General features: G+C 48.0%; 1 protein-coding gene across 2 annotated transcripts; it reads left to right on the top strand.

The window, feature by feature from the left end:
• The first annotated feature begins 39761 nt into the window (after positions 1-39761).
• On the top strand, positions 39762-141764 carry RAD21L1 (RAD21 cohesin complex component like 1). Of its 2 annotated transcripts, XM_075350514.1 has the most exons (14): positions 39762-39816; positions 61740-61917; positions 62846-62975; positions 63069-63168; positions 63634-63737; positions 63860-64027; positions 74998-75093; positions 86054-86167; positions 116617-116846; positions 129285-129384; positions 140348-140478; positions 140737-140793; positions 141073-141150; positions 141399-141764. In XM_075350514.1, the coding sequence occupies exons 2-14, from the start codon at positions 61774-61776 to the stop codon at positions 141585-141587; spliced, it is 1641 nt and encodes a 546-aa protein (XP_075206629.1). In that variant the 5' UTR covers positions 39762-39816; positions 61740-61773; the 3' UTR covers positions 141588-141764. The 2 variants fall into 2 exon arrangements, with proteins under 2 accessions (XP_075206629.1, XP_075206630.1); XM_075350515.1 differs by lacking the exon at positions 140737-140793.
• The last annotated feature ends 1880 nt before the right edge of the window (positions 141765-143644 follow it).

The raw sequence follows: 143644 nt of genomic DNA, 5'->3' as shown, positions 1-143644 counted from the left end.
TCCAGCATAAATATAGTGACAGGTTCCCTTTAAATGATGGCATATACAGTTGAAACCAGAAGTTTACATACACTATTTAAAAAGACACATCTGCATGTTTTTCTCACTATCTGACATGAAATTAGAATAAACCTTTCCTGTTATAGGTCAGTTAGGATCCAAAATTATTTATATTTGCTAAATGCCAAAATAATGAGAGAGAGAGATTGGTTAAAGGCCTTTTTATTACTTTCTGCAAAGTCAAAAGTTTACATACACTACTGTGCCTTTAAACAATATGGGACCGCCCATATGATGATGTCATGTCTTTGGAACCTTCTGATAGGTTTATTGGCAACATTTGAGTTAATTAGAGACACACCTGTAGATGTATTTTAATGCACACTTGAAACACACTGCTTCTTTGTGTAACGTCATGGGAAAGTCAAAAGAAATCAGCCAAGATTTCAGGAAGAGAATTGTGGACTTGCACAAGTCTGGTTCATCCTTGGGTGCAATTTCTAGATACCTAAAGGTAACTTGTTCATCTGTACAAACAATTATACACAAGTACAAACAAGATGGGAATGTCCAGCCATCATACCACTTAGGAAGGGGACGGGTTTTCTGAACCAGAGATGAACGTGCTTTGGTCTGACATGTGCATATCAACCCAATAATAAAAGGAAAAGACCTTGTGAAGGTGCTGGTGGAAGCTGGTAAGATTGTCATTATCCACAGTGAATCTAGTGCTGTATGAACATAGGCTGCAACGCCACTCTGCCAGGAAGAAGCCATTACTAAAAAAAAACATAAAAAGCCAGATTAATGTTTGCAGAAGCACACAAGAACAAATACCTTCATTTCTGGAGACATGTCCTGTGGTCTGATGAAACAAAAATTTAACTGTTTGGCCATAATGACCATCGTTACATTTTGAGGAAAAAGGCTTTGAAGCCTAAGAACACCATCCCAACTGTGAATCACGGGAGTTGTGGGGTTGTTTTGCTGCAGGAGGGACTGGTGCACTTCACAAAATAGATCGCATCATGGAGGAAAGAAAATTATGTGGCAATAATGAAGCAACATCTCAAGTCATTAGCCAGGAACTTAAAGCTTAGGCAGAAATGGGTCTTCCAAAGGGACAATAACCGAAGCATACTGCGAAACTGGTTATAAAGTAGCTTAAGGATAACAAAGTCAGTGTTTTGGAGTGGCCATCACAAAACCCTGATTTCAATACTATTGAAAATTTATGGACAAAGCTGAAAAGGCAGGTGCGAGCAAAGCGACCTACAAATATAGCCCAGTTACACCAATTCTGTCAGAAGGAATGGGCCCAAATTCCTACCAATTACTGTGAGACGTTTGTGGAAGGAGATCCAAAATGTTTGACCCAAGTCATACAGTTAAAGGTAAATGGTATCAAATACTAATGAAATTTATGTAAACTTTTGACTTTGCAGAAAGTAATAAAAATGACATAAACATTCTTTCTCTTATTATTCTGGCATTTGGCAAATAGAAATAGTTTTGGTAATACTAATTGACCGAAAACGGGAAAGGTTTATTCTGATATCATGTCAGATAGTGAGAAAAACATGCAGATGAGTCTTTATAGATAGTGTATGTAAATGTCTGGTTTCAACTGTATATACACACATGGTCAAAACTGTTGGTACCCCTCGTTTAATTAAAGAAAAACCCACAATGGTCACAGAAATAACTTAAATCTGACAAAAATAATACTAATAAAAAAATCTATGAAAATGAACAAATGAAAGTCAGACATTGCTTTTCAGCTTCCACAGAATTTTTGGAACAATAAAACTCATGAAATAGGCCTGGATAGAAATGATGGTCCCTTAACTTAATATTTTGTTGCACGACTTTTTGAGGTATTCACTGCAATCAAACGATTCCTGTATCTCAATGAGATTTCTGCACCCCTCAACAGGTATTTTGGCCATTCCTCAAGAGCAAATTGCCTCAGTTGTCTCGTGTTTGAAGGTTGCCTTTTTCAGTCGGCATGTGTCAGCTCTTTCCAAAGATGCTCAATAGGATTTAGGTCAGGGCTCATAGACAGACGGCCACTTCAGAATAGTCCAATGTATTCCTCTTAGCCATTCTTGGGTGTTTTTAGCTGTGTGTTTTGGGTCATTATCCTGTTGCAAGACCCATGACCTGCGACTGAGACCAAGCTTTCTGACACTGGGCAGCACATTTGTCTCTAGAATCCCTTAATAGTCTTGAGATTTCATTGTACCCTGCACAAATTCAAGATGCAGCAAAGCAGCCCCACAACATAACAGAGCCTCCTCCATGTTTCACAGTAGGGACAGTGTTTCTTGATATGCTTCATTTTTGCATCTGTGAACAAAGAGCTGATGTGCCTTGCCAAAAAGTTCAATTTTTGTCTCGTCTGTCCATAGGACAGTCTCCCAGAGGCTCTGTGGCTTATCAACATGTAGTTTGACAAATTCCAGTCTGGCTTTTTTATGATTTTTTTTTTCAACAATGGTGTCCTTCTTGGTCGTCTCCCACGTAGGACACTTTGGCTCAAACAACAACAGATGGTGCGATCTGACACTGATGTTCCTTGAGCTTCAAGTTCACCTTTAATCTCTTTAGAAGTTTTTCTGGGCTCTTTTGTTACCATTCGTATTAGCCGTCTCTTTGATTTGTCATCACTTTTCCTCCTGCGGCCACGTCCAAGGAGGTTGACTACAGTTCCATGGATCTTACATTTCTGAATAATATGTGCAACTGTAGTCACAGGAATATCAAGGTGCTTGGAGATTGTCTTATTGGTTTTATAACCTTTACCTTTAACAAGCTTGTCTATAATTTTTTTTCTAATATCTTGAGACAACTCTTTCCTTCGCTTCCTCTGGTTCATATTGAGTGTGGTACATACCATGTACCCAAACAGCACAGTGTGTATCTGTAGCCCTATATACAGGTACACTGACTGATTAGAAAACTGTAGTCACCTGTGATGCTAATTAGTGGACACACCTTGATTTAACATGTCCCTTTTGTCACATTATTTTCAGGGGTACCATCATTTCTGTCCAGGCCTGTTTAATGAGGGGTTTTCCTTTCGTCACGACAGCACCCACGAGAGAGGGATCCGCCCCCTTCAGGACAGGAAACCTACAGATAAAAAAGGGGCAGTCCCCCTCCCTCATCAGTTAGTTTCCTGTCCTGAATGGAGAGGAACCTACAGTACCTGGGTCCGGTTGAGTCCGTGCGGTCTCCGTGGGAACGGCGGAGCTCTAGGTCCAGAAGCACGGTCGGTGGAGCTCCCCTCGTGGACTCCGTCCTCCGGTGCGCCTCGTCCTCTTCCCCTTGGTTCGGCTTTGCCTCCGGGGTAATGACGCCGGCACCTGCGCGCGCCTGGCTCTGTGGACGGCAGGGGGGACCCTGCCGTGTCCGCGCGCTCTCTGCTGCCGTGACCCGGAAGTGCACTGGAGCGCTTCCGGGGGAGTGGACCGGGCAGGTTCCTTGGAAGGCCGTGGATCCCTCCTTCCTGTGCCGGACGCGGGGTAAGTTGCTGTCGGTGCTCGGCGGCCGGCGCCTCTCCCTGTGGAGCGGGCTGCGCCTCCGGTTGCACGGCGGGTGCGCTGTGTCCGGGGCTGCGTCCCCGCTCTGTCTCCTCGGCGGTGTCCCGGTAGTGCAAGGAGGATCGTCCCGGAGTCCCTGCCTGCGCTAGTCCGGGGTCCGTACGTGGCTTCGGGCCGGGCTGTGTGGCTTCCTGATCGAACTTTGGAGCTGGATTCTGCCGCATGGCCATGGGCCCCTGTAACCCCTGTGTTTGCCTGGCACCCTGTGCCTCCGTGGACTCATGGCCCCTGTGAGGCTTCTATAGACTCCGGGCCACTGTAGCCTCTGTGGACTCCTGGCCCTCGTGGCCTCTGTGGACTCCGGGCCCTCGTGGCCTCTGTGGCCTCCGGGCCCTCGTGGCCTCTGTGGACTCCTGGCCCTTGTGGCCTCTCTGAGACTCCTGGCCCTCGTGCCCTCTGTGGACTCATGGCCCCTGTAAGGTTTCTGTAGACTCCGGGCCGCTGTAACCTCTGTGGACTCCTGGCCCTCGTGGCCTCTGTGGACTCCGGGCCCTCGTGGCCTCTGTGGACTCCGGGCCCTCGTGGCCTCTCTGAGACTCCTGGCCCTCGTGCCCTCTGTGGACTCCTGGCCCTCGTGGCCTCTATGGACTCCTGGCCCTCGTGGCCTCTATGGACTCCTGGCCCTCGTGGCCTCTGTGGACTCCTGGCCCCTGTGACCCCTGTAGGCTCCTGGCTCCTGTGGGCTCTATGGACTCGTGATGGCCCCCTGTGGGTTCCTGGCCTCTGTAGGTTCTTGGCCCCTGGGGCCTCTGTGCCCTCCTGGTCCCTGTGGCCTCCGGGCTCCTGTGGCCTCTGTGTCCTCCGGGCCCCTGTGTGTTCTGTATGTCCTGGCCCATGTGGCCTGTGTGTTTTTTCTGGCCTCTGGGTCTCCTGACCTCTGTGGCTCCTGAGCCTCCTGGTCTCTGTGGCCTCTATGTCCTCTGGACCTCCTGTCTTCTGGTCTCGGGTCCTCCGGGCCTCGGGCCCTCCCAGCCTCTGAGCCTCCTGGCCTTTGCGCCTTCGGTCGTAGTGGCCGGGGCCTCCTGGCCTCGGGACTCTGTATCTCTCGGCCTCATGTTTCCGGGCCGCGTGCTTCCTGGTTTGTGCCTCTGTTCCTCTATGCTGCCTGCCCTTGGTCCCTTGTACCTCATGGCCTTGGCCCTCTGTGTTGCCTGCCCTTGGTGCCTCCTGGCCTGGGGCCGCTGTTCATCCTTGCCTTTGCCCGCTGTGCTTCCTGGCCTTGGGGGCGCTATACATTCTGACCTCGGGCCTCTGTGCCTTCTGGCCTCGGGCCTCTGTGCCTTCTGGCCTCGGGCCTCTGTGCCTTCTGGCCTCGGGCCTCTGTGCCTTCGGGCCTCGGGCCTCTGTGCCTTCTGGCCTCGGGCCTCTGTGCCTTCTTAGCCTCGGGTCTGTGTACCTCCTGGCCTCGGTGCCTCCTGCCTTCGGGCCTCTGTGTGCCCTGTCGCTGCGCCTTGGGCTCCTGGCCACGCGCCTCGGTTGCCTCCTGGCCTCATGCCTCCTGCCTCGGTGCCTCTGGCCTCTCGGGTTCCTGGTCTCTGTGGCTGCCTGGCCTCTGTGTGGCTCCCTGGCCTCTGTGTGGCTCCCTGGCCTCTGTGTGGCTCCCTGGCCTCTGTGTGGCTTCCGGGCCTCTGTGTGGCTTCCGGGCCTCTGTGTGGCTTCCGGGCCTCTGTGTGGCTTCCGGGCCTCTGTGTGGCTTCCTGGCCTCTGTGTGGCTTCTGGGCCTCTGTGTGGCTTCTGGGCCTCTGTGTGGCTTCCGGGCCTCTGTGTGGCTTCCTGGCCTCTGTGTGGCTTCCTGGCCTCTGTGTGGCTTCCTGGCCTCTGTGGGAGGACTTCCTGGCCTCTGTGGGAGGACTTCCTGGCCTCTGTGGGACTTCCTGGCCTCTGTGGGACTTCCTGGCCTCTGTGTAGCTTCCTGGCCTCTGTGTGGCTTCCTGGCCTCTGTGTGGCTTCCTGGCCTCTGTGTGGCTTCCTGGCCTCTGTGTGCCTTCCGGGCCTCTGTGTGCCGTCCGGGCCTCTGTGTGCCTTCCGGGCCTCTGTGTGCCTTCCGGGCCTCTGTGTGCCTTCCGGGCCTCTGTGTGGCTTCCGGGCCTCTGTGTGCCTTCCGGGCCTCTGTGTGCCTTCCGGGCCTCTGTGTGCCTTCCGGGCCTCTGTGTGGGGTCCGGGCCTCTGTGTGGTTCCGGACCTCTGGGCCTCCTGGCCCCGTGCCTCTGTGCCTTCTGGCTCGGGCCTCTGTGCCGTCTTGGCCTCTGTGCCTTCTTGGCTTCTGGGCCTCCCGGCCCCGTGCCTCTGTGCCTGCTGTGTCCGGCCTCTGTGCCTCTTGGTCTCTTGGCCTATGTGCCTCTAGGCTCCGGCCTTGTGCCTCTGTGCCTCTTGGCCTCTGTGCCTCTGGGCCTCTGTGCCTCTTGGCCTTTGTGCCTCTTGGCCTTTGTGCCTCTTGGCCTCTGTGCCTTCTTGGCCTCTGTGCTTTCTGGGCATCTGTACCTTCTTGGCCTCTGTGCCTTCTTGGCCTCTGTGCCTTCTTGGCCTCTGGGCTTTCCTGGTCTCTGTACCTGCTGGCTTGGGCCTCCTGACCCTGTGCCTCCTGGCTCCGGCCTCTATGCCTCTGTGCCTCTTGGCCTCTGTGCCTCTTGGCCTTTGTCGTTTTGGCCCTTGTGCCTCTGTGCCTCTGTGCCTCTGTGCCTCTTGGCCGCTGTGCCTCTTGGCCTCTGTGCCGTTGGCCTCTGTGCCGTTTGGCCTCTGTTCCTCTTGGCCTCTGTGCCGTTTGGCCTCTGTGCCGTTTGGCCTCTGTGCCTCTTGGCCTCTGTGCCTCTTGGCCTCTGTGCCTTTTGGCCTCTGTTCCTCTTGGCCTCTGTGCCTCTTGGCCCTTGTGCCGCATTGCCTCTTGCCTCTTGGCCTCCGCTCCGTGCCTCTGTGCTTCTTGCCCTCTGTGCCTCTTCGCCTCTCTGCCTCTTGGTCTCGGGGCCTCTTGGCCTCTGGCCCTCTTGGACTCTGGGCCTCCGGGCCTTTGGGCCTCTTGTCCTCCGTGCCTCTATGCCTCTGTGCCTCGGGGCCTCTTGGCTTCGGGGCCTCTGTGCCGCTTGGCCTCTGTGCCGCTTGGTCTCTGTGCCGCTTGACCTCTGTGCCGCTTGGCCTCTGGGCCCTTGGTCTCTGTGCCTCTTGGTCTCTGTGCCTCTTGGTCTCTGTGCCTCTTGGGCTCTATGCCTCTTGGGCGCTGTGCCTCTTGGACGCTGTGCCTCTTGGTCTCTGTGCCTCTTGGCCTCTGTGCCTCTTGGTCTCTGGGCCTCTGTGCCTCTTGGGCTCGGGACCTATTGGGGTCTGGGCCTCTTGGGCTCTGGGCCTCTGGGCCTTGGGGCCTCTTGGCCTCTGTGCCTCTGTACCTCTATACCTCTTGGCCTCTGTGCCTTGGGGCCTCCTGGTCGTATGGGCTTGCTTCTTGCGGCGCTCCTGGTTGGTCCTTCCTGCCTTGGCCTTGCGCCACTGCCGCCTTGCGCCTCCCTGGCCTTCCGCCTGGCCTGGCGCCTGGGGCTTCCTGCTTCGACTCTGCGTCTCTTCTCCTCCTCGTCCGTTGCGGTGCTATCTCTTGGTCGCCCTTGCTTCTGCGGGGCGTGTTCGCACCTATCCGGCTCTGTCCGTTGGTCTTTCCTGCCTTGCGGTGTTCCGGTCCGATTGTTCTTCTGCCGAGCGGGTGTCTTCGGTGTTTTTCTTCCCGCGCAGGGTGTCTTCTCCGTTCTTCGTTTCGCTGCCTGTTCGTGGGGGGGGGCTCTGTCCTCGTCTGTGTCGCTAGGTCGGCCCCTTGGCGGAGGGGTTGGTCTTTGTTTTTTGTTCTTTGTCTTTCAGGATTCCGGCGGTGATCCTCGCGTGGCGTGCCATCCCTTGTCCCGATGGCTGTGGGATGCTGTTCCCCTCTCGTCTGTGGTGCTGCGGGTTCCCCTGGCCTCCTCGGTGTCGGATCCTTCTCCTGGGCGGTTGCCTCCTCCTTGGATAGATGTGGCCTGTGTCTCCTTCGGTGGTATTGTACGGCTGTATCCTGATCCTCGCCGTCCGCTTTTCCGGTCTTTGCCGGCTAGCCTTTGTTCTTCCGCTGTCTTCCGTTGGAGGCTTGGCCCTTCGCGTGGTTTTTCCCTCCCTCTGAGTGTAATCTCTCTAAGTCTCTCGTGGGTGCTGTCGTGACGAAAGGAAAAGAGTACATTACTTACCGGTAATGGGATTTTCCTGAGTCCACGACAGCACCCTTTACACCCCTACCCTTTCTTGTTTGTTTGTCACCATTTGGTGTCCTGGGGTCTGGTTTTTTTTTTGTGTATTCATTCATTGGCGGTTCCTCTCCCGGTTCTCTGCAACCAACTGATGAGGGAGGGGGACTGCCCCTTTTTTATCTGTAGGTTTCCTGTCCTGAAGGGGGCGGATCCCTCTCTTGTGGGTGCTGTCGTGGACTCAGGAAAATCCCATTACCGGTAAGTAATGTACTCTTTTTTTGTTTTGTTTTTTTTTTTTTTAAATTCTCTGGAAGCTGAAAAGCAATGTCTGACTTAATTTCATAGATTTTTTATTTACTATTACTTTTGTCAGATTCAAGTTATTTTGTGACCATTGTGGGTTTTCTTTGATTAAACAAGGGGTACCAACATTTTTGACCACGTGTGTATACTGTATACCGGTGTATCTCAATAAATTAGAGTATCATCAAAACTTTTATTTCAGTAATTCAATACAAAAAGGGAAACGTATATATTATATAGAGTCATTACAAACAGAGTGATCTATTTCAAGTGTCTATCTCTGTTAATGTTGATGATTATAGAGAACAATAGAGGAGAAGGGGTTTAGGCCGCGCTATTCATCAGGAAGGAGGACAGAGATGATCAATGTTCCTTTATTGTAGCTTGTGTCTACGCGTTTCAGGAGCTCTGCTCCCTTCATCAGGACATACAGCACAAAAACAACATATCTATATATAGATATTTTGTTTTTGTGCTGTATGTCCTGATGAAGGGAGCAGAGCTCTGGAAACGTGTAGACACAAGCTACAATAAAGGAACATTGATCATCTCTCTGTCCTCCTTCCTGATGAATAGTGCGGCCTAAACCCCTTCTCTATTGTTCTCTGTTATCAACCATGGGGGCTGCAGCAGATTTCATCCCAACAACATAAGCTTTCATAGAAGTTGTGATTGTCACAACTCCTTGAGGTGAGTGCATTTCCTTTTATTTTCCCCGGATATATACCGGGTAAGACCCTATTGCGCTTTTTCTCTCCACAGTTTTACCTCGTAATGTTGATGAATGTGGCTTACAACCAATGAAAACCCAAAAGTCATTATCTCAGAGAATTAGAATAACTACTAGAAAACATTTGCAAAGGCTTCCTAAGCGTTTAACATGGCCCCTAAAGGCTGCTTTACACACTGCGACATCGGTAACGATATATCATCGGGGTCACGTCGTTAGTGACGCACATCCGGCGCCGTTACCGACATCGCAGCGTGTGACACCAATGAGCGACGATCAACGATTGCAAAATCGTTCAAAAACGGTGATCGTTGACACGTCGTTCATTTCCTAATGTCGTTACTGCTGCCGGTACGATGTTGTTCATCGGTCCTGCGGCATCATACATCACTGTGTGTGACACCGCAGGAACGACAAACATCTCCTTACCTGCGTACACCGGCAATGAGGAAGGAAGGAGGTGGGAGGAATGATATGTCCTGCCCCTCCGCTACTATTGGCCAGCCGCTTAGTGACGCGACAGTGACGTCGCTATGACGCCGAACGCCCCTCCCCCTTGAAGGAGGGATTGTTCGGCGGTCATAGCGACGTCGCCGTCAAGGTATGTGTGTGTGACGCTGCCGTAGCGATAATGTTCGCTACGGCAGCAATCACACAATATCGCACGAGCGTCGGGGGCGGGTGCTATCGCACGCAACATCGCTAGCAATTGCTAGCGATGTCGCAGCGTGTAAAGCCCGCTTTAGTCTGGTTCAGTAGGCTATACAATCATGGGGAAGATTGCTGACTTGACAGATGTCCAGAAGGCAGTCATTGCCACACTCCACAAGGAGGGTAAGCCACAAAAGGTCATTGCTAAAGAAGCTGGCTGTTCACAGAATGCTGTATCTAAGCATATTAATAGAAAGTTGAGTGGAATGAAAAAGTGTGGTAGAAAAAGGTACACAAGCAACCGGGATACCAGTAGCCTTGAAGGGATTGTTAAGAAAAGGTCGTTCAAAACTTTGGAGGAGATTCACAAGGAGTGGACTGCTGCTGGAGTCAAGGCTTCAAGAGCCACCACACACAGATGTATCCAGGACATGGGCTACAACTGTCACATTCCTTGTGTAAAGCCACTCATGACCAATAGACAACGCCAGAAGCGTCTTACCTGGGCCAAGGAGAAAAGAACTGGACTGTTGCTCAATGGTCCAAGGTGTTGTTTTCAGATGAAAGTAAATTTTGCATTTCATTTGGAAATCAAGGTCCCAGAGTCTGGTGGAAGAGTGGAGAGGCCACAATCCAAGCTGCTTGAGGTCTAATGTGAAGTTTCCACAATCAGTGATGGTTTGGGGAGCCATGTCATCTGCTAGTGTAGGTCCACTGTGTTTTATCAAGACCAAAGTCAGCGGAGCTGTCTACCAGGACATTTTAGAGCACTTCATGCTTCTCTCTGCCGACAAGCTTTTTGGAGATAGAAATTTCATTTTCCAGCAGGACGTGGCACCTCTCCGCACTGCCAAAAGTACCAATACCTGGTTTAATAACCACAGTATCACTGTGCTTGATTGGCCAGCAAACTCGCCTGACCTTAACCCCATAGAGAATATATAGGGTATTGTCAAGAGGAAGATGAGAGACACCAGACCCAACAATGCAGACGAGATGAAGGTTGCAATCCAAGCAACGTGGGCTTCCATATCACCTCAGCAGTGCCACAGGCTGATCGCCTCCACGCCACGCTGCATTGATGCACTAATTCATGCAAATGGTGTCCTGACCAAGTACTGAGTGGATTTACTGTACATACTTTTCAGTAGACCAACATTTTTAATTTTAAACTCATTTTTTCAGTTGGTCTTATATAATATTCTAATTCTCTGAGATAGTCACTTTTGGGTTTTCATTGGCTGTAAGCCATAATCATCAAAGTTAACAGAAACAAACACTTGAAATAGATCACTCTGTGTGTAATGACTCTATATAATATATAGGAATAGATCCCACTGTGTGTAATGACTCTATATAATCTATATAGGAATAGATCATTTTGTGTGTAATGACTTTACAGTGCTGGCCAAAAGTATTGGCACCCCTGCAATTCTTTCAGATAATACTCAGTTTCTTCTTGAAAATGATTGCAATTACAAATTCTTTGGTATTATTATCTTCATTTATTTTGCTTGCAATGAAAAAACACAAAGAGAATGAAACAAAAATCAAATCATTGATCATTTCATACAAAACTCCAAAAATGGGCCAGACAAAAGTATTGGCACCCTTAGCCTAATACTTGGTTGTACAACCTTTAGCCAAAATAACTGCGAACAACCGCTTCCGGTAAACATCAATGAGTTTCTTACAATGCTCTGCTGGAATTTTAGACAATTCTTCTTTGGCAAACTGCTCCAGGTCCCTGAGATTTGAAGGGTGCCTTCTCCAAACTGCCATTTTGAGATCTCTCCACAGGTGTTCTATGGGATTCAGGTCTGGACTCATTGCTGGCCACTTTAATTGTCTCCAGTGCTTTCTATCAAACCATTTTATAGTGCTTTTTGAAGTGAGTTTTGGGTCATTGTCCTGCTGGAAGACCCATGACCTCTGAGGAAGACCCAGCTTTCTCACAATGGGCCCTACATTATGCTGCAAAATTTGTTGGTAGTCTTCAGACTTCATAATGCCATGCACACAGTCAAGCAGTCCAGTGCCAGAGGCAGAAAAGCAACCCCAAAACATCAGGGAACCTCCGCCATGTTTGACTGTAGGGACCGTGTTCTTTTCTTTGAATGCCTCTTTTTTTTCCTGTAAACTCTATGTTGATGCCTTTTTCCAAAAAGCTCTACTTTTGTCTCATCTGATCAGAGAACATTCTTCCAAAACGTTTTAGGCTTTCTAAGGTAAGTTTTGGCAAACTCCAGCCTGGCTTTTTTATGTCTCGGGGTAAGAAGTGGGGTCTTCCTGGGTATCCTACCATACAGTCCCTTTTCATTCAGACGCCGACGGATAGTACGGGTTGACACTGTTGTACCCTCGGACTGCAAGGCAGCTTGAACTTGTTTGGATGTTAGTCGAGGTTCTTTATCCACCATCCGCACAATCTTGAGTTGAAATCTCTCGTCAATTTTTCTTTTCCTTCCACATCTAGGGAGGTTAGCCACAGTGCCATGGGCTTTAAACTTCTTGATGACACTGCGCACCGTAGACACAGGAACTTTCAGGTCTTTGGAGATGGACTTGTAGCCTTGAGATTGCTCATGCTTTCTCACAATTTGGATTCTCAAGTCCTCAGACAGTTCTTTGGTCTTCTTTCTTTTCTCCATGCTCAATGTGGTACACACAAGAACACAGCACAGAGGTTGAGTCAACTTTAATCCATGTCAACTGGCTGCAAGTGTGACTTAGTTATTGCCAACACCTGTTAGGTGCCACAGGTAAGTTACAGGTGCTGTTAATTACACAAATTAGAGAAGCATCACATGATTTTTCAAACAGTGCCAATACTTTTGTCCACCCCCTTTTTTATGTTTGGTGTGGAATTATATCCAATTTGGCTTTATGACAATTTTTTTTTTTTTCATTGAAGACAAATTCAATGAAGATAATAATACCAAAGAATTTGTGATTGCAATCATTTTCAAGAAAAAACTGAGTATTATCTGACAGAATTGCAGGGGTGCCAATACTTTTGGCCAGCACTGAGGAGGGGAGCCAGCACTGCCTATGAATGGCATGCAACAATGAAAAAATAAAAAGTGCAATATTCACAAATTCATTCCTACTGTAACAATTCAATGAGTTTTTTTGCAAATGATTGATCAATGATTTGGGCCCCCCTGCCACGTCACGGCAAATCTCTATAGGGGGGTCCCTACACTATGTTAGAAATTATTATCGTACCATACGGTCTCATATAATGAGCAGGACCATATAAGAACACCACTTACCTGAGACATGTCTGAACCGCTCCTATGCTGCAAGGACTGACAACTGCGAATAAAGGCAGCCCAGGTGCCAGTGTGTGCGGCAGAACCACACACACCAGCACAATGTCAGAACTGGCCCTCACAGTGCCAGACCAGCAAACATGGATGAGGGCGGAACAGGCTCAGGCAGGTGGTGCTTAAATAATGATGCCTATGGACCAGGGGGCGGTGGCTGTGTGTGAACAGGCATCATTATTTAAGCACCACCTAACTAAGGCTGCTTTCACACATCCGGTTTTTCCTGTGCGGCACAATCCGGCACTTTGCAGGAAAACCGCAACCGGTTTTTTTTTGCTGCAGGTTGCGTTTTTTGCTGCATAGACTTTAATTGGTGCCGCATGGCCTTGCGTTCGGTCCAATTTTTGCCGCATGCGGCAGATTTAGCCGATGCGCTCGCCGGATGGAACGTTGCCTGGCACGTTTTTTTGTGCGGCAAAAAAACCCGCATCGCGCCTCATCCGGCCGATGCGGCGCTTTTCCCAATGCATCCCTATGGATGCCGGATGCGGCGAGATGCGGCAAACACTGCATCCGGCCGCCGCATGCGGTTTTTGCCACTGCGCATGCTCAGTAGCACGCCGCAAGCGGCAAAAACCGGTCGGGCCGCATGTAAAAAACGTATGCAAAGGATGCGGTGTTTTCACCGCATCCGTTGCATAGGTTTCACAGCCGGATTGAGCCGCACGGCTCAAACCGGATGTGTGAAAGCAGCCTAAGCCTGTTCCGCCCTCATCCATGTTTGCTGGTCTGGCACTGTGAGGGACAGTTCTGACATTGTGCTGGTGTGTGTGGTTCTGCCACACACACTGGCACCTGGGCTGCTTTTATTTGCAGTTGTCAGTCCTTGCAGCATGGGAACGGTTCAGACATGTCTCGGGTAAGTGGTGCTCTTATATGGTCCTTCTCATTATATGAGACCTTATGGTACGATAATAATTTATAACATAGTATATGGACCCCCCTATAGAGATGTGCCGTGACGTGGCAGGGGGGGCTCAAATCATTGATTAATCATTTGCAAAAAATCTCATTGAATTGTTACAGTAGGAATGAATTTGTGAATATTACACTTTATTTTTTTCATTGTTGCATGCCATTCATAAGCAGTGCTGGCTCCCCTCCTCTTTGCCTTTTGGCCAGCACTGTATATAATAAGGACATTTGTGTGTACTCACCATAAAATGTCTTTCTTGGAGCCTTTCATTTTCCATTTTTGTATTGAATTACTCAAGTAAATTAACTGCATTGCCCCCCGAAGAAGCAACGCAGGCGAAACGCGTTGGGGCTTCTCCCACTGACGTTTGGACCTCTGCCCTGGCACTGACCTAGCACTTTGCACTTTCTAATGGGTAAGCAGCTTTGCTCTATAGACACTTTATTGTATTTGTAGTGAGAGGAATTTCCTCTACTACATTTTCAGGGTGCTGCTTGCCCATTTTTTGTATAGACCATTACCATATAGGGCTGATGTCCTCCTGTTTTGGGAATGATTTTCTGGGACTGATCTCCTACCTACTATGTCTTTTTCTATCATTGTGATTTTACCATTGTCTGAATTTATACTGAATAAACTTATTTAGATTTTATATCACAAAGACAATGGTTTTGATGATTTTTTCTGATTATGTGGTTGGCCATTTAGTACTCCTTTTCTCTTTTCTATTGTTGCTATTGTGGAGTGGCCGTATTTCATTACTATTGTATACCCCATCTGTCACCTTGAAATTTTTGATTGTAAATTAACTTTTTGATGATATTCTAATTTATTGAGATATACCTATATACACACACCATGTTTCCCTGAAAATAAAACAGGGTCTTATATTAATTTTTAGTCCAAAAGATACTCTAGGGCTTATTTTCAGGGGATGTCTTATTTTTCCATGAATAAAAATCTACATTTATTCTTCAACAAGAAATCCACATTTATTCAGATAATAGTCATGACCAAAGCCTTTGCTGTCCTGTCAGCAACCCAGATCATGTCTTCCAGCTCAGCAAATAAGTGTTGCCAACCTGATCCACACTTGCGCTTCTTAGCTTTCCCCTTGTAACCTTTTGACTGCGGTTATCATACTCTGTTCGCCATTTTCAGACCATTCACATATCCAGCATGTTCTCTTTGCAGAAAGCACAAAGAGTTTTGCCTGAGAATCCTCCACAATTCCTTTCTTGTAACAATGGAATAGTTAATTCTTTTTACCCTCATGTTGTTTAGGGGTCAATATACGGTACTAGTATGGTATATTTCTTGCTCATCTCTTTACATATGGTAGTATACTTTAGTATATGGTTTACAGACCCTTCATAAATAAAAGCAGATACAGTGGTACCTTGCTTAACGAGAACAATCCGTTCTGGGACTGTGCTTGTTAAACAAGGTACTCGTTCAGCAAAGCAAAATTTCCCATAGGAAATTATTGCAGTGCTGACGATCCGTTCCACAACGGGTTAAATGTCCCATCCTGGTCCCCTATTCTGTCATTCCACACATGCACAAACACACACAAACATGTACAAACACACACAAACACACATGCACACGCACATATTACATGCTCACCTTACATTCCGCTCCATCGCCGGTCTCCTGGGAGTTGCTGTTCACCAGTACAGGGCCGGGCCATGTATCGCGTTTCCATAACGACGAGGCAGGAACTTCCCTGCTAGAGCGCTGACGTCAAGGCAGAGTTGCTTGCCTCTGATTGGCCAGCGCTCTGCCATTCAGCAGCGGTGACAGGAAGTTCCTCCCTCGTCGCTATGGAGGCAGAATCCCAGCGTGGAACGGAGTGGAGCGGCGCACTACAGCACCCAGGAGGCCGGCGATGAAACGTAAGGTACACTATGTTATATGCTCACCTTACCTTCCGTTCCACCGCCGGCCTCATGGGTCTTGTAGTTCTCCGCGAGGACGTCGCGATGTACCCGGGAACTACAAGATCCATAAGACCGGCGGTGGAACGGAAGGTAAGGTGAGCATAATACTGTATGTGCGTGCATGCATGTGTGTTTGTGCGTACATGTGTGTGCTTGTGTGGACTGCAAGTGCGGGTCAGAGTGTGGTGGATGGACGAAACCAGAAGTGTGTGAGGTGAGAATTTCGCTCGTACAGCAAAGCTTTCTCGTAAAGCGGGTTACAAATTTACAGAAAGCTTTGCTTGTATAGCGAAAATCTCGTTATGTGGGTTACTCGTTAAGCGAGGTACCACTGTACCTCCAAAAATCTGCCGAGATCGCACATGTGACCGGCGCTACAAGATCTCGACAAATCGCATCTGCGATCTGGCGTGTCACATTGCTAATTAGATCGCTAGCGATGTCGCAGCGTGTAAAGCACTCTTATGTATATGTAAGGTGACTGTCAGTTAATCCCTTTATATAAGAGGTAATGCCTGTATATGTGAGGGGATGCCTGTATATGTGAGGGGATTGTCAGTTAATCCCTGTATATATGAGGTGATGCCTGCGTCTGTGAGGTTATGTTTGTATATGTGAGGTAATGTCACTATATGTGAGGTAATGTCTATATATGTGAAATCATGCCTGTATATGTGAGGGAATACCTGTATATGAGGTAATGTCTGTATCTGTATGTGGCGCCCTGGACAAGCCAGGTCATCACAGGTACTGCAACAACACACCCCACACCCCGAGATAGGCACATCAGTCACACACAAATCCTTGTTGCCTCCCTCCAGGGGCTGATGTCCACACCAGGTGGGGTGGAGCCAGGCGGTTGGCCCCACCCCCCCGAAGAGTTTACAGTCCTGGAGGCGGGAAAGGAAGTCAGTGCAGTTAGGGAGAGTGAAGGAGTAGGAGTGAAGTGGAGTAGAGAAGCAATCTGACCGTGTCCGGGTACGTGGCCCGGGCACCGAGAGCAAGGTTGGCAGACGGTGGTGGCCGTCTGCAGGAGAGGCCGATCAACGCGGAACCGTAGGACCGGGGACGGGCGGTGGCCCGCCGGTACCGAACCGGGGAGCGAAGAGAAGCCAGCACAAACCGGCAGGGCCTAAGGACCCCGACCAGGCTTGGAGTCACCGTTAAACCGGTGAAATCCGTTAGCGACTGGAACCTCTGGGGTTTCCTAGCAGCAAAGACCCGATTGAAGGCAACCGTCCAAACAGAGAAAGGGAAATACAGCTACCGCCAAGGCTAGAATTCCCAGGGCCAGAGCCTGCGGGCAAAAGGGGCTCCTCCGGCACATATCTAAGCTGCGGAGCGGGTTACCGTTGGGAAGCCATTGGGACCAAAGATACACAACAGGTGCAGGGAAAGGCAGCCACCACCAACCGTCCGGGAGTAACCACAGCAGCCGGCTGCGGGACCCGTCCATCCAGCCGTTTGTTTTACCGGAGACTCTGTATCCATTCTTGGCTGAGTGAGTACCACCGTGCCATCTGGCACCGTTCTGCCCCCGCGACCCTGCACCTCACCGGCCCGGCCTCCCCCGTCACCTCACCGGGCCCCGGGACCACCAAATCCCCCTACCCACGGAGGGGAAAGAAACATCTCGGCTGCTCCCTGTCATCGCTCCCGGGATCCTCGTCCAGAGCAGCGGTGGTGCCCCAACCTCACCACACACCGTGGGTGGCGTCACGGACCAACTCCCCAAACCCCAAATCCACCCCTTTCACTCACGGGCGAGGAGCGCCGCTAGAGTCCCCGGATCCGGCCCACCGCTCGAGCAGCCAGCAGCAGCAGCGCCGGACCCGAGCGTGGTGAGCGTAGCGTCCCCCTCCCCGCCCGCGACATGTACATGTGAGGTAATGCCTGTATATGTGAGGTGACTGTCAGTTAATCCCTGTATATGTGAGTTAATGACTGTATGGCTGGAGTCACACTTGCGAATGACTCGGCGAGTCTCACATCGGCATCACCCGGCACGGCCACACGCTCTCTGGACAGGAGCGTTTCAGCTGCATAGAAATACATGCAGTTAACCCGCTCCTGTCAGGAGAGAAGCCAGCCGCATCGGGTGATGCGATCCGATAATCGTGCGAGTCATACGTTCGTGTGAGCGCACCCTGTATATGAGTTAATGCCTGTATATGGGAGGTAACGCCTGTATATGTGAGGTAATGCCTGTATGTGTGAGGTAATGCCTGTATATGTGAGGTAATGCCTGTATGTGTGAGGTAATGCCTGTATGTGTGAGGTAATGCCTGTATATGTAAGGTAATGCCTGTATATGTAAGGTAATGCCTGTATATGTGAGGTAATGCCTGTATATGTAAAATAATGCCTGTATATGTGAGGTGACTGTCAGTTAATCCCTGTATTTGTGATGTAATGTTTGTATATGTGAGGTAATACCTCTGTCTGTGAGGTAATGTCTGTATAATATATGAGGTAATACCTCAGATATATGAAGTAATGCCTGTATATGGGAGGTCAATATAAGAAAGAAAAGAATGCACAGCAAAGGTCCACCATATACAACCCCTGGCAAAAATTATGGACTCACCTGGCTTTGAGGATGTTCATTCAGTTGTTTAATTTTGTTTAAAAAAAAAAAACAGATGACAGACATGGCACCAAACTAAAGTCATTTTAAATGTCAACTTTCTGGCTTTAAGAAAGACGAAAAAATCATGAAAACATAATGTGCTAGCCAGTAACTGGTACTTTTCAAGACCAGATCAAAAAAAATTGGTCTGCACTCTGACCAGTGGGTGGTGGTGCAAGTGAAAAATGGGTCCAATCCAAGATAATAAATAAATTCACTGCACTCATAGATTGTGATGCAAAAAGTTTTCCAAATTTATTGAGGCGACTGTGAAGTCATTCCGACGTTTCAACCCTGCCTGGGTCTTAGTCAAGAGTCGCTTCAAGATGGGTGCCTGGGATATGGAAATTTGAGTGGGTTAATAGCATTTGGTAGAGAATACCTTGAGGATAAAGGTCCTGGGTTTAGCCAGCGCAGCAGCTCTGTGGCTGGTGATATGGTGTATCCTGTTTTCTTTTCAAGACCAAACAGGGGGAAAAATTATGGAATCACTCAATTCTGAGGAAAAAATTATGGAATCACCCTGTAAATTGTCATTCCCAAAACTAACACCTGCATCAAATAAGATCTGCTTGTTAGTCTGCATCTAAAAAGGAGTGATTACACCTTGGAGAGCTGTTGCACCAAGTGGACTGACATGAATCATGGCTCCAACACGAGAGATGTCAATTGAAATAAAGGAGAGGATTATCAAACTCTTAAAAGAGGGTAAATCATCACGCAATGTTGCAAAAGATGTTAGTTGTTCACAGTCAGCTGTGTCTAAAATCTGGACCAAATACAAACAACATGGGAAGGTTGTTAAAGGCAAACATACTGGTAGACCAAGGAAGACATCAAAGCATCAAGATAGGTAACTTACAGCAATATGTCTCCAAAACAGGAAATGCACAACAAAACAAATGAGGAAGAAATGGGAGGAAACTGAAGAGAACATGTAAATTTCCACAGTCATTGATGATATGGGGCTGCATGTCAGGTAAAGGCACTGGGAAGATATCTGTCATTACATCTTCAATAAATGCCCAAGTTTACATTGAAATTTTGGACACTTTTCTTATCCCATCAATTGAAAGGATGTTTGGGGATGATGAAATCATTTATCAAGATGATAATGCATACTGCCATAGAGCAAAAACTGTGAAAACATTCCTTGAAAGAAGACACATAAGGTCAATGTCATGGCCTTCAAAAAGTCCGGATCGCAATCCAATTGAAAATCTTTGATGGAAGTTGAAGAAAATGGTCCATGACAAGGCTCCAACCTGCAAAGCTGATCTGGCAACAGCAATCAGAGAAAGTTGGAGCCAGATTGTTGAAGAGTACGGTCTGTCACTCATTGAGTCCATGCCTCAGAGACTGCAAACTGTTATTGAAGCCAGAGGTGGTGCAACAAAATACTAGTGATGTATTGGAGTGTTCTTTTGTTTGTTTGTTTTTCACAATTCCATAATTTTTTTTCCCTCATAATTGAGTGATTCCATAATTTTTCCCCCTGTTTGGTCTTGAAAAGTAACCATTTAGCACATTATGTTTTCATGATTTTTGTTAGTGTTTCTTAAAGCCATAAAGTTGACATTTAAAATGACTTTAGTTTTGTGCCATGTCTGTGATCTGCTTTTTTTTTAAATAAAAGTAAACAACTAAATGAACATCCTCAGAGCCAGGTGAGTCCATAATTTTTACCAGTCGTAGACCAGCCAAATTGTTGTTTGGCTGGTCTACGACTTGGAATTCCGCCGGACATATCATACTTGGGATACCTGAAGAATCATCTTTCCATCCTCTTGTGGCGAAAATTTTACGATCTTCAAGCCCCGGTGGTCTTTTTCGCGTTCAAGATTCAGAAAAATCGAAGATTTATCTGCACGTCCTCATGTGGCTCTTTGAGTAATTTTAATTGTACCATTCTTCCATCTGTTCCCCATTTTTCATGTGGTATTATCTACCCGAGCTTTGGCACCTTTCAATTGTACAATAACAAGATTGTGATATGTATTGTGAACTACTTTAATTGCTCGGATTTATATTATTTCCCCAGGGCGTTCTTTGGCACCTGTCTGACACACATGCACACTCTGTCTCCGGGGATACGCGTCCCTCGGACCAGGTGGCTGGTGGGGACGGGGCTCAGGACGCAATGGGGGGGTTTTTTGGTCCCTCTTGGTTCTGTCGTCCTGATTGGGAATGGTGGGGCGTGGTTGTGGGGTTGACGCGTCCCCAGTAATCACGTGGGACCTTTCCATCAGGTATGGAGGCCAATGATGATATATATTTTTCCTTCTGGACCACCATTGATTGAATTGTGTAGCATTTAAGTCTCGGGAGATGTACGTTTTAGATCTCATGACTACTTCCGGTTCTATCTATAAATAGCGTCCTTAGTCACCATGTTAATTGGGTGGCATTTTCGTTAGCAGCACTGACCGTGTAGATTAGCTCTATATGGTATGATACATCATGAACATGTTTGTGGCTTTTGGTTATATTCCTATCGATCGGGACTGGTGAGGCGTGTCTGTGGGGCTGACGCGCCCACAGCGCTCATGTGGAATCTTCCCTCTGTATGGTAATCCGCACAAATCTTTAACTTGATTGCTATTGGCTAACCTGCACGTCACTCATCCGGCGCTGGTGAGAAGCCATTCCAGGGACTTATGACGACTTCCTGTTATCATCAGGAAGTGCGTCCGTAGTTACCATACAGACCGGGCTGGAGCTCTGATAGCGATACTGCTTATCTGGTTTATGGCTTCTGGGCTTAAATACCTAGCGGCTTAATAGAGATTAGCCTGGACGCACCATGGATGATCAGATTGAACAGGTTTTAACCATCTTGAGGCATGGTGTTAATCAAAGCTTGTTGTCAAGGTGTGATAGGTCACTTCCGGTTTCTACGTCACTCCCAGCCACCCAGCTGTTTGATTCCACATTAGGAGGGGGATATATAGGAGGCATGTAGGTCATGGGGTTATTACCTCGGTTTTCCACCTTGATAAAGCTATCCTCGCGAAACGCGCGTCGGATGGAAACCTTTGGCTTCTCTTAGGGATATTTTTCTATTCTCATTGGGACTGCTTTTTTATCGTGGCTGGCTGCCCTGTATTGGCTTGTATTGCACTTCAGCACTTTAGGTAAGAGAATTTCCTTATCCTGCACACTTGTGTTACATGGTTATTGTATGGTATCTCCTATTCTGCTGTGCACTGGTATTTAGCAGCAGCGTTGCCAGCAGGATCACCATGATTTCCTACCCACACCTGGTGGGAAACCATGGTTTTGATCTGACTATGCCTCATATCTTATAAAGCAGCCCCCCCATTTCCTGAATATTCATACCAACTACCTGGACCTTCCCAGGCCTATAGCCACCTTCTATATAGATATCTACTAGTTAATCTTTTGATCCACAGGATAGGCTATTGAAACTGGTTTAGTCCTAATTATTTATATCCCTAGGAGTTATTGGTAGTGTACCATTTTAATTACAATCTTTTTCTTGTTGTGTATTTAATAAAAATCATGTACTTTTTGCACTTTACTCTTGTTCTCCTGTTTATTAATCTCCTAATGAGTAGTGCTGGCATCCTCCCTGCTTAATTTGGCAGGCTTGGTGCCCATTAATTAATGGCTCTTTATGTGAGTTATGTTTTGTTAATATGTGTTCCTGTGCTTCTCACAGATTACTCGCATTCAAGCATGGATTTTCGCGCCCGTGATCGGGCCTGGTCAGTACATTTCGATAATGTTCTGAATGACCACAACAAGGATACCACTAATGATGTCAATTCGCCCAATTGTGATATTTTGATTTTTAAATATAAGGAATTACTGAAAAGGAGATTGAGAATTTGTTGGAACCGCGCATTGCTCTCTAAATACCTTGATAGAGACATGATCCCTCGGGGCCTGCGGGTTCAGATATTCCCATCCTTTCCGGTGGAAGATCCTTCCTTCCGTGAGAGGTGGGAGTGTCTGGCCCAAACATGCTCCTTGGGATTTTTGTCTCTGTTGAAGGAACATAATACAACAACTCTCTCCACTATGGAGGTTGAATTAGAGGAGCTTGAGAAAACCATCAAGAGTAAATGTACAGCTGATGCTGTCCTTGGGATGGAGGCCGAAATTGAAAAAGAGCTGTCCAAACTGGAGAAAGAGGTCTGTGGCCAAAAATTGAAAAAATTCAACAGAGATTTGGGTGATTATGCCAGTTCCACTGCATATAGATGGCAGACCAGATCCAGAACAGGCCCTCGAGGTAGAACCATCTCTCGCGGTCAGTCTGCTTCCCTGTCATCCCTCACTTCGCTTGGCGAGTCATCGGAGGCATCGGGCGGCGGTAGTGAGGCTGAATCAAGTGTTGGTGCCCGAGTAAAAACTACCCGCAACAAGCAACAGGCCACCAGACAGGGGGGAAGGAATAGACTCCAGGTGATTAACCTCTCTTCACATGTACTCTCCAATGATCAGTTGGAGGTATTATCAAGGGGTCTAACCTTTTCCCCTGTCAACAATTTTGATTTCTTTACAGCTTTAAAAGATACCCACCTTTTTGCACGCAAGCTGATACTTAAGAAATTTCACCACAGACGGGACAACACGGGCTTGGATAGTCCCGCGGAGAGGGAGGCTCTGCAGGTACTGGAGGACCTGCTTGAAGAACAGTCCAGTGCTACAGTAGGTGTGTTTCCCAGATCACTACTGCCCAGATCCACAAAATTTCCCCCCCTGTCTCTTTGTCCAGCTATTGAGATTTTCACCCGCCTAGTGTCTAGTGACCTTAAACAAATTCCATCGCGGAGACGGCATGATAATCTCACTTATAGACAGAGACTAGCGCTAGAGGAGCTAAACAATATATCGGATATAGTAATAAAACCAGCGGACAAGGGGGGCAACATTGTGATCTGGGCAGTAGAAAATTATGAGAAGGAGGCCTTGAGGCAGCTGCGCGACAGGAGCACTTATTCTAAGTTATCATATAATCCTGTGCAGTCCTTTTCTCTTGACCTTTCCAAGATCCTTGAGTCGGCATCTGAGGTCGGCCTAATTACTAACAAAATGGCGTGCGGGCTCTCCACCAAATATCCTAAGATACCCACTTTTTATTTGTTACCAAAAATCCATAAAGATGCCCTCTGCCCTCCGGGGCGCCCCATCGTGTCCGGCATAGGAGGCTTGTGTGACCCCATCTGTAAATTCATCGATTACCATCTGAAGCCCCTAGTAGAGACCTTGCCCTCCTATGTCCGTGACACGACTGACGTGCTCCGGCGGATCGACGGCATCTTTATGGATCATAACATGCTGATTGTTACGGCTGATGTGGAGAGCCTGTACACTTGCATTTCCCACCTTGATGGTTTGGAGGCCACCCGCCTCTTTCTGGAGATGGGCAGTCGGGATGGCGAACTCAATAAATTTATCCTTGAGCTGCTCCACTTTGTCCTTACACATAATTTCTTTATTTTTAAGGACCAATTTTATCTGCAGCAGCGCGGCACTGCCATGGGGGCGGCCTGTGCCCCCGCGTATGGCAACCTCTTCCTCGGCATGTGGGAGAGGTTGGTGTTCGGCGAGGGTGGCACCGGGCTTAGCTCCCATGTGCAGTGCTGGCTCAGATATATTGATGACGTTTTGTTTTTTTGGCAGGGCACAGTGGAGCAGCTCGACGAATTTATGGGGCATTTGAATAGTAATAAATTTAACATCAAATTAACATACAAGCATAGCAGCAGGTGCATTGACTTTTTGGATATTAACATCGAGGTGGACCCTATGTCGATGATTCAGACTAGTGTCCATCGCAAATCCACTTCAGTCAATGCCCTGCTGCATGCATCATCTGCCCATACATCTTCCACAATACGCGCCATCCCGACTGGCCAGTTCCTAAGAACGAGGCGGATTTGTTCCACTGATGAGACATTTGAGTCACAATCGGCCGACCTCAGAGGTCGATTCAGGGATCGAGGATACAGCAATCGCTGTGTCCGGAAGGGATATTTACGTGCTAAGCGGACCCCCCGTCAGCAGTTGCTTCAGTATACTCCTAAATCTCAAAAAACTGATCCCCCTATTCGTTTTATAGGCACTCATAACGACCACTGGCAGACCATGCGAGAAATTTTAAGCAAGCACTGGCCTGTTCTTCGATCGGATCCTGTCCTGGCTGATGTCCTCCCTCCTGGTCCTCTTATGACGGCTCGTCGTTCTAAAAACCTTCGAGATATTCTGGTAAGGAGCCATTACGTACCACCTATTCGTAACCCTTTCAGTACCCGTGGCCCCTTGGTTGGGTGTTTCCCATGTGGTCGGTGTTTGGCCTGCCAGAATATCATGCGCACTTCCACATTTATGTCATCCAATGGCAGTAGGACATTCGACATCAGGTGTTATATTACGTGTGCTACTACATATGTTATCTACTACGCCACGTGCCCGTGCTCCCTCGTGTATGTCGGTCTCACTTCACGTGAGTTAAGGGTACGCACGAGGGAGCATGTGCGGGACATTAGTGCTGCTAAAGATACCATTGATCCTACCACGCTGAAAACACTCCCTAGGCATTTTCATAAGTTCCATGGGAGTAACCCGTCTGGACTTAAGATACGGGGCATCGATCATGTTCGTGGTGGGTCTCGTGGCGGTGATTTGAAAAAACGATTAGCTCAGGTTGAGGCTCGATGGATCTCCACTTTGGACACCTTGGCCCCTAATGGACTCAATGAGAACATTAGCTTCGTGTCCTTCCTATAATTTGATGCCTTTTTAGCGTCATAATCTCCTCTCGTCTCCCTTTTCTGTAATTCCTGTTTTTAACTTTATCGTTTGTGTTTTTCATGAGTGTTGTTTTTAATTGTTTTGTCATCTATATTTTTATCCTTGCACTACTGTGAGCAATGCCTTGCTCACCCTTGTAGTGATCTCTGACCTGATATTAATTATTGATACATTACTTTTTAGACCTATCCCTCCTTTATGCTGTTTTGGTGATTAATTGTTGTTTGGCTGGTCTACGACTTGGAATTCCGCCGGACATATCATACTTGGGATACCTGAAGAATCATCTTTCCATCCTCTTGTGGCGAAAATTTTACGATCTTCAAGCCCCGGTGGTCTTTTTCGCGTTCAAGATTCAGAAAAATCGAAGATTTATCTGCACGTCCTCATGTGGCTCTTTGAGTAATTTTAATTGTACCATTCTTCCATCTGTTCCCCATTTTTCATGTGGTATTATCTACCCGAGCTTTGGCACCTTTCAATTGTACAATAACAAGATTGTGATATGTATTGTGAACTACTTTAATTGCTCGGATTTATATTATTTCCCCAGGGCGTTCTTTGGCACCTGTCTGACACACATGCACACTCTGTCTCCGGGGATACGCGTCCCTCGGACCAGGTGGCTGGTGGGGACGGGGCTCAGGACGCAATGGGGGGGTTTTTTGGTCCCTCTTGGTTCTGTCGTCCTGATTGGGAATGGTGGGGCGTGGTTGTGGGGTTGACGCGTCCCCAGTAATCACGTGGGACCTTTCCATCAGGTATGGAGGCCAATGATGATATATATTTTTCCTTCTGGACCACCATTGATTGAATTGTGTAGCATTTAAGTCTCGGGAGATGTACGTTTTAGATCTCATGACTACTTCCGGTTCTATCTATAAATAGCGTCCTTAGTCACCATGTTAATTGGGTGGCATTTTCGTTAGCAGCACTGACCGTGTAGATTAGCTCTATATGGTATGATACATCATGAACATGTTTGTGGCTTTTGGTTATATTCCTATCGATCGGGACTGGTGAGGCGTGTCTGTGGGGCTGACGCGCCCACAGCGCTCATGTGGAATCTTCCCTCTGTATGGTAATCCGCACAAATCTTTAACTTGATTGCTATTGGCTAACCTGCACGTCACTCATCCGGCGCTGGTGAGAAGCCATTCCAGGGACTTATGACGACTTCCTGTTATCATCAGGAAGTGCGTCCGTAGTTACCATACAGACCGGGCTGGAGCTCTGATAGCGATACTGCTTATCTGGTTTATGGCTTCTGGGCTTAAATACCTAGCGGCTTAATAGAGATTAGCCTGGACGCACCATGGATGATCAGATTGAACAGGTTTTAACCATCTTGAGGCATGGTGTTAATCAAAGCTTGTTGTCAAGGTGTGATAGGTCACTTCCGGTTTCTACGTCACTCCCAGCCACCCAGCTGTTTGATTCCAAATTAGGAGGGGGATATATAGGAGGCATGTAGGTCATGGGGTTATTACCTCGGTTTTCCACCTTGATAAAGCTATCCTCGCGAAACGCGCGTCGGATGGAGACCTTTGGCTTCTCTTAGGGATATTTTTCTATTCTCATTGGGACTGCTTTTTTATCGTGGCTGGCTGCCCTGTATTGGCTTGTATTGCACTTCAGCACTTTAGGTAAGAGAATTTCCTTATCCTGCACACTTGTGTTACATGGTTATTGTATGGTATCTCCTATTCTGCTGTGCACTGGTATTTAGCAGCAGCGTTGCCAGCAGGATCACCATGATTTCCTACCCACACCTGGTGGGAAACCATGGTTTTGATCTGACTATGCCTCATATCTTATAAAGCAGCCCCCCCCATTTCCTGAATATTCATACCAACTACCTGGACCTTCCCAGGCCTATAGCCACCTTCTATATAGATATCTACTAGTTAATCTTTTGATCCACAGGATAGGCTATTGAAACTGGTTTAGTCCTAATTATTTATATCCCTAGGAGTTATTGGTAGTGTACCATTTTAATTACAATCTTTTTCTTGTTGTGTATTTAATAAAAATCATGTACTTTTTGCACTTTACTCTTGTTCTCCTGTTTATTAATCTCCTAATGAGTAGTGCTGGCATCCTCCCTGCTTAATTTGGCAGGCTTGGTGCCCATTAATTAATGGCTCTTTATGTGAGTTATGTTTTGTTAATTTTTACCAGGGGTTGTATAATGGTGAGGGTGCAAGACCCATAAACCACCAAGATACAATTTAAAGAAAAGCATGGACCAAAAAGAGCACTCAACTCACAAGTATAAAACTATCAAATTTATTAGACATCTTTAAAACGCACATAAAAAAAAAAATGCCTACCCATCATGCAGTTGACACGCCAAAATTCTGTGAATGAGAGCGCTAGTGTAGTTGCGTAATTGGCACATACGCTGTGCGATCTATTCATTATTCATGAAATTTCACTTCCTGTTCATGTGCAATGCCGATTTCCGGACGCTGAGGAATCCATGTGTACTGCTGCACACCGGTATTTCATTTAGACATCATGTCTTGTGTAATATATATATATATATATATATGCCTTGCGAATGTATTTGGACCCCTTGAATTTTTCAACCTTTTCCCACATTACAGGCTTCAGACATAAAGGTAAAAAATGTAAATTTTATGGTGAAGAATCAACAACAAGTGGGACACAATTGTGAAGTGGAACGAAATTTATTGCTTATTTTAAACTTTTGTAAAAAATAAAAAACTGAAAATTGGGGCGTGCAATATTATTCGTCCCTTGACTTTCAGTTCAGCAAACTCACTCCAGAAGTTCATTGAGGATCTCTGAATGACCCAATGTTGTCCTAAATGACTGATGATGATAAATATAAGCCACCTGTGTGTAATGAAGTCTCCATATAAATGCACCTGCTCTGTGATAGTCTCAGTGTTCTGTTTAAAGAACAGAGAGCATCATGAACACAACAGGCAGGTCCGTGATACTGTTGTGGAGAAGTTTAAAGCCGGATTTGGTTGCAAGAAGATTTCCAAAACTTTAAACATCCCAAGAAGCACTGTGCAAGCAATCATATTGAAATGGAAGGAGTATCATACCACTGCAAATCTACCAAGACCTGGCCGTCCCTCAAAAATTTAACGACAAACAAGGAGAAGACTGATCAGAGATGCAGCCAGGAGGCCCATGATCACTCTGGATGAACTGCAGAGATCTACAGCTGAGGTGGGAGAGTCTGTCCATAGGATAACAATCAGTCGTACACTGCACAAATCTGGCCTTTATGGAAGAGTGGCAAGAAAAAAGCCATTTCTCAAAAATATCCATAAAAAGTGTTGTTTAAAGTTTGCCACAAGCCACCTGGGAGACACACCAAACATGTGGAAGAAGGTGCTCTGGTCAGATGAAACCAAAATCAAACTTTTTGGGCACAATGCCAAACAATATGTTTGGCGTAAAAGCAACACAGCTCATCACCCTGAACACACCATCCCCACTGTCAAACATGGTGGTGGCAGCATCATGGTTTGGGCCTGCTTTGCTTCAGCAGGGACAGAGAAGATGGTTAAAATTGATGGGAAGATGGATGTAGCCAAGTACAGGACCAGTCTTGAAGAAAATCTGTTGGAGTCTGCAAAAGACCTGAGACTGAGACAGAGATTTGTCTTTCAACAAGACAATGATCCCAAACATAAAGCAAAATCTACAATGGAATGGTTCACAAATAAACGTATCCAGGTGTTAGAATGGCCAAGTCAAAGTACAGACCTGAATCCAATCGAGAATCTGTGGAAAGAGCTGAAAACTGCTGTTCACAAACGCTCTCCATCCAACCTCACTCAGCTTGAGCTATTTGCAAAGGAAGAATGGGCAAGAATTTCAATCTCTCAATGTGCAAAACTGATAGAGACATACCCCAAGCGACTTGCAGCTGTGATCGCAGCAAAAGGTGGCGCTACAAAGTATTAAAGGGGCTGAATAATATTGCACGCGCCAATTTTCAGTTTTTTATTTTTTACAAAAATTTAAAATAAGCAATAAATATCGTTCACCTTCACAATTGTGTCCCACTTGTTGATTCTTCACCATAAAATTTTTATCTTTATGTTTGAAGCCTGAAATGTGGGAACAGGTTGAAAAATTCAAGGGGGCTGAATACTTTCGCAAGGCACTGTATATGTTTGTTTGTCCTATATGCTTTTATCCTTTTTCTTCCCCTGAGGAAGCATTTTTAAGCGACACGCGTTGGGCCAGGGTATAACTTCCCATCATGTCTATGCTGATATTATTTATCTAGGTTGCTTGGGCATACATTGCTATCCTTATTCTAATAATATTTTGTTATGCTTTTCTATCATGCACGCATTGATAGTATATGCTTTGGGTGCCTAGATATATGTTACAGTTAAAATATATCTTTGTACCGTGTTAGCCAGTAGAGATAAAAAATTGTTTAAAAGAACTGAAGTCCTCATTGGTTGATACCTTTTAATGGCTAAGGCTGCTTTCACACTACGTCTTTTTAACATGCGTCCTGAACGTTTTTTTAACGCAGAAACGGATCCAGTGCAAATGCGTTTTCATTTCAATGCATTTGCAATGGACTCGCGTTAACATGCGTTCACCTGCGTTTGCATGCGTTATAGTGAGGATCCAGCGACTTGCAGTTTTTTAACATCTTTCAAAAACGCTACTTGTAGCGTTTTTGAGCTGCGTCCAACTTCTGCAAATTGCTGGATCCTGACTAAACAGCACGCAAACGCATGTGAACGCTGGCGTGCTGATAGGCAGGATCCTGCTTGCTCTACTGAGCATGCCCAGAAGCCAGCCTCCGTGATCAGTCTATCTCTCTCCTCCCTCTCCCCCACCTGAGAGCTGCGGATACTCGTAACCAAAGTAAATATCGGGTAACCACTTCTCTTAGTTACCCGATGTTTACGTTGGTAACGTGTGCAGGGAGCCCGGCTCCTAGCAGCTGCAGACGCTTGTAACCAAAGTAAATATCGGGTATCCAAGCAAGTATACCCGATGTTTAGCTTGGTTACGAGCCTCGCAGCTGTCAGATGCCGGCTCCCAGTCTGGCACGTTTAGTTCCCCTCACTCCCGATCACATGACTCCAATGCCCGCCCCTAAACATCCAGTGACAGGATCCTGCAAAATAAGACATGCGTTTGCATGCTTTATTTGCTGTAAAAGCAGGATCCGCTTTTGCAGTAAAAAAAACGTTCAGGACGCATGTTAAAAAGACGTAGTGTGAAAGCAGCCTAACTGAAAAGATGGTAATAATAGCAAGCTTTCAAGACTACTCAGGTCTCTTCATCAGGCATGGTATAACACAAAATCTGAAGAGTCACATATTTATACACAACAGGACATAGAATAGTGCAAAAATTGTTTAAAAGAACTGAAGTCCTCAGTGGACTATTCTATGTCCTGTTGTGTTTAAATATGTGACTCTTCAGATTTCGTGTTATATTGAGCCTGATGAAGAGACCTGAGTAGTCTCAAAAGCTTGCTATTATTACCATCTTTTCAGTTAGCCATTAAAAGGTATCAACCACTGAGGACTTCAGTTCTTTTAACCTCATAACGACGGCCGTACGACTTAAAGCGGCGGCAAAACAGGGTACTTATTCTGTTCCGCCGCTTTAAAGCGGCGGCCCGAAAAAACCCTGTAGCGCCCCCCAGCGACCGAAAATCTCGGGGGTTTCAGCTACCGGGGGTAGCTGAGACCCCCCAGATTATGAATCGGGGTGTTTTTTTTGGACCCCGATCATGTGATCGGCGGTATACACCGTATACCGACGAACACATGAAAAAAAAAGAAATGGCCGGTAAAACTGATTTCTTTTTCATCTGACATGATCAAACATGTCAGATGAGAAAGAAATCTAACCCCCTAGTGCCCCCAAAGCCCCCGGTACCGGAGAGTCCCCCCACCCCCACCCCTACCCCCACCGGACATCCAAAATGGCGCCGAAGCGCACAGAAAACTGCCGCCGGCGCCGGCTCTGCAGTCATTTCCCTCCGATCTGAAATGATCAAACATTTCAGATCGGAGGGAAATGTCCTCCCCCTGACCCCTCCTCCGGTCCACCGGAGCCCTCTGGTCACCGGAGCCCCCTCCGGTTCTCCAGAGCCACCACCCCCCTCCCCCCTCCGGAGCGTGGAAGATGGCGGCGCACAGCGCGCGGCCGCCTTCATTCTGCTCTTTCTGCCGCATGTGACACATCACATGCGGCAGAAAGGTGTCCCCAGGTCCCACTAGGTCACCCCCCGTCACCCCCCCCCCAAGCCCCCGGTTATACGTTACCTGTCTGCCGCTCCTGGCCCGCGATCGCCGCCTCCTTCTTCAATGCTGGCGGCGCATGCGCAGACAGCGGCTGTCAGCTGGATCCCTGCAAGCAGGGATCCTGCTGACGTCGCTGATGCACAGGCTCCACTGTGGACCGGGGGAGGGTGAGTGCAGTGATCTGCAGCCACACTCCTCACATGGAGAGGCTGCTGTTCCAGAAAATGGGGGGTACGTTCTGTGAGCGTGCCCCTCATATTCTGGAATGAGGTTACTGCAGGTCACTCTGCCCTAGGTTGGACCGGGGCAGTGTGAGTGCAGTATTCTCAGATTACTGCACCCACACTGCTCATGGAGAGCTTGCTCTTCCAGAAAATGGGGGATACGTTCCCTGAACGTGCCCCCCATATTCTAGAAGATCCAGAGTCGCCGAGGGACCTCCAAAATGGATTACAGCGACCGGAATTTCTTTATTTTCAATAAATTGGTAAAAGAGGAATGTTTCGGGGAGTGTTTTTTCAAATAAATTTTTTTTTTGTCTTTTTTTTTTCTATTACTGACTGGGTTAGTGATGTCGGGTATCTGTTCAGATGCCGTGACATCACTAACCCCAGGGCTTGATGCCAAGTGACATTACAGCTGGTATCAACCCCATATATTACCCCGTCTGCCACCGCACCAGGGCGCGGGATGAGCTGGGGCGAAGCGCCAGGATTGGCGCATCTAATGGATGCGCCACTTCTGGGGCGGCTGCGGCCTGCTATTTTTAGGCTGGGAAGAGTCCAATAACCATGGCTCTTCCCACCCTGAGAATACCAGACCCCAGCTGTCCGCTTCACCTTGGCTGGTGATCTAATTTGGGGGGACCCCACGTTTTTTTTTTTTTTAAAAAACGCCTGGGGAGCCCTCCAAATTGATCACCAGCCAAGGTGAAGCTGTCAGCTGTGGTTTGCAGGCTACAGCTGTCTGCTTTACCCTAGCTGGCTATCAAAAATAGGGGGGACCCCACGTCGTTTATTTTAATTATTAATTTTTTGGGGGGCTAAATACAAGGCTAGGCACCCTTTAGTGCCACATGAAAGGCACTAAAGGGCGCCAGCTTAGAATATGCAGGGGAATGGGACGTTATATTTGTTTGACATCTATCCATTCATCCATTGTAGCATTTTACGCTGTGTGCCCACAATCAGGGTTTGCAGCGTTTTGGGCGCAGAGTGTTTTCCCTGCGTCCATAGCGCTGCGTTGTGCAGTAGAAGCACAGTGGAAGGATTTTTAGAAATCCCATGCACAATGTGCTTGCCCAATGTGCTTCTTTTCTCCGCAGCATAAACCGACCTGTGGCGCAGCTTCCCGAGCCTCAGCATGTCAATTTATGCTGCGGAGATGAGTGTTCTCTGCAGGTAGCATAGAGCTCCACAGCGGCCTGAACCCAAATCGTGGGCTTGGGCAGCTGCGTTCTCCCGTGGACAACACTCACATCTCTGCAGGAGGCTGACACTGTGTACTAGATGCCGTGTCGCTGGATCATGGCCACATAGCCTAACAGTGAGACATTTGTTGCTACAGCAACATTTTTGTGAAGTACCTGTGGATTCAAAATGCTTACTATACTCCTGAATAAAATCCAGTTTCCAAAATGGGGTCACTTGTGGGGGTTTTCTGATGTATAGGTACCCAAGGGGCCCTGCTAATGTGACATGGTGCGCGCAATTTATTTCAACTTTTCCAGAATTCAAATGGTGCTCCCTCCATTCCAAGCCCTCCCATTTATCCAAACAGAGGTTTTTGGCCACATGTGGGGTATCCCTGTGCTCATAAGACATTGGATAACAACCTGTGGGGTCCACGGTTTGTTGTTGTCTCTTGAAAAAGTGAGAAATTTGATGCTAAAGCAACAGTTTTGTGAAAAAAATGAAAATTTTCAATATGGCAACCTAAGCTTATCAAATTCTGTGAAGTACTCGTGGATTCAAACTGCTCACTATACACCTTGATAAAAGCCTTGAGGTGTCTTGTTTCCAGAATGGAGTCACTTTTGGGGGACCGCCACTGTTTAGGCACCTCAGGGGCTCTCCAAATGCAACCTGGCGTCCGCTATTGATTCCAGCCAATTTTGCAGTCAAATGGCACTCCTTCCCTTCCGAGCCCTGCCATGCGCCCAAACAGTTGATTTCCACCACATATAAGGTATCGCCAAACTCAGGAGAAATTGCACAATAAATGTTATGCTGAATTTTTTCCTTTTACTCTTGTAAAAAAAAAAAGCTACCTGGTTGAAATAACAATTTTGTGGTAAAATTTTATTTTTTTTTTTTCATGGCTCAACGTTATAAAATTCTGTGAAGCACCTGAGGGTTCAGGGTACTCACCAAACATCTAGATAAATTCCTTGAGGGGCCTAGTTTCCAAAATGGGGCCACTTGTGCGGGGTTTCTGCTGTTTAGGTACCTTAGAAGACCTCCAAATGCGACATGGTGCCCGCAATCTTTTTCAGCCAAATTTCCTTTCTAAAATTCAAATATTGCTCCTTTCGTTCCAAGCCCTCCCATTTGTCCAAACAAAGGTTTCAGACCACATGTGAGGTATCACCGCGCTCATAAAAAAGTGGTTAACAAACCTTGAGGTCAAATTTTTGGAATTACCTCTTGAAAAAGTGAGAAAATTGATGCTAAAGCAACATTTTTGAGAAAATTATTAAAATTTTCAATATGACAATGTAACGTTAACAAAATCTGTGAAGTACCTGTGGATCTAAAATGCTCACTATACCCCTAGATAGAAGCCTTGAGGGGTCTAGTTTCCAAAATGGTGTCACTTGTGAGGGATTTCTTCTGTTTAGGTATCTTAGCGGACCTGTAAATGCAACATGGTGCCCGCAATCTATTTCAGCCAAATTTGCTTTCCAAAATTCAAATATTGCTCCTTCTGTTCCGAGCCCTCCCATTTGTCCAAACAGAGGTTTCTGACCACATGTGGGGTATCGGCGCGCTCATAAGAAAGTGGGGAACAAGTTTTGAGGTCCATTTTGTTGTGTTATTTCTTCTAAAAGTGAATAAATTTGGGTTAGAGCAACATTTTTAGGTAAAATTTAATTTTTGCTTTTTTTCATTCCACATTGCTTTTGTTCATGTGAAGCACCTGAAGGGTTAATAAACTTCTTGAATGTGGTTTTGAGTACTTTGGGGGGTGCAGTTTTTAGAATGGTGTCACTTTTGGGTATTTTCTGTCATCTAGGCCTATTGAAGTCACTTCAAATGTGATGTGGTCCCTAAAAAAATGGTTTTGTAAATTTTGATGTAAAAATGAGAAATTGCTGATAAACTTTGAACCCCTCTAACTTCCTAACAAAAAAAAATTTTGTTTCCAAAATTGTGCTGATGTAAAGTAGACATGTGGGAAATGTTATTTATTAACTATTTTGTGTCACAGAAATCTCTGGTTTAACGGTATAAAAATTCAAAAGTTGAAAATTGCTAAATTTTCAAAATTTTTGCCAATATTCAATTTTTTTCATAAATAAACACAAAAAATATTGTCCTAAATTTGGTACTAACATGAAGTCCAATATGTGACGAAAAAACAATCTCAGAATCACCGGGATCCGTTGAAGCGTTCCAGAGTTATAACCTCATGAAGTGACACTGGTCAGAATTGCAAAATTTGGTCTGGTCATTAAGGTGAAAATTAGCTCCGTCACTAAAGGGTTAAACAATTTTTAGATATATGTTGTTATTCTTGGGACTTTCATTCATGTTGCAGGTATCTGGATTAACTATTTATTTTCTGTTTGACTCTTTTTCCATTCATATTTACCACTATACCTTTTGGTGACTATTGGTTATTGATTTACTGTGGAAAGGATTTGTTATACATATCGTCTTTTCAGACATATTCCCATGTGAAGTACATTATCGTTCCATTTGGTTACTCTCTCACCTTCTGGGAAAGTGGTTATTCTTATTTTTTAATATTGTGCATTATACAATACCTTGTGCACAAAAACTTTCTCCCAGATATATTTCCAAATGGATTATAGAGGGTTTATGATTTATATATGGTGTAATACACGTATTTATATACATTTTTACAGTATATTGATCTTCATATTTTGCTGTTATTTATACAAAGTGGTTATAGTGTTTGCCATCATTTTGGCCTGTCAACTGTATGATGTTTAGGCATTTTCTGTTTGTTTTGGGTATGTGCACACGTTGCTTTTTTTTCCGCGCGGAAAAAAACGCACCCTCTGGCAGAGGGGAGAATTGTAAACAATGCTTTTTGAGAAACAACGCATCGAAAACGCATGCGTTTTTCATGCGTTTTTCATGCGTTTTTCATGCGTTTTTCATGCGTTTTTTTAGGTGCGTTTTTTAAGACTTGTCAGTGATAATAAAGTTGGTTGAACACAGACCTTTGGAAAAAAAAACCTGTGATGTCATTTCCTTCTCCACATTCTGTTTGGATAAATGGGAGGGCTTGGAATGGAAGGAGCACCATTTGAATTTTGGAAAAGTTGAAATAAACTTCGCGCACCAAGCCCCTTAGGTACCTATACGTCAGAAAACCCCCACAAGTGACCCCATTTTGGAATCTGCACCCATCAAGGATTTTATTCAGGAGTATATTAAGCATTTTGAATCCACAGCTACTTCACCCAAAATGTTGCTGTAGCAACAATATTCTCACTTTTAGGCCCGCTTCACATGTCAGTGAAAAACACTGACGTTTTTCACTGGCGTGTAAAACACGCACATGTCCCTCCGTGTGCCGTGAATCACGGCACACGTGGGTTGTCTAAGTGCAATCCGGGCTCCGTTCTCCGTGGCCCGTGATTGCACTTAGAGATTAACTCACCTGCACCCGCTCCCGCTCTCCATGGTGCTGATTGCTCCCGCGGTGCAGCATCCGGCCGGCGCTGACCCCCGCAGCAGCTGCTTCCGGGTTGGCTGTGTCGTGCATCATGAATATGCGCGACAATAATGAGCCGGCACAGAAGGAACAGGGAGGACGGGCTGCAGAGGACATCGCTGGAGCCGGGTGAGTTAAAATGTTTTTTATTTTAAAAGCACGTTTTTTTCTGGCACGTGTTTCACGGATCACACCACTGCGTGGTCCGTGGGACATCAGTGATGCCAGAAAAAAATGGACATGTCTCCGTGCGGCAATCACGCACACGCGGGTACGCCGCATGGAGACACGTGCAGTGAAAAATCACTGACGTGTGAGCAGACCCATTCATTATAATGGGTCTGCGTATGTCAGTGATCCTGGTACGTTTAAAAAAAAGCACAAACGTCCCAGAATCACTGACGTGTGAAAGGGGCCTAAGGCTATGTGGCCATGATCCAGCGACACGGCGTCTAGTACACAGTGCCAGCCTTCCTGCAGCTGCCCATGCCCACGATTTGGGTTCAGGCTGCTGTGGAGCTCTATACTACCTGCAGAGAACACTCGTCTCCGCAGCATAAATTGACATGCTGAGGCTCGGGAAGCCACGCTACCGGTCAGTTTATGCTGCGGAGAAAAGAAGCACAGTGGGCACGGGATCTCCAAAAATCCTTCCACTGTGCTTCTACTGCACAACGCAGCGTTATGGACGCAGGGAAAACACTCAGCGCCCATAACGCTGCAAACCCTGATTGTGGACACACAGCCTAAAAAGCGTCAATGGATGAAGGGATGTCAAATATATAGAACGTCCTACCCCCGCCTGCATATTCTAAGCTGGCACCTTTAGTACCTTTCATGTGGCACTAAAGGGTGCCTAGCTTAGTATTTATCCAATAAAAAAAAAAAAAAATGAAAAAAATGGCGTGGGGTCCCCCCTATTTTTGATAGCCAGTCAGGGTAAAGCAGACAGCTGTAGCCTGCAAACCACAGCTGGCAGCTTCATCTTGGCTGGTGATCAATTTGGAGGGCTCCCCATGCTTTTTTTTTTATATATATAAATAAAGAATAAAAAAAAAAATAACGTGGGGTCCCCCCAAATTAGATCACCAGCCAAGGTGAAGCTGACAGCTGGGGTCTGGTATTCTCAGGGTGGGAAGAGCCATGGTTATTGGACTCTTCCCAGCCTAAAAATAGCAGGCCGCGGCCGCCCCAGAAGTGGCGCATCCATTAGATGCGCCAATCCTGGCGCTTCGCCCCAACTCATCCCGCGCCCTGGTGCGTTGGCTAACGGGGTAATAAATGGGGTTGATACCAGATGTGTAATGTCACCTGGCATCAAGCCCAGCAATTAGTCATGTCACGGCGTCTATCAGACACCCGACATAACTAATTGACAGTAAACAAAAGCAAAAAAAGACAACAAAAAATGTTTTATTAGAAAAAACACTCCCCAAATCATTCCCTTGTTCTCCAATTTAATAAAAAAAAATGGGTCCGCAGAAATCCATATGGATGTCCCACGTCGCCTCTGGACCTTCTAGAATATGGGGGCACGTTCAGGAAACGTATCCCCCATTTTCTAGGAGGGCAGACCCTCCATTTGAGGAGAGTGGGTGCAAAAATCTGCACCCACTCTCCCCGGGTCACAGCTGCAGACTGCGAGCAGCCAGCACAGCTCTCTGAACACTGTGCTGGCTGTCAGCTGCTCTGCTCATGTGACCGGCCGGCGTCTGCTGTGAAGGAGGAGGGGGCCGCGGGGGATCAGCGCTGCGACCGGACAGGTATGTATGACACCGGGGGGGGAATTGGGGTGAACGGGCAGGGCCTGGGGAACAGTTTTCTGTCGCATGTGTTATTGCACATGCGACAGAAATCATAGGAGCAGGGCGGCCGGTGCGCTACTGTGCGCGCGGCCATGTTGGATTTTCGGGAGGGGGGTCGGGGGTCGGGGCGGGCACTTTGGCGACACCGGGGGCTTTGCCAGGAAGTGAGGTCAACAGGAAACCTCTTGACCTCACTTCCAGGTAAATGCCTGCGTTCTGGCGTGCCGACAAAGGCCGCGGACCGCAACAAAAAAGCAGGTCCATGCGTTGTGGCTGCGTTCTGTCCCCACATCATTGATTTCAATGGGGGAGAGAACGCAGCCACACCGCACAAAAGAAGTGACATGCTGCTTTTCTTTCCGCACCGATTTTTGGCATCCAAAACGCTGCGGAAAGAAACGCAGCGTGTGCACTGATTTTTCAGCTTTCCCATACACTTTGCTGGGAAAGCTGAACGCATGCAATTTGCCACTGAAACGCTGCGGTTCAAAACGCAGCGTTTCCGCGGTAAAAAACGCATCGTGTGCAAGTGGTTTTAAAGATGTCTAATAAATTTGATAGTTTTATACTTGTGAGTTGAGTGCTCTTTTTGGTCCATGCTTTTCTTTAAATTGCATGTATATGGGAGGCGACGCCTGTATGTGTGAGGTAATGCCTGCCCCTGTGAGGAAATGCCTGTATATGGGATGTGACGCCTGTATATGTGAGGTAATGCCTGTATATGGGAAGTAATGGCTGTATATGTGAGTTGACTGTCAGTTAATCCCTTTATTTGTGATGTAATGTCTGTATATGTAAGGTAATGCTTGTATATGGGAGGTAACGCCTGTATGTGTGAGGTAATGCCTGCACCTGTGAGGTAATGCCTGCGCCTGTGAGGTAATGCCTGCACCTGTGAGGTATTGCCTGTGAGGTAATGCCTGCGCCTGTGAGGTAACGCCTGTATATGTGAGGTGACTGTCAGCTAATCCCTTTATTTGTGATGTAATGTCTGTATATGTGAGGTAATACCTCCGTCTGTGAGGTAATGTCTGTATAATATATGAGGTAATACCTCAGATATATGAGGTAATGTCTGGATATGTGAGGTAATGTCTGTATAATATATAAGTGAATACCTCAGATATATGAGGTAATGCCTGTAAATAGGAGTTGATGCCTGTATATGGAAGGTAATGCCTGTATATGTGAGGTAATGTCTGTGTAATATATGAGGTAATGCCTGTATATGGGAGGTGACACCTGTATGTGTGAGGTAATGCTTGTATATGTGTAATAATGTCTGTATATGTGTGGTAATGCCTGTATGTGTGAGGTAATGCCTGTATGTGTGAGGTAATGCCTGCATGTGTGAGGTAATGCCTGTATGTGTGAGGTAATGCCTGCATGTGTGAGGTAATGCCTGTATATGTGAGGTAATGTCTGCTCCTGTGACGTAATGCCTGTATATTGAGGTGATACCTGAGGTAATGCCTGTAAATGCGAGCTTCCCATATGGTAACAGCTGTAGGTCTTTAGGACCCGTGTCGTGTGCCTGAAGTGACTGCGAGGACGCTGTGTATCCTGTGTGAGTGAGGTTACATCCGTGTGTATAATGTGCGCATAACGAGCGTGTGACCCGCGCCTACCAGGTAACGCGCTGCAGGAAGTTAGGTAGATCACGTGACCACACGGTTTGAATCTCCTGCCTCGGCAGTCGGCAGCCATACGTGACCGGTTCTCCGCGGGTATTGGATCCGTGTACGTTAAGCTGCAATTAATCTCTGCTGCCAGACGGGGGCGGCCACGGTGGTCTAATGCCGGGTCTGTGCTCCTGTAATGCTCATAAAGTGACTGACGAGTACACTTTCTGCAGTCTGACTCCTATGTCGATCGTATTAAAACACCCAGGAGTAGTTTAGGTGCAGCGGAGCAAAGCATGCTGGGAGTTGTAGTCACACTGTAATCAAAGTTTAGAATAATATTACTTGTCATTGTAACTTTGGGGCCTTTATTGTGAGTGCAATGAGCTATCACAGGTTTTGTGAAGAAAAATAATCCTTTACCAAAAAGAAAACATCCATGACAGAAAATATAAATGAGACCGAGCATCTGTGAGTCCAGAGGTCTGCCCTCGCCTTGTTGTGGGGGCACATTTGGTGCAAGTGCCAGGAATGCATCCGGCTTTTCCGCCAACCTCACCCAGTGGAACAAACTTGGCATAACTTCCCACTATATGGGAGGGCTCAGCTGCAGTTACCTATACAGATGGGTACAGTAAATATTAGTGATGAGCGAGTACTAAAAAGCTCGGGTGCTCGAAGCTCGGGCCGAGCCTCCCAAGATACTCGTGTACTCGGCCCGAGCACCGAGCCCAATGTTATCCTATGGGAGACCCGAGTATTTTTGTGAAATGACCCCCCGGCAGCATGTAGAAACCCTAAAAATGTCACAAAAGTCTCAGAAGAGTGCTCAAATGACATGGCATCAGCATGGGGAAGACCCCTTGAAGCATTTAGCACTCAAGTCACAGCTGTGAACAATTTTGTCCAAGTTTTTACGGACTCACCAGAAAACCTTCCAAAATGACACCAAAATGAATTTTCATGGCGGAAATGTTAAGGGCACATACCCAATAGTGAGATAGAGCTGGTGTATGTTACTTTTTGAGATTATTACATGAAAGATTTTACGTGAAAACATTGTGTGGCACTCCGATGTCCAAAACGCACGTTTTGTGCTTTTTACTAGCGATGTCGGTCATTTTTTTTTTTATTCTATCTCCCTCAGTCCGTCGGTCTGTCTCTCTCTGTCTTGTCTGTCCCCCTCTCACAGTCTGTCGGTCAGTTCCCCCCCCTCTCTCTAAGGCTACTTTCACACTTGCGTTGAACGGTATCCGTTGCATTGCGTTGTGTAACGGATGCAACGGATGTGTTGCATATAGTGACACAACGGATGCTGCAAAACAACGCAATTCGTTTTGATTTTTTTTTTTTTTTTTTTCCCGGTTTTACCAGCGGCAGACTATAGTGAACGATCAGCTGATCGTTCCCTGCAGCCGGCCGCTGGGTGATCAGCTGATTGCTCCCAGTAGCCGGCCGCCGGGTGATCAGCTGATCGCTCCCGCCCGCCGGGTGATCAGCTGATCGCTCCCTGCAGCCGGCTGCCGGGTGATCAGCTGATCGCTCCCGGCCGCCGGGTGATCAGCTGATCGCTCCCTGCAGCCGGCCGCCGGGTGATCAGCTGATCGCTGTCACTTGCCGGCGCCCGGGCATGCCGGCGGGCGGGCGCTCAGCTGAGCGCTGTGACTTGCCGGCGGCCGGGCATGCTGGTGGCCGGTCATTCAGCTGAGCGCTGTCGCTTGCCGACGGCCGGGCGCTCAGCTGAACGTTCGGCCACCGCGAGCCAAAATAAAGTTTGATTTAAAAAAAAAAAAAAAAAAAAAGAGCATGCGCAGTGAAATCCAGAGGATTCCGCTGCTCAAAATAACGTTACATGCTGCGTTCCTCCCGCTGGGCGGAAGCAACGGAGCGTCGCCCAGCGGAAGCAACGCAGCTCCTTTTGGTACAATCCGTCAACCATACAAGTCTATGGGAAACAGCGGAATCCGTTAACGGATTCCGCTGTTTCCCAAAAGGGCGGATTGTAACGGAAGGAAAATAACGCAAGTGTGAAAGTACCCTTACTTACCGTTCCCCGATCACTGCCGCGGCGCTGCACAGCTGTTCAAACTCCGGTGGCTTTTCCTCTTTTGAAAAAGCCGGCCGCTCATTAATCAATCTCCTATTCCCTGCTGTCCTGCTTTTCGGCGCCTATGATTGGTTGCAGTGAGACACGCTCCCACACTGAGTGACAGCTGTCTCACTGCACCCAATCACAGCAGCCGGTGTGTGTATACTGTGCAGTGAAATAAATAATTAAATAATTAAAAAAAACGGCGTGCGGTCCCCCCAATTTTAATACCAGCCAGATAAAGCCATACGGCTGAAGGCTGGTATTCTCAGTATGGGGAGCTCCACGTTATGGGGAGCCCCCCACCCTAACAATATCAGTCAGCAGCCGCCCAGAATTGCCGCATACATTAGATGCGACAGTTCTGGGGCTGTACCCGGCTCTTCCCGATTTACCCTGGTGCTTTGGCAAATCGGGGTAATAAGGAGTTAATGGCAGCCCGTAGCTGCCACTAAATCCTAGATTAATCATGTCAGGCGTCTATGAGATTCCTTCCATGATTAATCTGTAAATTACAGTTAAAAAACACACACACCCGAAAAATCCTTTATTAGAAATAAAAAACACTAACAAAGTCCCTCATTACCAATTTATTAACCCCGACAAACCCTCCATGTCCGGCGTACTCCACAGTCCTCCAGCGTCGCGTCCAGCTCTGCTGCATGGAAGTGACAGGAGCTGCAGAATACACCGCCGCTCCGGTCACCTCCACGCAGCTAATGAGATGAGTATAGCGATCAGCTGAGCTGTCACTGAGGTTACCTGGATCCAGCGGTGGATGCAGCGGTGGCCGCGGGTAACCTCAGTGACAGCTCAGCTGATCGCGCTACTCACCGCCGCTCCAGTCAGCTCCATGCACCAACTGAGGTGAGTATAGCGATCAGCTGCTGTCACTGAGGTTAATCGCGGTGGCCGGGAGTTACCTGACTGACAGCAGCTGATCGCGCTATTCCCTTCATTAGCTGCGTGGAGGTGACCGGAGCGGCGGTGTCTTCTGCAGCTCCTGTCACTTCCATGCAGCAGAGCTGGACGCGACGCTGGAGTCCGTGGAGTACGCCGGACATGGAGGGTTTGTCGGGGTTAATAAATTGGTAATGAGGGACTTTGTTAGTGTTTTTTATTTCTAATAAAGGATTTTTCGGGTGTGTGTGTTTTTTAACTGTAATTTACAGATTAATCATGGAAGGAATCTCGGGGAGACGCCTGACATAATTAATCTAGGATTTAGTGGCAGCTATGGGCTGCCATTAACTCCTTATTACCCCGATTTGCCACCGCACTAGGGTAAATCGGGAAGAGCCGGGTACAGCCCCAGAACTGTCGCATATAATGTATGCGGCAATTCTGGGCAGCTGCTGACTGATATTGTTAGGGTGGGGGGCTCCCCATAACGTGGAGCTCCCCATCCTGAGAATACCAGCCTTCAGCTGTATGGCTTTATCTGGCTGGTATTAAAATTGGGGGGGACCGCACGCCGTTTTTTTAAATTATTTATTTATTTATTTTACTGCACAGTATAGACCCGCCCACCGGCTGCTGTGATTGGGTGCAGTGTGACACCTGTCACTCAGCGTGGGGGCGTGTCTCACTGCAACCAATCATAGGCGCCTGTGGGCGTGGAAAGCAGGGAATATGAGATGGCTGTGTACAGAGCACAGCGCGCCGGCCGGTATAAAGGCTCGGTCACGCTGTGCAGGCCGGCCAATCACTGCAATTCCACAACTAACAGGGCTGTGGCATTGCAGTGGTCTGCCAGCCAATCCCTGCATGAGGGCTGGCTCTCAAAAGAGCGCCAACATGCAGAAATGAAGACCACGAGTAAAGCACGAGTATTGCAAAATTACTCGGTACCCGCCGAGTAGCCCGAGTACAGTGATACTCGTGCGAGTACCGAGTAGTAACAAGCATACTCGCTCATCACTAGTAAATATCACTTCACACGTAATATGATGGACCCCATTAAAATTCAGGGGTGGTGGGAGATTGTGCTGGAGACGACGTTTTGCTAAGGCTGTATTCACACCAGCGTTCAGCAATCCGTTTTTCTTTTTCATTAGAAGGAAGGATCTGTCCTATGATCATCATATTTGGCGTCAGATGGACCGCAAACTAGTTGGCTTCTATTTAAGAAATCATCATTTTAATTTAGGGGGGAGGGTGATCGTATGCTGTCATTGGGGTGCTGTCACCGATGGGGTACTGTAATAAAGTATGGCAGCTGGTAAGGAGAGGACGCCTAAGGAGCGAGGAGTACTGTAAGAACCTATGCTGTGGGTAGGATGGAATGGCAGTCCATACTTTGCTTTGTTTCAATATTGTTTTTATTGAAATTGTCAAAATCGTTATGGCTCGGAGAAAAAATAAGTATACCAGAAATAATATAAAATGGTCTTTATGGTCTAAAACATACTCTCCAAGACTCCATACTTTGCTTTGGATCTCATAGGACTCGATATACAGTCATATGAAAAATTTTGGGCACCCCTATTAATGTTAACCTTTTTTCTTTATAACAAATTGGGTTTTTGCAACAGCTATTTGTTACGTCCGGGTGGTGGAAACACTGGACCGTATACCGGTTCCCTTGGTGAGGCAGCCAGGCCGGTTACCCCGCCAGAGGGCCTTGATGCACGGCAGCCGAAGCACTATTGGTAGCAAGACAGTCCGTAGGAGAGCTGGAAAGTAGATGTCGCTGAGAACACGGAGTTCTAGACGGTAGTCCGGGTGACGAGGCTCAGGGTCCGAGGCCGGGTTGTAGGGTCAGGCGGAATCCGGAACCTGCTGAGCGAGGGGACAGGTCACCAAACGGAGCCAGGGACTGGAGACTGGCGGAGCTGCAGAGGTGGTGGAACTTCCACCGGAGTCACCGTCAGTGGTACTGGAACGGACTTGGTCCGGACCGGCTGGCGTGGCAGGACAGGCTCTGCGAGACAGACAGGGGTTAATACTGGACACAGCAATACGGGGACCTGAACTCCTAGCTTACTAAACATGTAGAACAGGCCCCGCCCACCAGGAAAGAGAATCCTAATATACCCTGTACCTGTCTATGCAATTTCCTGTTTCTAGGTGCTGGCCCTTTAAGAGAGGGTCAATGACCGTGCGCGCCCTAATGCGCATGCGCGAGGCCCGTGTGCCAGAAGCCAGTCCAGGGAGCGGTGCAGAGGAAGCAGGAGTGCCAGGCTGAGTGTCCCACGTCGCAGAGGGGCGCCGGGAGCGGAGAGCAGGACACATGGAGGGCGCAGGCGAGGAAGAGGAGGCCGGGACCGGAGTGGTGAGCAGGGGACGCCGCCGGGAAGCGGGGAGCGGGCCACGGGGACCGGAGAGCGGGGCACGGGAACCGGGAAGCGTGACAGTACCCCCTCCCCCACGCCCCCCCTCCCCGCAACCGGGACAGGAAGGCACGAATCAGAGGAGTGCCAACATTCTCCCGGGGCTCCCAGGACCTATCCTCGGGACCATAACCCGCCCAGTCCACCAGGAAGTATTGCCGACCTCGCACGGTCTTCATGGCCACGACATCCCTTACCGCATAGATGTCATTGTCAGCGATGGGAGGAGGAGCAGTACCGGCACCAGCGGAGAAGGGACCAAGAACAACAGGCTTGAGCAAGGAGACATGGAAGGAGTTGGGTATCCGCATCGTGGCCGGGAGCTGCAGCTTGTAGGAGACTGCATTGATCTTGCTGATGACTTTAAACGGCCCGATGTAACGAGGACCCAACTTGTACGATGGTAACTTCAATCGGACATATCTGGATGCAAGCCAGACCAGATCACCTGGGGAGAAACACGGGGGATCCAGGCGCCTCTTGTCCGCATGTCTCTTCATCCGCAAAGAAGCACGCTCTAGGGAAGTCTTGACAGAGTTCCATATAGCTGAGAAGTCCCGGACCAGAGCATCTGCCGCGGGGACATTGGAGGCCGAGGATACTGGCAACGGGACAGAAGGCTGAAGTCCGTAAACGACCTGGAAGGGAGAGCTGGAGGTGGACTCACTGATGTTTTGGTTGTGGGAGAATTCAGCCCAAGGAAGGAGCGTGGACCAATCGTCGTGATGGATGTTGACGTAGTGGCGCAAGAAGGAGGTCAGGATATGATTGACCCGTTCCACTTGGCCATTCGACTGAGGGTGGTAGGCCGATGAAAAGTCCAAGGATACTCCCAGATGTGTGCAGAGAGCCCTCCAGAAGCGCGAGGTAAACTGAGTTCCTCTGTCGGACACAATGTGTGCAGGAAAGCCATGCAATCGGAATATGTGTTGTATGAAGGAGTCAGCTAGCTCCTGGGCAGAGGGCAGCCCGGCCATGGGAACGAAGTGAGCCATCTTTGAGAAACGGTCCACCACAACCCATATGACCGTGTGTCCGGAGGACAAGGGTAAGTCCGTAATGAAGTCCATTGCAATATGTTGCCACGGAACAGAAGGAATGGGCAGAGGCAGAAGACGTCCATATGGTAGGTGCTTGGGTGTCTTGTTCCGGGCACAGGATGGACAGGCTGAAAGGAAGGTTGCGACGTCTTTACGGAGGGATGGCCACCAATAGTGACGGACAATCATACTCCAAGTCTTCTTCTGACCAGCATGGCCGGCGGTCTTCGAGACATGACCCCAGTGCAGGACTCTGTCTGTCGGTATCTGAGACATAGGTTTTCCCTGGGGGTATCCGAGTCAGAGCGACAGGAGCCACCGGAATAACTTTACTGGGGCTGATGATGGGCTGGAACGTCTCCTCCTCCTGCTCCACGGGCACGAAGGACGTAGACAAGGCGTCTGCCCGCACGTTCTTATCTGCGGGCCGAAAATGGAGTTGGAAATCAAATCGAGCAAAAAACAAGGACCAGCGGGCTTGTCGCGGGTTCAGTCTTTGGGCTGACCGTAGGTACTCCAGATTCTTGTGGTCTGTGTAGATGATCACGGGGTATACTGCTCCCTCCAAGAGGTAGCGCCATTCCTCCAAGGCCAGCTTGATGGCCAGTAACTCCCGATCACCGATGGTGTAGTTGCGTTCGGGTGCCGAGAAGCTCTTGGAGAAGAATCCGCAAGTGACCATCTTCCCGGTGGAGGATTTCTGCATCAACACTGCCCCGGCCCCTGAGGAGGAGGCATCCACCTCCAAGGTGAACTGTCGGTTCAATTCAGGGCGATGGAGAACCGGGGAAGAAGCAAACGCTTGTTTCAAAGAGCAGAACGCGGCATCAGTCGCCGGTGGCCAGTCCTTAGGATTAGCTCCCTTCTTAGTCAAGGCAGAGAGAGGCGCAGTCAGGGCAGAGAAGTGTGGGATGAATTGACGATAATAGTTTGCAAAGCCGAGGAAGCATTGGATGGCCTTCAGTCCGGAAGGAGGAGGCCAGTTGAAGATGGAAGACACTTTCTCTGGGTCCATCTGCAGGCCAGTGTCCGAGATTACATAACCCAGGAAGGGAAGAGACGAATTTTCAAAGACGCACTTCTCGTACTTGGCGTACAGACGGTTCTCTCTAAGCCTTTGGAGTACTAGCTGCACGTTCTCTCTGTGGGTCTGTAGGTCCAGAGAGAAGACCAGGATGTCGTCCAGATACACCACGACACAGACATAGAGGAGGTCTCTGAACACGTCGTTCACCAGTTCTTGGAAGACTGCCAGAGCATTACACAGACCAAAGGGCATGACACAATACTCATAGTGCCCATCCCGAGTGTTGAATGCGGTCTTCCATTCGTCTCCAGAGCGAATGCGAACCAGGTTATAGGCCCCACGGAGGTCCAACTTGGTGAATACACGAGCTCCTCGGAGCCGATCGAATAGTTCGGGAATTAGTGGCAGAGGGTATTTGTTTTTTACGGTGATCTGGTTTAATCCCCGGTAGTCAATGCAAGGGCGCAGATCACCTTCCTTCTTCTTGACGAAGAAAAAACCTGCTCCGGCAGGGGACGAGGATCTCCGAATGAACCCCTTTGCCAGGCTCTCGGTGATATAGGCCGACATGGCCCGTGTTTCAGCAGGGGACAAGGGGTATATCCTTCCTCTAGGAGGCGTAGTTCCCGGCAGTAAGTCGATGGCACAGTCGTAGGGACGATGAGGCGGTAGTACCTCTGACTCCTTTTTATCAAACACGTCCGTGAAGGACCAGTAGGCAGAAGGCAGTCCTGGTAGAGACTCTGGAACCGGAGGTCGTCGGATGGGCTGTATGGATTTCAGGCATCTCTCGTGACACGAGGAGCCCCATCGGGTAATTTCACCTGTACTCCAGCTGACCGACGGTTCGTGTGCCCGTAACCATGGGAGTCCCAGCAGGATCTGATGAGACATGCGCGGGAGGACGTAGAAGGTGATCTTCTCGGTGTGCAGGGCACCGATCCGTAATTCCACAGGCTTGGTGATCAACGTGATGGTGTCAGAGAGGGGTCTCCCATCTACAGAGGCGATCACCAGCGGTTTTTCTAGTGGGAGAATAGGCACCTGGTACTTATCCACCGTGGCCTGCTGGATGAAGTTGCCTGCTGCTCCGGAATCGAGATATGCCTCTGCCGTGAACCGGGTCTCTTCTGTAGTCACTTGAACAGTCCATGTAACGGAGTCTGAGAGAGTCCCAGCACCTAGGGTGGCCTCTCCTACCAAGCCTAGGCTTTGGAGTTTTCCGGCTTCTCGGGACAGGAGCGTAGCAGGTGTGTGCCATCTCCGCAGTAGAAGCAGAGACCCTTTGCTAGTCGTTCTGCTCTGCGTTGCTCAGACTGCCTCAGGCGGTCAATCTGCATGGGCTCGTAGGTAGAAGCGCCAGGTGACGCCGACTGGGGAGCGATGGACTTCAGTGGTGGGGAGGAGTTCCGTATCGGACGCCTCTCGCGGGACACCTCTTTGGATCGTTCCTGAAAGCGAAGATCCACTCGGGTCGCTAGCGCGATCAGGGCATCCAGGGTAGAAGGCACGTCACAACCAGCCAGCTCATCCTTAATACGGCCCGAGAGTCCTTCCCAGAAGGCGGCGGTTAGGGCCTCATTGTTCCACCCTAATTCTGAGGCCAAGGTGCGGAAGCGGATAGCATATTGGCCCATCGTCGAAGTCCCCTGACGTAGCCTGAGGAGCGATGAGGCGGACGCGGAGGCGCGTCCGGGCTCGTCAAAGGTAAAACGAAAAGCCTGCAGGAATTCCTGGATGTTGGTGGTTACCGGATCCTCCTTCTCCCATAAAGGGTTCATCCAGGCCAGTGCTTCTCCCTCCAGATGGGACATCACAAACGCCACCTTGGCTTGGTCGGAGGCAAACAGGTGCGGAAGCAGCTTAAAGTGGAGGGAGCACTGATTCAAGAATCCTCTGCAGGTCTTAGGATCTCCGGCATATCGGGGTGGAGAGGCCAAGCGGAGTTTAGAAGCTTCCGAGGAAGCCGCCACGGGAACTGCGGCCGTGGACTGTGCTGTAGAAGCCTGAGATGCCAGGGACGTGGCAGTTGCTTGCAGCGTGTTCAGACGGGCATCCACCGAGGACATGAAGGCCAGCATGCGGGACTGGGTCTCGCGCTGTCGCCCGAGTTCCTGCTGCAAGTTGCCCAGCTGGGCCGCTAGTGCTTCGGCGGGATCCATGGCCTGTTCTAGCTGTTACGTCCGGGTGGTGGAAACACTGGACCGTACACCGGTTCCCTTGGTGAGGCAGCCAGGCCGGTCACCCCGCCAGAGGGCCTTGATGCACGGCAGCCGAAGCACTATTAGTAGCAAGACAGTCCGTAGGAGAGCTGGAAAGTAGATGTCGCTGAGAACACGGAGTTCTAGACGGTAGTCCGGGTGACGAGGCTCAGGGTCCGAGGCCGGGTTGTTGGGTCAGGCGGAATCCGGAACCTGCTGAGCGAGGGGACAGGTCACCAAACGGAGCCAGGGACTGGAGACTGGCGGAGCTGCAGAGGTGGTGGAACTTCCGCCGGAGTCACCGTCAGTGGTACTGGAACGGACTTGGTCCGGACCGGCTGGCGTGGCAGGACAGGCTCTGCGAGACAGACAGGGGTTAATACTGGACACAGCAATACGGGGACCTGAACTCCTAGCTTACTAAACACGTAGAACAGGCCCCGCCCACCAGGAAAGAGAATCCTAATATACCCTGTACCTGTCTATGCAATTTCCTGTTTCTAGGTGCTGGCCCTTTAAGAGAGGGTCAATGACCGCGCGCGCGCCCTAATGCGCATGCGCGAGGCCCATGTGCCAGAAGCCAGTCCAGGGAGCGGTGCAGAGGAAGCAGGAGTGCCCGGCTGAGTGTCCCACGTCGCAGAGGGGCTCCGGGAGCGGGGAGCAGGACACATGGAGGGCGCAGGCGAGGAAGAGGAGGCCGGGACCGGAGTGGTGAGCAGGGGACGCCGCCGGGAAGCGGGGAGCGGGCCACGGGGACCGGAGAGCGGGGCACGGGAACCGGGAAGCGTGACTCTATTTCTGTTTCATATATCTAATAACTGATGGACTGAGTAATATTTCTGGATTGAAATGAGGTTTATTGTACTAACAGAAAATGTGCAATCCACGTTAAACAAAATTTGACCTCTGCAAAAGTATGGGCACCTCAACATAAAAGTGACATTAATATTTTGTAGATCCTCCTTTTGCAAAAATAACAGCCTCTAGTCGCTTCCTGTAGCTTTTAATGAGTTCCTGGATCCTGGATGAAGGTATGTTTGACCATTCCTGTTTACAAAATAATTCCAGTTCAGTTAAGTGTAGTGATGAGCGAGTACTAAAAAGCTCGGGTGCTCGAAGCTCGGGCCGAGCCTCCCAAGATACTCGTGTACTCGGCCCGAGCACCGAGCCCAATGTTATCCTATGGGAGACCCGAGTATTTTTGTGAAATGACCCCCCGGCAACATGTAGAAACCCTAAAAATGTCACAAAAGTCTCAGAAGAGTGCTAAAATGACATGGCATCAGCATGGGGAAGACCCCTTGAAGCATTTATCACTCAAAAGTCACAGCTGTGAACAATTTTGTCCGAGTTTTACGCCATTTTTACGGACTCACCAGAAAACCTTCCAAAATGACACCAAAATGAATTTTCATGGCGGAAATGTTAAGGGCACATACCCAATAGTGAGATAGAGCTGGTGTATGTTACTTTTTGAGATTAATACATGAAAGATTTTACATGAAAACCTTGTGTGGCAGTCCGATGTCCAAAACGCACGTTTTGTGCTTTTTACTAACGATGTCGGTCATTTTTTTTTTTTATTCTATCTCCCTCAGTCCGTCGGTCTGTCTCTCTCTGTCTTGTCTGTCCCCCTCTCACAGTCTGTCGGTCAGTTCCCCCCCCTCTCTCTTACTTACCGTTCCCCGATCACTGCCGCGGCGCTGCACAGCTGTTCAAACTCCGGTGGCTTTTCCTCTTTTGAAAAAGCCGGCCGCTCATTAATCAATCTCGTATTCTCTGCTTTCCTGCTTTTCGGCGCCTATGATTGGTTGCAGTGAGACACGCTCCCACACTGAGTGACAGCTGTCTCACTGCAACCAATCACAGCAGCCGGTGTGTGTATACTGTGCAGTGAAATAAATAATTAAATAATTAAAAAAACCGGCGTGCGGTCCCCCCAATTTTAATACCAGCCAGATAAAGCCATACGGCTGAAGGCTGGTATTCTCAGGATGGGGAGCTCCACGTTATGGGGAGCCCCCCACCCTAACAATATCAGTCAGCAGCCGCCCAGAATTGCCGCATACATTAGATGCGACAGTTCTGGGGCTGTACCCGGCTCTTCCCGATTTACCCTGGTGCGTTGGCAAATCGGGGTAATAAGGAGTTAATGGCAGCCCATAGCTGCCACTAAATCCTAGATTAATCATGTCAGGCGTCTCCCCGAGATTCCTTCCATGATTAATCTGTAAATTACAGTTAAAAAACACACACACCCGAAAAATCCTTTATTAGAAATAAAAAACACTAACAAAGTCCCTCATTACCAATTTATTAACCCCGACAAACCCTCCATGTCCGGCGTAATCCACAGTCCTCCAGCGTCGCGTCCAGCTCTGCTGCATGGAAGTGACAGGAGCTGCAGAATACACCGCCGCTCCGGTCATCTCCACGCAGCTAATGAGATGAGTATAGCGATCAGCTGAGCTGTCACTGAGGTTACCTGGATCCAGCGGTGGATGCAGCGGTGGCCGCGGGTAACCTCAGTGACAGCTCAGCTGATCGCTATACTCACCGCCGCTCCAGTCAGCTCCATGCACCAACTGAGGTGAGTATAGCGATCAGCTGCTGTCACTGAGGTTAATCGCGGCCACCGCTGGATCCAGCGGTGGCCGGGAGTTACCTGACTGACAGCAGCTGATCGCGCTATTCCCTTCATTAGCTGCGTGGAGGTGACCGGCGGCTTTTACTATTTTGAAAAAGCCGGCCGCTCATTAAACAATCTCCTATTCCCTGCTTTCCCCGCCCACCGGTGCCTATGATTGGTTGCAGTGAGACACGCCCCCACGCTGAGTGACAGGTGTCACACTGCACCCAATCACAGCAGCCGGTGGGCGTGTCTATACTGTGCAGTAAAATAAATTAATAAATAATTAAAAAAAAACGGCGTGCGGTCCCCCCCCATTTTAATGCCAGCCAGATAAAGCCATACGGCTGAAGGCTGGTATTCTCAGGATGGGGAGCTCCACGTTATGGGGAGCCCCCCAGCCTAACAATATCAGTCAGCAGCCGCCCAGAATTGCCGCATACATTATATGCGACAGTTCTGGGGCTGTACCCGGCTCTTCCCGATTTGCCCTGGTGCTTTGGCAAATCGGGGTAATAAGGAGTTAATGGCAGCCCATAGCTGCCACTAAATCCTAGATTAATCATGTCAGGCGTCTATGAGACACCCTCCATGATTAATCTGTAAGTTACAGTAAATAAACACACACACCCGAAAAAATCCTTTATTAGAAATAAAAAACACACACATATACCCTGGTTCACCACTTTAATCAGCCCCAAAAAGCCCTCCATGTCCGCCGGAATCCAGGATGCTCCAGCGTCGCATCCTGCGCTGCTGCATAGAGGTGACCGGAGCTGCAGAAGACACAGCCGCTCCGGTCACTTCCACGCAGCAAATGAGGTGAGTAGCGCGATCAGCTGAGCTGTCACTGAGGTTACCCGCCGTCACTGGATCCAGTGACAGCGGGTAACCTCAGTGACAGCTCAGCTGATCGCACGGCTGTCTTCATTAGCTGCGTGGAGGTGACCGGAGCGGCTGTGTCTTCTGCAGCTCCTGTCACTTCCATGCAGCAGAGCTGGACGCGACGCTGGAGGTCCGTGGAGTACGCCGGACATGGAGGGTTTGTCGGGGTTAATAAATTGGTAATGAGGGAATGTGTTTGTGTTTTTTATTTCTAATAAAGGATTTTTCGGGTGTGTGTGTTTTTTAACTGTAATTTACAGATTAATCATGGAAGGAATCTCGGGGAGACGCCTGACATGATTAATCTAGGATTTAGTGGCAGCTATGGGCTGCCATTAACTCCTTATTACCCCGATTTGCCAACGCACTAGGGTAAATCGGGAAGAGCCGGGTACAGCCCCAGAACTGTCGCATATAATGTATGCGGCAATTCTGGGCAGCTGCTGACTGATATTGTTAGGGTGGGGGGCTCCCCATAACGTGGAGCTCCCCATCCTGAGAATACCAGCCTTCAGCTGTATGGCTTTATCTGGCTGGTATTAAAATTGGGGGAACCGCACGCCGTTTTTTTTAATTATTTATTTATTTATTTTACTGCACAGTATAGACCCGCCCACCGGCTGCTGTGATTGGGTGCAGTGTGACACCTGTCACTCAGCGTGGGGGCGTGTCTCACTGCAACCAATCATAGGCGCCTGTGGGCGTGGAAAGCAGGGAATATGAGATGGCTGTGTACAGAGCACAGCGCGCCGGCCGGTATAAAGGCTCGGTCACGCTGTGCAGGCCGGCCAATCACTGCAATTCCACAACTAACAGGGCTGTGGCATTGCAGTGGTCTGCCAGCCAATCCCTGCATGAGGGCTGGCTCTCAAAAGAGCGCCAACATGCAGGGATGAAGACCACGAGTAAAGCACGAGTATTGCAAAATTACTCGGTACCCGCCGAGTAGACCGAGTACAGTGATACTCGTGCGAGTACCGAGTAGTAACAAGCATACTCGCTCATCACTAGTTAAGTGTGATGGTCGCCGAGCATGGACAGCCGTTTCACATCATCCCACAGATTTCACTGTACCAGTGCGAAGATCACCGCCGATTGCTAAAATTAAAGAGCAGATAGTGAGCGCTATGCTTTTCCATTCTGATCTTTCCAGAAGACTGGAGTGGGTGCTGTACGGATTCATAAACTCTATCTAGTTTTCAACCAAAAGCAAAAAAAAAAAAAATACACTTAGGCTACAGGCTGCTCTGGAAAAAAATAAATAAATAGACACATTTAAATATTCTTCCTATTCACTTCTATTTGTTTTTAGAGCTTTTTTTCCCACCCGATTCAAGTTTTGAAAAACACCTGGTGGGAGAAAAGAAAGTGCAGGTCACTTCTCTAAAGTGTTTCCTGATGGAAAACTCTCCAAACTTGTTACTATCCAATCGAAAAGCTGCAAAAATGCTGTACCAAAAGAATTGGAGGGCTTCCATTAGAAAATTAATCGTTTTTGACTATATTCCAGTTGCTTGGCCAGTAGTCACGGTCTATGTGCGAACTGCATTGCTGAGACTGGCCACAGGTCTCCTGACATGAACTTTACTAAGCAGTCTCAGGCGTAAATGAAACTAGTCAGTTCGACGGCCAGGAGACCCACGACCATTCGGGACATGGACATGTGAAATATTGATTGCAGACATTAACCCTATCCATTCTTTCTGTGCTTCATTACATCCAGTGTGAGGTTGATGCTTCATCCTTTCAGAAATGTTGCGAACAGTGAATGAAATTAAACATCTATATGTTTTGATCGATTTCTGTCATTGTAGGGTTTATTTAAAGCACCACACCAGTGCTTGTTTTTGTTTTTTTCAGTACTGGAGTGACAGTTAAAATGTAAGCCCCCTGTCATACACTCACCCTTTGGCATTTACAACCTTTTCCGGCGTTGCTCTGGTCCTGCGGCGTCATCTTGTTTCCGATAACTTCTGCCTGGTCAGAACTTACGTCACAAGTAGTGTTGAGCGGACCCGGACTGTAAACGTCCGGATCCGCGCGGTTTCAGCGCTATCCCCGGGCCAGACCCGGGCGCGGGATTCCGGCTGCATGATCCGGAATTGGCAATTAATAAAAATGAAAAAAAACAATAAATAAATGAGCGTTTTATACTTACCGAGACTCTGTCATGGCGGCACACTTGCTTCCGGGTCGCACTTTCACTTCCTCTGCTGTGCACACAATCACACAGCTTTCCGTGTTTTCCCCGCCCACCGGCCGTCCTCTCAGCTGTGATTGGTTCCTGGCTGACGCGCCCCCAGCCTGTGACAGCTCTGCTGTGCAGTCATCGCTGATCGCGGTCAGTACTACGCTGCACTCAGAGCGGGCAGCCGTGTTATGTGGCTGCTCGCTCTGATATGTAGCAGAGCTGGATGTGTCTCCGCTGGATGTCGTGTGTATTACGCCGGAACTGCAGGGTGTTGGGATAATAAAGTGGTGAAGGAGGAGGCTGCGTGTGTAATTTATTCCAAATAAAGGATTTCGCTGTGTCTTGCTTATTTACTGTAGTTTACAGGTTTGCGATGCGGGTATCTCACAGACGCCCATGTGATCACAAACCTATTACCCCGACTGGCACCGCATCACACCGCCAGGAAGAGCCGGTAATGTACCGGTATAGCCGCATGTAATACATGCGGCTATACCGGGCGGCTGCGGGTTGAAATACCAGCCCCCGGCCGGCATTACCATGGCTGGGGATGAAAATTAGGGGGCACCGCAAGTCGGGTTTTTTAATTATTTAATTAATATTAAAAATAAAAAGCCGGAGTCACACTTGCGACGGACACACTGCTTTCCCCGCCCACCGGCCGTCCTGCCGCCTGTGATTGGTCGCAGTTAGCTGACACGCTGACACTCAGGATGGGGGCGTGTCTAGCTGCAACCAACACGCGCCGGTGGGCGGGGAAAACAATGAATATTGAATTGTCGGCTCCGGAAGGTAACAGCGTGACGCGGAAGGAGTGTGCAGCCATGACAGCGCCTCGGTGAGTATGCCGCGCTCGCTCCTAGCCCCTCCACAAACGTTTTTACCCTCCGGATTCCAGTCCCCATTGACTTATATGGGCACCGGATTGCAGAGCCGATCGGATTCTTTTTTAAATCTGTTAGTGATCCGCCGGTCCCGGATTATTGGCCGTTCGATCAGCTCTAGTCACAAGCTCACAATGCAAATCTATGAGAGCCAGAACGAGGGTTGAGTGGTGACGTCCGGCGTGCCCCATGAAACCCTGGAGCTGCCGGAAGGTCTCAATTGACTGGAGACCGATCGGAACACTGGAAAAAGATAAAGACAGAAGCAGGTGAGTATAAGTCAGGGGCCATTTAAGTATCATTCCAGAGGTGCAATAAAAAAATAACGCTGGAGTGGTGTTTAAAAGGTTTTTCAGCAATACTTCCAATATCATCTCATATTGGACAATTGTGCATGCTAAAGGGGGCTTTACACGCTACGATATTGCTAGCGAGTGTACCCGCCCCCGTTGTTTGTGCGTCACGGGCAAATCGCTGCCCGTGGCGCACAGTATCTCTAACACCCGTCACACATACAGTTAGGTCCAGAAATATTTGGACAGTGACACAAGTTTTGTTATTTTAGCTGTTTACAAAAACATGTTCAGAAATACAATTATATATATAATATGGGCTGAAAGTGCACACTCCCAGCTGCAATATGAGAGTTTTCACATCCAAATCGGAGAAAGGGTTTAGGAATCATAGCTCTGTAATGCATAGCCTCCTCTTTTTCAAGGGACCAAAAGTAATTGGACAAGGGACTCTAAGGGCTGCAATTAACTCTGAAGGCGTCTCCCTCGTTAACCTGTAATCAATGAAGTAGTTAAAAGGTCTGGGGTTGATTACAGGTGTGTGGTTTTGCATTTGGAAGCTGTTGCTGTGACTAGACAACATGCAGTCTAAGGAACTCTCAATTGAGGTGAAGCAGAACATCCTGAGGGTGAAAAAAAAGAAAAAATCCATCAGAGAGATAGCAGACATGCTTGGAGTAGCAAAATCAACAGTCGGGTACATTCTGAGAAAAAAGGAATTGACTGGTGAGCTTGGGAACTCAAAAAGGCCTGGGCGTCCACGGATGACAACAGTGGTGGATGATCGCCGCATACTTTCTTTGGTGAAGAAGAACCCGTTCACAACATCAACTGAAGTCCAGAACACTCTCAGTGAAGTAGGTGTATCTGTCTCTAAGTCAACAGTAAAGAGAAGACTCCATGAAAGTAAATACAAAGGGTTCACATCTAGATGCAAACCATTCATCAATTCCAAAAATAGACAGGCCAGAGTTAAATTTGCTGGAAAACACCTCATGAAGCCAGCTCAGTTCTGGAAAAGTATTCTATGGACAGATGAGACAAAGATCAACCTGTACCAGAATGATGGGAAGAAAAAAGTTTGGAGAAGAAAGGGAATGGCACATGATCCAAGGCACACCACATCCTCTGTCAAACATGGTGGAGGCAACGTGATGGCATGGGCATGCATGGCTTTCAATGGCACTGGGTCACTTGTGTTTATTGATGACATAACAGCAGACAAGAGTAGCCGGATGAATTCTGAAGTGTACCGGGATATACTTTCAGCCCAGATTCAGCCAAATGCCGCAAAGTTGATCGGACGGCGCTTCATAGTACAGATGGACAATGACCCCAAGCATACAGCCAAAGCTACCCAGGAGTTCATGAGTGCAAAAAAGTGGAACATTCTGCAATGGCCAAGTCAATCACCAGATCTTAACCCAATTGAGCATGCATTTCACTTGCTCAAATCCAGACTTAAGACGGAAAGACCCACAAACAAGCAAGACCTGAAGGCTGCGGCTGTAAAGGCCTGGCAAAGCATTAAGAAGGAGGAAACCCAGCGTTTGGTGATGTCCATGGGTTCCAGACTTAAGGCAGTGATTGCCTCCAAAGGATTCGCAACAAAATATTGAAAATAAAAATATTTTGTTTGGGTTTGGTTTATTTGTCCAATTACTTTTGATCTCCTAAAATGTGGAGTGTTTGTAAAGAAATGTGTACAATTCCTACAATTTCTATCAGATATTTGTGTTCAAACCTTCAAATTAAACGTTACAATCTGCACTTGAATTCTGTTGTAGAGGTTTCATTTCAAATCCAATGTGGTGGCATGGAGAGCCCAACTCGCGAAAATTGTGTCACTGTCCAAATATTTCTGGACCTAACTGTACTTACCTTCCTAGCGACGTCGCTGTGGGCGGCGAACAACCTCTTTGTTAAGGGGGAGGTTCGTGCGCTTTCAGAGCGACGTCACACAGTGGCTGACCTTGTTGCCGGAGGATGCAGGTATGGTGTTGTTCGTCATTCCCGGGGTGTCACACGTAGTGATGTGTGCTGCCTCAGGAACGACGAACAACCTACGTCCACAACGACCAACGAGGTTTTGAAAATGAACTATGTGTCAACGATCAACGATTAGGTGAGTATTTTTGATCGCTAACACTCGCTCCTAGCTGTTACATGCAACGACGTCGCTAACAACGCCGGACGTGCGTCACGAATTCCGTGACCCTGACAACATATTGTAACCGGGCCTTAAAGCCCGCTTTACACGGTACAATATATCTTACGATGTGTCTGCGGGGTCACGTCGTAAGTGACGCACATCCGGCATCGTAAGTTACATTGTACTGTGTGACAGGTATGTGCGATTGCGATTGAACGTTAAAACGTTCATCGCATGCACGTAGTTCATTTCTCTAGAATTGAACGTCAGATTGTTCATCGTACCCGGGGTAGCACACATCGCAGTGTGTGACACCCCGGGAACGATGAACAGATCGTACCTGCGTCCTGCGGCTCCCGGCCAGCAATGCCGAAGGAAGGAGGTGGGCGGGATGTTTACGTTTCGCTCATCTCCGCCCCTCCGCTTCTATTGGCCGGCTGCCGCGTGACGTCGATGTGATGCCGAACGTCCCTCCCACTCCAGGAAGTGGACGTTCGCCGCCCACATTGAGGTCTTATGGACGGGTAAGTACGTGTGACGGGGGTTAATCGTTTGTGCGGCACGTTCAACAAATTGAACGTGCCGCACATACGATGGGGGCGGTTACGATCGCATACGATAGTGTATGCTAGATCGTAACATGTAAAGCAGGCTTAAGGCTCAAAAACTACTATAATTAATCAAACCAATGAATGATACTCACTGTTGTAAAGTTTCCTCAGCAATTACCAGGGCAAGTGTACATTAGTATCGCTCCACACCTAATGTCCGATGAGGCGGGACAGTTTGCCTTAACAACCCCTTTTATAACAACAAAAGCACAAACGTGAAGCTTATATTCCACCCCAGTGGATTTTTTTTTTCTAACCTGAGTGATGTTTCCCAGAACAATAACGACTCTTTGTTCCAAGTTATGACACATTTTACTCTACAGCCCTGCATGGGATGCCTTGGCTCCATGTCACTTACATTACATTACAGGAGATGGACTGTAATATAGTCAATCAGGGCTCCCATGGCATTTCCTAACAATAAAAAGCATTGAACGGGATCCAGTTGTGCAGATCCGGTCCGTGGGGAGGAGTGGAAGATTTATTAGATAATGCCTTCAAAATACAGCTGAAAGCTCATCTCTTATTCCAAACTCACATGTAAGGCGTTTTACGAGATTCCTCAACTGACAAAATCAACGATCGTTCAGAGATGATGTGAGCTTATTCATATAAAGCTTTATGCATAGTACATAGCTGTACAGTACCTACAAGTAGTATTCAACCCCCTGCAGATTTAGCAGGTTTGATAAGATGCAAATAAGTTAGAGCCTGCAAACTTCAAACAAGAGCAGGATTTATTAACAGATGCATAAATCTTACAAACCAACAAGTTATGTTGCTCAGTTAAATTTTAATACATTTTGAACATAAAAGTGTGGGTCAATTATTATTCAACCCCTAGGTTTAATATTTTGTGGAATAACCCTTGTTTGCAATTACAGCTAATAATCGTCTTTTATAAGACCTGATCAGGCTGGCACAGGTCTCTGGAGTTATCTTGGCCCACTCCTCCATGCAGATCTTCTCCAAGTTGTTTAGGTTCTTTGGGTGTCTCATGTGGACTTTAATCTTGAGCTCCTTCCACAAGTTTTCAATTGGGTTAAGGTCAGGCGACTGACTAGGCCACTGCAACACCTTGATTTTTTTCTCTCTTGAACCAGGCCTTGGTTTTCTTGGCTGTGTGCTTTGGGTCGTTGTCTTGTTGGAAGATGAAATGTCGACCCATCTTAAGATCCTTGATGTAGGAGCGGAGGTTCTTGGCCAAAATCTCCAGGTAGGCCGTGCTATCCATCTTCCCATGGATGCGGACTAGATGGCCAGGCCCCTTGGCTGAGAAACAGCCCCACAGCATGATGCTGCCACCACCATGCTTGACTGTAGGGATGGTATTCTTGGGGTCGTATGCAGTGCCATCCAGTCTCCAAACGTCACGTGTGTGGTTGGCACCAAAAATCTCGATCTTGGTCTCATCAGACCAGAGAACCTTGAACCAGTCTGTCTCAGAGTCCTCCAAGTGATCATGAGCAAACTGTAGACGAGCCTTGACATGACGCTTTGAAAGTAAAGGTACCTTACGGGCTCGTCTGGAACGGAGACCATTGCGGTGGAGTACGTTACTTATGGTATAGACTGAAACCAATGTCCCCACTGCCATGAGATCTTCCCGGAGCTCCTTCCTTGTTGTTCTTGGGTTAGCCTTGACTCTTCGGACAAGCCTGGCCTCGGGACGGGTGGAAACTTTCAAAGGCTGTTAGGCTGTGGAAGGCTAACAGTAGTTCCATAAGCCTTCCACTTCCGAATGATGCTCCCAACAGTGGAGACAGGTAGGCCCAACTCCTTGGAAAGGGTTTTGTACCCCTTGCCAGCCTTGTGACCCTCCACGATCTTGTCTCTGATGGCCTTGGAATGCTCCTTTGTCTTTCCCATGTTGACCAAGTTTGAGTGCTGTTCACAAGTTTGGGGAGGGTCTTAATTAGTCAGAAAAGGCTGGAAAAATAGATAATTAATCCAAACATGTGAAGCTCATTGTTCTTTGTGCCTGAAATACTTCTTAATACTTTAGGGGAACCAAACAGAATTCTGGTGGATTGGGGGGTTGAATAATAAATGACCCTCTGAATAAACTTTTCACAATTTAAAAAAAAAAAAAGAAAAAAGAAATAACATTCTTTTTTGCTGCAGTGCATTTCCCACTTCCAGGCTGATCTACAGTCCAAATGTCACAATGCCAAGTTAATTCCGAATGTGTAAACCTGCTAAATCTGCAGGGGGTTGAATACTACTTGTAGGCACTGTACTTATAGTTGTGTGGTCTGACATCATGAAGTAATTACATCTTGCAAGGACGAGGTGTAAAAATGTTTCTCTTCTACATTTAGATTGTGCGCACATGGGAATGATACACTGAGGATTTTCCAACCAGATTTTTCCAGGCATAAAATCCACAGTGTATTAGAGAAGTGGCAATGTGTGGGTAGGATTTTATCAAATTACTAAGTCTGGTCTCAGGAAGACATATGGGAGTAAAACTGACTACACCCTGTATGGTTGATGGAGAGAGACATATGGTATAAAGCCCTCATAGTCATCATAGTCATATATACAGACTAGCCATGGAGTAATGACCAGATTGTAGTGCTATATTATAGGGTCTTTATTTATGGCAGTGTTGCTCCAGTTTACAAATTGATTATTTTATTGCTATGCTTGGCATTACTAATAAAAATTGTCCTAATTTTGTTTTCGTTTCTTTTTTTTTTTTCAGCTGTATTTGTCGGCACATTTCTTTCTGTGTTATAATGTTTTACACTTATCTGCTTCTGGGCAAACGCGGCATCCTTTCCAAGGTTTGGATTGCTGCACACTGGGAGAAGAAACTGACCAAGGCTCACATATTCGAGTGTAACCTCGAAACAGCCATTCAAAGCATCATGGCGCCAAAGGTATGTGCCATTTTTATAGTATTAATTGGCCATGACAGATTGGTAAAAAAGTTTGTAAAGTTGCCTGGCACTATGATAGAAGCCAAGAAAGGTCTTGTGTCGAAATGACACTAGGTGTCACTAGAAGCTACTAGAGACAGGGAAGTCAAACACGCCGGTGGTCAGAAGCCAGGAAGTCAGAAGGTACATAGGGAGCGGGCAGAGTCAGGGTCAGGGTACAAGCTAGAGGTTGGAAGCCAGGAAGTCAGATAAGGTACACAGGGAGCGAGCGGAGCCGAGGTCAGGGTACAAGCCGAAGGTCAGAAGCCAGGGGGATATCTTCAGAGTCTGGGGCACGAGCAGAGAAGGGTTACAAAGGTCCGGGGTAGGGAGGGATGATCAGAACAACAAAACTCATTGGAGCCAGAGAACTTACTGCAGAGCAGGAACTACCACTGGCAGCGTTTTGAGTGAAGTTGCTCTCTAATGAAGCCAAACACTCTCCCGGAACGAGGCGCCTGAGCACAGGCCCCTCCCTGCACCAGTGCAGGACCTGAAGGCTGAGAAGCAACCTGTGAGCTGGAGCATAATACAGAACATTGGCTCTACTGGAGAGCAGAGCACCACGGATCATGACAGAACTCTACTACTTCACAATAGCTTCTGCCAAGATCATAAATCTCTCTGCAGTTAGCTAATGGTGGTGGTAATGTTACAAGTCTAATCCAAGTCAACCCATTCCTGTCCCCCTGGACAGAATTAATATTTAATATGCAAGAGGAACAAACAATGAAAAAGAAGCAGTAAATTAATATTTACTTGTTTACTCATAGACACATTATAGTCATAGATGCAGGTAAGTATACCCAACATTCTGCGACCCCGATTGCCAAAGTTAGAAAAGTACTTTAACGGGAGTACTTTCATCCCATTTTATTTCATATAACAGGTCATCATCGCCCTCAGAACTTCCGGTCATTTACTCCTTGGAGTTGTCCGGATATACCACCGAAAAGCAAAATATCTTTTAGCCGACTGTAACGAAGCTTTACTCAATATGAAGCTTACATTTCGTCCAGGTGACTTGAACTCTTAGATTATAAAGAGTGAGAATTATTTTCCCACATTATGGTCAATAGCGTTAATTCTAAATGTTTTTGTCATTTTTACAGGAGCTCTGGATCTTACAGAAAATAACCAGGAAGCCAGTTACAATGCAATCACGCTCACTGAAGAGTTTCCAGACTTTGACATGCAGTTGCCTGATCTAAAGTATTGCATTTAATTTTTTAGTTAGTTTGTTTGTTTTTTCTCTCTCTGGGAAAATTGTAAATTTACAGGTAATATCAGCCAATTTCAGCTTGGCAACTTGCCCACTATAACTAACAGTAATTATAGCAAAATCTGTCCCCTTCATAGAGGTCAGCATCAAGTCCTGGGGCTGATGTGGACACAATATGAGTTTGATATTTTGCTACCTCTTTCTCTGGCAAGTGACGTTTAAAGGGCATCATAGGCTCTAAAGCAGCGTTCGCCAACCTGAAGCTCCTCAGTTCGTCTACAATTGCAACAATACCCAGCGTCCTAAAATATGTAGTTTCATTTCATCACAGCTAGAGAAATACAGATAGCACAACACTTACATTATCAGAACCAAATGTGTGTTTTACCTTTTTCTTTCTTTTTTTTTTTTGGGAGTCCTATTTACATATACGTGTTTCCAATATATTTTTACAGCTTAATCGATGTAGTTGATCATTTCACACTAAACCAAAGCCGAGTGGAGGACATCACAATTCCAGAGCATAGTGACGGAGCACTTACTCTTCATGGTGGCTTTGGTGAGCACATAGATTCGAGCGTAAATCAGACATGATTTATATATAGTGGGTCAATATTTATGACTTGTAGCAGCAACTGACGGTCTCACTTATATCTTGAATTTCATCATTGTTTCCGGCAGGAGATGGTCTAGACGTATTCAGACATGGCTCTTCAAGTGATCTGTCCTTTGAAGTTAGCACCCAAAGTGTTTTACCTGAACAGAGTTCTGCCTTCGTACCTGATGATACAAGAGATATTTTTGCCAATGACTTATTTGGAGATGAAGGAGCAACATCAGATTTTTTTGGTAAGAATATTTAGCTGGCCACACATAGGTTAGTTTGCCAATCTGCTCTGTGCTCCAAATATTTGCTATTATTTAGACACAGATTGTTCATTGTTTACATCAAATATAAAGTTATACTATTTTTTGTTTGTTTGTTTTTTTTTTTCCAAATGTTTTTATTAAATTTTTTCAATTTTTATAAACATAACAAAGACCTTCATGGTTACAAAAGAAGAACATTCCTCTGACAGAATAAAACATAATAGGGGATATTGCCCCAACTTAAAATTCCATACTGCTCTTTGGTAAGCGATCATACATGTTGAACCAAAACAAAGTTTCTCTATCGTTTCATTGGGGGACACAGGACCATGGGTTATGCTGCTGTCACTAGGAGGCTGACACTAAGTAAACAGAAAAAGTTAGCTCCTCCCCAGCAGTATAACCCCTGAGCCGGAGGCGGGCTCAATCAGTTTTTTTGCTTAGTGTCGTAGGAGGCTGATGTGGGCCGACTGGGCCCCCTTCAGCCACTTGTTTTTTTGCGTATATTTTTTCTTTTTTCTCTCGGCGACGCTCGTCGCTCTCATCTGTTGGATTTCTCTTTTTCTGCAGGTATCGTTTTCTCTACCTCAGCTCTCGCAGCCCGTGTGGGTACCACTCCCCTGGGTAGCAGAAGCTTGTTTCGTCGGGCCCTCTCCCCCGTCCAATTCCACGGTACCACTCCCGGGTTGGCACGCGGGGCTAATCCTTCCTGGGCACCCCCTATTCACCCTGCGGTATCACTCCAAAGGGTGCAAGGGGCATACAGCAGGGACTGGACCTCGCAGCGCGTTTGGATGATATCGGGCCCGCAGCGCTGCCTCACTACAGGGGGCTCCCTGCCCCCACCAGCGTCCATCTTCCTGCCTGTCTGCCTGCCTCATTCTCTTCTGCGGCCCGCAGCCAGCCCTCCGGTGTGCGGAGCGGACACAGGTGCAGAGCTCCACGCCTGCACACTGCCAGATGCGGCGCCGCCGACCAGGTAGGACACTCACCCTCCCTTCTCCCGGGCGGCTACAAGATATAGGCCCCGGTCTGGGCCTACTCACCGAGCACCCCGGCCTCGCCCCCACCCGGCGCTGGAGTCCACACAGGCAGGGCTCGGCCGGTGCCCGGACATCGCTGCCGCGCCGCCGCTCCCGCAGGTAGGACCCCCGGTCTCTACCTTCCCCTGCGCCGGCGGTTTCAAATTTAGGCCCCGGTCCGGGCCTACTCACCGGGCGCCCCGGCCGCGTCTCCATCCGGCGATGGAGTCCTTCTCCGCGCCTGCGGTGCTCGTCGCTGCCGTGCCGCCGCTCCTGCGGGTGGATCCGCCGGTCTCTGTTTTCCCCTGCGCCGGCTGCCTCAAAATTTAGGCCCCGGCTTCGGCCCTGTCTCCGGCGTCCCAGGCCCGCCCCCCGCCGCATCGCTATTGGCCGCCGGCCGCTCCGTCTCCGCCCTCCGCTCAGCCCCAGGCATCACAGTGGGGGCGGTGGTTGCGTTTTCCCGCTCTCCTGGGCCCACCTCCAGCCTCCTCAGCGTTCATTAAAAAAAAAAAAAAAAAAAAAAAAAAGTGATTATGGCAAACTCCTGGTATGCGGTTTACTGACGCTGCAGCAGCCCGTATATCAGGGGAAGATAAACCCTAGTTTCCATGATGATTAAATACAGTGGGGTTTTTTATCAGGGCTTGCGTTTTGTACATTATACATTAACCTCTTCTGGTACTTTTTTCGGGTTTTTTTGCATCAGGACACATCCCAATAGGGTTAGTCTAAGAGCTCTCAGAGCTGAGTTTTTTAATTATTTGGGACCGGTAGCTCAAGTTTGCGGTTCCCTTAATGGTAATTTCCCGCACATAATGGCAGATTAGTGTTGACAGCTACCGCAGCCCCTGGCACCGCACGCCCCTGTGTCTCGCCCCTGCCGGCTGGTTAACGCCCTGTCTCAGGCCATATATTCCCTCGCTGACGTCCCTCGGGTTCGTGCGCATGCGCTGCGTCCCCCGCCGACGCTTGGTCATACCATCCACAAGACGGCGCCATTCCCTCGGGGAGACAAGTCCCGTACCAGGGACCTTTTTCCTAGGCTGGAAGCGGACCTGCCAGGTCTCGTCTTTCGTGGCCCCCCAGTTTTCCACCTTATTCCCCAGGTCCAGACTGCCCTTCCTACGGTAGTCTTACGACCTCTCGGGTGTTGGCCCAGGCTTTCCATCTCCGCTGGACTCCGAGCAGGACCTAGATGTTTTGGCGCAGGACGCATTAGTATGCTAGAAACGGTGAGTCAAGCCGTAAGGCTACGGACAGCCCCTCTTCTCTCCGTGCACCCAGGTCTCCTTTAGGGCGTTGGGAGCAGACCCTTGATGTGCTCGGGGGACATCCAGAGTTCGCCGAGTTACCGCGTGTTCACGGACAACTACCAGACACGACGTTTGCCTGCGGTAAGCCATGTCATTGTTTTTTTTTCCCTTCTCCAAAGGGGTTTTCGGAAAGTATGGCCAGGCTACACTGGAGTCTTGGATTGATTACAGACATCTACCAGACACGCCGTTTACCACCGGTAAGTCGTGTGTTTTTGGCATTATCATTCCCCCGAAGGGCTCTGGAGAGAGGGGGCAGTCACCTTGCAGAGACGAAGACGGCAGGCCCCTTCGTTTTCAGTGGAATACAGTTCGCCGTGTGACTGTGTTAGCACGGATAATCCCAGGCCTCGATTTCTACCAATGGTAAGTCCTTTTATTGTCATTACCCCTTATAAAAAGGGGCTCCAAGAGGAAGGGGCACCCCACCCTGTGGTCGACCCGCCTGTGTTCCTCCGGGTTTCTCGTCCCGAACGTGGCGTCCCTCAGAGAATCAGCGGACTCCATACGCAGCGGACCAAGTTCCACCTATCCCGTCCCAGGACTGGTTATCATCTTCAGTGAGTACCCTCTACCATCAGTGTGTCCACCTGTCGAGACCTCTGACTCGGGATCAGGAACGCAGATTTGACATCTAGGAGGTCACTGACTTCCCTTCCGACTTTAGGGAACGCCACTCTGAAGATAGGCGACTCCAGTGGCCCCACTTGGCTACGTCAGAGTAGAGTACTTCTCTACCCTAGACTACGTAAGGGAAGGATTCATCCTTTTCCCTGCATCGACCCAGCTGCATCAGGATCGTCCCCTCACACTAGGTCCCAGCCCGTTCACGCCGCACCCGTCAGGAAGCCTCTATCCCTCCAACAGCCCCTCCACCTTGAGTGGCAGTGGACCGTTCCAGTTTTTTATCAGAGCGCTTGCAGGGATCACTGTCCCTGCGCACCCTACTCTACAGGGCTGCTAGGTTCTCTACGCCCAAGTACGGCCGGGAGGCCCAGAGTTCTCCCTTCAAGGATCCTTGCTTGGGGTTTAGACCGTCATATTCACTTTTCGCTACTAGCGCAGCTGAGATACCGGAAGGAGTCCTACCAGACCCCGGCTCGGTCCATCATCCCTTGGGCACGTTTTTTTCGAGCCCGTTCAGGGGTAGCTACTCCTCACGCAGGAATAGTTTTTTCCTTCCTGGCACAGAGTCCCGCGTACCCTTGCCACCCGCTCCCGTTTTGGCTATGCGAGCCCTCGGCAGTCTGTGGCGGTGATAGCGACGGTGCACGTACCAGATTCATCCCTTACTCTCCAGTGGACCACACTGAAGATCGGAGACAAAGAGGGTTCCGTCTTCGCGGGTGATCCGCCAATCTCCTCATAGCGGACCAGTCTTCGAAACCGTCCCTTGGGAAGCTTCCCTTCCCTCCTCTGGAGGATATTATCAACCGTCACCAGTCTCCCGTGCTAGGGTAGGCTGCCCCCACCATTCCTCGGCACGGTCCCGAGGGACAGCCCTAGAGCGTTGTCTCCCCTTCAATATTCCGGAAGCCAGAGCCATCCTGTTAGCACGGCTTCAATTTCTTCTCTGGGTCGGGGTTTGCCACAGCGGCGACGTGCATCATCCACCAGGTAGACGCAGAGAGTTCATGGCAAGGGAAGAGGCCAAGAAAATCTTGCCCGGGGACGGGTCCCTTAACTCGCTGACCTCGGCAGTACATCCCTAGCATGGACGTTTTAGACGGCCGATTTTTTTCGGTAGGAAAGACCTCCCTTAGGAAAAGGGCTCCTCAACAGGGGAGTCACCAGTCAGTTCCCGGGCGAGGGAAGACCTCCAGTCGTGGACCTATTGTTCTCCCGTTCCAGCTTCAAGTCAATGGTACGTCGAGTGTACCACCTGCTCTGGACTAGGTGACGACGCCCTCGACCGGTCGGGTAGCCTTTTCAGGTTCTCCTGCATCTTCCCGCAGTTTCCCATGGTCTCGAGGGTTCTCAGGATGGACCAAGGCAACGATGCCTCTGGAGTGTCCCAGGCGAGCATAGTTCGCATAGCCTACTCAACTCCTCACGGAGGCCCCGGGGCTCCTTCCCGACCGCCAAGTTCTCCGTGTCGGGGCCCCTCTCTTCTACCAGGACTCAAAGTCCCAAGTTCGACGGCCACGCCAGTGGATCCCGGGCTCTGCCTCGGTCAGGTCTGTTGACAAGAGGATTACAGACAACATTGAGGGCCGGGAATCCAGTTTCCTCCAGGATTTATTTCCACTAGGAAAGAGCTTCCCGGTGGGTGAGGACCACATCTTCCCTCCTTCTTGCTGGCATTCTTCCAGTCAGATCCGAATGCGGCCCTCTCGCGCGTCCGTGTTTCGGCCAGGTGTCGGCCCGTTTCGCTTCGGTGTGTTCAGAGTTTTTTTCACTTCCCGTCCTCCAATCAGGGCCTTCGCTCAGAGAAGCGTCCATCTGGCTCGGCTGTTTCATCGTTCGCTAAAAACGTGGGTCCTTATTCCAGTGAGGGGTTCGTTCAAGGTAACCCTTTTTGCCCGGCTCCACCTGTTTTTGTTAGGTGGGCTCCTCGTGGACATCTTGTTGTTACAGACAGCATCGGGGCGGACAGCCCTCTTGTCGCTCTTTCCCCCCTTTTTTGTTTTCCAGCTCCTCCAGCAGGACAAGGGGAGGCTCCGGCCAGAACTCTTCGTTCCTGTCCAGGGCAGCTCGCTGATTCCTTCCAGAAGATGTGTTTAGTTTTTGGTTTTCGGTTCTAGTCTCCTCTCTCAGCCGGAAAGGGGCCTAGTTCGTTCCAGAACTGGTACGAGCCCTCAGTCTTACATGTCTGCAGGACACCCCTTTCGGTTACACCGACACCCAGTCCACCACGCCACCCGTTCCCAAGGGGCGCATGCCGGCGCCAGAGGCCAGAATTGTCACATGGATCCATTCCTCCATAGGTGAAGACTTTCGCTTGAAGGGCGGACTTCCGCCACGGGCTACCGAGCAAGGGGTACCCTTTGGACGATTGGACTCCAGATGTCGACCGTCCAGGTTCCCTGGGCCGCCACCCGATCTAGTCGGCATACCTTTACTAGTTTTTACCAGGGTCACACCCAGGCTTCGACAGCGGCCAGTCTTGGAGTAAGGTCTGCGGGTGGCAGTGGCACACCTGTCACAACGTAGGTGCTTGTACGTCTGGCGCGAGCCCGACAGGGGGAAGCGGTTGCCTTCCTGTCTCCGGTGATGGTTTCTCTTCCCACCCAGGGACTGCTTTTGGACGTCCCATGGTCCTGTGTCCCCCAATGAAACGATAGAGAAAGAAGGATTTTTGTGTACTCACCGTAAAATCTCTTTCTCTGAGTCTTCATTGGGGGACACAGCACCCACCCTGCTTGTGTTATTGGTTATATATATTACCTGTCGGTTGCATCAGTGGCCATTTCCCCAGGCCACTAGTCACACGATTACTGGTCATAGTTTTTAACTTGTTTTATCCAGGATTGTTTGATTCTCCTCCTACTGCTTGTGCACTAAACTGATTGAGCCCGCCTCCGGCTCAGGGGTTATACTGCTGGGGAGGAGCTAACTTTTTCTGTTTACTTAGTGTCAGCCTCCTAGTGACAGCAGCATAACCCATGGTCCTGTGTCCCCCAATGAAGACTCAGAGAAAGAGATTTTACGGTGAGTACACAAAAATCCTTCTTTTTATGAAATAGCATAGACAATACAGGTCATTTAGGTCGTTAAAACCCGTGTCAACCCTAGGTATTTCTGAAGTTGCTGACGTGTCCCGATATACCCTTATCTGCTCATCTTCTCCGCTCTCCACAACCCACTACTGGATGATTCTTAATTTACCCAAGTTGTCTTGGATATCATTCAAGAGATACCACTCTGAGTGTGTAAAAGGTGTCATCACATTATTTATTTCTCCCGGGGTAAATTGGCGTTCAATAAAGTTTCTCTATCTCCCAAAAAACTTGCCTGTCAACCTGCCTTTGTCCCTTTCCGCTGCCATTTTTTCTAGTCTCAATAGGTTATGTAATTCGCCAATGACTTCCTTCATGGATGGGCTCTCTCTGTGTATCCAGTGTTTTAAAATACATCGTTTGGCTATCATGGCTATGTCATATAGTATTGCAAAATTTTTCTGTCCCTGCGTCTCCGAACCCCCTCTTACTCCTTTCTCAAAGGAGTGAAAAATCTACACCATTAACTCTAAATCACTAGAAATTCCCCATGTTGCTCTAACAAATGCCCTAACTTGATTCCAAAACCCCTGAATTTTCTTACATTCCCATAATCCATGTAACATATCTGTTTTCTCTTCTTGACACTTAGGACATCGCATATCTCTTCCTGGTATATTGAATCCCAAGATAGCCCTATGTAAGATTCTAAATTGAGTGTCCCTCCATCTCTCATTAGTGACATGTTTCCGCACTTGTACCCAACCCTTCAATATGGTGCCCACCACTTCTTGTCCTTTCAATTGTTTCCCCCAAGCTGTTAGGGTACGGCTATCTTCCCTAGATATAAGCACCCCCCGAAATATTCGGTAGATATGAGAGACATTGACACTTGCTACATCACCGTCCATAAGATATAACAGTTTCGCCATAATACTTATAACACCAAGGAGGCCACTGGTGGGGACCCTCTAGGGCAGGAGCCTACTCCAGGAAACATACATAATAGGAGGACAAAGGAGATCAGGCAACAATGTGCATGTAAAAAATTCAATTTTATTAGATAAAATCGCATAAAGTCAACTGGTACAAAAAACACATAATAAAGACAAGTCAAGCCTGAATGTGGGAATATAGAAAAAGTGGTAAGAAGTGTGGGCAAACCGATGCCGCACAACCTGCCCGTGTACAATACAGGGGTAAATGTGTATGGAGTACGGAGGGCGGCAGGGAACAGAAAGCCTGCTGTGTACGGCGCACGCGCGGGACCACAGGGCGCGTCACTATGGTACCCGGGCGTGCGCACCAGTCAGGCTCGCTCCCAGCAGCCGCCCGCAGTCAGCACGCCAAAGGACGCGCAACATCACAGTCCGGTGACCGTAAGAGACGTACGCTGGCGGTCATACAATATATAAATATTACAATAAGTAAGATGAGACAAGGATTTCAGTTGTAAGACCACCAATGACACAATGGGGCCAATGTATAGTAGAAGGGTATTCTTGTCCAAAAGAAGGAAAGATAAAAAGGGACCTAAAAGAGGCAAAAAATAAAATGGGAAAAGTAAATAACAGGTAAAAACAAACACAGTTAAAATAAGGAAGCCCACCTTAGACCAGTTATACAAACTATATATAACCTGTGTCACACACTACATGTGTGGCACAGGGGACCGAGGGAAAAAGTAATTTACTAAGGCAGTGGAATATAAAAACTCCACTCCACAGTCTATCCAATAAGACATGCATGGATGGATGTAAAGAAGAAGAAAAGCATCATAGAAATGGAGCATAACTGACCACTTCATTTAAACCAAAGGGCACGAGGGTGTTCAGGGAGACAATCCACCTCGACTCCCGCTGAGCGAGAATCTTGCGTAGATTGCCGCCCCGAACACCCCCGTGGATGACATCAATGCCCCTGATCTGTAAGGATTTGGGGCTACAGTTATGGACAGCTCTAAAGTGGCGGGGCAATGTTTTCAGCAAAGTGGTGTCCTCCACTGAGGCAGCCGCAAGAATGTCTCTCACGTGCTCCCTGACCCTAATGCGGAGCTCACGGGACGTGAGCCCAACATAGATCAGGGAGCACGAGCATGTGGCGTAGTAAACCACGTGTGTGGTACTGCATGTAATATAATCATTGATGGAGAACACCTTTTTACCATCCGAAGAGGCAAATGTAGGTGCCCTGATGATATTGCCACATGCGGCACAATGGCCGCATGGGAAGCAGCCCCAGAGGGGACCCCTAGACCCAAAATGATTTTGTCTAGGGGGAATGTAATGGCTCCTGACGAGAAGATCCCCCAGGTTCTTCGCCCGTCTAGCCGTCATGAGGGGTCTCCTAGGAAGCACTCCGGCCAAGGTAGACTCGGTAAACAATACCGGCCAGTGCCTCTCAAGGATTCCCCTCACCATGTCCCATTCATGATTAAATGTCCCAATAAACCGGATCTCACTGTCCATGGTTGGCCGACGTTGTTTGTATTGGAGAAGATGTTCTCTGGGGGTATTTTTTGCACACAAATAGCCTTTTTTGATACATCTATTGCTATACCCCCTCGCTCTAAACCTGCATCGGAGATCGGACGACTGGCTTTCAAAGGTGGAAGAAGTAGAGCAGATCCGCTTCATCCTCAAGAACTGTCAGGTCGGGATGGCGCGTATGGTTGACATGGTATGACCCGAGGATGCGTGTAGGAGGGCATTCACCGACGTGTCCTTGCGGAAGACGTCGGTTTGAATGCCCCCCAACACATCCACATAAATATTAATATCCAAAAAATCCAGCTGCGTTTTACTGGATCTGTATGTCAGTTTGATATTAAGAAAATTGGAATTAAGGTCATCCATGAACTGGTTGAGCTGCCCGACGGTGCCCTGCCGACGGTTTGTATAAGTGGTCTAAGGTGGGCTTCCTTATTTTAACTGTGTTTGTTTTTACCTGTTATTTACTTTTCCCATTTTATTTTTCCCTCTTTTAGGTCCCTTTTTTATCTTTCCTTCTTTTGGACAAGAATACCCTTCTACTATACATTGGCCCCATTGTGTCATTGGTGGTCTTACAACTGAAATCCTTGTCTCATCTTACTTATTGTAATATTTATATATTGTATGACCGCCAGCGAACGTCTCTTACGGTCACCGGACTGTGATGTTGCGCGTCCTTTGGCGTGCTGACTGCGGGCGGCTGCTGGGAGCGAGCCTGACTGGTGCGCGCGCCCGGGTACCATAGTGACGCGTCCTGTGGTCCCGCGCGTGCGCCGTACACATCAGGCTTTCTGTTCCCTGCCGCCCTCCGTACTCCGGCGCCGGCGCATGCGCAGTGTAAACATCGCAATCAGGCTGATTATATACACTTGCTGGCCCCTAAATAAAAATGGTGCATACACGTAGCATCAACACCTCCTTTCGATAAAGGCATAGGCGAAACAGCTGTCAAGGAGGCTCCCTGCCTCTACAACCTGCCCTGCCACACTACTCAGGTATTGTCTACTTGCCCTGCCTTCCTGCATGCTGGGCCACCCATGCTGGGATGAACCCACTGTGCATATTTATGCTGGGATACGTTTTTCTTTCTTTATCCTAGCCTGGGTGTCCCTGCGGCATAGTGCCATCACTGTTATGGTGTGCCTGTATGGAGAAAGTACATCCTGACATTTGTCTTTCAAACTTATGATACTGACATATAGCACGTTGCTGCATGTTTGTTTTTTCTCCATGGGGTTGTCACCTTGTCACTGAATCACCATGCTACATAACTTTGGAATGTGACGGCCTCATACACATTTACCCCTGTATTGTACAGGGGCAGGTTGTGCGGCATCGGTTTGCCCACACTTCTTACCACTTTTTCTATATTCCCACATTCAGGCTTGACTTGTCTTTATTATGTGTTTTTTGTACCAGTTGACTTTATGCGATTTTATCTAATAAAATTGAATTTTTTACATGCACATTGTTGCCTGATCTCCTTTGTCCTCCTATTATGTATCACCTTCCATAAGTTCATCAATCAAACTTCTGTTCAGTTCCCTTCCAAGCTCACTCAAATCTCCAAGCACCCCAAATTTTAATTGTTCATATTGGATAATATGCGAGCTATTGAGGTCATACTTATCTAGCACTTCTTTGCCTGTCATCCACCTTCTCTCCTCCACATTCATAACGTCTTTCACCCACCTAATGCCCTTCTCTTTCCATCTAATAAACAGCTTGTTTTCTCTTCCCAAGGGGAAGTTTGGAGATGCCCAAGGGTTCAAGTACTTAGACACTTTCCATGAAAGACTCAGTTTCTTTCTCACTGATTTCCAGGTTAACATAGTGTCTCGGAATATGGTTGAGCTCCTTATGTGCCTTTCCACCTTGGACAGTGGAGAGTGTAGAATGGACGTCAAATCCCATGGTGATGCATACTTAGCTTCCATACCGTAGTCTGAGTGCCTACTCATCCCTCTCATCCAATCCAACACATGCCTCATTATACACACCAGATTATATCCCCGAACATCTGGGAAGCTAAGTCCTCCCTCCTCCGCTGACTTCATCAGTGTACGCAATTTTATTCTGGGTTTCTTTCCCCTCCATACAAAATCCGCATACGCAGAGTTCAGTCTATTCACATCCTTTAGTTTTAGTAATAACGGGATTGTCTGGAATGGATATAGTAATCTAGGAAAGCTCATCATTTTTATCAGGTGACATCTTGCCAGAACTGGTAGAGGCAGACCCTTCCATCCCTTAATTTGTGTTATAATTTTCCTTATGAACGGTCCGTAATTTAGCTCGTAGATCGATTCCATCGTTCTCCCTATATGTATTCCCAGGTATTTAATTGAAGTCTGTGCTATATGGATGCCACAGAAACAACCCTCCCTTGCGTCTCCCCCTGTTGGTCCTTGAGGCCCCCTCAGAAACATGATCTCGCACTTTTTTTGTTTGTTTTTTATTTAGATAACAACCAGCTTTTTGATGAATCCTATGAACTAAGTGTAAACAAAGATATAGGCCAAGATGTAATGCTTCCTCCAGAAGATCAGCCACCAGAGGGTAAGCGCTCTGCTTAGAATTAGAAAATGGGAACACTTGATGAATCATTCTGGCTACCTTATTGGTATTCAGCATTTGCTTATTAGAATTAATAATTTAGTAGTTGTATAACAGCCAATGTATCATTGCTGAACTTTTGCTGTGCAAAGGGTGTCAACATTACTGTTAGAGGAACGTATTGAAAAAAATGCAAACAGAGGGCTTTCATGTGTATGTGCATATAACATTTTTTTCAAGCCAAAACCTACCAGAAAAAGTGATAATTAACATTAAAAAAATGAATTTCTTTGTCGCTCCATTGGGAGACCCAGACAATTGGGTGTATAGGCTATGCCTCCGGAGGCCGCACAAAGTATTACACTAAAAGTGTAAAGCCCCTCCCCTTCTGCCTATACACCCCCCGTGCTCCCACGGGCTCCTCAGTTTTTATGCTTTGTGCGAAGGAGGCAGACATGCACGCACAGCTCCATAGATTGGTCAGCAGCAGCTGCTGACTATGTCGGATGGAAGAAAAGTGGGCCCAGCTCCCTTCTCACCCCACTCTTGTCGGCGGTGTTGTTAAGGTTGAGGTATCCATTGCGGGTACGGAGGCTGGAGCCCACATGCTGTTTTCCTTCCCCATCCCCCTTAGGGCTCTGGGTGAAGTGGGATCCTATCGGTCTCCAGGCACTGAGACCGTGCTTCATCCACAACTCCTGGGAGCCTGCTGGATAGGAGCCGGGTATCGTTCAGGGACATGGCCCTGCTACTTGGAGGTACTCTGTGTCCCCGTGGGGACCGAGCACAGCAACACTCCAGCATTGCTGGGTGTGCTAGTGCACCGGGGACCGCGGCGCTGACCGGGTTAAATGTGCCATTACACACTCAGCGTCGCTGAGTGTGTTTATGTAGGGGGACTACCGCGCTGACCGCCGCCGCCATGTTTAACACTGAGGCGCGGCTGGGACTTGTAGTGCGCCGGGGACTTCCGCGCGGCCGCGCTTTTACGGCGGCCACGCTTATTACTCGAGTCCCCGGCTTTTGCGGCCTAGTCTTTCTTCCTCCCGCCCACAGCCCTGACAAGCAGGGGAAGGGCGGGACGCTGTACAGACGAGCAGCAATGAGGGCTGGAGAATGCTTTGCATACTCCACCCCCCTCACTGTGCACTGTGGGGCACCAGTTCCCGCACTTTCTGGGTCACGCCCACGGCTCCCTCCTCTCCTCAGGACGCCGGCAGCCATTCCTGTCAGCTCCTCGGACGCTGCAGAGGGGGACAAATTCTGGGAGACCCAGGCAGGGATTCTGGTGGCCTCACAACTGCTTTAAGCGGGTGGTAAGCAGCACCTGTGGTGCTAGCCCCATTGTGCAGAAGTGTAATTATATGTTTATGGTATATACTTTACACTGTATAGTGCACAGTTGTTTTCTGGCTATATACTCTATTGTGTTGCTCAGGGAAGACAATAGCATGGCGCCCACAAAAGGCAGGGGTGCCAAAACACAGGCTTACTATGCTGCCTGCGCCGCATGTACGACGCCGCTACCGGCAGGTTCCACTGACCCTCATTGTGTGCACTGCTCGGCCCCTACTGCACTTGCTCAGCCGGAGCCTCTGCTAAGAGGGGCCCAGGGGGAGCCACCTGCTGACACTCTCCAGGTGACAGGGACGGAGTTTGCAGTCTTTACAGATAAACTCTCTGAAACTATGGCTAAGATACTAGAAGCCTTGCAGTCCAGACCGGTATCTCAGCACAGGGACTCTGCTGAGTCATTGTTCCCTGGCCCCCCTCAGTTGGACCAACAATGTCCCCCCGGGGTATCTCATAGATCCCAGGCTGGGGGCTCTGACACGGACCCCAGCCCCAGACCGATTAAGCGAGCTCGCTTGGAAATTCCCTCGACATCATCATGTTGTTCAGGGTCTCAGCGAGGGGAATCTCTGGTTGATGACGCGGAGACAGCTGATCAGGATTCTGATCCTGAGGCCGCTCTCAATCTTGATACTCCGGACGGGGACGCCATAGTGAACGATCTTATTGCGTCCATCAATCGAATGTTGGATATTTCTCCCTCAGCTCCTCCGGTGGAGGAGTCAGCTTCTCAGCAGGAGAAATTCCGTTTCAGGTTTCCCAAGCGTACACCGAGTATGTTTCTGGACCACTCTGATTTCAGAGAGGCAGTCCAGAATCACCATGATTGTCCAGATAAGCGTTTTTCTAAGCGCCTTAAGGATACATGTTATCCCTTTCCCCCTGACGTGGTCAAAGGTTGGACTCAGTGTCCCAAGGTGGATCCTCCAATCTCCAGACTGGCGGCTAGATCCATACTTGCAGTTGAAGATGGGGCTTCACTCAAAGATGCCACTGACAGGCAGATGGAGCTCTGGTTGAAATCCATCTATGAAGCTATCGGCGCTTCTTTTGCCCCAGCATTCGCAGCCGTATGGGCGCTACAAGCTATATCAGCAGGTCAAGCGCAAATTGACGCAGCCACACGCACTTCCGCGCCGCAGGTGGCGTCCATAACCGCTCAGACGTCAGCAATGGCGTCTTACGCTATTAATGCTGTCCTGGACTCTGCGAGCCGTACGGCGGTTGCATCCGCCAATTCGGTGGTACTCCGCAGGGCCTTGTGGCTACGGGAATGGAAGGCAGATTCTGCTTCCAAAAAGCGCTTAACTAGTTTGCCAATTTCTGGCGACCGATTGTTTGGCGAGCGTTTGGATGAAATCATCAAACAATCCAAGGGAAAGGATACATCCTTACCCCAGCCCAAACCGAACATACCCCAACAGAGGAGGGGGCAGGCGAGGTTTCGGTCCTTTCGGGGCGCGGGCAGGTCCCAATTCCCCTCGTCCAAAAGGCCTCAGAAAGATCAAAGGAACTCTGATTCATGGCGGTCTAAGTCACGTCCTAAAAAGACCACAGGAGGTGCCGCTACCAAAGCGGCTTCCTCATGACTTTCGGCCTCCGCAATCTGCATCCTCGGTCGGTGGCAGGCTCTCCCGCTTTTGCGACACCTGGCTGCCACGGGTAAAAGACCGCTGGGTGAGAGACATTCTGTCTCACGGTTACAAGATAGAGTTCACCTCTCGTCCCCCGACTCGATTCTTCAGGTCATCCCCGCCTCCCGAGCGAGCCGAGGCTCTTCTGCAGGCGCTGGGCACTCTGAAGGCAGAAGGAGTGGTGGTCCCTGTTCCTCTTCAGCAACAGGGTCACGGTTTTTACTCCAACCTGTTTGTGGTCCCAAAGAAGGACGGGTCTTTCCGTCCTGTCCTGGACCTGAAACTGCTCAACAAACACGTAAAGACCAGGCGGTTCCGGATGGAATCCCTCCGCTCCGTCATCGCCTCAATGTCCCAGGGAGATTTCCTTGCATCGATCGATATCAAAGATGCTTATCTCCACGTACCGATTGCTCCAGAGCACCAGCGCTTCTTGCGCTTCGCCATAGGAGACGAACACCTGCAGTTCGTGGCACTGCCGTTCGGCCTGGCAACAGCCCCACGGGTTTTCACCAAGGTTATGGCTACTGTAGTAGCGGTCCTCCACTCTCAGGGTCATTCGGTGATCCCTTACTTGGATGATCTCCTGATCAAGGCACCCTCTCAAGAGGCATGCCAACACAGCCTCGACGCTACTCTGGAGACTCTCCAGAGTTTCGGGTGGATCATCAATTTTCCAAAGTCAAATCTGACACCGGCCCAATCGCTGACATATCTTGGCATGGAGTTTCATACCCTCTCAGCGATAGTGAAGCTTCCGCTGATCAAGCAGCGGTCGCTACAGAAGGGGGTACAATCTCTCCTTCAAGGTCAGGCACACCCCTTGAGGCGCCTCATGCACTTCCTGGGGAAGATGGTGGCAGCAATGGAGGCAGTCCCTTTCGTGCAGTTTCACCTGCGTCCTCTTCAATGGGACATCCTTCGCAAATGGGACAGGAAGCCGACGTCCCTCGACAGGAACGTCTCTCTCTCTCAGGCGACAAAAGCTTCCCTTCGGTGGTGGCTTCTTCCCACTTCATTATCGAAGGGGAAATCCTTCCTACCCCCATCCTGGGAGGTGGTCACGACGGACGCGAGTCTGTCAGGGTGGGGAGCGGTTTTTCTCCACCACAGGGCTCAGGGTACGTGGACCCGGCGAGAGTCCTCACTTCAGATCAATGTTCTGGAAATACGGGCAGTGTACCTTGCCCTGAAAGCGTTCCAGCAGTGGCTGGAAGGCAAGCAGATCTGAATTCAGTCGGACAATTCCACAGCGGTGGCATACATCAACCACCAAGGCGGCACACGCAGTCGGCAAGCCTTCCAGGAAGTCCGGCGGATCTTGATGTGGGTGGAAGCCACGGCCTCCACCATCTCTGCAGTTCACATCCCGGGCGTGGAAAACTGGGAAGCAGATTATCTCAGTCGCCAGGGCATGGACGCAGGGGAATGGTCCCTTCACTCGGACGTGTTTCAGGAGATCTGTTGCCGCTGGGGGGTGCTGGACGTCGACCTCATGGCGTCCCGGCACAACAACAAGGTACCGACGTTCATGGCACGGTCTCAAGATCCCAGAGCTATGGCGGCAGACGCCTTAGTTCAGGATTGGTCGCAGTTTCAGCTCCCTTATGTGTTTCCTCCGCTGGCACTGTTGCCCAGAGTGTTACGCAAGATCAGGGCCGACTGCCGCCGCGTCATCCTCGTCGCTCCAGACTGGCCGAGGAGGTCGTGGTACCCGGATCTGTGGCATCTCACGGTCGGCCAACCGTGGGCACTACCAGACCGACCAGACTTGCTGTCTCAAGGGCCGTTTTTCCATCTGAATTCTGCGGCCCTCAACCTGACTGTGTGGCCATTGAGTCCTGGATCCTAGCGTCTTCAGGATTATCTCAAGAGGTCATTGCCACTATGAGACAGGCTAGGAAACCAACGTCCGCCAAGATCTACCACAGGACGTGGAAAATTTTCCTGTCATGGTGCTCTGCTCAGGGTTTTTCTCCCTGGCCTTTGGCCTTGCCCACTTTTCTGTCCTTCCTTCAATCTGGACTTGAAAAGGGTTTGTCGCTCGGCTCCCTTAAGGGACAAGTCTCAGCGCTCTCTGTGTTTTTCCAGAAGCGCCTAGCCAGACTTCCACAGGTACGCACGTTCCTGCAGGGGGTTTGTCACATCGTTCCTCCTTACAAGCGGCCGTTAGAACCCTGGGATCTGAACAGGGTGCTGGTGGCTCTTCAGAAACCACCATTCGAGCCAATGAGGGATATTTCTCTCTCACGCCTTTCGCAGAAAGTGGTCTTCCTAGTAGCAGTCACCTCTCTTCGGAGAGTGTCTGAGCTAGCAGCGTTGTCGTGCAAAGCCCCTTTCCTGGTGTTTCACCAGGACAAGGTGGTTCTGCGTCCGGTTCCGGAATTTCTCCCCAAGGTGGTATCCCCTTTTCATCTCAATCAGGATATCTCCTTACCCTCTTTTTGTCCTCATCCAGTTCACCAATGTGAAAAGGATTTGCACTTGTTCGATCTGGTGAGAGCACTCAGACTCTACATTTCTCGTACGGCGCCCCTGCGCCGCTCGGATGCACTCTTTGTCCTTGTCGCTGGCCAGCGTAAAGGGTCACAGGCTTCCAAATCAACCCTGGCTCGGTGGATCAAGGAGCCAATTCTCGAAGCTTACCGTTCTGCTGGGCTTCCGGTTCCCGCAGGGCTGAAGGCCCATTCTACCAGAGCCGTGGGCGCGTCCTGGGCTTTGAGGCACCAGGCTACGGCTCAGCAGGTGTGTCAGGCGGCTACCTGGTCGAGCCTGCACACTTTCACGAAACACTATCAGGTGCATACCTATGCTTCGGCGGATGCCAGCCTAGGTAGACGAGTCCTTCAGGCGGCGGTTGCCCACCTGTAGGAAGGGGCCGTTTTACGGCTCCATTACGAGGTATTATTTTACCCACCCAGGGACTGCTTTTGGACGTCCCAATTGTCTGGGTCTCCCAATGGAGCGACAAAGAAGAAGGGAATTTTGTTTACTTACCGTAAATTCCTTTTCTTCTAGCTCCAATTGGGAGACCCAGCACCCGCCCCTGTTTTTTTGTGTACACATGTTGTTCATGTTGAATGGTTTCAGTTCTCCGATATTCCTTCGGATTGAATTTACTTTAAACCAGTTTATAATTTTTTTTCCTCCTTCTTGCTTTTGCACCAAAACTGAGGAGCCCGTGGGAGCACGGGGGGTGTATAGGCAGAAGGGGAGGGGCTTTACACTTTTAGTGTAATACTTTGTGCGGCCTCCGGAGGCATAGCCTATACACCCAATTGTCTGGGTCTCCCAATTGGAGCTAGAAGAAAAGGAATTTACGGTAAGTAAACAAAATTCCCTTCATTTGCATTTCTATGGAAAAATGATTTTTCTCGGTCCCTTCATTGGGGAACATAGGAAACCATGGGTGTATGCTGCTGCCACTTGGAGGCTGACACAAAGAAATACACTTAAAGAAAAAACAGTCATCTCCTTCCTCAGAAAGCTACACCCGCCTACTGGCTACCCAGTTTAGCTTAGTGTCATGTAGGAGGCAGACGCCAGTTTTGAGCTCCAGACTGGTTTCTGCCTGTGGTGTCTTTTACTAATCTTCTCTCTTCCCATTTAGATTAGGGTAACAGATTTGAATTCACATTTTTGAAATCTCGACAAAAGGTGGAGAGCACAGTCTATAAATCCCTAGGCAGTATACTCTTTTGTCTGGATGTCAGGACCCTGTACTGACATAGTTGAAGTTCAGGTACTGTTGCAGATGGGATGGTCCTTTTTGCCTTTTGTCTCCTGCCCGCCCACCGAAGCGTGGCACATTGCACAGAGTGAAGAATGAGAGGTAGACCTGGACCACAGGACACCTCTTCATAACAGGCAGGTAGAGTCCCTTTCCACATCCTGCCGCATTGCGCTGGCTCCATTGGCCATCACATCTGTGGCACCTGCATTGTTATTGTGCATAGTTCTCTTTTTTTTTCTGTGGCTTTGCTCTACCTCCTGGCACTGTTATTTACTCTCATGTTATTATATCTTAATCTGTACCCTTTTTTATGTTTGCAGCGTGCCCTGCAGCCTGTCCGGTTCCATCACGTGGCTGTGATTCAAATTTAGTTCTTGGCTTCATTTGTGACCTAGCAGTGCTTGCGACCATGCCCCCCACCTTTCCGACTAATCAAGTTCGCACGCAGGCTCTCTTTTTGCGCTTCAACCTGTGCCTGCCCCTTCTTGTCTCCCTAAATGTCACCATCTATGCTATGTATGCTGCTGCTTGGTACAAGCAGCTCCTGTGTGCTCTCGAGGGTGGCGAAGCCAGAACCTCAGACCCCTCAGCCTGGTCCTCTAGGACACAGAGACCTTTCAGAGCGGTGCCCTGGTAAACATAGCCAAACAGATGGCAGCCTCCACTCCTGTTCTAGACTGAGTGGGCTGTCTGACTCAGGGGGCCAACAATTAGTATCTCTGCAGCTCGCCCTCTACTGGCATTATTTTATCTCCTGCTCCACTGGTAACCCATTTTGCCTGCATGTCATGTAAAAACAAATTCCCCTCTGGCTAAGCCATCACAACCTGTGCCGCTTTCTTTCACTTGGTCCCCCTGCCTCCTCCAGCGAAGAAGCCCACAACAGCCTGCAACAGGAATATACCCACCTGCGTAAACCCTTACTCTGTTTCATTTAGTATCCGAGATGGGCAAGGTGTCCCAGACCCTGGTCACAATGGAGGAACGCCTACTAATGTCAACCACTGCACTTGGTACTGTGATCAGACAGTCAGACCCACCTATTACTCCGTCCCATTATAGCAGATTGCAGCAGCAATCTAAGAGACCTAAAGTGTATTCCTCATCTAGTTCTCCTTCTCTCTCCACAAGTTCCATACTGCACTTCTTCAAGGTCAGTCCTTAAACAAATTAGACCATAAATCCGACTCAAACTTGGAACTGGATTCCAATCAGGTGGTGCAGCTGAGAGACATGGTGCTGAAGCTGAGAGACATGGTCGACAGTCTTGTGAGCCAGTCTCTAAACTGAAAAGAAGAGGCGCCCTCTCCCCCTGCAAAGGCAGTGTATTTCAGAAAAGTCAGATGCACCACCAAATGTTTATTTTTTTTGCAATCACAATGAATTCAGGGAAGTGCTGATCAAAGAGTGAGCAGACCCTGAAAGACATTTCTATAGACGGAAACATATTGACATTTTATATCACCCTTCAGTCTCTCGCCTATCCAAGTTTATGACCCTTCCTTTTTCAGATGCAGCATTTCTCAAGGACCCCACAGGTAGCCTTGTGGAGTTCTTGGCCATGTCTGCATTTGAAGCAGCAGTCTCTGCCTTGTGACCAGCTTTTACCTCTACTTGGAGTTTTAAGGGAGTTATTGCATGGGCCGAATACCAATGTCAAGGCATTCTTTCTGCAGCCCATACAACTGAAACGGCATATCTCACAGAACAAATTGGCCATGCAGGTAAGTATCTGCCCTGCCTCCCTTGAATCCGCTATCTGTTCTGCCCGAAGTTCAAGCAACATTGTGGCGATCTGCTGCATGCTTTGGCTTAAGTTCTTGAATGCAAAAAATCCCTCAAGGACCTTACTTTTCAGGGGCACACTTTTTGGGCTTCAAGTAGGAAAAGTTAATTTTGGAAGTCATCGGCGTTAAGAGCATCCTCCTCTCACAGGCCAGATCAAAAAGTCCCATTTTTGAGTGAAAGGAAGGCATCATCAGTTTTGTCCCTTTTGACAATTCTCTTTGAATTGCAAGGAGAAGTACTATGAACCGCAAGATAAAAATAGACAATCCTTAAAACCAGCTTCATCTTGGTATTCACAGAGACGTTAGGATAATGTTTTCGTCAGCGTGATGGGGTTATTCCACCACAGAACATTCTTCAGGTGATGCTTGGGTCAGGGAAATTGTCTCCTCCAGATTCAAGATATAATTCACTGTCCTTCCACACAATCAATTTTCCTATCTCAGTCTCCATGGAACCCCTCCTTAGTCGACAGTTTTTCCCAAGCCATCACCTCCCTGGTCTGATCAGACGTTATTATTTCAGTTCCCATACATAAACACTCCAAAGGGTTTTATTCAAATCTTTTTGTCATGTACAAGAATGACTGTTCAGTTCATTCTGGACCTGAAACTGTTCAACAAGCAGAGTGTTCTCTGCAACCGGCCGGATGTCTTCATCAGATCTGCCACTAGGGAAGGGGGGCATTCTAGAAGCAGATCTGATGGCATCAGATGGTTGCAAGATCTGGACACGAACTGAAGCACTTTGTGGTACTGGAACCGCAAAGTTCCTCAGTTCGTGTCCTGATCTTGCAACTCTCTTGCGGTCAACACTAACACTCTGGCGATTGCATGGTCTCAATTTTCTGTTCTTTACCTGCTTTCTCCTCTACCTCTGCTACCCAAGTTGCTGAAGAAGATGAAGTCGGAAGAGTACCTATAATTCTGATGGCCCTGGACTGGACCAGAAGATCCTGGTATGTGAAAATAGTCAATCTTCTTGCAAAAATTCCATAGAGACTTCAACTTTAACCAGATCTATTGTCCCCTCTTCTACTTGAATTCACGGCCCCTTAATTTATTGGCATGGCTGGTAAAGCCATAGTTCTGAAATCTTCAAGTTTTTCTGATAAAATTGTGCAGACCATGATTAAGGCACAAAGCCATCCTTGTCTTGTATTTACCGTCGCACTTGGAAGGCCCGGTGTGAATTCAACGAGGTTGCTTCTATATACTTCTCTCTCTTTACTTTCCTTGTTTTTTTGCAGTCAGGTCTACAGTCCAATCGGGCCCAAAATTCCCCTAAGGACCAAGTTTTAGCTCTGTCCATCCTTTTTCAATGGAGCCTAGCTTCCAAATCTCAAATTTGGACTTCCTTCAAGTGTAGGTCACTTCGTTACTCTTTACCAGTTCCCCTTGGATCCATGGGATCTCAACCTGATGCTTAATGCCTTACAGTGTTCTCCCTTTGAAGCAATCTGGGACAGTTCTCTGCTTCTACTTTACTTTACAGTGGGTTTCCTAGTGGTGATCACTTTCATCAGATTAGTATCTGAACTGGCAGCTCTATTTTGTCTCTATACGTTTTTTTTCTGCCACATGAACAAGGTGGTTTTATGTTGGTACCTTCCTTCACAAGATGTTTTTTTCTTTTCACCTTAACAAGAAAATTGTACTATCTTTAATCAATTCTTCTCTCATCCAACAGAGTGATCCCTAAACAATTTAAGTTTGGTCAGCGCCGTGCATCACTATTTGCAGTGACAACTGCATTCAGACATTCTAAAGGGTACTTTGCACGCTGCGACATCGCTAGCGATCTCGTTAGCGATGTGAAATTCTAGATCGCAAGTGCGATCTTTCTAGATCGCACATGTGTAAAATGACCTAGCTATGTCGCAGTGTGCAAAGTACCCCTAACTCTTGGGTTGTCATGCCGGAAGGACCCTGATGAGGTCTTTCTGCCTCTAAAGCAACCATTGCTTGTTGGATTTGCTCTACTATTTTGGAACCATATAACGCCAAGTACAGAGTGCCCCTGTCCTGCACTCCACACAGGTTCAATTACAGTTTTTAGAAGCATTCAAAACCACAAGTTTTTCAATCAGAAACCGCTTCAGGAAATGTTTTATTTTACGAGAGGTTTTTTTTCCTATTTTGAAACAATTCCTCAAGGGTTTTGAAGGTTTTATTTTTCTGGAGGTGTTCTTTTCAGTTTTTTGATTTGCCAGTTGCTAATTTGGAGAAGTGTATGCATCCAATGACAACTTCAGTACACAGTAGTTTTACATTTTATGCAGAAGTAAACAATAACTGCAAAGAAAACATCCGTGTGCTGGAATAAGTCCTAGATTTCCATTGTAGTCCTGATTTTTCTTTATATTCCCAGACTGATATCTTCCTCAGGTATGTAGTAATCTGCTGATGCTACGTACAATAAAAATTGATTAATTAATATTATTTTCTTCATGCAGATTATCTGGATGAAACTCATGAGTTACCTTTAGAAGATGCTGATGTTGCAAACACCACAACCCTGGTCCCTGATGAAGAAATTGGCTTTGTCCTGGAGCCTGTCGATGATTCCGGTACAGAGTGGGAATAAAAAAAAGCATAAGCTTTGCTACATAATGTGATTTATCTATTATAGTTTCTTATAAATTTATACGTACAATCTGAAATTTAGGGGTACTTTGCACGCTGCGACATTGCAAGCCGATACTGCGATGTCGAGCGCGATAGTCCCCGCCCCCGTCGCAGTAGCGATATCTTGTGATTGCTGCTGTAGTGAACATTATCGCTACGGCAGCTACACATGCACTCACCTGCCCTGCGACGTTGCTCTGGCGGGCGACCCGCCTCTTTACTAAGGGGGAGAGTCGTGTGGCGTCACAGTGACGTCACACGGCAGGCAGCCAATAGAAGAGGAGGGGCGGAGATGAGCGGGACGGAAACATCCCGCCCACCTCCGTCCTTCCGCATAGCTGGCGTGAGACGCGGTGATGCAGGTAGGAGATGTTACTCGCTCCTGCGGCTTCTCACACAGCGATGTGTGCTGCCGCAGGAACGAGGAACAACATCATACCGTCGCTGCAGCTACATTATAGAAATGTCGGACACTACACCGATGATATGATTACGACGCTTTTGCGCTCGTTAATCGTATCATAAAGGATTTACACACTACGATATCGACAGTGACGCCGGATGTGCGTCACTTTTGATTTGACCCCACCGACATCGCGCCTGCAATATCGTAGTGTGCAAAGTACCCCTAACAGTGGACAATAAGCACATGAGTAAATATTTATTTCATTTTCTGCAGGATCTTTATAGATTTTCAACTGCTCTCACCACTTCTAAAAGTTGGTTCGGCGAACCACAGCCTGACAGATATATTTATTTATTTGCCAAAAATTGGTGTAAATTATAGCATAAAGGCTGACATACAGTTAGGTCCAGAAATATTTGGACAGTGACACAATTTTCGCGAGTTGGGCTCTGCATGCCACCACATTGGATTTGAAATGAAACCTCTACAACCGTATTCAAGTGCAGATTGTAACGTTTAATTTGAAGGTTTGAACAAAAATATCTGATAGAAATTGTAGGAATTGTACACATTTCTTTACAAACACTCCACATTTTAGGAGGTCAAAAGTAATTGGACAAATAAACCAAACCCAAACAAAATATTTTTATTTTCAATATTTTGTTGCGAATCCTTTGGAGGCAATCACTGCCTTAAGTCTGGAACCCATGGACATCACCAAACGCTGGGTTTCCTCCTTCTTAATGCTTTGCCAGGCCTTTACAGCCGCAGCCTTCAGGTCTTGCTTGTTTGTGGGTCTTTCCGTCTTAAGTCTGGATTTGAGCAAGTGAAATGCATGCTCAATTGGGTTAAGATCTGGTGATTGACTTGGCCATTGCAGAATGTTCCACTTTTTGCACTCATGAACTCCTGGGTAGCTTTGGCTGTATGCTTGGGGTCATTGTCCATCTGTACTATGAAGCGCCGTCCGATCAACTTTGCGGCATTTGGCTGAATCTGGGCTGAAAGTATATCCCGGTACACTTCAGAATTCATCTGGCTACTCTTGTCTGCTGTTATGTCATCAATAAACACAAGTGACCCAGTGCCATTGAAAGCCGTGTATGCCCATGCCATCACGATGCCTCCAACATGTTTTACAGAGGATGTGGTGTGCCTTGGATCATGTGCCGTTCCCTTTCTTCTCCAAACTTTTTTCTTCCCATCATTCTGGTACAGGTTGATCTTTGTCTCATCTGTCCATAGAATACTTTTCCAGAACTGAGCTGGCTTCATGAGGTGTTTTTCAGCAAATTTAACTCTGGCCTGTCTATTTTTGGAATTGATGAATGGTTTGCATCTAGATGTGAACCCTTTGTATTTACTTTCATGGAGTCTTCTCTTTACTGTTGACTTAGAGACAGATACACCTACTTCACTGAGAGTGTTCTGGACTTCAGTTGATGTTGTGAATGGGTTCTTCTTCACCAAAGAAAGTATGCGGCGATCATCCACCACTGTTGTCATCCGTGGACGCCCAGGCCTTTTTGAGTTCCCAAGCTCACCAGTCAATTCCTTTTTTTTCAGAATGTACCCGACTGTTGATTTTGCTACTCCAAGCATGTCTGCTATCTCTCTGATGGATTTTTTCTTTTTTTTCAGCCTCAGGATGTTCTGCTTCACCTCAATTGAGAGTTCCTTAGACCGCATGTTGTCTGGTCACAGCAACAGCTTCCAAATGCAAAACCACACACCTGTAATCAACCCCAGACCTTTTAACTACTTCATTGATTACAGGTTAACGAGGGAGATGCCTTCAGAGTTAATTGCAGCCCTTAGAGTCCCTTGTCCAATTACTTTTGGTCCCTTTAAAAAGAGGAGGCTATGCATTACAGAGCTATGATTCCTAAACCCTTTCTCCGATTCAGGATGTGAAAACTCTCATATTGCAGCTGGGAGTGTGCACTTTCAGTCCATATTATATATATAATTGTATTTCTGAACATGTTTTGTAAACAGCTAAAATAACAAAACTTGTGTCACTGTCCAAATATTTCTGGACCTAACTGTACATATTAGATGGTCGTCAGCCATGTTGGATACCTCTGTTATTGACAATAGTGCTTTTTTAGTTGAGTGCTCCCATGTCCTTTATGAGAGAGCCATCGCCAGAAATGGCTTATCTCCAGGAGACAATACAATGAGCAATCCACAATCGGACCTGCTGGATTGATATGTCTCCCGACTATAAATTTGATATTGGCAGGTTTGGTCAACATTAGTCTAATGTGTATTTGGAGCTTTAATGTTATTGAAATTACAAACCACTGGTCTAAAATATAAGGGAGCCCACTTTCAGTTGCCAACCTTCAAACAAGCTTCTTCATTATCAGACTTCAAAGAGAACATACTGTTGTTGCACAGAGACCCACTTGTATCTGTGTCTGCCCCTGCCATTCCAAGTTGTGGCCCAAGATATTCCAAATTTATTGAGAGGTGTCTGCTTCTCAATAAATTTGGGGCAACTTACTCCAGTGGGCGTTGCATGAAACACCAGTTTTAGTAAATTCCCCCATAGGTGGGAATTAACTGTCAGATATACGCCAGTTTAATGGTACAAAAAAATAAAATAAATAAACATTTCATAAGTTTTGTAGCAAGGGAACATTTACTCAAAACGTGATATTCTTAGGGGTACTTTGCACACTGCGACATCGCTAGCCGATTGTAGCGATGCCGAGCGTGATAGTCCCCGCCCCCGTCGCAGCTGCGATCTCTTGTGATAGCTACCGTAGCGAACATTATCGCTACGGCAGCTTCACACGCACTTACCTGCACTGCGACGTCGCTCTGGCTCTGCGACGTCACACGGCAGGCGGCCAATAGAAGCGGAGGGGCGGAAATGAGCGGGACGTAAACATCCCACCCACCTCCTTCCTTCCTCATTGCAGGCGGGACGCAGGTAAGGAGATGTTCCTCACTCCTGCAGCTTCATACACAGCGATGTGTGCTGCCACAGGAATGAGGAACAACATCGTACCTGTCGCTGCAGCGAAATTATGGAAATGACCGACACTACACAGATCATCGATTTTCGACGCTTTTGCGATTGTTTATCGGTGCATCTAGGCGTTACACGTTGCGACATCGTTACTGGCGCCAGATGTGCGTCACTTTCGATTTGACCCCGACGATATCGCAGTAGCGATGTTGCAACGTGCAAAGTACCCCTTATTCTTGCCACTTTAAGTGGTGGGTATAAATTGTTACGAAGAAGATATTGTTGGCAAATCTTTTGTATCAACAGATTCACCCTAATTTACACAAGATGTTGTCCTAAATTATGGTACAAATGTACATCTGTTTAGAGCAAGTATAAATGTATTAATGGGGAGCTAAAAGGTGCTACAAACTTATTAAAAAGTGTGTAATACGTTTGGTTGAGTATGGTTAGCCTCACTTAGAACTGGCATATGAAACCCAATTCTTAGCAAATTTCTACCATAATCTCTGTACTACACATTCTATATTACAGAAGGCTAATGGGGTAGTGGGTAGAGTTGAGCGCGGTTCGTGGTTCTCCAGTTCGCGGCTCGAGTGATTTTGGGGGCTGTTCTAGATCGAACTAGAACTCGAGCTTTTTGCTAAAGCTCGATAGTTCTAGATACATTCGAGAACGGTTCTAGCAGCAAAAAGACCAGTTAATTACTAGCTGGCTTTCCGCTGTAATAGTGTAAGTCATTTTTTTTTTCTTTATCGTTCCTTTGGGAGACCCAGACCATGGGTGTTTAGCTTCTGCCTCCGGAGGACACACAAAGTACTACACTTAAAAGTGTAGCTCCTCCCTCTGAGCTTATACACCCCCTGGTAGCCAGTCCTAGCCAGTTTATTGCTTTGTGTCAGGGGGCATACATCCACACATGCATTCTCATCTGATTTGTTTGACTTTTGGAAAGAGTTTGAAGAAAAGCGGGTCCATGTCTGGACTCCCGGCATGTCCCTTCTCACCCCACTGTGTCGGCGATGTTGTTAAGGTTGATTTACAAGGCTTCAGCCTTACATGCCGCGCTCCTTCACCATCCCTTCTGGGCTCTGGCTTGAAGTGGGAGCCAGCACGGTCTCCATGCCTGGCAGGAGTCCGGTCTCCATCCACAGCCCCTTGAGGATTCTGTTGGACCGGAGCACTCATCCCCAGGGACATGGCCCTGCGTCTCAGCAGCTAAGTACCTGAGACGTTTATGTTGGGGGTCCCGGTTCTTTATTGTAAGGGGAGAGTATGCTGTATGTGATTGTTTTAACTTTTCCGGCGGGTTCTCTAGCTTTCTTTGTCGCTCCATTGGGAGACCCAGACAATTGGGTGTATAGCTTCTGCCTCCGGAGGCCACACAAAGTATTACACTTTAAAAAGTGTAACCCCTCCCCTCTGCCTATACACCCTCCCGTGCATCACGGGCTCCTCAGTTTTATGCTTTGTGTGGAAGGAGGCACACATCCACTCATCTTCTCATTTTAGTTATATCGGTTGGAAGAAAAGTGGGCCCCCACGGGGCCCCCGGCATGTTCCCTTCTCACCCCACTTTGTCGGCGGTGCTGTTAAGGTTGAGGTACCCATTGTGGGTACAAAGGCAGGATCCTCATGCCGTCTCCTTCACCATCCCTTAGCGGCTCTGGGAGAAGTGGGATCCTGAGCGGTCATCCAGTCACTGGGACCGTGCTCCCTCCGCAGCCCCTGGGGGAATCTGTCGGACAGGAGTTTGTTTATCCTCAGGGACCGGGCCCTGGATCACTAAGGTACTCTGTACCCCCATGGGGGATGTGCATGGAGCGCCTACATCCCGGACGCTGCAGCAGCTGCTTATTTGTGACGGCCGGCGGACTTCCGCGCCGACCGTGCCTGTTTGTCGGCCGCGGTATTAAATTTAGTCCCCGGCTTCAATTGCGGCCTAGTAGCAAAACTCCCGCCCCCGGACCTGTCTATCAGGGATAAGGGCGGGACTGCCGACCTGACGTCGGCTGTGAGGGCCAGGGCATCCTGTATGTTCCCCCCCCCCTCACTGATCACTGTGGGGACTCCAGATTCCCGCACTTTTCTAACGCCGCCCCCGGCTTCTCTCCTCCCCTGAGAGCTCCGGCAGCCATTTCTTTGGCATTCTGCCTGTGGAAGATTTCCTGGAAAGAGCTCTGCAACGCTGGGAGACCTAAGGCAGGGAATCTGGAGGACACACACTCCGCTTTTTAGCGGTCGGTAAGCCACACCGGTCACCCGGTGCTGGTCCCCTTAGGGTGCCGGAATAGATACTATATATATTTATATACTTCTGTTCGGTCGGGCTGTATACCCTCCCCTTATACCCTCAGTGATCACTCTCCTAGGAGACAACAGCATGTCGTCCACAAGGAGCAAGGGGGCCAAGACACAGGGTTATTTTGCGACCTGTACCTCTTGTGCGGCTAAGTTACCTGCAGGTTCCACCTACCCTCACTGTGAGCAATGCTCAACCCCTGTTTTGCTTCCACAACCAGAGCCTCGGTCACTAGTGGGCCCCTCGGCTCAGGTAGAATCCGTTGCTCCCCCTGTCCAGGCGGCAGGGACAGAGTTTGCAGTTTTTGCTAAAAAACTCTCTGAGTCACTCTCACATTCCATGGCTCAGTCTATGGACAAATGGTCTGCCAAGCTGCTTGAAGCTTTGCAGTCCAGACCGGTCCCTACACAGGCCCCGGGCCCTGTTGGATCTTCACCCCCAGGCCCCTCTCTGCCCGCGCCGCAGCACGTTCCCAGGGGGGGGCCCTAGGTCTCATGTGGAGGACTCCGGCCCGGACCACAGTCCCAGACCGGCTAAGCGGGCACGCTGGGACTCTTCCCCCGACTTCTTCATGCTGCTCAGGTTCCCAGCGTGAGGACTCTCTGGAGGACGAGGCGGACGTCGCAGTTCAGGGCTCTGACACTGACGTTGCCCTCAATCTTGATACACCTGACGGGGACGCCATAGTAAATGATCTTATCTCGTTCATCAACCAGGTGTTAGATATCTCTCCCCCACCGCCACCTGTAGAGGAGTCGACTTCTCAGCAGGAGAAACACCAGTTTCGGTTCCCTAAACATACACGGAGTGCGTTTTTCGATCACTCTAACTTCAGAGATGCTGTCCAGAAGCCCAGAGCGGTTCCGGACAAGCGCTTTACTAAGCGCCTTACTGACACACGTTACCCCTTCCCTTCTGACGTTGTCAAGGGTTGGGCTCAATGTCCCAAGGTGGATCCCCCAGTCTCTAGATTGGCGGCTAGATCTGTGGTATCGGTTGCAGATGGATCATCGCTAAAGGATGCCACTGACAGGCAGATAGAGCTCCTGATGAAATCCATCTATGAAGCCACGGGCGCGTCTTTTTCCCCGGCCTTTGCAGCCGTGTGGGTACTACAAGCTATCTCAGCTTGTCTGGCTGAGATTAATGCGGTTACACGTAATTCTGCTCCGCAGGTTACGTCTTTGACTTCCCAGGCGTCAGTTTTTTCTTCCTACGCCATGAACGCAGTTTTAGACTCTGCTAGCCGTACAGCGGTGGCATCCGCTAACTCTGTGGCAGTCCGCAGGGCCATGTGGCTGCGTGAATGGAAGGCAGACTCGGCTTCCAAGAGGTTCTTAACCAGTTTTCCGTTTGCTGGCGACCGATTGTTTGGCGAACGATTGGATGACATTATTAAGGAATCTAAGGGAAAGGACTCCTCCTTGCCCCAGTCTAAGCCAAAGAGACCTCAGCAACGACAGATACAACCGAGGTTTCGGTCCTTTCGTCCCTCCGCCAAGCCCCAATCCTCTTCGTCCAGCAGGCCGGAGAAAGGCCAGAGGAACTCCTATGCGTGGCGGGCTAAGTCACGCCCCCAAAAGGCCGCAGGAGGCACTGCTTCCAAGGCGGCCTCCTCATGACTCTCGGCATCCCCGAACCGCATCCTTGGTCGGTGGCAGGCTCTCCCGCTTTTGCGACGCCTGGTGGCCACATGTTCAAGACCGATGGGTGAGAGACATTCTGTCTCACGGTTACAGGATAGAGTTCAGCTCTCATCCTCCGACTCGTTTCTTCAGAACATCTCCGCCCCCGAGCGAGCCGATGCACTTTTTCAGGCGGTGAACGCTCTGAAAACAGAAGGAGTTGTGATCCCTGTTCCCCCCCAGGAACATGGTCGCGGCTTTTACTCCAACTTGTTTGTGGTGCCAAAGAAGGACGGCTCGTTCCGTCCCGTTCTGGACCTCAAATTACTCAACAGACATGTGAGCACCAGACGGTTTCGGATGGAATCTCTCCGCTCTGTCATCGCTTCAATGTCACAAGGAGACTTCCTAGCATCGATCGACATCAAGGATGCTTATCTCCATGTGCCGATCGCACCCGAACATCAACGCTTTTTGCGCTTCGCCATCAGGGACGAACACCTTCAGTTCGTGGCATTGCCTTTCGGCCTGGCGACAGCCCCACGGGTGTTCACCAAGGTCATGGCATCTGTTGTGGCGGTCCTACACTCTCAGGGCCACTCGGTGATTCCCTACTTAGACGATCTTCTGGTCAAGGCACCCTCTCAGTTGGCGTGTCAAAACAGCCTTTCCGTCGCTCTGGCGACTCTCCAGCAGTTCGGTTGGATAATCAACTTCCCAAAATCCAAGTTGACACCGACCCAATCACTGACGTACCTTGGGATGGAGTTTCATACTCAGTCAGCGGTAGTCATGCTACCGCGGGACAAACAGCTTTCTCTGCAGGCAGGGGTGCAATCTCTTCTTCGGGGTCAGTCACACCCCTTGAGGCGCCTCATGCACTTCCTGGGGAAGATGGCGGCAGCGATGGAGGCAGTGCCGTTCGCGCAATTCCATCTGCGGCCACTCCAGTGGGAAATTCTCCGAAAATGGGACAGGAGGTCGACTTCACTCGACAGGAACGTCTCTCTTTCCATTGCAACCAAGACGTCACTTCAGTGGTGGCTCCTTCCCAACTCTCTGTCGCAGGGGAAATCCTTCCTACCCCCCACCTGGGCTGTGGTCACGACGGACGCGAGCCTGTCAGGGTGGGGGGCGGTTTTTCTCCACCGCAGGGCTCAGGGAACCTGGACTCCGATAGAGTCATCCCTTCAGATCAATATTCTGGAGATAAGGGCAGTGTTTCTAGCCCTATTGGCCTTTCATCGGTGGCTGGAGGGCAGGCAGATCCGAATCCAGTCGGACAACGCCACGGCCGTCGCTTACCTCAACCACCAAGGCGGCACTCGCAGTCGTCAAGCCTTCTAGGAAGTCCGACGAATTCTGCAGTGGGTGGAAGCCACAGCCTCCACGATCTCCGCAGTGTACATCCCGGGCGTAGAAAACTGGGAAGCAGATTTTCTCAGCCGACAGGGCATGGACGCGGGGGAATGGTCTCTTCACCCAGACGTGTTTCGAGAGATCTGTTGCCGCTGGGGGACGCCGGACGTCGTTCTCATGGCGTCACGGCACAACAACAAAGTCCCGGCATTCATGGCCCGGTCTCAAGATCACAGAGCTCTGGCGGCGGACGCATTAGTTCAGGATTGGTCGCAGTTTCGACTTCCCTATGTGTTTCCTCCTCTGGCGATGCTCCCCAGAGTGTTGCGCAAAATCAGGTCCGACTGTCATCGCGCCATTCTCGTCGCTCCAGATTGGACGAGGCGGTCGTGGTACCCGGATCTGTGGCATCTCACGGTGGGTCAACCGTGGGCGCTCCCAGACTGCCCAGACTTGCTGTCTCAAGGGCCGTTTTTCCATCTGAATTCTGCGGCCCTCAACCTGACTGTGTGGCCATTGAGTCCTGGCTCCTAGCGTCCTCAGGGTTATCTCAAGATGTCATTGCCACTATGAGACAGGCCAGGAAACCAACGTCCGCCAAAATGTATCACAGGTCTTGGAGGATCTTCTTATCCTGGTGCTCTGACAAGGGTTTTACTCCCTGGCCCTTTGCCTTACCCACTTTTCTTTCATTCCTTCAATCCGGAATGGACAAGGGTTTGTCTCTCGGCTCTCTCAAGGGACAAGTATCGGCGCTTTCCGTATTTTTTCAAAAGCGTCTAGCCAGGCTTCCGCAGGTCCGCACGTTCCTGCAGGGAGTTTGCCACATAGTCCCACCTTACAAGCGTCCGCTGGAACCCTGGGACCTCAATAGGGTGCTAACGGCTCTTCAGAAGCCACCTTTCGAGCCGCTGCGGGAGGTCTCTTTATCACGTCTTTCGCAAAAGGTGGCATTTCTAGTGGCAGTTACATCGCTCCGCAGAGTGTCGGAGCTGGCAGCGCTGTCATGCAAAGCCCCCTTCCTGGTTTTTCACCAGGATAAGGTGGTTCTACGTCCGGTCCCGGAATTTCTCCCTAAGGTGGTATCCCCTTTTCATCTCAATCAGGATATCTCCTTACCCTCATTTTACCCTCATCCAGTTCACCAATGTGAAAAGGATTTGCACTCATTAGATTTAGTGAGAGCACTCCGGCTCTACGTGTCTCGCACGGCGCCCCTGCGCCGTTCAGATGCCCTCTTTGTTCTTGTCGCTGGCCAGCGTAAGGGTTCGCAGGCTTCCAAGTCAACCTTGGCTCGATGGATCAAGGAACCGATTCTTGAATCCTACCGTTCTTCTGGGCTTCCACTTCCTTCAGGGTTGAAAGCCCATTCTACCAGAGCCGTGGGTGCGTCCTGGGCACTGCGGCACCGGGCTACGGCTCAGCAGGTGTGTCAGGCAGCTACCTGGTCTAGTCTGCACACTTTCACAAAACACTATCAGGTGCATGCCTATGCTTCGGCAGACGCCAGTCTAGGTAGGCGAGTCCTTCAGGCGGCGGTTGCCCACCTGTAAGATGGGGTCGTTTTCGGCACTTTTTATCGAGGTATTCTTTTACCCACCCAGGGACTGCTTTTGGACGTCCCAATTGTCTGGGTCTCCTAATGGAGCGACAAAGAAGAAGGGAATTTTTTTTACTTACCGTAAATTCCTTTTCTTCTAGCTCCTATTGGGAGACCCAGCACCCGCCCCTGTTCCCTTCGGGCTGTTGTTCTTTTGTGTACACATGTTGTTCATGTTGAATTGTTCTTTTGGTTCATGGTTTTCAGTTCTCCGAACATCCTTCGGATTGAATTTACCTTAGACCAATTTATAAGTTTCCTCCTTCCTGCTTTTGCACCAAAACTGAGGAGCCCGTGATGCACGGGAGGGTGTATAGGCAGAGGGGAGGGGTTACACTTTTTAAAGTGTAATACTTCGGCGTCCGGCTGGCTCCACTACAGACAATTAAAACATGCGATTGCAGCCCAAGCGGCTAAACAAAGTGTGGCCATACAGACTGACCTGGTACTGGAGTATGTGTGTAAGGGCGGAGGAAGCACTAAAGGGATCATTTGTGGCACGTATAAAGATATACTACATACCTTTCTTTTAGAATACCCAATTAAAGCTAAATCTAAATGGGAGGAGGAAGTTGGGCCGATAACGGAGGAGGTGTGGGAGAGTATCCTGGAGTATGTCCCTAAACTTTCCATGAGCGAACCGGCCAGACTGTCTCACCTATACGTGATTCACCGGGTATATAGGTCTCCCTTACTGATGTTTAAAATGGGGTTGAAAAGGAATTCGGAGTGTCCAAGGTGTCAGGGATCTGACGCAGGTATTTTTCACATGATGTGGTCTTGTCCGAGACTGGTCTCCTTTTGGACTAAGGTTATCCACAAGATAGGAAGAACATATGGGTGTGTCCTCCCCAGGGAACCAGTGCTATGCCTATTGGGATATGTTGAGGAGCTTGGGGTGGAAAATACTATGAAAATTGTCATTGCTAGGCTGCTGTATGCGGCAAGAAAGCTAATCGCCAGGTCCTGGATTAAAAAAGACCCCCCGACCAGGGGAGAGTACATTAAAAGGGTGAAATGTATTCTTCAGCTGGAACGGGGAGTGTATGAAAGAAGGGGGAATGTTAAAATGTTTGAGAAGCTATGGTCTCCTTGGCTGCAATGCGAATAAGACGAGTGATGGACCAATAAACTGGTCTGGGACCGGGATAGCCGTCTGAGACCTCTGATGTGTATGTTTTGTTTTATTTGTGTTACTAGTTGTTCCTCCTGCACAACGGGATGGTTGCTATACTACAGTTGAAGGGTATCCTAAGTGTGTACTAAATGGGATGTAGTATCGGGGAGAAGTGTTGCTGCCAGGGTGGGGGAGTTTAAGGGGTAATAGATGTGATAAATTTAATTTGGATGCCGATTTGTTATTCTGTTGTATGTATTCTGTTTTAATAAAAAAGTATCTGATTTAAAAAAAAAAAAAAAAAAAAGTGTAATACTTTGTGTGGCCTCCGGAGGCAGAAGCTATACACCCAATTGTCTGGGTCTCCCAATAGGAGCTAGAAGAAAAGGAATTTACGGTAAGTAAACAAAATTCCCTTCTTTGCCTGAGAACCGCGCCGATGGTGCCTGCTTGTCGGCCTCGCCACTTAAATTTAGGCCCTGGCTTCGCCGGAGGCCTAGTTTCATTTTCCTGCCCTCGCATGTCACTCATGCAGAGGGACAGGTTCGGCTCCTCCCGGCGGCTGTTCTACACAGGGGAGGGACACTCCCCACTGCTGGGGCGTCCCTCCTTCCCTGCAGGTCTCTATAGCCCTCCAGTTCCCGCTCTTTTATAGGAACGCCCTCTTCTCAGGCAGAGTTCACTCTGCTCTGGGACATCCTGCATTCTGCATGTCTGCTGAGGTGCTGCGACTGGGGGACCGGGCTTCGGGATCTGGAGGGCACACAACACCGCGCTCAGCGGTCTGGTAAGCCACAGCCGGTCTCCGGTTGTGGACCTCTGTATATTCTCCCTGGGGTTCATTCTCTGCAAAGCCCCCACTCCAGCAGCATGTCTCACACATTGTGATGTCTGCTCTAACTTGGCGGTGCCACAGCCTGGAGTCTCACCCCCAGTGGTCTCTCAGGCTGCTGCTGCACCTGTGATTGAACCCCCGGCCTGCGTAGAGTCCTTTTCTAGGTCCATATCCCAGTCATTTGCTGAGTCCATGGGGCTTTTGTCCAGGACTTTGATGAATATGCATCAGCCCCCCTCACAGGGTGCCTCTAATACTCTTGACAGAGGACTCCTATCCTCTGACCTCCGTCCATCGGAGCTCACGGACGATTCATCATCTGATCCCAGACCCCGTCCTTCTAAGAGAAGGCGCAGGGTTTCCTCCCCATCCCCATCCCACGGCTCTGCCTCAAGAGCTGACTCTCAAGATGAGGAGGATGCCCTCACTTGGGGCTCGGAGGCTATGTATCCCATCGATTTCTCTAAGGGTGACTCAAATCTTAGTGATTTGATTGCTTCTATTAATTCTGTGCTGGATCTCAATCCGCCAGTGTCAGAGGAGCAACTCTCTTTGGCAGAAAAACATCAGTTTACCTCGCCTAAGAGAGTGAAGAGTGTGTTCTTTAACCACTCCAGTTTTCAGACTTCTGTGACCAAACCCAGGGCCTGCCCTGACAAACGCTTTCCAAAGCGTGGTTCTGATGACCGGTTTCCATTTCCACCTGAGGTGGTCAAGGAGTGGTCTCACTCCCCAAAGGTAGACCCTCCGGTGTCTAGGCTATCAGCCCGGACCGTTGTGTCGGTGGCTGACGGCACCTCACTTAAGGATTCCACTGACTGTCAGATTGACCTTCTGGCCAAATCTGTGTATGAAGCTGCGGGGGCCGCGTTTTCCCCGACTTTTGCAGCAGTGTGGGCTCTCAAAGCCATCTCTGCTTCTCTAGAGGAGATGCATTCCCTCACTAAGGAATCTATGCCTGAGATGGTTACTTTAACTGCTCAGGCTTCAGCTTTTTCATCCTATGCCATGTCTGCCATGCTAGAGGCTGCTCACCGCACTGCGGTGGCTTCAGCTAATTCTCTTGTTATCCGCAGGATTTTGTGGCTTCAAGAGTGGAAGGCAGATGCTTCTTCCAAGAAGTTTCTTGCTGGGCTCCCTTTTGCTGGTTCACGGCTGTTTGGTGAACAGCTGGATGAAATCATTAAAGAAGCTACTGGCGGGAAGAGTACTTCCATGCCACAAACCAAGACCAGGAAACCCGCCCAGGGTAGGAATCAATCGAGGTTTCGTTCCTTTCGTTCCTCCAACTGGTCATCCTCTAAGCCTTCCGCCTCGTCCGCTAACTCAGCCAAGGATCAGATATCCAACTGGCGCCCAAAAGCGCGTCCGCAGAAGACCGCAGGAGGTTCTGCCACTAAGGCAGCTTCCTCATGACTCTCGGCCCACTCCAGCCACGTCCTTAGTCGGTGGCAGGCTCTCCCACTTTGGCGACGCTTGGTTAAAGCAAGTCTCCGATCAGTGGGTGAGAGACATCATATCCCACGGCTACAGGATAGAATTCTCTTCCAGCCCTCCAAACAGATTTTTTCTCTCAACTCCCCCCTGCTCCAAGGCCGCCGCCTTCTCGCAGACCGTGGCGTCCCTGCAGGCAAACGGAGTGATTGTCCCAGTTCCCGCTCAGGAACGGTTCAGAGGTTTTTACTCAAATCTCTTCCTAGTTCCAAAAAAGGACGGTACCTTCCGGCCCATCCTGGATCTCAAGCTTCTCAACAAGCATGTCCGGGTGCGGCATTTTCGCATGGAGTCTCTGCGATCAGTCATTGCCTCTATGACCCAAGAGGAGTTCCTGGCGTCCATCGACATCAGAGATGCCTATCTACATGTGCCAATCGCAGTGTCACATCAGCGTTGGTTACGTTTTGCGATAGGAGAGGATCATTTCCAATTCGTGGCTCTCCCCTTCGGGTTAGCCACGGCCCCTCAGGTATTCACCAAGGTCATGGCGGCAGTGATTGCGGTCCTGCACCTCCAGGGGTTAGCAGTGCTTCCTGACCTGGACGACCTTCTGGTCAAGGGTACATCCACCGCAGACTGTCAGCGGAGTGTTTCGCTCACTCTCGCCACCCTAGCCCAATTCGGGTGGATTGTCAATCTTCCCAAATCCACTCTGACTCCGACCCAGAGTCTCACGTACCTAGGGATGCAGTTCGAGACTTTGCCGGCACTTGTGAAGTTGCCCTTAGACAAACAGCTGTCACTCCGGTTGGCGGTGCGCTCTCTCCTGAGGCCCCGCCGTTATACCCTCAGGCGTCTGATGCAGGTGCTGGGTCAAATGGTGGCCTCCATGGAGGCGGTTCCCTTTGCCCAGTTCCATCTGCGTCCTCTGCAGCTGGACATTCTCCGCTGTTGGGACAAGCGGCCTTCCTCCTTACAGAGGTTAGTGGCTCTGTCGCCACGGACCAGGAGCTCTCTTCAGTGGTGGCTTCGACCCCTCTCCCTGTCCCAAGGGCGCTCCTTCCTGACTCCGTCCTGGGTGATTCTCACCACAGATGCCAGCCTATCCGGCTGGGGAGCGGTACATCTCCACCACAGAGCACAGGGCACTTGGACTCCGTTTAAGTCAGCCCTTTCAATCAATGTGCTGGAAACCAGAGCTGTGCTTCTAGCTCTCCTAGCCTTTCACCACCTGTTGGCGGGCAGGCACATTCGAGTCCAGTCAGACAACGCGACAGCGGTTGCCTACATCAATCACCAAGGCGGGACACGCAGCCGCCTGGCAATGTTGGAGGTCCAGCGCATTCTTCAATGAGCGGAGGACTCCAAGTCCACCATATCCGCAGTCCACATCCCTGGCGTAGAAAACTGGGAGGCAGATTATCTCAGCCATCAATCCGTGGATGGTGGCGAGTGGTCCCTGCACCCAGCAGTGTTTCAGTCAATCTGCCGCAAGTGGGGCACTCCGGACGTGGACCTAATGGCATCGCGTCACAACAACAAGGTTCCGGTTTACGTGGCTCGCTCCCACGATCATCAGGCCTTCGCCGCGGACGCTCTGGTTCAAGACTGGTCCCAGTTTCGTCTGTCCTACGTGTTTCCCCCTCTAGCTCTCTTGCCCAGAGTCCTGCGCAAGATCAGAATGGAGGGCCGTCGAGTCATCCTCATTGCACCGGACTGGCCCAGGCGAGCTTGGTATCCGGACCTGCTCCAACTGTCCGTGGAGATGCCGTGGCATCTTCCGGACCGTCCAGACCTGCTCTCGCAAGGTCTGTTTTTCCGCCCGAATTCTGCGGCACTCAAAATTGACGGCGTGGCTCTTGAGTCCTGGATTTTGTCGGCTTCTGGTATTCCTCCTGAAGTCATCTCCACTATGACTCGGGCCCGTAAGTCTTCCTCCGTCAAGATCTATCACAGGACTTGGAAAATTTTCCTGTCCTGGTGTCGCTCTTCCGGCCATTCTCCTTGGCCATTCTCATTGCCGACCCTTCTGTCTTTTTTACAGTCCGGTCTGCAGCTAGGACTATCCCTCAACTCTCTCAAGGGACAAGTCTCAGCTCTATCAGTGCTGTTCCAGCGGCGTCTCGCCCGGCTGGCTCAGGTCCGCACCTTCATGCAAGGTGCGTTTCACATCATTCCGCCTTATCGGCGGCCCTTGGATCCCTGGGACCTTAACTTGGTCCTCACGGTATTGCAGAAACCCCCTTTCGAGCCCCTTAGGGAGGTTTCTTTGTATCGTCTTTCTCAAAAGGTGGCCTTTCTAGTTGCCATAACGTCTCTCAGGAGAGTCTCTGATTTGGCTGCGCTCTCCTCGGAGTCACCTTTTTTGGTTTTTCACCAAGACAAGGTAGTTCTCCGTCCGACCCCGGGCTTTCTTCCTAAGGTGGTCTCTCCCTTCCACCTTAACCAGGATATTTCCTTGCCTTCCTTCTGTCCGGCCCCTGTTCATCGCTTTGAGAAAGCGCTGCATACTCTAGATCTGGTGCGTGCTCTCCGGATCTATGTGTCTCGCACCGCTGCACTTAGGCGGTGCACCTCTCTTTCTTTGTCGCTCCATTGGGAGACCCAGACAATTGGGTGTATAGCTTCTGCCTCCGGAGGCCACACAAAGTATTACACTTAAAAGTGTAAAGCCCCTCCCCTTCTGCCTATACACCCCCCGTGCATCACGGGTTCCTCAGTTTTCATGCTTTGTGCGAAGGAGGCAGACATCCACGCATAGCTCCACATCTTAGTCAGCAGCAGCTGCTGACTATGTCGGATGGAAGAAAAGAGGGCCCATAACAGGGCCCCCAGCATGCTCCCTTCTCACCCCACTCTTGTCGGCGGTGTTGTTAAGGTTGAGGTATCCATTGCGGGTACGGAGGCTGGAGCCCACATGCTGTTTTCCTTCCCCATCCCTTTAGGGCTCTGGGTGAAGTGGGATCCTATCGGTCTCCAGGCACTGAGACCGTGCTCCATCCACAGCCCCTGGGGACTCTGCTGGACAAGGAGCCGAGTATCGTCAGGGACAAGGCCCTGCTACTTTGAGGTACTCTGTGTCCCCGTGGGGACCGCGCACAGAAACACTGCAGCATTGCTGGGTGTGTTAGTGCGCCGGGGACCGCAGCGCTGACCGCGCTTGTGCCATCACACACTGCAGCGTGGCTGGGTGTGTTAGTTTACTGGGGACTACCGCGCTGACCGCGCGCTGCCATTTCACACTGCAGCGCGGCTGGGAGTGTTAGTAGGCCGGGGACTACCGCGCCGACCGCGCTTATACGCCGGCCGCGCTTATAACTTTAGTCCCCGGCTTTTGCGGCCTAGTCTCACTTTTTTCCCGCCCCCAGGCCTGCCAGTCAGGGGAAGGGCGGGACGCTGCACAGGACGTCAGCGCTGAGGGCTGGAACATGCTTTGCATACTCCACCCCCCCTCACTGTGCACAGTGGGGCACCAGATTCCCGCACTTTCTAGGGCACGCCCACGGCCCCCCCCCTCTCCTCAGGACGCCGGCAGCCATTCCTGTCATCTCTTCTGACGCTGGAGAGGGGAGACAAGCTCTGGGAGACCCAGGCAGGGATTCTGGTGATCACACAACCGCGTTGAGCGGGCGGTAAGCAGCACCTGAGGTGCTGGCCCCACTAGTGCAGAAGTGTACATATAGATTTATATGCTTATAGGCTATACTTTACACTGTATGGTGCACGGTTGATTTTTGGCTATATACCCTCCTGGATTGCTCAGAGGAGACAACAGCATGTCGTCCGCAAAAAGCAAGGGTGCCAAAGCACAGGCTTACTATGCTGCCTGCGCCGCATGTACGGCTATACTACCGGCAGGTTCCACCGACCCTCATTGTGTGCAATGCTCGGCCCCTGTGGCACTTTCTCAGCCGGAGCCTCTGCTAAGGGTGGCCCAGGGGGAACCACCTGCTAACACTGTCCAGGTGACGGGGACGGAGTTTGCAGTTTTTACTGATAGACTTTCTGAGACTATGGCTAAGATACTAGAAGCCTTGCAGTCCAGACCGGTATCTCAGACCATGGGCACTGTTGAATCATTGCACCCTGGTCCCCCTCAGTTGGAACAACAATGTGCTCCCGGGGTGTCTCATAGATCCCAGGGTGAGGTCTCTGACACGGACCGCAGCCCCAGACCGCCTAAGCGAGCTCGCTGGGAAATTCCCTCGACATCATCACATTGTTCAGGGTCTCAGCGGGAGGACTCTCTGTATGATGAAGCGGAGGTAGCTGATCAGGATTCTGATCCTGAGGCCGCTCTCAACCTTGATACTCCTGATGGGGACGCCATAGTGAATGATCTTATCGCGTCCATCAATCAAATGTTGGATATTTCTCCCTCAGCTCCTCCAGTGGAGGAGTCAGCTTCTCAGCAGGAGAAATTCCGTTTCAGGTTTCCCAAGCGTACAACGAGTATGTTTCTGGACCACTCTGACTTCAGGGAGGCAGTCCAGAAACACCGAGCTTGTCCAGATAAGCGTTTTTCCAAGCGCCTTAAGGATACACGTTATCCCTTCCCCCCTGACGTGGTCAAGGGCTGGGCTCAGTGTCCCAAGGTGGATCCTCCAATCTCCAGACTGGCGGCTAGATCCATAGTTGCAGTGGAAGATGGGGCTTCACTCAAAGATGCCACTGACAGACAGATGGAGCTCTGGTTGAAATCCATCTATGAAGCTATCGGCGCGTCTTTTGCTCCAGCATTCGCAGCCGTATGGGCACTCCAAGCTATCTCAGCGGGTCAAGCGCAAATTGACGCAGTCACACGTACGTCTGCGCCGCAAGTGGCGTCCCTAACCTCTCAGACGTCGGCATTTGCGTCCTACGCTATTAATGCTGTCCTGGACTCTGCGAGCCGTACGGCGGTTGCATCCGCCAATTCGGTGGCAATACGCAGGGCCTTGTGGCTACGGGAATGGAAGGCAGATTCTGCTTCCAAAAAGTGCTTAACCAGTTTGCCATTTTCTGGCGACCGCTTGTTTGGTGAGCGATTGGATGAAATCATCAAACAATCCAAGGGAAAGGATACATCCTTACCCCAGGCCAAACCAAACATACCCCAACAGAGGAGGGGACAGTCGAGGTTTCGGTCCTTTCGGGGCGCGGGCAGGTCCCAATTCTCCTCGTCCAAAAGGCCTCAGAAGGATCAGAGGAACTCCGATTCATGGCGGTCTAAGTCACGTCCTAAAAAGACCGCCGGAGGTGCCGCTACCAAGGCGGCTTCCTCATGACTTTCGGCCTCCTCACACCGCATCCTCGGTCGGTGGCAGGCTCTCCCGCTTTTGCGACACCTGGCTGCCACAGGTAAAAGACCGTTGGGTGAGAGACATTCTGTCTCACGGTTACAAGATAGAGTTCAGCTCTCGTCCTCCGACTCGATTCTTCAGAACATCTCCGCTTCCCGAGCGAGCCGATGCTCTTCTGCAGGCGGTGGGCACTCTGAAGGCAGAAGGAGTGGTGGTCCCGGTTCCTCTTCAGCAACAGGGTCACGGTTTTTACTCCAACCTGTTTGTGGTTCCAAAGAAGGACGGGTCTTTCCGTCCTGTCCTGGACCTAAAACTGCTCAACAAACACGTAAAGACCAGGCGGTTCCGGATGGAATCCCTCCGCTCCGTCATCGCCTCAATGTCCCAAGGAGATTTCCTTGCATCGATCGATATCAAAGATGCTTATCTCCACGTATCGATTGCTCCAGAGCATCAGCGCTTCCTGCGCTTCGCCATAGGAGACGAACACCTTCAGTTCGTGGCACTGCCGTTCGGCCTGGCGACAGCTCCATGGGTTTTCACCAAGGTCATGGCTACAGTAGTAGCGGTCCTCCACTCTCAGGGTCACTCGGTGATCCCTTACTTAGACGATCTGCTGGTCAAGGCACCCTCTCAAGAGGCATGCCAACACAGCCTCAACGCTATTCTGGAGACTCTCCAGAGTTTCGGGTGGATCATCAATTTTCCAAAGTCAAATCTGACACCGGCCCAATCGCTGACATATCTTGGCATGGAGTTTCATACCCTCTCAGCGATGGTGATGCTTCCGCTGAACAAACAGCGGTCACTGCAGACAGGGTTGCAATCTCTCCTTCAAGGTCAGTCACACCCCTTGAGGCGCCTCATGCACTTCCTAGGGAAGATGGTGGCAGCAATGGAGGCAGTCCCTTTCGCGCAGTTTCACCTGCGTCCTCTTCAATGGAACATCCTACGCAAATGGGACAGGAAGTCGACGTCCCTCGACAGGAACGTCTCCCTCTCTCAGGCAGCCAAAGCTTCCCTTCGGTGGTAGCTTCTTCCCACTTCATTGTCGAAGGGGAAATCCTTCCTACCCCCATCCTGGGCGGTGGTCACGACGGACGCGAGTCTGTCAGGGTGGGGAGCAGTCTTTCTCCACCACAGGGCTCAGGGTACGTGGACTCAGCAAGAGTCCTCCCTTCAGATCAATGTTCTGGAGATCAGGGCAGTGTATCTTGCCCTAAAAGCGTTCCAGCAGTGGCTGGAAGGCAAGCAGATCCGAATTCAGTCGGACAACTCCACAGCGGTGGCTTACATCAACCACCAAGGCGGAACACGCAGTCGGCAAGCCTTCCAGGAAGTCCGGCGGATTTTGATGTGGGTGGAAGCCACGGCCTCCACCATATCCGCAGTTCACATCCCGGGCGTAGAAAACTGGGAAGCAGACTTTCTCAGTCGCCAGGGCATGGACGCAGGGGAATGGTCCCTTCACCCGGACGTGTTTCAGGAGATCTGTTGCCGCTGGGGGATGCCGGACGTCGACCTAATGGCGTCCCGGCACAACAACAAGGTCACGGCATTCATGGCACGATCTCACGATCACAGAGCTCTGGCGGCAGACGCCTTAGTTCAGGATTGGTCGCAGTTTCAACTCCCTTATGTGTTTCCACCTCTGGCACTGTTGCCCAGAGTATTACGCAAGATCAGGTCAGACTGCCGCCGCGCCATTCTCGTCGCTCCAGACTGGCCGAGGAGGTCGTGGTACCCGGATCTGTGGCATCTCACGGTGGGCCAACCGTGGGCACTACCAGACCGACCAGACTTGCTGTCTCAAGGGCCGTTTTTCCATCTGAATTCTGCGGCCCTCAACCTGACTGTGTGGCCATTGAGTCCTGGATCCTAGCGTCTTCAGGGTTATCTCAAGAGGTCATTGCCACTATGAGACAGGCCAGGAAACCAACGTCTGCCAAGATCTACCACAGGACGTGGAAGATATTCTTATCTTGGTGCTCTGATCAGGGGTTTTCTCCCTGGCCATTTGCCTTGCCCACTTTTCTTTCCTTTCTTCAATCAGGATTGGAAAAAGGTTTGTCGCTCGGCTCCCTTAAGGGACAAGTCTCAGCGCTCTCTGTGTTCTTTCAGAAGCGTCTTGCCAGGCTTTCTCAGGTACGCACGTTCCTGCAGGGGGTTTGTCACATTGTCCCTCCTTACAGGCGGCCGTTAGAACCCTGGGATCTGAACAGGGTTCTGATGGCCCTTCAGAAGCCACCTTTCGAGCCTTTGAAGGATATTTCTCTTTCTCGCCTTTCGCAGAAGGTGGTCTTCCTAGTAGCAGTCACATCACTTCGGAGAGTGTCTGAGCTAGCAGCGTTGTCATGCAAGGCTCCTTTCCTGGTGTTTCACCAGGACAAGGTGGTGCTGCGCCCGGTTCCGGAATTTCTTCCTAAGGTGGTATCCACCTTTCATCTCAATCAGGATATCTCCTTACCTTCTTTTTGTCCTCATCCAGTTCATCAATGTGAAAGGGATTTGCATTTGTTAGATCTGGTGAGAGCGCTCAGAATCTACATTTCCCGTACGGCGCCCCTGCGCCGCTCGGAGGCACTTTTTGTCCTTGTCGCTGGTCAGCGTAAGGGGTCACAGGCTTCCAAATCCACCCTGGCTCGGTGGATCAAGGAACCAATTCTCGAAGCCTACCGTTCTTCTGGACTTCCGGTTCCCTCAGGGCTAAAGGCCCATTCTACCAGAGCCGTGGGTGCGTCCTGGGCTTTGCGGCACCAGGCTACGGCTCAGCAGGTGTGCCAGGCGGCTACCTGGTCGAGCCTGCACACTTTCACCAAACACTATCAGGTGCATACCTATGCTTCGGCGGATGCCAGCCTAGGTAGACGAGTCCTTCAGGCGGCGGTTGTCCACCTGTAGGAACGGGCCGTTTTACGGCTCTATTACGAGGTATTATTTTACCCACCCAGGGACAGCTTTTGGACGTCCCAATTGTCTGGGTCTCCCAATGGAGCGACAAAGAAGAAGGGAATTTTGTTTACTTACCGTAAATTCCTTTTCTTCTAGCTCCAATTGGGAGACCCAGCACCCGCCCTGTTCCCTTCGGGCTGTTGTTTTTTCGTGTACACATGTTGTTCATGTTGAATGGTTTCAGTTCTCCGAAATTTCTTCGGATTGAAGTTACTTTAAACCAATTTATTAGCTTTCCTCCTTCTTGCTTTTGCACTAAAACTGAGGAACCCGTGATGCACGGGGGGTGTATAGGCAGAAGGGGAGGGGCTTTACACTTTTAAGTGTAATACTTTGTGTGGCCTCCGGAGGCAGAAGCTATACACCCAATTGTCTGGGTCACCCAATTGTCTGGGTCTCCCAATTGGAGCTAGAAGAAAAGGAATTTACGGTAAGTAAACAAAATTCCCTTCTTTTGTGCTAACCACAGGGCGGCGCAAGGGTCTCTCTGCTTCTAAGCCGACCTTGGCCCGTTGGATTAGATCGACCATTTCGGACGCCTACCAGAGTACTCAGGTGCCTCCCCCGCCGGGGATCAAAGCACACTCGACCAGAGCTGTCGGTGCCTCTTGGGCTTTTAGGCACCAGGCTACGGCTCAACAAGTCTGTCAGGCTGCCACTTGGACTAGCCTGCATTCCTTTTCGAAGCACTACCAAGTGCATGCTCATGCTTCGGCAGATGCGAGCTTGGGCAGACGCATCCTTTAGGCGGCTGTCGCCCACTTGTGAAGTTAGGCTCTGCCTACTTCTTAGTTTTTCTGTTTATTCCCACCCAGGGACAGCTTTGGAACGTCCCATGGTCTGGGTCTCCGTATTGTTCCGTATTGGGAGACCCAGCTCCCTCCCTGTTGCTTTTTGGCAATTTTCTTGGTCCGTGTGTTATCACCGGCTGTTGTCGTGGACAGAGTCTCCGGTTGTTCCGGTTCTTACTCGGTTCTACTTGTGCGTGGCTATTCTCCTTCAGCTTTTGCACTAAACTGGCTAGGACTGGCTACCAGGGGGTGTATAAGCTCAGAGGGAGGAGCTACACTTTTAAGTGTAGTACTTTGTGTGTCCTCCGGAGGCAGAAGCTAAACACCCATGGTCTGGGTCTCCCAATACGGAACTATAAGAAAAAGAATTTACGGTAAGTAACAAAATTCTCTTTTTTTTTCCTTGTCTTCCTTCCCTAAGCGCGCGCGTGTAGTGGGGCGGGCCAGCATGTCAGCCAATCCCAGACACACGCACAGCTAAGTGGACTTTTAGCCAGAGAAGCAACGGCATGTGTGATAGGATGTCCATGTCACATGTCCCTGCATTATAAAAACGAGTATCTGCCTGTCCGGATGCCATTATCTCTTCTGCGTCCTTGGTGTCAGTCACCGCTGGCGCAGCTCCTATCTCCGATACTGCTGTGTACGCTCTATACACAGCGCTGTACAGAATAGGGATACAAGTTTCTATTAGTCCTTTCAAGGGCTAATACCGGCAGGGTCAGAGCCATAGGTGACAGGGCCGTGAAAACAGAGTTTAACAGCTACACAAGATGACAGCGCCCTCCTGCCCTTTGCACACTCAAGCTCATTGTTACTAAGCCATTCTACTAGCAAACACTGAGTGAACTTAGTGGCATCCTAAACGTGGCTGTTGGACTTCTGTATTGTCCCACTAATGCGAAGATATTTGCAGCACGTCTGCCTGCATTGCACACTCAAGCTCATTGTTACTAAGCCATTATACTAGCAAACACTGAGTGAACTTAGTGGCATCCTAAAAGTGGCTGTTGGACTTCTGTATTGTCCCACTAGTGCAAAGATATTTGCAGCACGTCTGCCTGCATTGCACACTCAAACTCATTGTTACTAAGCCATTATACTAGCAAACACTGAGTGAACTTAGTGGCATCCTAAACGTGGCTGTTGGACTTCTGTATTGTCCCACTAGTGCAAAGATATTTGCAGCACGTCTGCCTGCATTGCACACTCAAACTCATTGTTACTAAGCCATTATACTAGCAAACACTGAGTGAACTTAGTGGCATCCTAAAAGTGGCTGTTGGACTTCTGTATTGTCCCACTAGTGCAAAGATATTTGCAGCACGTCTGCCTGCATTGCACACTCAAGCTCATTGTTACTAAGCCATTATACTAGCAAACACTGAGTGAACTTAGTGGCATCCTAAACGTGGCTGTTGGACTTCTGTATTGTCCCACTAGTGCAAAGATATTTGCAGCACGTCTGCCTGCATTGCGCACTCAAACTCATTGTTACTAAGCCATTATACTAGCAAACACTGAGTGAACTTAGTGGCATCCTAAACGTGGCTGTTGGACTTCTGTATTGTCCCACTAGTGCAAAGATATTTGCAGCACGTTTGCCTGCATTGCACACTCAAGCTCATTGTTACTAAGCCATTATACTAGCAAACACTGAGTGAACTTAGTGGCATCCTAAACGTGGCTGTTGGACTTCTGTATTGTCCCACTAGTGCAAAGATATTTGCAGCACGTCTGCCTGCATTGCACACTCAAACTCATTGTTACTAAGCCATTCTACTAGCAAACACTGAGTGAACTTAGTGGCATCCTAAAAGTGGCTGTTGGACTTCTGTATTGTCCCACTAGTGCAAAGATATTTGCAGCACGTCTGCCTGCATTGCACACTGAAGCTCATTGTTACTAAGCCATTATACTAGCAAACACTGAGTGAACTTAGTGGCATCCTAAAAGTGGCTGTTGGACTTCTGTATTGTCCCACTAGTGCAAAGATATTTGCAGCACGTCTGCCTGCATTGCACACTCAAACTCATTGTTACTAAGCCATTATACTAGCAAACACTGAGTGAACTTAGTGGCATCCTAAACGTGGCTGTTGGACTTCTGTATTGTCCCACTAGTGCAAAGATATTTGCAGCACGTTTGCCTGCATTGCACACTCAAGCTCATTGTTACTAAGCCATTATACTAGCAAACACTGAGTGAACTTAGTGGCATCCTAAAAGTGGCTGTTGGACTTCTGTATTGTCCCACTAGTGCAAAGATATTTGCAGCACGTCTGCCTGCATTGCACACTCAAACTCATTGTTACTCAGCCATTCTACTAGCAAACACTGAGTGAACTTAGTGGCATCCTAAAAGTGGCTGTTGGACTTCTGTATTGTCCCACTAGTGCAAAGATATTTGCAGCACCTCTGCATTGAACATCCAAGCTCATTGTTACAAAGCTATTATACTAGCAATTTATGCTGCCAGTTTAAGGGCCGTAGTTGCATTGTCAGGGATAATTATTGTTGTTTATTCTGCTGTTAATAAAGCTAGACCACCGCTGCAATCTACACCACCTCTCAATTTTTACTACCACATTTTAAGTCCACAATCTTGTCGCAATCAAAATGAGTGGCAAAATGACAGATGCTGGTGGAAAGGGGAAGAGGCGTGTTGGAAAAGGAAAAAAAGGGTTTGTCCGTGGGGAAGGTGGCAAAGCTCCATTAACATCTGCTGAAGATAGACCATCTTCCAGCAAAAGTAAGATGTCTACTACTTACCATGGACAATCCGATGTGCTCCCTTTTTTACGGACACGAACAACTGGAACAAAGGTAGATGATGGCCAAAAAAGGAAAATGCTTGAATGGATCTCAAGTGGTCCAACAAGTGCCCTCTCCGCCACCTCAACGACCGCATCCAAAAAACACCAGTCCTCTGAGCTGTCAGCACAATCACACTTGCATTCTCCCAGCTCTGAAGTCTCCATCCGCCCTGCACAGTATGGTGGAACTGAGATGGCTGAGTCTGCAGAGCTGTTCAGTCACACTATAGCCTGGGAATCAGAGGTTTGCTCCCAAGCTACAGTGAGTACAGACCAGCAAATGGTCTGCAGTGATGCCCAGAACCTTTGTGACTTTGATTCAGACCGTGAGGACCAAGTTTCTGAGCATAATGTTGACCCTTTTTCACAAACTGTAACACCTGTTGTTATAGACAATGAGGAACATACTGATGACGATGAGACGCAGATACCAGATTGTGATGACAACTTAAATATTAGGTCAGGGCAAGAAGAGGCTCGGTCTGAGGGTGAGGGTAGTGCAAACACAACAATTGATGATGAAGTTCTAGATCCCACCTACTGTCAACCCACAGTCAGGCACTCGAGGAGGTCAACAGAGGCGGTGGAGGAGGATGCAACCGACGACGAAGTTAGCTTGTGCCTTCCTGGACAGAGTCGGAGCACTGGTAACACGTCTACAACTGCATCCTCAGCCACCACTCTGCCTCTGAGCACTAGTCGGGGGGGCTCAGCAGGTCGCATGCCCTCTAAGCCTTGCCTAGCCTGGTCCTTTTTTGACATAGCAAAAGATCGCCCAAATTATGTGATCTGTAAAATTTGTCGTGATTCTGTTAGTAGAGGGCAAAACCTCAGCAGTTTGACAACTTCTTCCATGAATCGTCACATGAATAAATATCATATGTCCCAGTGGGAAGCTCACCGTGCTGCAATGCGGCCTAGCGGAGCGAACCATCCACCGCCTGCCCCTTCCAGTGCATCCGTGCGCTCTTCATCTTCTAGGACTGTGGGGACAGCTGTCACACCTGGTTTTCCACGCACAACTTCCACCACTGTAACCGCAACAGGCAGTTTGCTTGGTAGGTCGTCAGTTGGTTTGGAAGGGGAAACAAGTGCGTGTGTACAGCTCTCTCAGACATCGATAGCACCAATGTTGGATGAAGGCAATATCATGTCTCCGCCTGCACTTTCCTCACAAACCTGCATTTTTCCAGGGACACCCTACTCAACACCGTCTACACACAGCAGCCAGATCTCTGTCCCTCAGATGTGGACAAATAAAAGGCCATTTCCTGCGACCCATGACAAAGCTAAGAGGTTGACTTTATCCCTCTGTAACCTCTTGGCTACCGAAATGCTGCCTTTCCGCCTGGTGGACACACAGGATTTTAGAGCCCTTATGTCTGTCGCTGTGCCCCAGTACCAGATGCCCAGTCGCCACTACTTCTCTAAGAAAGGTGTGCCCGCGCTACACCAGCATGTCGCACACAACATCACCGCTTCCTTGAGAAACTCTGTGTGTGAATGGATGCATTTCACCACCGATACTTGGACCAGTAAGCATGGACAGGGACGTTACATGTCGCTGACTGGGCACTGGGTAACTATGGTGATAGATGGTGAAGGGTCTGCTGCACAAGTCTTGCCGTCCCCATGACTTGTGTGTCAATCCTCTGTCTGTCCAAGTTCCGCCACTGCTTCTGCCTCCTCCACCTCATCTGTGTCCTCCACCTCCGCCCCAAGCCTGCCTGGTCAGGCCACCAGCGTTCTCACTGCGCAGAAGAAATCACGCACCCCTCATTACTATGCTGGCAGCAGAGCGCAACGGCATCAGGCGGTCTTTAGCTTGACATGTCTTGGAAATAGGAGTCACACAGCGACTGAGTTATGGGCAGCTCTGGAGACTGAGTTTAATAAATTGTTGTCTCCACTCAACCTGCAGCCTGGTAAGGCCGTGTGCGACAATGCTGCAAACCTGGGTGCGGCCCTTCGCCTGGGCAAGGTAACACACGTGCCTTATATGGCTCACGTGTTGAACCTTGTTGTCCAGCAATTTTTAACACACTATCCCGGCCTAGATGGCCTTCTGACCAGGGCACGAAAACTGTCTTCTCACTTCCGCCGTTCAACCGCCGCAGCTGAGCGACTTGCATCGCTCCAGAAGTCTTTCGGCCTGCCGATTCATCGCCTGAAATGCGATGTGGCGACACGCTGGAATTCGACTCTCCACATGTTACAGCGACTGTGGCAGCACCGCCGAGCCCTGGTGCAATACGTCATGACGTATAGCCTGGGCCAACGAGATGCAGAGGTGGAGCAGATCACCCTGATGGAGTGGTCTCAGATCAAGGACCTATGCACCCTTCTGCACAGTTTCGACATGGCGACGAATATGTTTAGCGCTGACAATACCATTATCAGCATGACAATTCCAGTCATTTACATGCTGGAGCACACGCTAAACACTATTCGGAGTCAGGGGGTGGGACAACAGGAAGGGGAGGAACTACAGGAGGATTCATATGCGCAAGACACAACAACATCACCAAGGTCCAGACGTTCATCATCACCAACGCGGCAGGCATGGGACCATGGGGGACAGGGATCAACAAGGGCGCATGGTAGCAGGCGAAATGTTGAGGAAGGTGCAGGAGAACATGAAGAAATGGAGGACGAACTGTCCATGGACATGGAAGACTCAGCGGATGAGGGAGACCTTGGTCAAATTTCAGTTGAAAGAGGTTGGGGGGAGATGTCAGAGGAAGAAAGAACCGTTAGCACCTCTATGCCACAAACACAGCGTGGACTTGGTCCGCATGGCTGCGCAAGACACATGAGCGCCTTCTTGCTGCACTACCTCCAACATGACCCTCGTATTGTCAAAATTAGAAGTGATGATGACTACTGGCTTGCCACACTATTAGATCCCCGGTACAAGTCCAAATTTTGTGACATAATTCCAGGCATAGAAAGGGACGCACGTATACAGGAGTATCAGCAGAAGCTGTTACTCGATCTTAGCTCGGCTTTTCCACCAAACAACCGTGCAGGTGCAGGAAGTGAATCTCCCAGTTGTAACTTGACAAACATGGGACGGTCTCGTCATCTCCAACAGTCTACCCGTACCAGTAGCACCGTATCTGATGCTGGTAACAGCAATTTTATTGAATCTTTTCATAATTTTTTTAGACCCTCCTTTGCAAGGCCACCAGAGACAACAAGTCTGACACATAGTCAACGGCTGGAGAGGATGATACAGGAGTATCTCCAAATGAACATCGATGCCATGACTTTGCAAATGGAGCCTTGCTCATTTTGGGATTCAAATCTTGAAAAATTGCCAGAGCTCTCCAGTTACGCCTTGGAGATTTTGTCGTTTCCAGCTGCCAGCGTTGTCTCTGAACGTGTCTTCAGTGCTGCTGGGTGTGTGCTGACAGATAAGCGCACGCGTCTGTCCAGTGACAATGTGGACAGACTAACGTTCATCAAAATGAACAAGTCATGGATCCACAAGGAATTTACTACCCCTGTGTCATCCTGGGGTGAGTAAATGCTTGTGGATTTGGAATGTGCTTGATGCAAATCTAGCTGTGAAGTGTACAACTAGGGCACAAGTGCTGCCACTGAATGGGTGGGTGTGTGTGGGGTCCAATTTTAGGAAAAAAAGGGAGACTCCGCTTGGAGTAACCCTTGCTTACATTGTTTTTAAAAAAGATCCAAGATGAACAGAGCTGGGATCAGGAAAGACTTTGCTACCTAACCCGGGGTCATCCTGGGGACGGTTAAGTATGGCGTATTTTTGAATGTGCTTGATGCAAATCTAGCTGTGAAGTGTACAACTAGGGCACAAGTGCTGCCACTGAAGGGGTTAGTGTCTGTGTGGCCCAATTTTTGGAAAAAAGGGAGACTCCGCTTGGAGTAACCCTTGCTTACATTGTTTTTAAAAATGATCCAAGATGAACAGAGCTGGGATCAGGAAAGACTTTGCTACCTACCCCGGTGTCATCCTGGGGACGGTTAAGTATGGCGTATTTTTGAATGTGCTTGATGCAAATCTAGCTGTGAAGTGTACAACTAGGGCACAAGTGCTGCCACTGAATGGGTGGGTGTGTGTGGTGCCCAAGTTTTGGAAAAAAAGGGAGACTCCGCTTGGAGTAACCCTTGCTTACATTGTTTTTAAAAATGATCCAAGATGAACAGAGCTGGGATCAGGAGAGACTTTGCTACCTACCCCGGGGTCATCCTGGGGACGGTTAAGTATGGCGTATTTTTGAATGTGCTTGATGCAAATCTAGCTGTGAAGTGTACAACTGGGGCACAAGTGATGCCACTGAAGTAGTGGGTGTGTGTGTGGCCCAATTTTTGGAAAAAAGAGAGACTCCGCTTGGAGTCACCTTGCGGTGTTTTACATGATTTTAGAAGGGCGTGCCATGCCTATATCTGTGTCTCCTCCTCTTTTTCCTTGTCCAGCTCTTTTGTTTTCGCATGAGTATATGTCCTTGTCACTTTCCCATGTGTTTGTGTTGTGTTGTGAGTTGTTTGTCACCTTTTGGACACCTTTGAGGGTCTTTTCTAGGTGTTTTTATGTGTTTGTGATTGCCTGCCATTGTTTCCTATGCGGTTCGAGTTCGGTTCGTCGAACGTTCGACGAACCGAACTCGAACGAGACCTCCGTTCACCGAACTCGAGCCGAACCGGGACCGGTTCACTCATCTCTAGTAATGAGGCTATATAATCTAAATAACCATGCTAAAACTGGGTGACTGGAAATTCATAATATTCTTGACCACACACGTTACACGAAATGTTAGTACTGATGGTGCTCACATACTTAGTTGACCATTTTTCAGCAATGGAGAAAACTAAGAAATTAACGTCACATGTTTCTAAAGATCATTCTTCATGTTTAAGTATTAGAAAAGAAAAAACGGAGCAAGAGGAAGCGTAAGTTAATGGTGGATGATTTAAAGGAGATCCCAAGCATTCGCATGCAGGAGCAGCTGAGGGATACATCTGACATTGTCACAACTCTGGAAATTGCTCCCCCAACTCGGCAGCTTATGGAGTTGAAGGAGAAAGGCAGTGTACAGTGGCTGCTGTCTCACCCCTGTCAGCCCATTATTAACGCAGACCTGTTGCCGGTAAGAAACCTATGCTCCCATCATTAGTACTTTTTATTTATTAATGCTCTCACTATGTTTAAATCTGTCCAAGATCAGTGGAACAGCTGCAGGAATTTGTATGTTCCCTCGTATTTGTGTCAAATTCCTGCAGGTTCTCCCTTTTCTTGCCACACTCCAAAAACAAGCAGCCCCTATCCTGTACTTAGATTGGTTAAATGTATGGTACAAATGTTAAGAGTAAAATATATTTTCTTTATCTATTAATTTCTTATGTTAAATTACAAACAGATGATGGTGTGTGTTCAATTCTTGCAATATAAGTTATGAATTGGTAGGGTTGCAGTCAATGGGACCATGATCAATCCTAAGCATTGGGTCATTAAATGACCTGTAGGAATTCTTTATAGGACTGCCGGAGGTATCCCGAGTACAGAACACATCTTTTTCAGGCAGTTTTTAAGATATTGAATAGATCCATCCTCCTCCAACTTGGATCTGCAAGTACCTATCTTTTGGAAGTTTTAGGGTAAGTTCACACAGTGCGTATTTCGCGGCGTTTTTGCGCGTTTTTCGGGTGCGTTTTTGGCCTCAAAACTGCATGACTTTGCTTCCCCAGCAAAGTCTATGAGTTTTAATTTTTGCTGTCTGCACACAACTTTTTTTTTAAGCTGCGTTTTTGAGCTTAAAAAAAAAAAAATGGACATGTCAATTCTTTTCTGCGTTTTTCTGCGTTTTCCCCCAATGCAATGCATTGGAAAAATGCAGAAAAACGCAGCAAAACGCACCAAATCGCGTTAAAAAGGCATGCGTTTTTTGCCGCTTTTTTTGCCGCGGTTGCGTTTTTAGCTGCCAAAAACGCACAAAAACGCAGCGTCAAAAAAACGCAGCGTCAAAAAAACGCAGCGTGTGCACATAGCCTTACTGATACCACTGCAAAACAAACACAGTGGAACCTTGGATTACGAGCATAATTGGTTCTGGGAGTGTGCTCTTAAACCAAGTTACTCTTATATCAAAGCAAATTTTCCCATAGGAAATAATTGAAACGCAGAAAATTCCTTGCACAACCCAAAAATATTTACTGTATTTATACAAACGTATTACAGTAATACAAAATAATGTACTGTATTCATAAGAAAATAATTACAGTACACATAAAACACTGTATAGTACAGTAAAAAAACATACAAAAAATTAAACTGCACATTAGCTTACAAAAGAATTGTTGGTGTGCGGGAAATACAAGACAAGCATGTGCTATACTGGTTAGCCAAAAGAGAGTACAATACTGTATCCACAAATGGAAATTGATAGTATATAGTATACTATACTATATTGACAGTATATATTATATAGCATGTCACCTATATAGTATATACTGTACAATGGTATACTGTATACAGTAAATATGTACAGAAAGTTACCTCCAGAGCGAGTCGGAGAGTTGTGAAAGAACGGAACCAGAAGTGTGCACGGTGAGTATTTGCTCTTATTGCAAATCATTGCTCTTAAACCAAAACAAAAGGACAGAGAGGGCGCTCCTGTGTGAAAACTGGTTATACGGGTAAAACATTGTGATGGACACACTCACCTGGTACTGTTGTACATCAGGTACAACGCTGGGGAAATAGCCTTAGGGAATTGCAGGGTATACAGCTTGGCATCAGCAGGGAGCCTGTCCTATCAAACCCACAGGAGTCCTGTCCTAGGTGACTGCTAACTCGATCGATTCCACGTGGAGATCACAGCCGCCGGACCAGCTCTGAGTTGCAGCTCCTCCTCTGGGATGGACGGTTCCGTGAATGCGATGCCGCTGACTGACCAGCCCTTCAGGTAAGCGTTGGTAGATGCAGACAAAAACCAAGAGTAGCTGCAGCAGCCCCGTGAGCTCCAAATGGAGATACAAGATTCAATAGAAAAGAGAAAAAATCACGGTATGGCTGCGCTGCTAGAGATGAAGATAAGGTGATGATTTTAAGGATTTTATTATAGATACTGTGCCACAACGCGTTTCAGGGATAAAAATTCCCCCTTCCTCAGGTAGCAATAATCTTACAAACCAATATACCTTATACACATGTAGTTGAAAGGTCCCCACACCCCTTAATTAATTTAACAATTAATGGGATGGATAAGTAAAGAATAATCAATCAATTGACAGGGTTTGTAGAAACCTTAGTTGACAGAAAACCATTGCATATATTCATATTAAACCGCAATATTAAGTGAAACATATATTAATTATACGGTAAAAATAAATGAGAATTATCAATTTTAATACTAAACCATAAATAGATAGCATTTTTGTAACAAAAATATAATGGATGAATAAATGACTAAAATATATAAAATAGATCTGATCTTTCTGGATCTAATATTATTATTTCATTCTATTATTGTTTTTCTATTGTTTTTGACTTATATTGTTATTGATAACATTGAAGATTAGTACCGGTAGGGCTGGATAAATTCAGTTATTATGGAAGAAAACTATGAATAAAGGCACCAAGAGTAACCCAAATACACTAATTACATTTTTACTACTTTACTCATAAGTTGTTTATAAAAATTGTTTGTATTAATGGGCTGTATAATGATTATAAAAATATATAATTAATCAGATTAAATGAATTAAAAACATTTTATATACATAAAAAAACCTAATCTAAAAATTTTTTTTTAAAAAAACGTTTTATAAAAATATCTATAAAAAATATCTATAATGAAAGGAACCATGGAATTTTGTTAAAGGATACTCCAAATATACATAAAGAGGGGATAAAACATTACAAGGCCATATAAAATCTGTAATATAAAAAATATAATGAAAGGATATATATTATAAAATGATCAAACCAAATCTGTCTACATCATGTTTGTTGATGTTGATGGAGCATACTACTCTATTTAATCTGTTCTATCATGATGTTGAGGCCTTCTGGATTCAAGGTGGCTAATTTAAAGATCCAGAATGATTCACGTTCTACCAGCCTCCAATACCTAGCTGTATCATTAATCATAATCTGTTCTATAATCACTGTTTTAAAATTATCCCTCTCTCTATCATGTTGTAATGAAAAATGTCTGGACAAACTATGAGTTACTATACCATGACGGATGTTGTATCTATGGCCATTTAATCTGTTATGCAACATTTGTGTTGTGCGGCCTACATATTGTAGGCCGCAGGGGCATTCCAGTAGATAGATTACATATGAACTTGTACAGGTGAGATGTTGTTTAACCCCTTCACGACCTTGGACGGATCTATCCGTCCAGGATCGTGTCCCGTTAAGCCCCGCCCCCTGCCGCAGGCAGGCGGCGTGGATCGGCACACATATCAGCTGTTTTCAACAGCTGAAATGTGTGCCTGCTAGCCGCGGGTGGAATCGCTTCCACCCGCGGCCATTAACCCCTTAAATCTTGCTGCCAAAGTCTGGCAGCAAGATTTAAATGCGCGCGGCCATGTTTACTTACCGCCGCCCCCACCGGAAGTCACGTGTGTTATCACGTGACTATCGGTGGTTGCCATCGTAGCATGTGATGACGCCTGCTGCTATGATGTTTCACTTTCATTTTCCCTCAGCCGAGAGCAGAGGGAAAACCAAAGTGACTGAATCTGCTGATTACAGCTGTATTGCTGTGATCAGCAGATAGCGATCAGCGATCGGATTGCTGATTGCTATAGCCCCCTAGGGGGACTAGTAAAATAAAAAAAAAAAAAAAGTAAAAAAAAAAAGTTTTAAAAAATAAAAAAAAACAAAAAACCTAAAAGTTCAAATCACCCCCCTTTCCCCCCATTGAAAATTAAAGGGTTAAAAAATAAATAAATATACACATATTTGGTATCGCCGCGTTCAGAAATGCCCGATCTATCACAATATAAAATCAATTAATCTGATTGGTAAACGGCGTAGTGGCAAAAAAATTCCAAACGACAAAATTACGTTTTTTGGTCACCGCAAGTTTTACGCAAAATGCAATAACAGGCGATCAAAACGTAGCATCTGCGCAAAAATGGTACCATTATAAACGTCAGCTCGAGATGCAAAAAATAAGCCATCACTGAACTACAGATCCCAAAAAATAAGAACGCTACGTGTTTCGGAAAATGGCGCAAAACGTGCGCCACTTTTATTGGACAAACTTGTGAATTTTCTTTTAACCCCTTAGATACAAGTAAACCTATACATGTTTGGTGTCTACAAACTCGCACCGACCTGAGCCATCACATAGATACATCAGTTTGATCATATAGTGAACACTGTGAATAAAACATCCCAAAAACTATTGTGTGATCACACTTTTTTTGCAGTTTTTCCACACTTGGAATTTTTTTGCTGTTTTCCAGTACAATATATGGTAAAACCTATGGTTTCATTTAAAAGTACAACTCGTCCCGCAAAAAACAAGCCCTCATATGGCAAGATTGACGGAATAATAAAAAAGTTACGGCTCTCGGAAGAAAAGGAGCAAAAAACAAAAACGCAAAAACGGAAAGTGCCCGGGGGCTGAAGGGGTTAATTAAAAATTCTTCCCCTGTTATATTAGATTTAAAGGATTTTGCACCATGTTTCAATGTTTGACAACATAAACAACGGGTTTGACCACAATGGAAATTACTGATTGGGGTACTTATGTCAGATCCGTTTTGGGGCGTCTGGACTTTTACCTGTGTTGTTTTACTGGGAGCTTTCAAGTTTTTAAGGTTCCTACTCCTCCTGAAGATCACCTGGGGTTTATCAGGTAGAATGCCTGAAAGGATTCTATCACTTTTTAAAATGTGCCAGTGTCTACCCACTAATTCTTTCACCCTCCCGTAGGAATCGCTATATGTAGTCACTAGACAACTGTCAAAACTATTCTTCTTCTCTTCCACTACTGCACCGTGTTTTTTTCCATCAATTATATTTAGACAGATATCCTGATCCAATTGCAGGCTTCTTTTAAAAGCATCCGTTAGTATTTTTTTCGGATAGCCTTTGCTAATGAATCTGTTCTGAAGTGTCCTGGCCTCAACCCTGAAAGATGCAGTATTGGTGCAGTTTTTCCTAATTCGCCAGTACTGCCCATACGGTACGTTTCTTATCCATGTAGGGAGATGGCTGCTGGAAAAGTCCAGATAACTATTGACATCAACTTTTTTGAAAAAAGTGGACGTTTCGATAAGGGCCTGTTCATTAAATTTAATATTGAGGTCTAGGAATTGGATAGACACTCGGGAAATTGTGGCTGTGAAGCTCAGTCCCCACTCGTTACGATTGAGTGAACTAATGAAATTTAATGCGCTTTCCTCAGACCCTGACCAGATGAAGAAAAGGTCATCAATAAACCTCCGGTAAAAAATCATATTCCCCACAGCTAGACGGGACTGTGCGATATGGAGGGACTCGAAGCATCCCATATATAGGTTTGCAAAGCTGGGGGCAAATCTCGTCCCCATCGCACAGCCCCACAGCTGACGAAAAACCCTATCCTCAAAAGTAAAAACATTATGTTATAAAATTGATCGATTGTAGAATGAAGTCCCTTTGAGGAATTGGGAGTGAGACGTCCGTTGTCAAATAGGATTCCACACTTTTCAACCCCAATTGGTGATCTATATTAAAATACAATGCAGCTACGTCCAGGGTAAAAAAGAGGCAATTTGGAGTGGCGGGTAGTTTTCTCAGCAGAGTAATAAGGTGTGAAGAATCCCTTAAATGTGAGTCTAGTTTTCCAACATACTTTTGCAAAAAGAGGTCGACTGTAATACTATTGTATGGTTTGAGGATTTCGATAGCGTTAGGGCAATGACAGCCAGAGACGAGTTTGTGGTACAAGATGTTTATGATATGTAACCACGGTAGATACACAACAGAAATACACAGTATAACAAACACAAAAATACCTTTCTGAAACGGAGCGAAGGGGATTCCCGGGGCCACGCACCGGACTCCCCCAGGGAGACCACCAGAGCGAACCCCTATACAGGGACTGTCCGGCAATCAACCCCGGAAGGCCTAAATGCGCCGCAGCCGGGACACAAGGGGCAAGCGGTAAAGTCCAGAAGTGTCCGTACGGAATGAAAGTCCAGAATGGTTATGAACCGGAAGAAACCGGGCAGACGTGCTGACAAAAGACGGCAGACGGAGTCTGGGCACAGTTTGAAGAAACCGGGTATGGTCCAGAGTCGGTCGGTAGATCTTCAGGAGGATCCAAAGGTAATCCAGTAGCAGCAGCAGCAAAGCAGGAGCACACAGCAAGCAGTATACTCAGGCACTGGACTAAGCTTAGAGGCGGCCTTTTAAGCAGCTGGACAGGAAGTAGGGCAACAGAACACAAAACTCCATGTTAACCGAGGGCAAGCTTTTTCAAAAGAGGACTGGAAAACCCGGAAACCTGACATCGACATAATGCGATAGATTAGCTGTAATGGAATTAATCCCGGAGATGATGGGTCTACCGGGTGGGTTGGTAAGGCTTTTGTGGACCTTCGGAAGGAAGTAATAGAAGGGTACAGAGTAGTACAGTTAGGTCCAGAAATATTTGGACAGTGACACAATTTTCGCGAGTTGGGCTCTGCATGCCACCACATTGGATTTGAAATGAAACCTCTACAACAGAATTCAAGTGCAGATTGTAACGTTTAATTTGAAGGTTTGAACAAAAATATCTGATAGAAATTGTAGGAATTGTACACATTTCTTTACAAACACTCCACATTTTAGGAGGTCAAAAGTAATTGGACAAATAAACCAAACCCAAACAAAATATTTTTATTTTCAATATTTTGTTGCAAATCCTTTAGAGGCAATCACTGCCTTAAGTCTGGAACCCATGGACATCACCAAACGCTGGGTTTCCTCCTTCTTAATGCTTTGCCAGGCCTTTACAGCCGCAGACTTCAGGTCTTGCTTGTTTGTGGGTCTTTCCATCTTAAGTCTGGATTTGAGCAAGTGAAATGCATGCTCAATTGGGTTAAGATCTGGTGATTGACTTGGCCATTGCAGAATGTTCCACTTTTTTGCACTCATGAACTTCTGGGTAGCTTTGGCTGTATGCTTGAGGTCATTGTCCATCTGTACTATGAAGCGCCGTCCGATCAACTTTGCGGCATTTGGCTGAATCTGGGCTGAAAGTATATCCCGGTACACTTCAGAATTCATCCGGTTACTCTTGTCTGCTGTTATGTCATCAATAAACACAAGTGACCCAGTGCCATTGAAAGCCATGCATGCCCATGCCATCACGTTGCCTCCACCATGTTTTACAGAGGATGTGGTGTGCCTTGGATCATGTGCCGTTCCCTTTCTTCTCCAAACTTTTTTCTTCCCATCATTCTGGTACAGGTTGATCTTTGTCTCATCTGTCCATAGAATACTTTTCCAGAACTGAGCTGGCTTCATGAGGTGTTTTTCAGCAAATTTAACTCTGGCCTGTCTATTTTTGGAATTGATGAATGGTTTGCATCTAGATGTGAACCCTTTGTATTTACTTTCATGGAGTCTTCTCTTTACTGTTGACTTAGAGACAGATATACCTACTTCACTGAGAGTGTTCTGGACTTCAGTTGATGTTGTGAACGGGTTCTTCACCAAAGAAAGTATGCGGCGATCATCCACCACTGTTGTCATCCATGGACGCCCAGGCCTTTTTGAGTTCCCAAGCTCACCAGTCCATTCCTTTTTTCTCAGAATGTACCCGACTGTTGATTTTGCTACTCCAAGCATGTCTGCTATCTCTCTGATGGATTTTTTCTTTTTTTTTCAGCCTCAGGATGTTCTGCTTCACCTCAATTGAGAGTTCCTTAGACTGCATGTTGTCTGGTCACAGCAACAGCTTCCAAATGCAAAACCACACACCTGTAATCAACCCCAGACCTTTTAACTACTTTATTGATTACAGGTTAACGAGGGAGACGCCTTCAGAGTTAAGTGCAGCCCTTAGAGTCCCTTGTCCAATTACTTTTAATCCCTTGAAAAAGAGGAGGCTATGCATTACAGAGCTATGATTCCTAAACCCTTTCTCCGATTTGGATGTGAAAACTCTCATATTGCAGCTGGGAGTGTGCACTTTCAGCCCATATTATATATATAATTGTATTTCTGAACATGTTTTTGTAAACAGCTAAAATAACAAAACTTGTGTCACTGTCCAAATATTTCTGGCCCTGACTGTATTTAATATCCAAATATTGTTTTTCCCTTCTATTCAATATTTTGTCCTCACATGCCTTTTTTATCATGGTTTTGTATAAAAGAAAATACTCAGAGGATGGATCGTTTAATAGGGTTTCATAATATTTCTATCCCCTAGTTGCTTCATCCCCTCCTTCACATACCAGTCCCTGTCCATCAGTACCACACCTTCCCCTTTATCAGCATTCTTTATTATCAAGTTACGATTATTTCTGAGGGAGTTTATGGCCAACCTTTCTTCCCTTCGTAAATTATCATTTTTAAAGCTGCACCGAAATTCCCTAATCTCTTTAAGCAGAAGTTTGTGGAAGGTTTCGATGCTACTGCCCCTATGATGATGGGGGTAAAAGTTCTTGTTACCTTTAACCTGTACATGTACGAAACCATCTGATGTTTCTCCATCAGTATTAACCTTGTTGACTCCGATCTGTTTCGACAATATCAGGAAGTGTCGCCTTAAGGTAAGTTTTCGCACAAATTCATTAATGCATTAATTCCTAGACATTAATGAATTTGTGCGAAAACTTACCTTAAGGCGACACTTCCTGATATTGTCGAAACAGATCGGTGTCAACAAGGTTAATACTGATGGAGAAACATCAGATGGTTTCGTACATGTACAGGTTAAAGGTAACAAGAACTTTTACCCCCATCATCATAGGGGCAGTAGCATCGAAACCTTCCACCAACTTCTGCTTAAAGAGATTAGGGAATTTCGGTGCAGCTTTAAAAATGATAATTTACGAAGGGAAGAAAGGTTGGCCATAAACTCCCTCAGAAATAATCGTAACTTGATAATAAAGAATACTGATAAAGGGGGAGGTGTGGTACTGATGGACAGGGACTGGTATGTGAAGGAGGGGATGAAGCAACTAGGGGATAGCAAATATTATGAAACCCTATTAAACGATCCATCCCCTGAGTATTTTCTTTCATACAAAACCATGATAAAAAAGGCATGTGAGGACAAAATATTGAATAGAAGGGAAAAACAATATTTGGATATTAAATACTACTCTGTACCCTTCTATTACTTCCTTCCGAAGGTCCACAAAAGCCTTACCAACCCACCCGGTAGACCCATCATCTCCGGGATTAATTCCATTACAGCTAATCTATCGCATTATGTCGACCTCTTTTTGCAAAAGTATGTTGGAAAACTGGACTCACATTTAAGGGATTCTTCACACCTTATTACTCTGCTGAGAAAACTACCCGCCACTCCAAATTGCCTCTTTTTTACCCTGGACGTAGCTGCATTGTATTCTAATATAGATCACCAATTGGGGTTGAAAAGTGTGGAATCCTATTTGACAACGGACGTCTCACTCCCAATTCCTCAAAGGGACTTCATTCTACAATCGATCAATTTTATTTTAAAACATAATGTTTTTACTTTTGAGGATAGGGGTTTTTGTCAGCTGAGGGGCTGTGCGATGGGGACGAGATTTGCCTCCAGCTTTGCAAACGTATATATGGAATGCTTCGAGTCCCTCCATATCGCACAGTCCCGTCTAGCTGTGGGGAATATGATTTTTTACCGGAGGTTTATTGATGACCTTTTCTTCATCTGGTCAGGGTCTGAGGAAAGCGCATTAAATTTCATTAGTTCACTCAATCGTAACGAGTGGGGACTGAGCTTCACAGCCACAATTTCCCGAGTGTCTATCCAATTCCTAGACCTCAATATTAAATTTAATGAACAGGCCCTTATCGAAACGTCCACTTTTTTCAAAAAAGTTGATGTCAATAGTTATCTGGACTTTTCCAGCAGCCATCTCCCTACATGGATAAGAAATGTACCGTATGGGCAGTACTGGCGAATTAGGAAAAACTGCACCAATACTGCATCTTTCAGGGTTGAGGCCAGGACACTTCAGAACAGATTCATTAGCAAAGGCTATCTGAAAAAAATACTAACAGATGCTTTTAAAAGAAGCCTGCAATTGGATCAGGATATCTGTCTAAATATAATTGATGGAAAAAAAACGATGCAGTAGTGGAAGAGAAGAAGAATAGTTTTGACAGTTGTCTAGTGACTACGTATAGCGATTCCTACGGGAGGGTGAAAGAATTAGTGGGTAGACACTGGCACATTTTAAAAAGTGATAGAATCCTTTCAGGCATTCTACCTGATAAACCCCAGGTGATCTTCAGGAGGAGTAGGAACCTTAAAAACTTGAAAGCTCCCAGTAAAACAACACAGGTAAAAGTCCAGACGCCCCAAAACGGATCTGACATAAGTACCCCAATCGGTAATTTCCATTGTGGTCAAACCCGTTGTTTATGTTGTCAAACATTGAAACATGGTGCAAAATCCTTTAAATCTAATATAACAGGGGAAGACTTTTTAATTAAACAACATCTCACCTGTACAAGTTCATATGTAATCTATCTACTGGAATGCCCCTGCGGCCTACAATATGTAGGCCGCACAACACAAATGTTGCATAACAGATTAAATGGCCATAGATACAACATCCGTCATGGTATAGTAACTCATAGTTTGTCCAGACATTTTTCATTAGAACATGATAGAGAGAGGGATAATTTTAAAATAGTGATTATAGAACAGATTATGATTAATGATACATCTAGGTATTGGAGGCTGGTAGAACGTGAATCATTCTGGATCTTTAAATTAGCCACCTTGAATCCAGAAGGCCTCAACATCATGATAGAACAGATTAAATAGAGTAGTATGCTCCATCAACATCAACAAACATGATGTAGACAGATTCGGTTTGATCATTTTATAATATATATCCTTTCATTATATTTTTTATATTACATATTTTATATGGCCTTGTAATGTTTTATCCCCTCTTTATGTATATTTGGAGTATCCTTTAACAAAATTCCATGGTTCCTTTCATTATAGATATTTTTTATAGATATTTTTATAAAAAGTTTTTTAAAAAAATTTTTTTAGATTAGGTTTTTTTATGTATATAAATTTTTTTTAATTAATTTAATCTGATTAATTATATATTTTTATAACTATTATACAGCCCATTAATACAAACAATTTTTATAAACAACTTATGAGTAAAGTAGTAAAAATGTAATTAGTGTATTTGGGTTACTCTTGGCGCCTTTATTCATAGTTTTCTTCCATAATAACTGAATTTATCCAGCCCTACCGGTACTAATCTTCAATGTTATCAATAACAATCAAAATTAAATATAAGTCAAAAACAATAGAAAAACAATAATAGAATGAAATAATAATATTAGATCCAGAAAGATCAGATCTATTTTATATATTTTAGTCATTTATTCATCCATTATATTTTTGTTACAAAGTGCTATTTATGGTTTAGTATTAAAATTGATAATTCTCATTTATTTTTACCGTATAATTAATATATGTTTCACTTAATATTGCAGTTTAATTTGAATATATGCAATGGTTTTCTGTCAACTAAGGTTTCTACAAACCCTGTCAATTGATTGATTATTCTTTAATTATCCATCCCATTAATTGTTGAATTAATTAAGGGGTGTGGAGACCTTTCAACTACATGTATATAAGGCATATTGGTTTGTAAGATTATTGCTACCTGAGGAAGGGGGAATTTTTATCCCTGAAACGCGTTGTGGCACAGTATCTATAATAAAATCCTTAAAATCATCACCTTATCTTCATCTCTAGCAGCGCAGCCATACCGTGATTTTTTCTCTTTTCTATTGCTCTTAAACCAAGTTACAAATTTTTAAAAAGCTTTGCTTGTCTTGCAAAACGCTCTCAAACCAAGTTACTCTTAATCCAAGGTTCCATTGTACAGTGCCTTGAAAAAGTATTCACAGCCAGTGAATTTGACCACATTTTTTCACGTTACGCCCACAAACTTCAATGCATTCTATTGGGATTTTATGTGCTATACCAACACAAAATAGCAAGTAGTGCTGAAATGTAAAGGAAAAGGACGCATAATTTTCTAAATATTTTAGACATAGGAGATTTACAGGAAGGAAAAATATTTTCAAATTACACAATAAAACTTTTCACATTGTCTAAAGAGTAAAAAAAACCCCAACCTAATCTACTCTGTTGTGCCACCATCTCACAAAGTGTGAGAGGGGAAATAGGTAAACAGTTTGTTTACACATCCAGTAAAATTATTTATTTTAACTAGTGTGTGTGTTTATGTGCATTTTGTATCAGTAATGTAAATATTCTAAACTTATTTCTTCCTAGTCATTGTTTGATATGACTGAACTGCTCTGATGTGTAAAGTGAAACTGACACAGTTATATATACAACTCCATACAGCTTTTTTCACAAACCCAGAAGGCGGACAGCCCCAGATTTGTGCAGGAAGAAGCAGCTGATCCTCCAACTGAAACACCTCTCCATCAGCAAGAAGAGATGGGTATGACTGCAGATTAAACACCGTTACATCTACAGTGGGGAACATAAGTATTTCATACTGAGTTTTGCAAGTTTTCCCACCTACAATGAATAGAGAGGTCTGTAATTTTTTCGTAGGTATACTTAAACTATGACAGACAGAATCACAAAAAAAATCCAGAAAATCACATTGTATTATTTTTAAATAATTAATTAGCATTGTACTGCATGAAATAAGCATTTGATCACCAACCAACAAAAATTCTCTGTCACAGACCTGTTATTTTTTCTTTAAGAAGCCCTCCTACTCTGCACTTATTATCTGTGTTAATTGCACCTGTTTGAACCTGTTACATGTATAAAAGACACCTGTCCACACACTGAATCAATTACACTACAACCTCTCCACCATGACCAAGCCCAAAGAGCTGTCTAAGGACATCAGGGACAAAACTGTAGACCTGCACAAGGCTGGGATGGGCTACAGAACAATAGCCAAGCAGCTTGGTGAAAAGGCAACAACTGTTGGCGCAATTATTAGAAAATGGAGGAAACACAAGATAACTGTCAATCTTACTCAGTCTGGGGCTGCAAGATGTGATTCTGAGAAAGGTCAGGAATCAGCCCAGAACTACACGGGAGGACCTGTTCAATGTCCTGAAAAGAGCTGGGACCACAGTCTCAAAGACTACCATTCATAACACACTACACTGTCATTGATTAAAATCCTGCAGTGCGCGCAAGGTCCCCCTGCTCACGCCAGTATATGTCAAGGTCCGTTTTGAAGGTCACCAATGACCATCTAGCTCAGTGTTTCTCAACTCCAGTCCTCAAGACCCACCAACAGATCATATTTTCAGGTTTTCCTCGATATTAGACAGGGAATAATTTCATCACCTGTGCAACCTTAAGGAAATCCTGAAAGCCTGCTTGAGGAAAACCTGAAAACATGATCTGTTGGTGGGTCTTGAGGACTGGAGTTGAGAAACACTGATCTAGCTGATCCACAGGAGGCATGGGAGAAGGGCCTGTGGGCAGATGAGACAAAAATAGAACTTTTTGATATCAACTTCACTTACTGTGTTTGGAGAACAAATGATGAGTACAACCCCAAGAACACCGTCCCAACCATCAAGCATAGGAGTGGGAACATCATATTTTGGGGTTGCTGTTCTGCAAATGGGACAGGACGACTGCATCATATTGAAGGGGGGATGTATGGGGTGATGTATTGTGAGATTTTGCCCAACAACCTCCTTCCCTCAGTAAAAGCATTGAAGATGGGTTATATCTGGGTCTTCCAGCGTCACAATGACCTGAAACACACAGCCAGAGCAACTGATAAGTACCTCTGTAAGAAGCATTACAAGGTCCTGGAGTGACCTAGCCAGTCTCCAGACCGGAACCCATTAGAAAATCTTTGGAGGGAGCTGAAACTCAATGTTGCCCAGTCACAACCCCAAAACCTGAAAGATCTGGAGAAGACCTGTATGGAGGAGTGGGCCAAAATCCCTGCTGCAGTGTGTGCAAACTTAGTCAAGAACTACAGGAAACGTCTGACCTCTGTAATTGCAAACAAAGGTTTCTGTACCAAATATTAAATTCTGTTTTCTCTGACGCCTCATTGGGAGACACAGGACCATGGGACCATGGGTGTTATGGTGCCTATCCATAGGAGGACACTAAGTAGATGCAAAAGCATAGCTCCTCCTCTGCAGTATACACCCCCTGGCCGGGCCAGGCAAGCTCAGTTTTAGCTTGGTGTCTGTAGGAGGCACTTCCTTTCAAGGTTTGTTATTTTTTGAGGGCGACGGTTTCTTTTTGGGACCGATCTCCCACTACCATCAACGGGCGGGAACGTGAAGCATTGTCTACACATACCCCCTCCCGCGACGCTGGATCCTGGGCTGGACGACGGGTTCCACAGACACCGATTTTCCAAAGCCCAGGGTAGAGGCCTGTGCCCTATAGCCCAATTCCTCAGCCCCTCTCTGCAGGCTCTGAGATGAAGATGGCACCAATTCCTCAGCCCCTCTCTGCAGGCTCTGAGATGAAGATGGCACTGATTCCTCAGCCCCTCTCTGCAGGCTCGGAGATGAAGATGGCACTAATTCCTCAGCCCCTCTCTGCAGGCTCTGAGTTGAATATGACACCGACACAGCAAGCTGGCTCTGCTATTTTATCTGCCTGGAAAGCAGTGTTTTAAGGTGAGATCCCCCCTGACTGGTTTCCCAGACAAAGGGAGAAAGGACGCTGCAGGGAAGGCTCCCAGGCCATTTACAGTATTTATTATGTGCAAGGATCCTGCACACACAGTGTTAACTTTCTCTAGCTTGCTGGCTGGAGGAGTGGGAAGTTCTGCTGTTTGCAGAAAGTCTTGCAGATAATTTCCTGGTGGCAGGGGGAGGACCCAGGACTCAGGGACTCACGCTGTGTATTATCTGCTCTGTTTATTTGCTCTAGCAAAGCCGGCTGATAACAACCGCTGACAAGCTGTGTGCTGACTGTAGGGAGAGGGAGGAAAACTCAGAAGCTCCCTTCCCGCCGTTTTTTACTACCCACAGCAGGGGGGGGGCACACTGACTCATCTTCCCGCTCTTTTAGCGCTAAGCCCCGCCCCCCGCGGCCGCGATAAGCCCCGCCCCTCCCAGGGAAGAGTGCAAGATCTTCATAGAGCTTAAGCCTTCCTGAGGACAGGGTCATCGGCTGATTCTGGTGAGGTGCTTGCTATCAATTGTAGCTCTGCTGAGCATTGCTCCCCCTCCTGGCATACTCCTATTAGGAACATGCAGAAATCTAAGGGCACTAAGAGTACTAAGGCCCACATAGTCTATTACTCAGCCTGCACTGCCTGCCACGCTGAGCTACCACGTAAACACACCTCTTTTCTCTGTGAGTCCTGTGCCCCTATAGCCCCCCAAGACCCCCCTGCCACCACCGGATTAGAGCCTAGGGCCCCCAGCTCACCGGAATGGGCACAGTTTCTGTCCCAATCCATGGAAAAACTGTCACAGAACCTGGTTCTGGCTATGCAATGTCATGCTCCACACCCTTCTGGGTCCCTGGACGGAACGCAGCCTGAGGATACCCCTATGGAGGATCCTTCTGAGGTAATCCGGGCACATGCTTCACCGGTTGCACGGATCAGGAAAAGGGCACACGGCCGGGTGTCTCCAGCGGGCTCTCCCTCGGGAGCACACAGGGCAGGCTCTCCCACACGCTCCACGGCTTCTGAAGAGCTGGAGGAGGGAGAATGCTGTTTGTACCAGGAGGATTCCTTGGTTTCATCACCCCCAGATGATCAAACTGCAATAGACTCCCTTATAGCAGCAATCAACCAAACTCTGCATGTGGAGGATCCCCCATCCACTACCACTGACCATGCGGTCTCCTTTAAGAGGGCAAGGAAACCCCAAAAGGTTTTCGCTGATCACCCAGAGTTTCAGGATATCCTCACAAAGCAAAGGGAGAAGCCTGTCAGGTGCTTCGGTAACCGAAAACTCATGGAGTCCCGGTACCCTTTTGCCTCACCTGCCCCTAAGGGCTGGGCCGATCCACCCTCGGTCGACCCCCCGGTCTCCCGCCTTACCACAAAGACACTCCTGTCTTTACCCGATGGTTCTTCCATTAAGGACCCGACAGACAGACAGCTGGAGCACCTCGCCCGCTCTGCTTTTGAGGCTGCGGGTTCCTCCCTCTCGCCCTCCTTTGCCTCTGTGTGGGTCGCAAAGGCGATCTCGGTCTGGGCAGAATCCCTTAACACTTCACTTGAGGAATCCCAATTCACTCAGACCTTCACAGAGGTAACAGCTCAAATTGCCGCTGCGGCAAAGTACCTGATCCAGGCCTCCATGGACGCTGCTACCGCCTCAAATACCATAGCCATCCGTAGAGCTCTCTGGCTCCGACAATGGCGAGCGGACTCTGCCTCCAAGAAGTCTCTCACGGGCCTTCCTTTTTTTCCAGACCGATGTGTGGCGAACGTCTGGACAAGCTCATTTCTGACGCCACAGGAGGAAAGAGTACCTCCCTCCCCCAGCTGAAGTCCAGGACGTCCTTCACCAGACGTCCACAGTCCTCTTCTGCTCCTTTCGGAACTCATTTGGTTGGTCAACATCCCGTGCTGTCCCCGCCACCAGCCACGGTCTACGCAGGGACCGACCTTCTCAGCTCTCCCCGAAACCCACTTCGTCATGGCAGCCTAGACCTAAACAGTCCATGACTAGGGAGACTCGGCCACAACGTTTTCCCCCCTCATGACTCCTTCGGCGCCCCGGAAGACACACTCATTGTAGGAGGTCGACTGCGGCTCTTTCAACACATCTGGGCTGCCGCCTCAGACGACAAATGGGTGCGAGACTTTGTGTCTTCCGGTTATCACATAGAATTTCGGACCCGACCCCCGAGTCGGTTCTTTCTCTCAAACCCCCCAAAGACTCGAAAACGATGCAAAGTTTTTTTCTCAGCAATCCACTCGCTCCAAACAGCAGGAGTGATAATACCTGTCCCAGACGACGAGAAGTTTGTGGGTTTTTATTCCAACCTCTTTGTGGTCCCCAAAAAGGATGGGTCAGTTCGACCCATCCTGGACCTCAAACACCTAAACAAACATGTGCACATACGGAGATTCAGAATGGAGTCCCTAAGGTCCATTATTGCATCCATGGTCGAAGGGGAATTCCTCGCCTCCATAGACATCAAGGACGCGTACCTGCACATACCCATCGCCCCAGATCACCAAAAGTTCCTCCGCTTCGCAATTCAGGACTCCCACTTTCAATTCGTAGCTCTACCCTTCGGCCTTGCCACCGCACCAAGGGTCTTCACCAAAGTCATGGCGGCCGCCATGAGCGTCCTTCACGCCAGGGGAGTAGTCGTTCTCCCTTACTTGGACTCGGACGACCTCCTCATCAAGGCCCCCTCCTTCCGCGACTGCTCAACCAGCGTACAAATCACTGTGGACACCCTATCCCGCTTAGGGTGGCTAGTGAATCTGGACAAATCATCCCCGATCCCATCACAATCCATCACCTTCCTGGGCATGTCCCTGGACACCCGTCAGGGCTTGATCCTTCTCCCTCAGGACAAGGCGTTCGCTCTTCAACGAGTGGTACGCTGCCTTCTACGTCCTCCGTCACGCTCTATTCGATTCAGCATGAAAGTGCTCGGCAGGATGGTGGCGGCTATGGAAGCAGTACCATTTGCTCAACTGCACCTCCGCCCACTGCAGCTAGCCCTTCTAGCGGCCTGGGACAAGAGCCCCTTCTCCCTGGACAGACATCTTCACCTGACGCCTTCAGTCAGGTATGCACTCCGCTGGTGGCTTCGGTCCTCATCCCTATCGAAGGGGAGATCTTTTCTCCCAGTGAACTGGCTGGTCCTGACCACGGACGCCAACCTCCTAGGCTGGGGAGCAGTGTACCAGCACCACACTGCTCAAGGACGTTGTACGCCCCTGGAGTCTTTCCTCCCATCAACATCCTGGAACTCCGCGCGATCTTCCTCGCGCTCAGAGCGTTCAGCCCTCTGCTAGCAGGTCGTCAGATTCGAGTCCAATCGGACAATGCGACAGCTGTAGCCTATATAAATCGGCAGGTGGGCACCCGCAGCAAAGCGGCTTATCTCGAGGCCCACAAGATCCTCAGCTGGGCCGAATCGACGGGATCAGTGATATCAGCGGTACACATACCGGGGGTAGAGAACTGGGCAGCAGACTTTCTGAGTCGCCAAGGCCTAGCTGCCGGAGAATGGTCCCTCCACCCAGATGTGTTTCTACACATCCGCACTCGCTGGGGCACATCAGACGTGGACCTAATGGCCTCAAGGTTGAATGCAAAGGTACCCGCGTTCATAGCCAGGTCACGCGACCCGCAGTCCATCGGCGCGGATGCTTTAGTCTGCTCCTGGCACCACTTCCGCCTGCCTTACATATTTCCACCTCTACCCCTGCTGCCGCGGGTAATCAGGAAGATCAAGGCAGAGGGAGTCCCGGTGATACTGATAGCACCGGACTGGCCCAGGCGCGCCTGGTACGCCGAATTAGTACAAATGCTCACAGACGCACCGTGGCGCCTTCCAGACATCCCAGACTTGCTGGCCCAAGGGCCCATTTCCCATCAGAACGCCAGAGCCCTGAAGCTGACGGCATGGCCATTGAGACCTGGATATTAACAAGAGCAGGATTCTCCCCCGCGGTTATTGCCACCATGATCAGCGCCCGAAAGCCTGCTTCATCCCGCATTTACCACCGTACGTGGAAAATCTTCCTTTCATGGTGCAGGGAAACTAACGTCCAGCCTATGCCTCTGGCCATCCCCAGAATTCTCGATTTTCTACAGTCTGGCTTGCAAGCGGGGTTGGCTCTCAGTTCCCTTAAAGGTCAGGTCTCAGCGCTCTCAATCTTCTACCAATGCCGCCTGGCTCAAAAACCGCAAGTCAAGACCTTCCTCCAGGGCGTTTCCCATCTAGTTCCCCCGTACAAACGGCCGGTAGAACCATGGGACCTCAACCTCGTTCTGGACGGTCTCCAGAGGTCTCCCTTTGAACCTCTCAAGGAATCCTCCCTTGCTCTTCTGTCCTGGAAGGTAACATTCTTAGTGGCAATTACGTCCATCAGACGGGTTTCGGAGCTGGCAGCACTCTCTTGCCGCGAGCCTTTTCTGATCTTTCACCAGGACAAGGTGGTTCTGCGCCCTCTCCCGGATTTCCTTCCAAAGGTTCTTACCCCGTTTCATTTGAACGAGGACATTGTCCTGCCTTCCTTTTGTCCACACCCAGTTCATAGGGTGGAAAGGTCTCTGCATTCGTTAGACCTCGTCAGAGCTCTCAGATATTACATATCCAGGACAGCCCCCTTTAGGAAAACGGACTCTTTGTTCGTCATTCCTGAGGGGCCTAAGAAGGGACAGGCAGCTTCAAAGGCGACTCTGGCTCGCTGGATTCGCTCTGCGATCCAGGAAGGCTACCGCTTGCAACTCAAGCCCATTCCAAGTGGGCTGCGGGCTCATTCCACGCGAGCAGTTGGCGCTTTGTGGGCCATTCGGCATCAGGCTTCAGTGGAACAGGTGTGTAAGGCTGCGACCTGGTCTAGCCTACATACATTTTCAAAGCATTACAGAGTCCATACCCAGGCTTCAACTGAGGCAAATCTGGGTAGGAAAATTCTGTAAACGGCAGTAGAGCACCTCTCTCAGTAGGCGCTCCAGGCTGTCCGGGACTGGTTCCTAGTCCTTTGGTTGTGTTGTCTTCTTTTATGTTTCCCACCCATGGACTGCTTTAGGATGTCCCATGGTCCTGTGTCCCCCAATGAGGCGTCAGAGAAAAATGGATTTTTGTGTACTCACCGTAAAATCGTTTTCTCTTAGCCATCATTGGGGGACACAGCACCCACCCTGTTGCCCTGTTGGGCCTTGGTTCTCTCAGTACCTTATTTGGTTATGACTCTTTTTTTTTTATCATGTTCCTCTGTTAAAAAGTTTTTACTGTTTTTTTCTCCTACTGCTTGTGTACTAAAACTGAGCTTGCCAGGCCCGACCAGGGGGTGTATACTGCAGAGGAGGAGCTATGCTTTTGCATCTATTTAGTGTCCTCCTATGGATAGGCAGCATAACACCCATGGTCCCATGGTCCTGTGTCCCCCAATGATGGCTAAGAGAAAACGGTTTTACGGTGAGTACACAAAAATCCGTTTTTTCTATAGTGTGAAATACTTATTTCATGCAATAAAAAACAAAGTAATTATTTAAAAAGCATACAATATGATTTTCTGGATTTTTTTTTGGGGGGGGGGGGATTCTGTCTGTCACAGTTGAAGTGTATCTATTATAAAAATTACAGACCTCTCCATTCATTGTAGGTGGGAAAACGTGCAAAATCGGCAGTGTATCAAATACTTATTTTCCCCACTATATATGATTTACCTCCTTAAATGTCAGAAGAGCAGCACATCCTGTGGTCAAACACAGAGTGCAGTTGCAAAGTGATAAATAATCAAAATAGAAAAACAACTGATTGCAACTTTCAATAATAGCAGTGTCAAATGCGTCATGATTATTTAATCAAAAAGCACACGCTTTTCTATTTTGTTGTGCTTTGTCACTGATGGAGCAAGTAATGTGACAGGCTGTACGGTGGTCCAATTTTTTTGTTGTTATGAGCAAGTTTAACTACAGTATGTCTTTTTATGAAACCATAGCCCCCACTACACTTTAGGCCTGTGCCACACTCACGTGAAATTCACGCACGTGCCGAGAGACACGTATTTCCCCTGCGTGTTGCGTGCATGTAAGTACGTGTCTCTGGTACGTGCGGGACACGTGTGTTCTACGTGTGCTATCCGCGATAGCACACGTAGAACCGGTAATTAACATACTCACCTGGTCCTTCCCGATGTCTGCGCTGCTATCCGTGGTGCTGATCCTCAGTCTCCAGCCCTCCCGTCTCCCCGCTGCTGCTGCTGCCAGGCAGTGAAGTGAATATTCTGTGAGATTAATGAGCGGCGGTCGGCAGCAAGAGGCAGCAGCGGCAGAGACAGGAGGGCTGGAGAAGGTGAGTAAATGTTTTGTTTTTTTTTCTCTGACATGTGTGTTTTCTCCGGCGCGTATCACACGGGACCGCATCCACACTACACCCGTGTGGTACGGGTGCGGGCCGTGTGACACCCGTGCTGCGGGAGAAAACACTGACATGTCAGCGCTTTGAAAAACGCACACACGTACAAACGCACACGGACACACGTTCCGTGTGGTTTTACGTGTGTGTGCCTGCTACAATAGGGTAGCATTGCTGAACGTGTCTCCGTGCCGCCGGTACGTGTAAAAAATGACAAACACGTGCCGGCGGCACGGATGTGTGTCGCAGGCCTTAAATAGTTAGCTTAAGGCTGAATGATTCAAGAAGTAAACAAGGCACTCCCAGAATAGGCTGCAAAGTGTATTTATTAAATGTGCACAACAGAAGAACGTTTTCGGTCGAACATGGACCTTCCTCAGTAGCACTGTATACAGAAATGACATAAAAAATCAATATATACAAAAAATAATAAAATATATACAACACAGAGGAAATTTCTATACAAAGTGAAAAATTGTGAAAATAATTTGAAAATAATAATTTTTTATATATAAATCAAATCAATGTTATTATCATAGAAAAAACGTAGTTTTGATAAACCATAATTGAGGGAAGGAAAATGGAGGGAACAGAAAGAGAACAGGATGAAGAAGGAAACGAGAGGAGGAGTAGAAGGAAAAACGGAGAAGAAATGATGGGAGAGTAAAGAATATGCTGAAAAGAACGGGAAAAAATGATTGTGAAGTGATGGATAAAGTATGTATATAATGAACCGCCTCTTTTCTAAGAGGGAGGTTCGTTCGGCGTCACAGCGACGTCACTAAGCGGCCGCCCAATAGAAGTGGAGGGGCGGAGATGAGCGGAACGTAACATCCCGCCCACCTCCTTCCTTTCCGCATTGCCGGCGGCCGCAGGTAAGGTGAGGTTCCTCGTTCCTGCGGTGTCACACATAGCGATGTGTGCTGCTGCAAGAACGACAAACTACATTGTACATGCAGCAGCAACGATAATTGGGAATAGGGGGGCATGTCACCGATTAGCGATTTTGCACGTTTTTGCGACGATGCAAAATCGCTCATAGGTGTCACACGCAACGACATCGCTAAAGCGGCCGGATGTGCGTCACAAATTCTGTGACCCCCAACGTGATCGCTTGAGCGATGTCGTAGCGTGTAAAGCGGCCTTAACATCTATACGGAGGAAGTGCCATTTACTTCTTACTATATAAGGCTGAATGATTGGCTATCTTGCCCGGCTAACCCACACACAAGAGCTCTCTCTCTGCTCAATGCTCCCATGCTCTTTATGACATAGACGCTGTCGGACAATTCTCACCGTGAATTATTACAAGAGAACAAAAGGATTGTCAGTCTTAAACTGGACATCCTGGATCCTTTCCTCCCAAGTCATCTGTGCTGGCCACCCACACCCTTTAGAATACTAACCAAACCCGAGTTCGGCCGACGTTCATACAATGTCTATGGGGGCCTTAAAGGGATTGTCTCACGAGCAAAGTACATCTTAATCAATAGATCTTGGAATGATAATAAGTTCCACAATTGGATGTGTTAAACTTTTTTCCTGTGCTGAGATAATCATTTATAGGTGCCCCTGCTATGTGCTGTGGAATTGCTGTGTCTGACCGCACAGTGGCATGATCTGATCATACCACATCTCCTGGGCAGGGGAGGAAACATAAGTCACTTACGATAAGTGAATATACAGACAAAACAGCACTGTTTCTACCAGTTGTGTGAGCTCATCCTAAATCAAATCAGTGATTTAGGACTTGAGCCTATATGTCACTATCTTGATTTAGGATGAGCTCACAGATCTAGCGGCACAGTGGCTCAGTGGTTGGCACTGCAGTCTTGCAGCGCTGGGGTTCTGGGTTCGAATCTCACCAAGGACACTATCTGCAAGGAGTTTGTATGTTCTCCCCGTGTTTGCGTGGGTTTCCTCCGGGTACTCCGGTTTCCTCCCACACTCCAAAAACATACAGATAGGGAAATTAGATCGTATGCCCCAATGGGGACAGTGTTCCTGATGTATGTAAAGCGCTGCGGAATATGTTAGCACTATATAAAAACAATGCCATGTGTTACTCAAAAGGCAGCAGCTGCAAGCCCCTGCTGTTTTGTCTGTATACTCACTTATCATAAGTGACTTATGTTTTCTCCACTGCCCAGGAGCATGATCAGATCATGGTCCAGTACAGTCATTACACAGCACATAGCGGGACACATATATAAGATTATCTCAGCACAGAAACATTTTTTAACACATTCAATTGTGGAACTTATTATCTTTTCAAGATCTATTGATTAAAATTAACTTATTTTTAGAACAAACTGTTTAAGATTGTGTACCTGTAAAATCTGAATTTACTTCTTTGTTTTTATCTGTTTTGATAGATTTACCCCAACCAGAGGTAACCAAAGAATCAGATTTCAGCTCCTCCATCGCTGAAGAGCCTTTATGTACAGAGCTAGACTCAAAAGATTATAATCAAACACCCAGTGATACAGACCGCTCTGCGCAGGAGGTAAAGGACTTGGTTCTGTGCATCATCAGCAACACATCTGACCACCACTGGAGATTACAAGTATTAATCCTCCTAGGCATGGTGCTGGGCGTCAGAGAGAAAACACTGTTCACTTTTTAAGCCTTTCATTGGTTACACATGTAAGGTGGTGAAAGCTTCTACCATAGATACTTGGCACTGGGATAAGTAACTACCTACCTAGCCCCAACTTCTAATTACTAACTAACTAATGTTACTAACCTGTTTACATTGTTATAGGAGTATGTTAATGGTTTGTTGGATAATTCTTCAAGATCTGAGGATGAAGAATATGGTGTAAGTATTGGGGAACGAAGAATAATTCATCTAAATTATTACTCTGGAGACTGAATTGTGTTCAAACACGAGTATTAAAGTGGTGTTACAATCAGCGTTCTTTGGGGGAAAATTTCACTGCAAAACCCAAAAGGAGATTCAAGGAATGGGAAATCTATAGGGAGGACATATACTTCTTGCTGCTGGAAGCGCTTTTGGCTTTGGCTTAAAAACTAAATAAAAAGTGGGAAATCGGCATTGCTTTATCAGAAACTATGTTCCTTGTCCTTATTTTCTCAGGGACCGACACAACACGACCAAAGCAATGATGAGCAGAAATGGAACAAACAGACACAAAACCTGCTCCATGGACTGCGAGTAAGAACCATGAGCAAAGAGAGAAGTAGGAAACTGTATTGCACTTATATTTTAGTGCAAGACAAACATCAAATTTAATTGATGGCTGTAATTGATCTTGTCCCTATAGGGGAAACATAAGTTCTTCCTTGAGCAGATAATATAGCAGTAATCCAGAACATACCATAGTTATCATGCTTAACATTACACTGGTTTTGAAAAAGTAAAGAGTCCAATGTAACTATTGTTCCATTTCCTTTGCTGCGCAGAAGCTGAACCAGTCTGGTGAGGACTTCTTCAGTTTTCAGAAGTTCTGTAGGAACAACAAGAGGAAAGAGGTGTCCAACAAATTCTACAGTTTCCTGGTGCTAAAGAAACAGGCTGCCATCGTGATGACACAGAGCGCCCCATACGCCGATATCACAGCCATCCCAGGACCTCGATTCCACACTCTGTGATCACAGGCTAAGAACGAACGCTATTTATTTCGGAATTTCTGTTTGTCTCTTTTACTTATAAACTTATTTTAAAGCGCACCAAGATTTTCCTATGTAACCTAAAGCCAGTGCTATACTGGCACTATCATGCTGATTCTGTATATAACTTTAGTTGTCAGCTATGATGTATAGGTTTTGAAACACAAGCAAGTAAAGTTTGTAAAATGAGCAGCTTTTTGAATGACAGCAGCTGCCGATCAGCTAATAGCTGGGGTGGGTATTCATAGTGATTCCCACCCCATGTCTGTCTGTCCTCCCCGTTATTTATGCTAATTCTATTACTAAGTGACTAGAAGGACCTGTGCTGATGTCATACCCATTTGACCAGAAGGGGTTGGGCCTCAACCAATATAGCTGATACCAGGAAACAACAACATTTTTCTGTTGACTGAGGCCCCGTCCCCCTCTGGTTACATGGGTATGACATCGGCACAGGTCCTTCTAGTCACATAGTAAAACGATTCTACAATAGAATTAGCATAAATGAAGGGGGAAGGAAAAACAAGCAAGAGGGCGGGAATCACTATGAGTACCCAGCCCAGGTATTAATTGATCGGCAGCTGCTGCCATTCAAAAAGCTGCTCATTTTATAAACTTTACTTGCTTATGTTTCAATACCTATCCTAGGTGACAACTAAAGGTATAGCACTGGCATTAGGTTATATAGGAAAATCCTGGTGATTAGTGCGCTTTAATTTTAAGATGTGTTACGTGAAAGGCTATATACACCATCACAACAAACTTGCACTCACCACGCTTTCAAGGCAATAATATCAAGCCACAAGACCAAGGTTATGTACACACCACACTTTTTTAACACTTCTCTATATAATATCAGGTTTCAAACCTACAATTTTATACAACTCATAGAGGGTTTTTATCACACGGATCCTCCAACACGTCGTACTACATATCAGAAGCATATTGTGCCTCACTGAGAAGTAATTACAGGTCAGTAATATCAGTCTGCTTTGCTATGTGCATGAACCTTAAGTAAGGCCATGTGGTTTATCATTATACATTTATAATTTGGCCCTGAAGCGCTGATGTCAGGACTTGTGGGAGGGAGCATCTCACCCATATGACAATTACAAAAATGTGTCACCAGTATGAAATTAATTAAATGAAGCGATATCAATTTTTAGGACACCGTGTCCTTCTTGTGTATACAGCAGCAGAGATCAGTTTACAGAAGGGGCTAGGCATGAATATCAGTTATAGGATTTGGACGTCACATGACGATATTATCTGCTTATAAAATGACCGCTTTTCTGTGGGTCATCCAGCTACAGACCGCACAAGGATGAGCTTTGTTATATCATAGTGCAATCACTGACTGTGCTAATAACAGCTCAGATCCACATATATATTAGTTTCTCTCAACGGGGCACATATATTTCACCAGAAAATATTCTATATAGCCAGAGCTACACAAAGCACATCCTAGGCCACTGTTTAGTTATATTGTGTTGTCAACTATTTATTTATTTACCTATGTTCAATAAATTATTACAAGACTGTACTGGAGTTGTTATAGACACCGTCATTCCATGTTCGTAAGATTTGGGGAAATCACAGGGTCTGGTCCATTGTGCAGACCACCATCACTTCATACCGTTGGTTCTGTCCATTAATAAAATAAAGTCAACAGATCTTTATTTCACCATGATAGGGCATTTCCTCCACTTCTTAAAGAATCAATTTGGGTAACAGTTGTATATTGAGGATTTGTTTTCTTTAACGTTCCTATGGGAGACCCAGACCATGGGTGTATAGCTACTGCCTCCGGAGGACACACAAAGTACTACACTCAAAACGTGTAGCTCCTCCCTCCTAGCATATACACCCCCTGCTAGCCAGTCCTAGCCAGTTCAATGCTTTGTGTTTCAGGAGGTCACACACACATGCATTCTCTGATTTTGATTTTTGATTTTTCCTTTTGGATCCAAGATTTGGAAGAAAAGCGGGTCCAGCTGGACTCCCGGCATGTCCCTTCTCACCCCACTGTGTCGGCGGTG

This window comes from Anomaloglossus baeobatrachus, chromosome 5 (genome assembly GCF_048569485.1).
Source record: "Anomaloglossus baeobatrachus isolate aAnoBae1 chromosome 5, aAnoBae1.hap1, whole genome shotgun sequence".
Taxonomy (NCBI): domain Eukaryota; kingdom Metazoa; phylum Chordata; class Amphibia; order Anura; family Aromobatidae; genus Anomaloglossus; species Anomaloglossus baeobatrachus.
This window is presented reverse-complemented; position numbering and strand designations above follow the sequence as displayed.

What these genes read in the sequence shown, in the direction of transcription:
- RAD21L1 (XM_075350514.1), top strand. Translation starts at nt 61,774, where the DNA reads ATGTTTTACACTTATCTGCTTCTGGGCAAACGCGGCATCCTTTCCAAG. An exon ending in ATGCAGTTGCCTGATCTAAA is followed by an intron (nt 63,169 to 63,633) that starts GTATTGCATTTA and finishes ATATTTTTACAG; the next exon opens with CTTAATCGATGTAGTTGATC. An exon ending in AGAAGATCAGCCACCAGAGG is followed by an intron (nt 75,094 to 86,053) that starts GTAAGCGCTCTG and finishes TTCTTCATGCAG; the next exon opens with ATTATCTGGATGAAACTCAT.